Consider the following 110,613-nt stretch of genomic DNA (forward strand, 5'->3'; position numbering starts at 1 on the left):
TTTTTAAATGTATGCTAACATATCGGACGGTCATCGTTGAGAATGTGAATATAAAATTCAAGTGGCCCCATTGTCAGCAGATATTATTAGACTACTGTATCTACTATTGCTTCTTGTGTCTCTTACTGAGGTATGGCTTGAATGACAGTCATATTATATGAACCGAAAAGCTTCACACATTCTCGTTTCCCGGAAGAAATGGTTTCTGGCTATTAAGTATGTCAACGTGCCTATCGTAGGTTCAAAGCCAAAAACGACAGAGGCCTCATGAAAACGTCGATAAATTTTCTTGAAAAATGTTCGGAACGCTTTATACACCGACTGGCGGGATGCAAAACGGAAACAATAGTCGTTTAACATTAATAAAATGTTGTACAACACCTGTTACTACGCAACTCGTAGGCACCGCGAATTCGTCTTACTACGCCGTAACAGGTTCCTTAAATACATTGTAATATATTACGGTTTTTTTCCAACAAGTTTCTTATATACATAATGTAAATTACCGGCCAGACGACATTTCGTTTCTCTTTTTATTTCTTATAAAAATGAATGGGATTCACAAATTACGATTTTCAATGTCAACCGCCGTTTATTTGGGTAGGACGTGCCAATTTCTTGAGAGGATTTGGACATTCAAGGTTGCTAGATAAGTGGGTGAATATAGGTTAGTTGGTTTGATATCATTGTGCACTAGTCAAGCTGTCCGGTTTGCGATTGCCTTTGTGTGGGCTATCGGTATGTAACGACTGAAGAGCACTCGTATCTATTGATAAGTGGATGAAACGTTTCATTTGTGACTAGTATTTTATATCTACTCCCACGAGAATGAAACATTAGAGCTTAGATAAAACCCCTTCACGAAAAATTACATCGAACGATAAATTCAGTTTTTTTCATTTTCAATAGGTAATCATTCCTTCCTGTTTGTTTTAGACGCCAGTAACAAGTCTGTTACCTGAGTTGTTAATGTTTAGCAGACGTTGTTGGTGATCGATCATATGACATAAGTCGTTGGCTACGTCTTGACAATACATAAGTACTTGCCGACCACACACGGCGACTCCTGCGCACTTTGTGACGATGACTACCGGAAATTATTGGTCAATAGGTATTAGAGGCCCTTTTGACGGTTAAAACATCATACTTAAGTATCAAAATCAAAATCAAATAAACTAAGATTAAAATTTATAGGAATTATGTTAGTACAATCCCTGGTGCTTATTATGCCACAAAAATGCTCTAGTGACTCATCCCAGTGCTGAAATGCACCTGTAATTACATAATACCCTGGATCCCAAGTTGCATTCCTGTTCCTGTTCAAATTGTTCTATTTGCAATCCAATAATACTGCGGTACTCCTGGTTTTAACCACTAGATAGACCACGGACCCTAGAATAATGTAAAAATACAAACATCAGTAGATATATTGTGCGTGATGTTAAGAATATATTCTTAAAAAGGTGTGCATGCATTCGCACGTTGTGTTCTTTCATTTTATTTGCATGAGACTCAACATATTGTTTCATGTAAGAATGTCAACGGAAATACTAACGAAATTATTCAAAATGTACTCAGTAATAATTCTTAAAGGCAAAGGAAATATACAATGCCTGAGCAGCTGCTTTTGCCGTAAAAGTTAAAAGAACAGTTACTTGTATATGCTTATGTACATAATGTTTGTGCTTGCAATATTGTTGCATTCAATGTATCAAGTTATGTACATTACACGTGTTGAGTAGATAAGTAGGAAAAGTCGATAGACTAGATTATGTTTATTAAGTGTGCCCGTGTTTAGTTGCCAACCTCGTTTTGAAACTGGGGTATAATTTTTGTCGAATTAGGGCGCACTGCAGAACGAAATTTTTTGATAATCTTCATCGATTCTGTGAATAAGCCGTGATAGTCTGAAAGTATTTTTGGATTTATTGTAAAGAAAACTCTTAGTATTTATAATTCGTGGCTTATGTATAGGTAGTAATGCTGCAACTTGTTAAGGATAATAAGCTGCATATTACATACTTAAGGTCCTACTTACATATTTACTAGACACTAAAATAATACCATCTACGAATACAAATTCTAAGGAAAACCTCATGAACTTTGCACAGTGACGTTTATCCTCTATGTATAGAAAAACTACACATTTTATCGGTTAAGTACGGCTTTTCCTTATCTGTGGAAAATCCTTTGTTTTTAATATAAATGTGCATAATATATCATCGTAATTATCAACTCTGCTACACATGTTTGCTATGACAGTGAAGGAATGCATGATGTTATTATATTTATCTATTTAATGACTAATTGCCTTTATAACATCCATTTAGTTCAAGAAATAACGCAGATTATAGCCAATTTTATGCCTCTGGTAGTGCTAATATAGTGTTAAATTATAATTTGTAATATCCGTTGATAGTTATGTAAGAACAGTACAGTTTTTAACTTGACATTTGACTCTCGGAAGCGTCAGTCGCTTGTCACCCGCAGTGGGTCAAATAAGTCAAACTGATATCATCGATAACGGCTACTTAATACATGAAGAATCATTCACAATACAGAATCTGTATTAATTCTAGAAATCTTTAAACAAAATTCGATAACCGACCAATTTTTCTGTAGTCTTATTTCTTTTTGTTGAAAATCAGTATAAAATATGCAAGGCTAGAAATTTTGTAGGCAAAATGTATACTAATACAAAATGCAGACTTTAAAAAATGTATTATTCTTGTACAGAATAGATTGCATCAGCTGTTGATGCCCACGCAAGCAGTAAAATTGCTAGGAAATGGGTCAATTCTTCGGTGAACCATGAGCTACTGACCCGATGCTGCCCACCTGATGTCCTTAGTTCATATTGTACTGGGTTTATTGGTTATTAAGTGTATTACCAAATTGATACTTAGCTATGTAAAATACATTTAAGTTAACTAAAGCTATAACTTAATTTAAACATACAGACAAAGAATCACTAATCAAAATTTTCTGCAGAATTTTGTCGCTCGTTTACTTGATGACACTGTAAAAAGATTTCCGCATCCTTCCACTCAAAAGACGAAAATAGCTGCAAAAATAATCCTTGTGTCACAGTACAAATAATACACAAAATGAATCTAAAATCCCAATATAGAACTACTAAACCACTACCAGGATCCATTTGACATTTATCCATCCCATCAAACACCAACGTGCAAAGGTACTTATCTCTATAAATACGAAGACAATCATACATTGTATTGCATTCCTCTGTGTGCCAAGACATGCAGCGTCTCGAAATAGACCTTGATTCATTGCACTACGTTGTGCAATCACCTTTCCTTATGCAGGTTGCGCGGATGCATTATCCTTAGGTAGAAAGTACCGTCCTGATGATGTTTTTAATGAGAGTTACCGATCAGTGACTCCAGATATATCGTGATCTGATATATATGATTGCTTGAAAGTCTAAAATATTGTTTTTGTAATTATCCGTTCGTGTGAAATTCTGTTCTCTCTCCAACCGTTAGAATAGTAGTTAAGAAGTCTGTAATATACCTATAGTGTCTTATTTATCGAGTGTAATTAAATTATACAATTTCAAGAAGTAATTTAAGTGTCCAGTTTATCGTATACGAGTGGTCTGACGTATCGGGAAATCCAGACGATAACTGTCTGTAAACATATGACAGAAAGTGATCTAAACAAGCTCAATCATAAGATAATGGAAGCAAATTTTGGGAAAACCGTGCGTGTCTCTTTATGATAACTGGAATATGTGTTGAAGTTCAGTTTGAAAATGGTTGTTAATAATTAATGCTGTTTATTCATACAGTATTGATAATTATTGTCTAAGCTACATTCGCTTTCTTCGATCTAGAACTCCTTCCACATTTGCCTATATTAACTTTCTCGAAAGCAAGCTTTTGATCTTAATATGCTTAGTTAGTTCCGCTTTATTTTCGTAACATCAGTGCCTACGAAAATAAAATTTTAGTAATTTAATTTTTCGTTAAGAATGACTAGCGAAGTCACTGAACTAGTTTCATTTGTAGGCGGTCTAATCCAGATACTGCGCCTGAGTTCCGCTTGGCAACCGAACATTCTACTTATAGAATATTCAAAAACGTTGCTTTTAAAATATCTTCGTTGACTATTAATTCCTTGCATTCTTGGCTCTTGTGTTTCAACGAACGGTCCTTTCTAGTGTACGCTAAAACGACGACCGCAGTTCAAAGAAGACGATTAAGACCTATTCTGAGCCATCTAAATGAGCTACCTTTTATTTAAATAGGAGTACTAAAGATTTTAAATGGTTAGCCTATTTTCGTATAGCAACGAAGGAAGATACTAAAGATTTTTTAGACAGGTTGATGATCTCAGCGTCTCCTATCCGACGTAATAACTTTTCCCACGATCGATCATCGATCTCTCCGATTTAAGTAAACACTGATAAGTATGAAACGTCGTGATATCTTCCTTCCTACTCTCCCACATTACCATACAACTGTTAGACATCGCCCTGCAACAATTCCATTTGCTAATTACTTAGTTAATATTCAACCGGTGATTTTCCTCGTCCATTGTGAATTATGCTCGGACTCATGTAAATAATTAACGATGTAACCAGTAAGCAGTGTCGTGCAATACGGTCACGTGACCCCCGCAGTTGGCACCGACCTAAAACCTATTGCCGCGTTTATAGATAGCTAACCATTGTACTTGAACCTAGTGTCAAGACTGCCTTGATAATGTAATTCTAACTGACGCTACATACGTCACACGTCATAAAATATTCAATTAATAGTCGTTTTGCATCTTATTTTATAGTCACTCACGCCGTCGCCCACCAGACAGTTTTATTAAGTGAAAAATACCATGATCGCCTCAAACACGGAAATTTCATCACGTCATGATCACTTAATTTTTTTCATAATGTATTTGCGTCACAGTGTCAACTTCGAGAATACCCGAAATTTTGCTTGAAAATTATGTTTTACAGCGTTCTCTATGTCGCAGAGATCAAGTCGTTGTCACATTTATGAAGCGGCGAGTGCATTTTGAGAAACAATCAGTGTAACGTGAGTCGGAATGTGTGGCGCGACGGTATGCAAATTGGAGTGTTGCTAACCGGCGTTTATCTGTCGCGCAGACACGGCGATAGATAGAGGCGCGGATAGCATAGTATCTGCCCTACGCGGTTGCGTCACACGCATGTTGGCGCCGGCGGCGGCGCGCGCGCATCTCGGTCACTGTGCCACTGGTACAAGCGCCTAGTCACGCGCCGCGAGATTTACACCAGATTACGCATTTTACATGTGCTTACACACATTGCGATAACGATATTTTCTTTTACACTTTTATTACATTTTTATCGTTACACTGAATTACTTCAAACATTCCGTTTGAATCGTTCCTCATTGTCACGACACAAGGTCACATAACGCGTGATACAACTTAACTATTTGCGATTTAAATCGACGTTATCGCTGAAGCCTGCCTTTTTGTGGCCTCTCCGATCTGTATTGTGTTTCATAATGTCGTATTAATACGTTATTCTAATCTGACACAACTTTCAGGAGATTTCCTTTTATGCTCATTGAAATCGTTTTAACAAATCCTCTCTTCAATTATTTATCCAATCACGAACCTTTCTATCTTTCGCTTCGAACAGTTAGTTCGGTCTATATTTGCATAATTTTTGCAGCTCTCAATTGGCCTCGATTGAATTTCGATGCCGTTATAAAATTATGATTTTCCAGCTAGTGGAAAATTCATCGGACTGAAAATAAACGAAATTTATGTAACTGAAACTTATTTAATTCTTTCGTTTCCTATCGCTAATTTATATTTTGAATGTGACTTTCATTATGTATGAAAAATGTCAGTTGCAAATGCAATTTTAATGTTAAAGTTGTGGCAGGGTGACATTGTGGATCACCATATATTTAGTTTTATTATAGGAAACCTAACATTTTTATTATTCAGGTGACAAAAGTGACTGGAAACAAGCCAGAGTGTTGTTCAGACAACTGCATTACTGTAAGTTGATGTGCTGTAGTGAAAGAAACGACATTGATGGAAAGCCGCTGCAGTGTTACATTATGTTTATCTTCCTAATTCTAAATTAGATGATGAGTTAGCGGTATGTTTGAGAAAGACACATGTTCCATTCAGTACTAGTCATCGTCTATTTAAACCTGCTTAATGCATTTGCGTTTTATTACGTCTACGCCTACTCTACTTTAAAATTGTAACAAAAAAGATTCCTCTGGCCGTTTCCAAATATGTTGGAAGCATTGGATACCAGACAACCTTGTGATACGTAATCTAAATTCGCGTGGTAATATATTGCCGAAGTATATAATGACAATGCGCGTCATTTGCGCCTGTTAGTCATTATACGCCCACTGTTGGATTTCGCGACATTAGTAATTTCCGCATATTATCAGAGATTCGGAGTTTGGATATAAATAGTGAGGGTATATTTCGGCGTCGGTCAATACCGCTATTAGATGGCGCTGTGTTCGCTATTACATGTGGCCAAGGGAATCTCGTTGCGGTGACCATGGGTTTTTCTTAGTGCGTCTAGTCTGTGTTTGTACTAAATATTTGCATTCCTTTCTTTCATTTCGGTGAATACTGAATACATATTGTATTACAACCTTATATCGGTTATAAGTGTTGTGCCTATAGTAACTGAATAATGCTGGTGTATTCAACTCCTGTAGTCTTTAATATTGTTTATCTTCGTGTAGTTAGACATGATTAATTACTGTATAACAAGAAATAACAAACATACAATCACAACATATCTGTTCATCCAAATCTCCTAACACTACAATAACACCAAAATTTAGAAACCACCCTAAGGGAGCCCCTCTTTAATATTCATCTGTTTATGTAATAACGTGAAACAAAAGGACAATAGTGCCGCCATTTGCTTGACTTTCCAATAACCTACGATTATCTGTTGAGAATGCTAATTAACCGTCTGTGTTCACTTCACACAGATCTGTTGCCTTGTTTTGTACCTATTTTGGCTTTTGTTACCGTGTGATACAGTTTAGCATTATTTTTAGCCTTTTTTTGACTGTTTGTAAATTTTTGAGGATTTTGTTCTAGGTTTTATTTACTTACAAGAATATTGTTCTCCTCGAACTCATAACGCACTGTCCTTCCTATGTTTTTTCTCTTTGTCTTCATCATATTCACTTCATCTATAAAGATCCTTAAAGTATTTATTATGTTTAAACATTCATCCTAAATCAAGACTGATGTAGAAAAAAGTAGAAGTATTTTCCCTTCTTCTTTTACCAATGGATTAAAGTTTATTGCTGAAAAATGCTTGAAAATCTTTTCAGTAGTTTTTGCGTATCACGAGCAGTAAGATGCGCTGAAGGACTTCGATTTATAATAATGTAAAGCCTCAACTTGCTCCCATGTTTTTAGATGTTTATTAATAATTAATATGATTGTTTAGTCTCCTTATGTCGAGTGATTGCTAATAAATGTACAAATCTTAAAGGCAAATTATCTTTAATTTTATATTTAAACAACATGCCATTTTAACATAGACATCTGTGAGAAAATATTAATAAGCGTTCGTTATGGCGCAAGTCTTTTTCAAGTTATATTCTAAGAACTATTACATAGTACTACAATATATTTATTATAAGTATGGATAATTTAACTAAGTAATACTATCTACTATCTGTCATGGCGATGGGGAAGAAAAAATAATGCTATTTCTACGATTTCTACTGGCTTCTTTTGATTTATTATATACCTACAAAGGTATTTATTTTTAGACATTAGCAATCTTTGTAAGTACGTAGTTTTCAAGCATTATTTTACAGAAGTAAGTAAGTAAAGTCTGATCAGAGTTCAATGACTCCTAGTTAAATGGACATGACGTGTGTATTTTTTATATTTCGGACTATGACATTTGCTCCATTGTTTTATTTTTAATTTATGTATACCTTTGCCTGTAGATAGGTTTTTTAAATTTAATTTTCCTCAAACTTTTTTCCTGTTACAATGATTTAAGGAAAACCCTACCTGCCTACATACTTTCTTCTCTTTAGTATGCATATTACACAGTCGTTCCGGATTTCACTAGCGTAGAAACGAATCCGACTTTTAAACAGGTATATCAAAATAGTTTAGCTTGAGAACGATAAATATATGGCATCTTATAGAAATACAAAGGATGGAAACACAAGTAAATGTGCAAAAATATGTATCCGTTTTCAGACATGGTCACCCTATCCGTAGGGCGGAAGATAACACAACCAATTTGCAGATCTAATATCCGTGGTCCCAAATTATACTCGTGCGAAGGGCATGAGTGATCCATATGGGCCCTCTTTATGACGTGTGTTCTTTGCTTTATATTAATATACCTAATAGAGAAAAATGCCCGCTCTCCTGCCTTTGACTTATCTATGGTTGGATGAAATTAATTTGTGTTCTGGGGTGCGATGTGTTTTTCCTAATGTTGTGTGATTTGTTATTTTGATTTTGAGGGTGTTTTTGGTTTGGAGAGAAATCGGATTTGGAATGATAGTACATTACGAAGAAATATATTCTGTAGTGGTCTCAGTGACAACCTTGTAGCTACTATTACACAGGACGTTGCAAGTTTCATTGTTTCCGCAGTTTAGTGTCCAATTCCGGTCTGCTTTCAATCTTTGCGATCGAGTTATTATTGATTTTATAGCATCTCTTATGACTCACTACTTAATCAGGTTTCTTGCTTTGACCTTATACGATTTCATTTTCTAAGAGCAACTTACACATCAAAGTCCATTCATTCGTGAACTACAACCCCCAGTCCTAAACTCGATTAAGGTTTTACAAAACATTTTCTATTTTAAACCGATAGCAATTTCCAGTAATCTGTATCGAAGATCGTTGCTGGTCCCCCAGTGCTATTAACAGTCGATACGAAGATACCTCCTACTGATAAATCTACTACAAATTGGTTTATGTCATCGATAATACCCTTTAGTTAATGGCAGTGGACGTCCGCTAAATTGCGGGTAGTCGTACAAAATGTTTGCGCTTCTGTACTTTATTGAATGTTTTGAATGGAACTCCTGGTATATAAACTATTGTAGTCTTTTGTATAGTTAATGGTTAGTTTTGCTTATTTATTGATGCTATCTGATATCATTTCTCATTCCCCGTCACTAACGGACTTACCTATGACCCCTTTATTTGCTCGACATGAAATCTACCAACTATCTAGTGACACTCAAATGAATCTGAAATCATAAGCCACTCTAGGTAAAGAAAATATATGTAATAAAGCAGATATTTTTCAAGGAAATGTAAGTTTTCTCTACTTCTGAAGCTTTTTCTTGCATCAAATGTATGCTTATACAAAGTTTCAGCCGAATCACTTATTTTTATACGCAAAAGTTCGTTATTATCAAAAAAGTTGTTTACGTTAACCCTAAAAATAGAATCGGGATAAGCAATATTAGCTGACAAATATCTGCGATATATTTAATACGTATTAATTACTGTGTGGGAGACATCGAAATTATCTTTTCCTTTTACTTCTCATATTAAAACACCAATGGGTAAATTCCGGGAACTCGCTTTCGAGTGTTTTTTTCTATTTATAAGTACTTTTGCTTATATTTAAGGATTATGGTTGATCATCACACGTTTAGAGTACGCCCGATGAAAAACGATTTTTTTTTTTGTCCTGGTATTTTCAATCAACCATAAACACCTGTTTCACATACTGCCAGTACCGCAGTATCTACAAGACAACTTATTGTTCTTAAACTAAATTTCCATGAGAATTTATTCCCAATGATCTTCTTCTTGTCGTATAGTTAGTGGTCAACCTAGTGTCAAAGTTGTTCAAGCCGCCCGGAGGCCTTTGACGTGGCTTAACGACTGTTATCTTAATCGACAACAACCGGGACCGACTTTTTACGTGCCCTCCGAAGCACGGAGACGCCCAGTTCAAATACCACTATGCGGTCACCCATCTATGGAATGACCGCGCCAACGGTTGCTTAACCCACAGATCGTTTACCGACCGGTGAGCGCAACTGGCTGTGGGCGCCTTCCCAATGATGGTAGCTAAAGGTGTTTAAATGTTAAATCTATATTCGCATGGTTTGTTAACATGAATGTCGATTTAAAAATAGTTTGTAGTCTAAATGCAGTTATTATGTATTCAGGCAGCTCAAACATCTGTGATACTAGGCTAGGTCTAAAAAAACCCGGCTGAAACGCAACTTGCTAGTTTTATTTTTATATTCTAGTATTTTTGTAACCGTTTATCTTTCAGTAATTCGCGCTAATTTTCATAAAATGTGCCATTCAGTTTTACAACCATTGCGACATAGTATGCCAAGTGGGACAGCAGTTCTATAGTTATGTCAATGATTTCTAGTTTAATATGAGTTTTAGTACTATTAGTGGCCCGCATGGTGAAGTAAAAAATGCGGTCGAAGGACAAATATTTTAAGTACAAAGATAATTGTAATTATTCATACATTTATGGATACTGACGTGTAACTGACACATTATTTGGTTAAAACACTAGTCATGTGGCTGTAGTAGGTATACCTTTGTATTTCTTGAGTGAGTTAGTAATGTATATAGGTTTTGAGTCACTAGTGTTTGTGGTTCGAAATAAGTATAGAACAATGATAAGTTCAAAGTTCCATTAGTTTTATCACACGCATTGAGGTAAGGCATGACAATTTGCAGTGCATTTTGCGTCTACTTTATTCATACCTATTCGATAAAAAAGCCTTATCAGAAATAGTACCAAATTTCTAAAAACATTTTAAAGAAATTTCGCTTTAAAGATTCGGGTAAATCCATCCACAAAACCCAATCTTATAAAAGATTTTGCGGCTAATTGTAATAATGAGAATTCCACAAACCTTACCGCTATGGTAGCCGACGTATTTTTTTCGTTTACCCATAATAATAAACGGTTTAACAACATTAAACATCCCCATCCGTTGAATTATAGCGTCCGTTATGTTATGGTGGTACTTAAAATATTATCACTTCTCGGGATTCTATAGTCCAAAGTAAGATTACTACCGTTAGCGAAGGAAATTTCTTGAGAAAATCTTTTAGTATTATACCTTGTGGCAGCATATTTGCTATTAAAGATTGTAAGATACATCAATTTAACGGGAGATTGGATAATTATTATTAGAAGTGTTGAGTAAAGTAGGAACTTTATTTATTGGTGATAGTAAATAAAATTTGCTAATGCTTATATAGCATGAGAACGTTTATTGTAGCAAATATTGCGGATGATTCGTAGAGAACTCTTGATGTTTTGATATTAAAGTAATAACTTATTGTGAATTACAATCCCAGCCCCCTCTAAATTATACAAGAACAGGTTTAACCGGACCCTTCAACAATGAGACCCTCAAAAGTACAACAATACGTTTTTATTACTACAATACAATTCTACAATATTTAATTTTCATCATCTTTAGCCCACTACCATTACATTTTAATCATCGTTGACCGCCGCAACTAATTCTAATAATGTAACCCACCCATCGCTTTAATTGTATACAATAAAAACCCTATAAAATGTACGGCTACCCTCAAATGGCACTTAGTAATGCAGTTATGAGTCTCGAATGTTGCCGAATGTCGGGGGTTCGTACCCCAGACAATTAATTGTCCAACGAGCGTCCGGTCTAGACTTCTCGACCACTTAGGGACACTGTCCCTTTGTAGGGTTAACGAACGAATGGAATTTGCGAATTTATTATGCAAACATTTTGAAATGTACATATGTAATGTGTCTATGAAATAAGGTACCTACGTCTGCTATACTTTAAATTGCATAGTTTAAAGTTTTACACGGCATGCAGCAAATCACGTTTTCGTCTATTAGTAAATTTATTAATGTCGCATTAAATTGTGTCCTGAAAACATCAAAATTGGGCAACGTAATATAGACCCAATAAAAATTACTTTCCTTAGTTTGCTTGACTATTCGACCGATAAAAAAAACAGTTAAGAAACGAACCTTTACGTTACGATATTTTCTTTGGAATCAAATTTTATTAGGATTGATATAGTTCTGTCTTTAAAGCTTTTCTTGCATAGATTTTGACAGCCCTACAGTTGAGTGGACATTATCCAAAACTTTGTTGCTGTGTTCAGCTCTTCAATATTCTTGTAATTAATTTCTCTTCATCTTAACTTTGAGTGTGTGCTTAAAGAATTTTCTTTTTGTTTCAGGGTAAGTAGGAGTGGAGACAATTTCAACTTATTGCGGTAATATTTAGTAAGTAGTATTATTATAGCCTATCTCTTCTTCTTTTAAGCAGTTCATCAAGCTAATCATTAAATGGATAAACTTAAAGGCTGTGCTTCCAATGAACTACCTCTAAGTAAGAGATGAGTGCCAGCATTTTATTTTTCTTACATAATAGACTATGATTTGATTAAAAATCTTAAGAAAAAATTAAAAACTGTTATAAAACACGATACATAAAATATTTAGAGATAGAAGATGTGTATCTTCTAAATATTTCATAATTTTCTTAGTGAAGATTTGAAGTCACAAGATCTTTTCAATTACACAATAGATGCCGTCTGAGTACATTCACATTCCCGGAAAAATAATTACGTTGAACCAATTATATTTTAACTCGGTGTTAATTAATACTAGTATGGGAAAACTCAGTTCGTAGATATGTGCCTGCATTCGTATAGCGTTATTATGATAATTGAATTGGGTCGTGACGTTTTATGTGTATGGTTTTAAAGACCAACTTACATTATCTATATAAATAATTTAATAATTATTCGAAATTTTGAAAAGCTTTTTCGTTTTGAGTAAGGAATGAGAAGATGTTTTAGAGTTGGACTAAATAACTGCTTTTAATTAGAACCGGGACCGAATTTTAACTTACGATTTGAACGGCGACTGCTAAAGTTTCATAAATTATTTAACAGATTTCTCAGCTTTCAAGTTAAAGTTTTGAATTCAACTTTACAGCCTAGAAGATTAAAAGTTAAGAACATTAGTATATTACAAACTAGGTATTTCAATATCGTTTAGCCAGATTTTCTAGCGACTTTATTTAGTAAGAAATATCTATAACTTTTAACATTTATATTGCTAATTAGAATTCAAGACAAAGTTTAAAGAACTTTTTTTTTCACCGTTAAATAAAAACCAATATTGCAATAAAAACCAGTGTCAAAATAAGACGCATAAAGAAAAACAGGCTTCAGTGTATCGGATCGTATGTTTATTTATATTGTACGTAAATACAATCAGCGGGTTTATATCGTTTATATCGTGTACGAGCGGCAGTTCAAAGCGAGTATTGCTCCGCTATCGTCCACATCACTACACGACGGTATCGTATGATTTACGTGGATTTACACTATTTATAGACTACGGTGCAAGTTATAAGCGGGGTTTGAGGAGAGTGGGTTTCTTTTTGGTGGTAGGAAATTGTTGTTTCTGCTTGTAAGAAGGGTAGTTTAATACTTGTGTTATGAAGAATTGAGATATTTTTTATTTTAATTAGTATTCATAATGTATTTATACTGAATACATTTTACTGAATAATTATTAAAGTCATCTTCATCTTGTTTACAGTATCATAACACTTTTAATAGAAGTTCCAATGGCTTGTCTACGCTAGGCGTTTTTATGTTCTATGTTCTCTATGGCAATGGTTAAATCACGAATCTTGTAGTTCTTGAAAAACTGCTACTGCTAAGTACGTAGATTGTGCTTTTCTGGATTAAAGAGTAATTAAAAACTTACCTTGAAATTCCATCATTCGACAAAATATACTATGATTTCTGTTACCAGCTATGACTCATACAAGTAAAATACTAAAATGTAATCACCACTACATACGCTGAAAGTAATTCATCTTCGTTTATACTGAACAATACGAGTTCACGTGGCTTCTAAGGTTTACAACCGGTAGTATTTTGCGAGCTCGTAAAACAAACATACCGTCCGTTTTGACATTATGAATTGTAGTTCTATGTGGCACAGGGTTAGAACGAACGAATGGCGATAAGTACGGGTAATTTAACTGTCTTTGTTAGTATTTATTATGAGGAATAAGCAATCGCAAAATATAGAAGTAAAAGAGTGAATAATAAAGTTCGCTTGTTTCTTTATATACGTATGTTCTGTTTCAAAATTGTTTAATTGTGATTCCCATCTTGAACTTTGTACCGACGAATCTGGATGTTAGGAACACTGGATTTAGCAACACCAAGTGGAGTAATTGAATGTTATTCTCACAGAAATGATTCAGCGAACCGCTTACAAAACACACATTTACTTCGGTTCGTTAAATCCACTTGCACTTTACGCCTCGTTACTGAACAATTCTTAAAAAATTAAACAAAGCATATCTATTTTTCGCTTCGGAACAATATATCAGACCGTCGCTTTTAGCTCTTCACTTGAAATCTACCGTCATTCAGGCCTTGACATGCAACTGTTCATTGAGATACAAAATTACTAGTACGCGTATCTTAGATCTTATAACTAGTAGCATAGAGCCGATATTTGTCTGTTACAACTGCAGTAAAACGTAATAGGATTGTAATAACGCAAGTTTTGTGGAGCAAGTACAAATCATTCATGAAATGTGTTGAGTTGTTTGATTTACAACTGTGTGCTGTTTGTTTACCCGCCATTATTGCGTTCCAAGGTGTATTTGGATTCGATTTTTACGTACAGGAAAAACGTTGGTATTCGAAAAATCTTTCAGTTATTTATTTTGGTAAATATTTCCCCGTATAAATTGATGAATGGGGGCGGCAAGAAGTTTGTACCGACATTATAATTATATTGTTTTTTCTTTTTGGCGGCAAATCCTTTATAACAGTGCGGTAGTAAATTACGGATAACGCTTCAGGCGCGAAGAATTCTTATTGTTCCAAACTCTGGTTCACCTTTCCGTAATCTGCTTTGTGGAGTTCTCAAATGCGGTATGCAATTTTAAAATCTGTTTGTTGTTTTTATTACGTCATTGATATTTTTGTTACAAAGGCATCTGTGTTGGAATGTTTTGGATTGCTTCTGATGTTTTGCTATAGATAGGTACAATTTACCCGACGCTTTTTTTCTGATCAAACTGTCTTTGTCTATCTTTTTCAATAAACTTTTTTGATGAAAAATTATTTTATATTTATGTTTACTTAAAAGTACATTAGCGGACAGTTAGGTAACTGTAGTAGCAGAAAGTGCTAAGGCTCTACAACCAACACATTTTCTTTTAATTGTTACACATCGCATAAACGGTAACAATTTCAAATAGTATCTTTCTTTATCTAGACTATCGCATCTACCCTTTATAATACCATAACTGATACCCTTCCCAAGTACACCCTGTTGATTTTCCGACGGGTTAAATGTGTATAAACACATAGAAAATGGCTTACGCTCGAGAAAATTTGCAAACTGATCCGCCGTAGCCCCCGGGATGTTGACGTCGTTGCGCCTTTGCATATCAAATGTAAGGCAGTATCCCTATTTGGCGGATCATTCGCCGGTCAAAAGGCTATCTGAAATCGTGTGAGTGGCAGACTGTGGTAGGGAAACGGTAAAATGAGTACTTTGAGAAGGGCTACTTTAAATGTCTGGTCGGGGATAAATTTGTGTTTAAAGGTTAAATTATGATGGGTTTCGTTTTTGTATCATACTTGTACATCTAGGCTTTTAGCTACGTGTATATTATGTATTAATAAAATACGAGCATTACGTGTTTGATATATTTATTGACAGAGAATGCCAAATCGTTATATGATTAATATATGGCATCTACCATAGAGTAGAAGGAGTTTAGGTGGAGTTTAGGTTCACCACATTTCTCCCCTCCTAACCTCTTAGCTGTTCTGCTGAATATAAGATGCAGCCAACACCTGGTTGAGGTGTCGGCGCCAGACATCGCCGTTGTCGGTGCGGATCTCATAATGAAGTCGGCCTAGACGTCTTGTGATAGTACCAAACTGCCAACGGTGCGAAGCACTCGTGTAGTCACGGGCCTGTACACGTTCGCCGACTTCCAACTGTCTGACCTTGATCTCTTGATGTTTTGATGTAGTTTCCTTATGGGTGTTTAGAAACATGCAGTGTAATGCTGTTCGAACTTCTCTTCCAAACATTAACTGATAAGGTGTCTGACCATTCAAGTTTGGTGTCCGTCTGAGGCGAGTTTTTACCATAACAAGTTTCTCTTGAAGATTACCCCTTTCTCCCTCTAAGCTTCGTAAGATTCTCTTGACTGTTTGTACGTATCGTTCAGCTTGTCCATTGGTTGCAGGGTGGTATGGAGCAGAGGTTTTGTGCGAAATCATACAGTCTTTTAGAAATTTTTCGAACTCTCCCGATACGAATTGTCGGCCATTGTCTGAGACAAGGAGTAGAGGTGTTCCATAGGTGCAAAATAGTTCTTTCAATTTTTGGATGCACCAAGAGCTTGTCGTTGATTTAGTAGGTATAATCTCTGTCCATTTCGAAAATGCGTCTACAACTATTAAAAGATAGTATCCGTAAACAGGTCCGGCAAAATCAATATGAAGCCTTTGCCAGGGGCCCTTTGGGTGTTCCCAGTGGTGTAGTGGTGCTTTCTCTGGTTCATTTTGTTGTAATCTACATGTTCTACAGGACTTAACTTTTGTTTCGATATCATTGTCAATTCCTTTCCAGTATACAAAACTGCGGGCCAGTAGCTTCATTTTCACAATGCCCGGGTGACCGAGGTGTAGTTCGTCCAGCACTCGTTCGCGTAATGTTTTTGGGATTAAGACTCGCGTTCCTCTTAGTATACATCCATCTTGTAAAGTAAATTCATTATCATTGTAACCGAGCGTTTTAAGTGATCGGCCAGTTTGTAATGCGAGTACTAATGGTGTATAATCGGAATCAATACTTGTCTCTTTCGCTATGATATTTGGGTTGACATCAATGGTATGTATTTGTTGAAGTTGAAAGCTGTAATTCTGGTCCATTTTGTTTGCCTTTGTGTTTTCTACTGGGAACCTGGATAGGTAATCTGCATTTGAGTTGTTAGGCGAAGTTCTGTATTCAATGTTGTAGTCAAATCCAGATAAGAAATGAGCGTAGTGGAATAATCGCATTGTACTCATTGCTGGTAACGTTTGATGTGGGTGGAAAATTATTGTCAGTGGTTTATGGTCTGTCACTAGGATAAATTTTCTACCGTAACAATAATAAAAGAACTTCTTCAATCCCCAGTATATGGCAGTAGCTTCTTTGTCAATTTGGCTGTACTTCTTCTCGCTATCCGATAGTGTTCTGGAAGCGAATGCTATCGGTCTTTCTGATCCATCTGGGAGTCTATGTGATAGTACTGCTCCGATTCCCAGTGGAGATGCGTCTGTTGCAAGAACCAAGGGCCTCTTGGGATCAAAATGTATAAGTACTCTTTCGCTTAGAATTTCTTTTTTAATGTGTATAAAGCTCTGTTCGCATTCTGTAGACCATCGAAAACTAGATTCTTTCTTGAGTAAGTTGTTCAGTGGATTCGTGATCGATGATAGGTTGGGTATAAATTTGTTGTAAAAATTTGCCATTCCAAGAAATGTCCTCAATTCTGCGGTGTTGACTGGGCGTTCTGTTTTAATTATTGCGTTAATCTTTTCTCTGTTTTTGTGTAGACCTTCTTTGTCGATAGTGTGTCCCAAATAGTCGATGCTTGTTTTGAAAAAGTGGCACTTATTTTTGTTTACTCGTAAGTTACTTTCTTTTAGTTTGTCTAACACGAGCTTAAGTCTCTGTAGTAATTGTTCTTTGTTGATGCCTTGAATGATGATGTCATCAAAGAAACATTTTACACCTTCGAGATCTTGAAGGAGTTTATCCATAAATTTCTGCCAAAGGCTCGGCGCGACCTTAACGCCGAACATTAGGCGGTTCACCTTAAAAGTGCCTCGATGCGTACTTAGTGTTTGTAGCATTGCGCTTTCTTCATCCATTGTCATGTTGAGATATGCCTGGGTGATGTCGAGTGTACAGAATAGTTTACCTCCGTTCATCTCTGCAAATATATCTTCTATCATAGGTATTGGATATTGTTCATCTTGTATGACTTTATTTAGTGTAACTTTATAATCAGCGCACAATCGGATACTCCCATTCGGTTTGACAACTGGTACCACTGGAGTACCCCAATCAGAGTGGTCGACTTTCGTGATGACACCCTGTTTGCATAGTCGCTCGATCTCTTCATCCACTTTGGTTTTTAAAGCGTACGGTATTCTACGTGGTTTGATAAAAATTGGTCTTGTGTTTTCTTGTAGATTTAGGTGTCCTCTGTAATTGGGTATTTCGCCTAAGTCGGATCGAAATACTGATGTCTTGTAAAGTTCCAAAAGCTGGTCTAATTCTAGATTTTCTGATTGCTGTAAAGTTTTTATATCTGCTAAATTTAGAGTTTCGAGTTCTTTCATCCAACTCCGGCCAAAAACGGGGTCAACGTTGTTGTTGATGAGGTATAATTTACCGTGGAATTCCTTTCCTTGGCATCTGCATTGAACGTATGCAACACCTGCAGGTTCGATTACTTCGCCGGTATATGTTTTGAGTTTTATATTAGTTTTAAAGATTCTTTTGCCGATTTTCAATTTTCTGTAGTCTCGTAATGACATAGAAGTAAGTGTGGCTCCAGTGTCAAATTCCATTTTTATCTTAGCATGTTCAATGTGTACCGTTATCATGTATTTTTCGGATGTTTCACCAGATATAACATTAATATCATTCCATTCATCATCATCGCTTATCGCTGAGTCGTTTAATTGATTTATATCCGGTGTAGTCTTACTGGGCTTCGCATCTGAGCGCCGTTGTAGACACACACTAGCTAAGTGTCCGACCTTCTTGCATTTATAGCATGTTATGTTTATAGCGCTACATTTCTTGGTTTCGTGATTTAAACCACAGCGGAAACATTTCCCTTTTAAATCTCTTGGTGTGATTCCTCTAAAAGGAGATTTTTTTGAATTATTGTAGGAATCAGTGGAAATTTTATTGATATTGTCACTACTTGGTTGTTCATTCGGAAGCATTGATGTATTTTCTGCTTTACTCATTTCAATAGATGTTGCAATCTGTGTCAGGTGTTTAAATGTACATACTGTTCGGTCTTGTAAAATTTTTGTACGTGCGTCGCTATCTTTCAATCCTCTTATGAGTTGAAGAGATAAAAAGCTTTCTGAAATGTTTTTCTGGCAGTGTTGACATTTAAATTCGCAGTTGGTAGTGAGCTTTTTTAAATCTGCGGCGTATTGCGCTACTGTTTCATCCGATTTTTGAGTTCTCGATATAAATTTATGTTGTAGAACCCATTTGCTAGGTTTTGGGTCTAAGTAGTCGTCAAGTGTTTCAGTAATTTCGTTAAATGTCTTATTCAATGGTTCGTCTGGTGCTATTAAATCACATAATTTTTCATGGAGTTCTGGTGATAATGTAGACAGAAGAATATTTGTCTTCATGTGGGGCTCAGTAATTTCATTAAGTCTAAAGTACACTTCCAGACGTTTTTTAAAGTTATTGAACGTTTCTGATTCATGTAAAGGATTAAATTGTATTTTTGGTATAATCTTATGGTATTGGTATATTCTATGTTGGTCTTCCTGTCGCTGACCTTGAATAATGGTTTTTTTTGTTAAAAGTTTTGATACTAAAATAGTGTGAAGTTCTTCGAATTCGTAGCCGTAATTTTGTTCGTGTAAATACGCTGTTTCATCGTTATCATCTATGGTTTTGTTTTCTATCTTCTCTTGTAACTCTCGCAGTGCTGTTATGGTGTCCTTCAAGGCTGCGGAGCGAGCGGTGATGTCCTCGTCAGACATCGTCGCCCTCTGCTCGATGTAGGTATCGAGTCTGGTGAGCATCCCACGTAGGGTGCTCCGTTTTTTACGTAGCTTTTCCATTTAGGTTCAGTTTTTCCTCGTCGCCAATATTATGTATTAATAAAATACGAGCATTACGTGTTTGATATATTTATTGACAGAGAATGCCAAATCGTTATATGATTAATATATGGCATCTACCATAGAGTAGAAGGAGTTTAGGTGGAGTTTAGGTTCACCACAGTGTATATCTTGTGATATAATTGTAATTGTTAATATTTCTTTCTTTTTTTTCTTTAAACATGTTGACCATGACCACACATTCCAATAAGAAGAAAAAAACTACTTTCTGTATTTATAGTATGTGTAATAAAGTAATAGATCTGCCTAACTAATCATACTAGAACATAACTTTGAAGACTGCTAACTAGTTAGTGAAGCAAATAGTATGCCTAGTACGACTGTGTAGTAAGTGTCTATGAAAATGGCCAGTTCCGAAGGTAGTTCAGCGTTTGGCGCTGATTCCCTCATAAAGGTACAATTTGATGGGCCGCCATGTGTGTGTGTTTGTGTTGTAATGCCAGGTATTTTGCGGTGAAAGTGCGTGTTATTAAGTTACGGTAATACTGGATTCTTGGCAATCGATCCAATGGACGGATATCATTGTTCTTAGGTCACTGCATGTTTCGAATGCTTTGGATGGTGACATGTTTTGCTTTACACATTTAGAGGAAATCGTCAATGTATACGGATTATTCTTTTTAAACATACTATCTACTACTTATTTGGCAAAAGTATAGACAAACAATCACTTTTTAACTTCAACCAAAAATTCTATCATTTAAACTTTAAACATGAGGGATGATTAATCGTTTAACTCTAGACGTATAACGTAAAACATTATTCTTTGATACATTTTCACAAGTAGCAGCAAATCAAGATAATCAACAACCTCTTTAAAACAACACAAGTCCGACCTATATCAAATACATTTAGATCAACGCAATACGGTATTTTCCTCAACATTTTTACCCTAAAGCGATCTCTAACAAACAATACAATCGGTATTTGTTCCACGCAAACATAGAATCAGTTTCATTTATCCAATTTCGACGTTTCACCGACGTAAACACTACTCGTGACCGTCATGAATAAATAAAGTTTGATTTTAAACCACCACGGGTTCTCATGAAAAATGTAGGGGAGGCGAGACACGCTTCTCATATTGTACCGCCAATGTGAGCCTACAACTGATCCATATTTAATTAAAACTAACCGTACTCGTTCCAAAAGACCGTGTAAATTATCAACAAGGAAAGCCCTGTATTGAATATTTATTGTTCGATCTGAGAATACTTCAATTCAAGTATTTCCTAAGTATTATAAACTTTCCTATGATGTTACAAAGCCTGTTTAATACCTCTAGATTAACCTATAAACATGATATAAAAGTGTGTGTTGGAGGTACTTATTACGGGGATTTTTCAGCAAAAGCTTTTTATAGCATTACGTATATTAAATTAGATTTTCATTGTTTTGCAAATAATATGCAAGGAACATGTCCAAACTCGCAGTGCATTCACACCTAAACAAAACAAAGCTGAATTTAAATTTATTTTCCTGCTATTTATTCTCCACGAGCCAATTAAAATATATAGGGCAGCCTTATAAAGGGCTTTGTTCAATAAAATAGCCACAAACTTCATAGGATAAACATAAATAAATAAACTAAAGTAACATTAGTTACGAAGCAGACGAGGAAAATTGTCCACTTCCTTATAAAGTATACGCGGCTTAAGTACTTGAGTTACACATTCCACTCGATACAGTCACACGGACACTATTGTTTTTATATATATGTATTGGACTCAATTGACATTCGGTTGATGCGTGAAGAAATTTACTTACGGATTTGGAGTAGACCTCTGTTTGACTTCTACAGTCTTGGTATTTAAACTATTCCCAGTGACTCAAGGCTTGGTAATCCTGGCGTTCTTATGCGAATCCTGTGATGTTTGATTGTCTTTATGAGTGGCTTGATTATGTAGCCGCACATCCTAATGACGTATATTGCAGACTGACTTTATTTCATTAACTAAGCATAAATTACCATATGTGCGCTCTCTCAAGCATATATGTAGATACTTAGAAGATTGTCTAAGGTTACCTACCTTTGCTCTTACACTTTGCACCTGTGTGCTAGAGGTCAAAGTAAAAATAGACATCCTCTAATCCCTCAGTTACACAATAAAACAAACTTCAAGGTAAGATGCGCTCGTAAATTTCCTTACGAAACAATGAAAATCCGACGCGACGGACAACAAACCGACTTTTATTTAGTTTCCACACCGTGTTTAAATACAAATCTCATATAATTACCCCCGTCCGTTTTAAATGAAGACTTTATAAACATACGCTAATACCTACATCTTAATGATGACACGAAAATGATTATAATAAATTATCATTTTTGTGACCGGTGCGGTGATTATTCATGATTGTCATTAAAAAGTTTACGTTCGTATGACAATGGTCGGGACGGTTCACACAGGGTGTTTTGTGTAGTTTTCACGCGTGGCGGAGTGCTACAAATTGCGGCAGATTGTCGTGTAGTGTGGTGGTGTCACATTAATCATTGTAAACGCCGGGAAAATGGTATAATGGTTGCTAAATCCACTACTTATCGGCGGTCGGTTTGTCGGCTGTTGCTCTAGTTTTGCGTGGCGCCGGTGATAGACGAAAGCGGAATCAATGATTTTTGTATTTAGACTTTTGTGTTCCAAAAGTTCAATGAACTTTAGCATTATAGTTTTGTGGTGTGTTTTTCTTTAATTCCGATCTAAGGGTATTCGATTAACTATCAGCATTTCATATTCTCTCAATTTTCATCGTAAGTTATGATATAAAATGAAAACATAAAATACCTGTCAGATCTGGAGGTTCGAGTTGTACCCATTAGGCTACTTGATTTAAGTTAGCCTAAAAACGCAATGAGCTAACTTTGGACAAAACAACACTCTCGTTTTAGATACTTATCTTTAAATTCGATTCTCAGATCTCTTGTTAAGATCAATATAACATCGGCAAAACATACCCGCTACATCTTTCCATTTACACCACACAACATCATTCAGTATTCTCGCAACGACCCTAAAAAGAGGACAAGTGACAAATGATGCACAATATTGGAAAAAAGCACCCCAAACCATTTGCCATTGAACAATGTTTGTTCTATAGTCTAACGGCTTTTGCAAACCGTTGCGAAAGATGCAACGATACCGCAAACCAATTTACCGCGAGTTTTTTAATAAAGCCGCCGTTCTCAATGGGCTAAGAGTTGACGGAGACGACTTTCAATGGAGTTCGCTGTTGACTGATTACAAAGAATTTAAATGTTCTACGGAATACCTTGAAAGAAATCTTACCTGTTTGTTAATTTTAGGCTTTGTCGTATTGCAATTTTGAGGACATTTTTGTTACTTGTATTGAACAATTTTGTACATTTTTGATGCCATAGTTAAACAAATACCTTTAATCTTTATCCTTCCTCGTCAGGTGATACATGTCCTAAATCAATGCTATCTGTAAACGTATGTTTCTATAAATTCTTTAGTCTTTCAGCATTGAAAACAGTTAGCCACATACAGTTTGCTATATAAGGCCCACCGCGTCGTCAATAAATATTTTCTTAATAGACAAAAGTCAACAGCGTTAATGAGTTAGCCGTAAAATATCTAGCTATTAACTTTTTATCTAGATTTAATTACGTTTTGCGCTAACGTTATTTTCATAATTAGTTTTTTCCAATGCTTTGTCGGAGAAAAACGCGATTCGTTTCGTTTAGCCATTAAAGTTATAAACTGTTATTATGTACCTCGTTTATTTGTGATATATGTTTGGAAGAAACGCAAATTCTTTAATAATTGAATATGTAGAAATTGAATTTTACGAATGTTTGTATTGGTCAAGGTTACTATAGAAACTCAATTGCTTATTTAAGTTGTAATCATTACAATATTAGCTCATTTAATTCAATTCAAAAAGGATACGCCAGTTTGTGATATAACATTTTTATATAATACCTGCTTTAAACGTCTGCTTGGTTGGATTACTTTATTTTTGTACCATGGGAATGTCTTAATGCAATGTAACTGACGCAAAATCACTTATTTAAACATTAAATTATCGCCATAATGGGTAAGATGTCTTTCAAAACTTGTTGATAAACAATGAGATGTAATATTACCTAAAGAAACATAAAGCTAAGTAATTACCTCAAATAGTACCTCTAACCAAACACACGTAAAAACATTACGAAACTACAACACCACTTAAAACCTTTTTGGAACAAAAAACACAACTTTGTTCAAAGATTCAAAACCTGCATTCAACAGAATTCTTTTTGTAGTTTTGTTTAGAAGCCGAAATGAATTTATTATGAGGAGACAATCTTTTGTAAAAGTTACAGAGACCGGTACTATTAGCATATATATTGTCCCTTTAGTTTAAAGATTAATAGTCTTATTTCATACTGTGCACGCTTGAGAACCACTAACACTAGTTTTTAAAAAATTGTGGGTACTTCGTTACTTATTATGCAGTTTTTTGAAGCCATTACTCCTCCCTCATCAGCCAATGGCCGCCGTAAACTGGGCTAATATGTTTTCTGACCTATTTTTCTTAATATTTGTTGGCAGAGCAAAAGAATGCGTGTAAATAATAATGCATACTAATATTTTTGGCGCGAAAAACAGGAACAAATGTTTTGTTGAAAAAATGTTTTGTTTTTGTTTTTAACATATTTTGATGGTGAGTTAATTGTTTTGGTAAATATTGTGAAATTTGTTGAAGCACATGACAGTCATGGCATGAGGAAACTGTCTAGGTACGACGCAATTCTTCACATTAAAAAAGACCATTATTGTCTACACAAATAATAAGAAAAATAAGTGTTTTAAGTACTATCGTAATTTGAGTCCCCTTAATACTTCTACGTATTATCTAATAACCCAAATTAAAAGAATGATTCATCGCAACAGTAGCACAGCAAGTCTCAAAAGCCCCTTCAAAACTCCACTTTTCATAATATTTACCGTCTACACGAGTATAATCGTTTTCGAATACTCATTTGGAGTTTATCTCGCAGATCTAGACCAACCCCCTTATAATAACATGTTTCGCGGTCGCATGCATACGTCTGTTGCCAATTCCGTGATGACCATGGGGGCTGTGACTAACGTGACCATTTGTAATTCTAACAACGGGACTGACTTATGGTCAGCTGTTAGCCGGTATTTTGTAGAGGGTGAAATGTTGTGTTGAGATGTTGATAAAAGAAAATATATGTATTGTAACTCGTTATTATGATGGAAATGAAAACCGTAAGGCAGTTAAATTTTCTGTAACTTCTTTAGATTTTTTATTTCTTAAACGATTGCACATTATAAAATGCTGCTTACTTCTGATGCTTGTATGATTCTGATGGAATGTTGACAGTTGTTTTCATACATTTGCTGCCAAAGCAGCGTCATATAAGAAATCTTATAGTTACTTATTCATAAGCTGCGAAACGAGGCCTTAGTGTCTTCCCTCTAAACCGCTCATTGTTGTGCATGTTCATCTTATAGTAAACAATAAAAAACACCAATTCCTCAGACGTATCTACGCAGCACTGGAAAATTTAGTTCTTCTATAAAGGGACGTGTGGCCACATTGTGTGACTCAGCCCATAATTGTGGCTCAAATGATTTTAATGATGTCAAAATTGACTCAAATGATAACCACTAACAATGAAGATCTTATCGTTTTAGGGCCCGTGCGATATGTTTTTGCGATGGCATATTATAGCGTTTGGTAACTGTTTTTTTGTTTCCTGCGTTTTAGCTAATTATTTTCGGTCCCATCTGCTAAGTAAATATGATATGCTGGTAGAGTTTTCCTTGTAAAGATAGTCGTTAAGGTCTTTATCCAAAAAATGTTCAAAAGAAAAGCACGCTTGCTCTTTGCTGTGCATCTGAAGCTGTTGATCACGCAGATATTGTAACTACACGAAAGATAGAGCAATTTCTTTTTAAACATATTTTTAGAAAGTTGTAAAAGCGTGTGTTGTTTTTCTATATCTTTCACACAATTCTCGTAAACTATATTTCCTTGTACTAAATATTCATATTCTCAAATCCACAAACTACCCTCGTTTTCGTATGCTTACAATACAGCGACGGTCATAACTCACGGTCGACGTCATCGCGTGAACGTCACAACCTAGCAACCGATCTTCCTTAAACGCTAAGATAAACATTCGACACACCGCTCCTTTCATTCCTAAGTTATAGGGGGGAATATAGGCCAAATCGTGTTTACCAGTCCCCTTCCGTTTTATCATTTATCTATAGTATTATGTAAGGTAAACTTTGGTAGATGTATACTTTGTAGGTACCGAACAGATTATACGAATCGTTTTTTTTTTATCTAGCCTATTTATGTATCCCACTGCTGAGCAAAGGCCTCTCCCCTAGACTTCCAAGTATAGACATTATAGACTGAATAGTTTTACTAATTGAAAATAAAAAGCTAAGTTATTCGCAATAACTTAATAAATGTCAGTTTTTGACAAGAAGATAGAGGGATTTTCACTGCAAATCTGTTGAAAAATTGAAGTATATCTGCTAGTTTATACTAGTATTTATACAAATCTGAGAGGACTGCATCAATATGCTTTCAATCTGAGTAAACTATAGTTTTAACCTAAAATAGTGTAATTTTAGTGATATTTAGTCTCACAAATAATCTAGTTCCGATATACATAATAATATACCTTTACATATAATCTTTTTCCTTGAGAAAACACTGCGTGTCCTTACAAGAGTATTTAATTTGTTATGTAGGCCGCGTTATTTGGGTAAACTAATCTTATCTATGTTCAAAGATACCCAACAATTTATTGGTATAATATTTGTTGTATTTGTAAATAGTAAGTGTTATTATTGATAGCGATACTAAATGATATCATGGTTTATTTTTAACTTTAAGTTAAATTTTACCAAGCGTAAATGTACTTTTGACCAGGGAGCTTTGAATCAGTGTGTTAAATATTGTTCTTTCTCGATTTAAATGTGGTATATATCTCTTTATAAAGATTTGTTAAGTTATAATGTATTTCATACATTGAAATTAATCGTCTGTCTGTTGTCTGGTTACCATAGTTTTAGTCCAAGCTTTGCTCAGTTAAGAATCAAAAACTGTGTTGTAAGTTTTGCAAAGATATTCATTAAATCTATTGACCGGCCCTTTCAATGTGTAAACCAATTTCTGACGTTGCTTTAGAGTTGATAAAGTTATTAATTTAACTTTTCAAACAGTTAAAGTACTTAACATTTTATTCATAGTTCAATGTACGCTATTTCACTTGGCTTATTACGTTTAAATAAATTTTAATTTAGTCGACATGCACCTAAATAAGCTAGAACATAGCTAGCAATTTGCTTTAAAATTAACTTAGCAATAAAATCTGTATAAAATACAGCTTTTATCGAGGATTAAAACTAAGATTAGTATCGTTAAATGTCAAGTTTATTCCATACGTGTATTTAATTTTCGTAGTTGTACCTATGCGGGCTCAATACAAAAATTTTAATCTCTTACTTTGTAAACAAAAAAAGTCGCTTTCAATTGAAATTTTTCGAATCCCATTCTGTATACGGGATCATTTCATATTTCCCAACTAAGTGACTGGACAATTATTATTAAGTCATTAATATACAGAGTAACGTATGTCTGTAAATGGTACCCGCATCATGCGCACGCGCCTCTAATGAATTTTGGAATCGGACCCCGTATTGTATTTTTTTTCTGCCATTTATAGTTGTGACTGCGTGTGGCCACGTTTTGGCTACCAATAGTTCCTATTTGTTATTGTATTTATGACTTTATGAGTATACGCATAAGACTTGTTTTCCTAAAGATAGAGTTAAAATACTTACTAATTTATTTTCAATTGTAAATATTGCCTCTACGTGTGTAAGTGTGAAACTTATTTCGATTAGTTCCGAATATAAATCTGAATTTATTCATAGGTTTTGTTCCCGCCACAAATAAAATAATGTTTTAGGTCAATAAACACCGTTATAAATCTCTTAAATACACACTTTATTTTGATCTAAACTGACTTTATTATACTTTATTATATTAAATAATAAAATATTGACCATTTACTATACACTAAAAGGTTTATTTCAGTAAGTAGAAATTAATGGATTCCGACATGAAATCCATTCGGAATTATTTTTATCGCGTCTTAAAACCGACGAAGAGTATTTCTAAAACGATGCATATCTTATATCAGACGTTTATATCTTTTTTATTTGAACCATGGGGAATTTATGCCCCTCATGGGAATCACTCAACGCGATCGTGCCAAAACGTTCCCGACGTATGTAAACAAACCCCAGATTATAAAAAGTTTTAAAACCGGAAACTATAGTGCCAATGTCAACACGATCCTTCTGCGAAACTGCAATTAGCCGTCCTAAAATTTAAAAAGAAATAACTTTTGACTTAAGTAAATAATCATTATAAAAACAGCCGTAAAGGTTTATCGCCAGTGGCGGGGTTCTTTTTATTTAATTTTCATCTTTGCGGCTCTGTAATTAGGTTCCTTTTGGCTCAAAGACGGGATTTATTAGGAGCGGTGCTTAGTTTAATATGATGTCAACTTAATTTGAGAGTTCGGACTGGTTTAAATAAGTTTCACTTTGTAATTGTTTTACTTGAACTATGAACGGTGCTTCAGGCGGAGCGTTAATCTTTTTTATGCTACGAATTAATTAATTTAAGGTTTATACAAGCATCTGTAAAATCTAAAAGGAAGGTAAAGCTTTTTATGCGCCCAGGGCTCTCTTATTACTTAAAGATAAGCAAGACCGTTTTGTAAAGAACGGTGCAATTTGGCATTTTGATTACGCTGTTTTGGACGCCAAACTTGAAGATTTTTCAGCTCCGTTGCATTTCCGTTTGTTTTTACCAGATTGAATTCTCAACCTCAAAGTAAAATTAATTCATAAAGACCTGTTAAACCACACTAAGCTATTTCTTTACCGTTACATAATACAAATAGTTACTAATGTGACATTTCTCTCACATTCTTGACTGATAAATGATAAGACAGTACAAGCATGAGTAAAGTTTCCACTGGGTCCATGACGAAATGTTGGAATGTCGTGACCTCCCATAGCCGTTATCATGAACGATAGCGTGTGACAACGACCGATAAGACTTGAGTCTTCATCACGATTTATGATTCTATTAATATATGGACTAGGCGCCTCTTGTCACATCAAAGACGCTCATAGTCAGTCACAGTTATAAACAATTAATGATTGTAGGCAACTATTGCAGTTGCCAGTTCGTAGAAGTATTCCTTTTGGTATAAAACAAGGCATATTCGTTCTCTGAAAAGGACATAAGTCTCTTTTTAAAACTTTTGACTGCGCTACTGCTGGGCAAGGTTTCCAAACGACAGAGGGTTAGGCCTTGAATCCACTACATAAGGATCGAATCGTGATATAATAAATGGCTTTATGCTATTTTAACAGCCTTTAACCAAGACTTAAAGAAGTTTGACACGTTGCCCTCTAGCCAGCGATAAAACTGTTATGCAAATATTGTCACGCGTGTTAGCCGTTTACCGCCAACTGGTTTTAAACTGTGATGCAACCGGTTTTCTACTCTGTATGTCTACTTATTTCAAACTAGTTACGTTGTCAACTTGTTTGTGTGACATTCCTGTTTAACTCTTCCGGTGTTATAGGAAACATTAAAATTCGTAGTTCCTATTTGTACAAAATATGGTTGAGAACCATACTTAAAACGAGTTATCGAACAAACTTAAGTATAAGAATTGTTCATTGTGAAATGGAGTTTTAATTAGCGCTAATGTTATTAACGTATTTTGTTGGGTGCTTTAAACTTCTATATAATAACCCTTTCAACTTGTTTTTAAAAGAATCCTTATAATGACATTCCGATCAAACTTTCTACGCATTTATACGGATTCCGACGTTATTTTTATTCGCAAAATATAAGCATCAGTTATTACCAGATTATTCCCAGATAGCCGTATATGCAAAATGAAATTGCTTTTCTTTGTAAGGACATGTATACTGGTCACAGGATATGGAGAATGTAAGAGGCTTTACAACCGAAAATGGTATGAAGAAAAAAAACCTTATTCTGTTGATTGTCGGGCGCATCCCGTACTTGTACAGATTTTATGATAACTGACTTTCTTTTAGAGGAAACCAGAAAGAGTAGCGTTAGCGTAAAATTAAACTTCTTTTTGAATAGCTTGTGATTTTGAAAATCCAATCAGGCCTATTTTTATTACTTTTTATTACCAAGTAAGTATTGTTTGGAAGATCTGAACTAGAGTGACACGAAACTAGGATGGCTCGTATAATCGCGGTATAATGCGATGCATCGTGACATTTATTATCTCTTTTAAGATAGGTAGTTCATATCTTTTACGGACCCTTTCGTTTAGTATTCAATACAATATAAAATTATTATATTGCTTATTTGATCTTTATTATTCTGGTACAACTACTCACTACTGGATCGATTGAGATAAAATTTGGCACCAAGCTACTTATCCGGGGGAGGACTTTTTATGGTCATATTATCGTCATATCACGAATAAAACCGCGGGTGTAAGCTAGTAACGGCAATAAACGCTATGCATGACTTATTCAATGTTACATACCTCATATAATATGACGTATGAGGGGTGCTTTGTACAGGGTGTAAAAGAAGCTTAACGAAAAGAAGCTGGTAGATTGGGTTCACTCAAAGGTTCCAAATTATTTCAAAATGTAATGTTATATAGTTATTGGATTTAGCACGCGATGTATTGTAAGTAACGGGAATATAATTCAAATTTGTTGCTGTTTTTAGTGAAAATTAATGTAATGATGAAGTCGTAATTAGAAATCCATGCTTAACAAAAATGAAGAAGAAACCATTAAAGTACTAGTAATCATATTTCTGTATAATCCAGGGCTTTCGTTTTCTATATTTAACACCCTGTATAGTAGGTACCTACCATTTGCGTGATTGACTTGAAGATAAAACGGAAAATTATGAGCCTCAGTGGCGTTGTGTAACAACCAATAAATGTATACTGTTTCTAATTTAGAAATGGATACACTTTTAGTAGGTTTCTATATCTGTTTGTAAACGTCTGCTTTTACAAGATTACTATTTTAGTACTACAGGTTCAGGATTCTAAAGGTTCGTTTGTCGCCAAATGGGACTGGTGCTACGTGTATAAGAGTATATTCAGTCTAAGGGTTCATCACACCAGACACGTTAATAAAATAGTGTTTGTTTTGAAGACTATATTCTTCAAACAAAATTGCAGTAATAAAACGTGTTTCAGTTAATAACTGTTTTATTGTCCATCCAGAATTCAGACGCTGGTTCTCTACACCCGATAATATGATAGTGCTAAGTTTTACTACACTTAGTACCATCTTGTCACGATTCTGGTATTATCTTATTACTCCAGACTCTCTCCAGAATATGAATAGAATTACTCTCAAGGAGTACTGTACTACATAAATCATTTTCTCCGCGTTTCAACAGCTCTCGTAATTGTTTAAGAACAGAACAAACTGACACAATTTATCAAATTTCCCAAATTCGAGATCAAAATAAGCTCCCAGGAAACCTATAAAAGTATTTCATCAAGAAAACGTCCCAAGTTATTATTCAATTCTACGAATTCGTTAAACAGAATTACATAGATTTTCGCAAGGGAACCGTTTCGTTGAATCTATTTCATTTGGCGGGTGCGGGTGTTTTGAAGTATTAAAACTGTTACAATTCCTCTGACGGTCCAACTGTACAACGGACGTGACACGTAAAGACTTCAAAAGATGACCGGTCAAATGCCTTTTCGACGTAATTGCGAGCGATTTCCTACTTCACGGAAAGTAAAAAAAAGTCTTCGATAAAACGAGCCGAATTCGCGATCGGAACGTTGACGCAATCGTTAACGACATGCGTGTTCCGTCCAAGTGTAATGAACTTGATAAGCAGTTAGAAAAGACGGGCTTACAGCGTCAGCAGAGTACACAAGTGAATGGGGTGCTTATGTTTAATTGTGAGACGCGACTCACATACCGCCGCACTAACGAGCGAGTGTTTGACGTGCGATGAATAGTACCACACTCGCGTACGAGACGTCATTTATTAACAGAATTGATCATTCCAAAGCGAGGGACCGAATTTATGTGGAACATCCTTCGGCGGAACAGTAATCACGATAAAGCAAAGAGATTTACATTGAATCTCTTTAGGATAAACCGACCGTGTTGTATGAGCCCTCTGATCTCTCAAATCTGCTAAATGAACAGGTTTGTCTGAAGTTGTCGGGTCGATGCCAAGGGCAACAGACAATGTCACTTCTATTTGCCTTTGGACGGAGGGAGGTAAATAAACTAAACACTCGTATTACTAAATGGAGTGCGGTTTCGCTACGTGAAAGAGGTATTAATTAAAATGTCTGCTGTCTTCTGAACGTAAAAACACTGGTATACGCTAACGACGTAGTTTTAGTGTGATTAGTCTAATTATAAATTAGCATTTAAAACGATTGTGAAAAAGAATAAAATATGAGTTATTTAGAGCATTACACGATAATATACACACGCAAATATGGATAAAGAAAACACAAAGTCAGAAATACCATATTAGGCGTGTATCGTGGGTGGATACAGATTTGCGGCCGGTGTTTGACGTCACCTCCATATATCTAATACAAGGAAACAAAACACGAAAAACAATATGAAATTGTGTATATTAGAAACAATGAAGATTGGAATTAGAATTGCGAATGTAACACGAACTTGACATTGACATGGTTGTACGTGTGACACGTTCTAGACGTAAAACGTATGCGTTACAAAGTCTGTTCTCACAATCCCGGCACATTGCATACGATTGACCTTTTAGACACGTCCCCACTTGGCAGATGATTCTTAATGAACTGCGTACCATATGTGCGCAGTAGGAGGTTGTATTAAACGTTATATATTGGGACCACACTGAATAAGAGACGAGAAGGTGTGTTGCTGCCAGGAATTCGTTGTACTCAATGTTGGCCACCTGTAATCAGAAATGGAACTTCATTAGCAACCTTTCCTTTGTGATATTAATGGTTAGCCCAGTGTCTTTATTTTTCACGACTCCTGAAGATCTGTGAAATATATGTCTTATTTATACCTGACTTACTCTGACAACAGAATATTTTTACTCCTCATTAACAACAACCAGAATGGCCTTTTCAACTTTCTTGAATCCTAGCAAAGGTTCCGCTTGTGTAGCGTATAAGATATATTTGGTATACAATTGCTACTCAACAAAATCAGGACGAACAAAGAACTCTATATCTGTAAGCAGACCAATACAGTCAAATAAAACTGAAGTGTTATAGTCTCATATTTTTATCCTCCCGACCTTTATCGGTACACCACATAACAAGATACACACATAAAACTGTCAATATAAATGTAATCATTTAGTCTTCGAGGACAATATCAATGATCATCTAATTGTCTGCATCTGGCGATACTACGGTGTCACTATGAGATAGATCTATACTAATGTTATTATGTGCGCGAGTTAGCGTCTTATTATGGCGTGAATTGAGCGAATTGAATTTTGATTTGTTTATAGCTGATGTGTATCTTGGACTAAAATATTTGAATTTTGAAGTTATATGAATGTTGATTTGATATTTGTCCATATTAAATAGGTATGCTTTATTTGTTGAGACATTAAAGTAATGATTTCTCCGAATGCGAATAGATATTGTGCTTTTAAACGCATTTTCGTATGCGAGCCTGGTAAAACATCCGATAAATTTTCATATGGTCCTTCACGGATTCCTAGCAAATGTAGTAATCTGTCTCTAGGCCTCTTCGTTCTGAGAGACTGAATAGTGAAATAAATAGGTACCTACCTCATACCTAAAACAGGGGGCAATATACCTTTAACAATGATATGTGAAGCCCATCCCAGCTAGTTTTACCTAAGCAAGTTTTGCAAAGTCACGAGTATTAACTGTTGTGCAAATATTAGTGTTAGTGATTGATAAAATACAACACTTTTTATATAGTATGCGGTCGGTATTTCATAGGAAATATGTCCAGTTATATAGTTTTTGTATCAAATGATGACTTTGATATTAATGCAGGTATTTATTCTACGCGTGATGTGGATTTCTGAATGAGTATATTAAGGCGAGTTTGAAAAAAGTAAAGGAAGTACTAAATCAAATTTAGGCAATGTAGGAATGATCTGATGCTGAAAGGTGAAATAGGTTAAGGCTGGGTATGAACACCGGATTTATCACGAGGGGTAGGCAATATAACAACAAAATGGATACCACAATATGGAAAAGGCATTGACGATGGTGAGATAGAGAGAACTGGGTGTGTTTCTGGGCCTAGAGCTTGAGCAAGCATTTGGCCAGCACACGCAAACAGCCTTCTAAATGAAGTAAAAAAAAATCTAAAGACCTAAAGGAATGTTAATACGATTATTTTCGGTAAAAGCGATTAATATACCTAAGGATTCAATTTCAGGAATGTCGGGAGATATTGTACTTATATTTGTATTTGTATCTAAGTATGTACGTGTATGTATGTTTTCTCCGTGCGTCACCACATGAATATTTCGACGCCGAAACGATTCCATTTTAAAATGCTAATAACGTTAAAGCTCGGCTTCGTTAAGATGGTGAAGATAAAATTGTGATTAATAAGAACATCGACCGGAGTTAGAAATGCATGGTTTGTTTTGAATGCACTAGATTGTCTCAAATTGATCATCTTTTTAGTCCAGATCATCTTCTTAAATGTTCTTTGAAGAAATTAGGAAAACTCGGTCCATCGGTTACGAAACTGATATTTTTTATGAATTGTTTTCTAATTCCATCGAACCCAACATTTTCAAAAGAGATTTTTTTTTATTTATTTAAAGTAATTAATGTCATCTAATTTGTCGTATAAAATATACATGAATTTTGATAGGATGAAAAGATTGTAAAAACCTTCTATATTTCTGCTCTAAATGAGTCGACCGGCATCAAAGGTTACATTAACATTCATAAGGTAAAACAAAAATCTCAGCGACAAGCACCATACAATAGATAATCCTCTAAGATTTGCAACATTGTCCATTTAGTAATTCCGCAACCGTTTCCAAGGATAACTGCACTCGACCGTCATAAAGTTGACCTTCATTAATGGTCTCTTATCGCCATAATTTATTGTCATGGTTGCACCTAAACATCGTACTATATTCACCAAGTTAATATTCATTTAGACTGGTTTATTATGTTTTGTTTTACTACCAAAGTACTATGTGTCGGTAGTAAATTGTTTTATTTGACGAACAATAATGATGTCTGTGAATTTATTGTTTGGGTACTATTGTAGTAAGTGAAGGATTGGTAAAAGCTAATACGCATTTAAAACTAGATCACGACCGCGTACATTCCTGTTGTGTATAAAGTGTTAATGGCTTCTATTTTCATTTGGTATATTTACGCGTAAAATTAGAATGTGATTCGTAAAATAATATTTTCATTATAAAACGTTGAAATATTTTCAGCTTATAAATATTTTCAAAGCCCACTGAAGTGTACTTCGCTTGTAGACAGTTCGTAGAATTCTCATTTCCTTTTGTGTTATGAATGAAAATAGACCAGAGAAAAATCTAATTTGTATTTCAAGTAATTGTGTAACAATACAAAAGCTGGAAAAACTCAAAAGGCGTATCGTGGAATGTTTTCGCGACGAGTCAACTCGCCAACTCTTTATCCAAATCCACTTTAGGCGCAATTTTCTCACGCTAATTTCAGCCACGCGAGCTTTGCCAAACAGTTTTTGTCTAGTTTTTCTTAGAAAATAAAGTTCACTGTACCCGTGTTCAAATCGTCCTCTGCGTTAGAAAATTAGATTTTCAACTTTTTAAATAACTGTCGTACCTTTCGTGTTATGTTTTCGGGCGTTTTTCGATTGTCTCTTATCACACTTTGCATGCAACTTAGTTTAACCCGTCGTTGTCGTTTTTTGAATTTTTAGTTTTATACGTCTACAGTTTCTAATTATGAAACTTGGTCTTTTTAGCCGCAGCGTGGAATAGATAAGGTTTTATAGTAGTTTTTTTTCTGTACAAAATGTTTGATGTCGTTGTTTGTACAGCGTTTATTATTTTGTTAATTACTGAAAAATTAGAGGTCGTTTGTAATGTCATGAAGTTAACGTTTCGTGGAAAAGAACAGCGGTCAAATTTTATTACACGTTTCATGAAGTATTATTATATTAATTGGTAACAAAACGTGTTTACCTAAATTTATGTCTACATTTATTTACTACGAACGGCACTATATAAACCTAACTATCAATAAAACACTACCTAAAGTACTAGAAATCCATTTCCAACTTGATAGCATCGACAAATTGCGACCGAAAAAATTTCACATTCAAAAACCGACATAGCCAAAGAACCGCATTCGGCTAAAAATCTCTGCGCATTCTGCAATGCAGCTGTGTGGGGGGTTTGGCCGCTGCAAAACTGTTGTTTATGTGGCCGCGCCACCACGGCCATTACTGAAATTATATCGTGCATTACCGATGTTGTTTACTAACTCCACGGTAGTTGCGCTCTGTTCGATGTACGTTAGCATAATGGCCGCTAGTGGCGACAGTTTGTGCATTCCAAATTGGAATTTACCTATTTTGAATTTGAATGTTCGAATTTTTGGATTACCCTCTGATTTTAGATTTGAAGTTTGATCTTTCGTATTTTGAATGTGGAATGCTTTAACTGTTCGTTCGTTAACGTGTTTTCGTCGTTTGGATTTTTCGTCACCATTATAAGGCATCTATGTTTAGTCATTACGAGGAAGTTTTAAAGAAGTAAATATTTACATCACGGTCCATTTTCCCTTTATTTTTATGTTTGTAAATAAACTATGTATGTAAATGTTATCTGTTGGCTTATGTGACGTCATCGCAGACATATTCAGACGTGTACTTTAGCAGGCGTATATTATCTTTATATACGTGAAACGTGTAATTAGTTAGCAAACAGGATACGTCTGTGTGTCGTAAATAATCGCACTCAGGTATAAAAATATTTGTGTATCACGACAAGTCTATGACGTAGGTGGACACACCTAGTCTGTACATAAGTACCTACACTACTAACGTATGCATGTGTGGACACGAGTCCTGCACGCACACTAACGCAAATACAGAGGTCGTTGCACTCCCGTTGATACTAGATAAAAAGTTTTTATCATACCTCTAATTTTTTCAAACATTATTCATGCCATATTTTTTGTTTGTATTGTTATGCTAATGAGTTCAAAATTATAATTTTCCTCAGTATATAATTATTTATTTTTAATTAGTCTTAAATCCTCACATCCACTTATGTCCAATTAAGTCTTTAAAACCATGTCACACATGACGGAAACCTGCGTTACCAACGTACACACGAGAAAACAAAGTGTACAACTTTGTATAAAACCTTAATTACATTTTGAACTTTAATTAATTAATTTAAAGTCGATTGTTGCATGTAATGCTTAGTCACAAACTGTAATAGTAGGTGTTGCCGTACACTTAATGTTTGCCCATCACTTGAGCTTTGATTTCGTCATTAACGCACCAGTTTAATGTGATCCTGGACTTGATGCCCGAAAGCTTCAATTTTGTATGAGACGGGTGGGTCTTAAAATTCTGGTGCTCAAATACGTGGAAACTTTTCATCCATCCATCATGTCGGCATGAAACTGTGTGAACGTCTTTTGTCGAGATAACGTATCGGTCGGTTACCGAACGGATTTAAAAATGAACGATTATTTCTCAAATTTCGTACGTGATATAATTCGCATAGATATTTTTTTTGGTTGTTAAGTACTTAGGCACAGGAAACAATAATTTGTTTGGATTTAGAAATACGCACAATAACACAGGTGTACAAGTAGTCTTGCTTCCTGTGCTTAAAATGTAAAAAAAGTTATAAAGTATTCAAATATGATAAAATTATGATTATTCTCATTTATAATACTTATAGTTTTTGTTCGTTTTATGTACTAATGACCTATTAATTTATGTGGGCATTAATTTAATGTTATGCAATAAGTCAATGTCAACTCATTTAGGATTTATGAATGGTTTTCGAGATATTTCTAGAGTTAAACAACGTTCCCGTGAAACGGAATTCGGCTCGTTCCAGAATTCCAAGTTTTAATTATGAATTTTGAATACTAATTAAGGGAATAATTTACCTTATTTAATTTCAACTTGCGTATGATTATACGAGAAACAGGGTTCATTCAAGTGAATCGATTAAAGTTGGCAGTAAATTATATTCTGAACTATTTTAACTATTAAAATAGAGTTTTTTGTGTCATACTTTTAACTCTAGATTATAGAAAACATGGAAAGACTAAGTATATAGAAATACTATATACTACTGTTAACAATTCTCAGTGAAGTAGTTTAAATATTAATATGTTTTTCGATTCACTAATCGTTTCGTAAAAACTTATCTAATCTAAAAGGACCATAAGGTGCGTTGGTGATTCCAGTTAACCAATTGACAATATTTGCACATTGAGTCGACCGAAACTGAAATTAACTAGAATTTTTTGATAAAATATTTTGTATGATATTGTATCTTATTTATATGTTATCGATATATTGAAACTGTCTGATATTTAACCTTATTAAATAATCTTTTATACTTTGTACCTGTGTACAACTTTTGTTCACGACTTCGCCGCTATTTTAAGGATTTTCTTTCTTTTCCTGTTCCTGTAACCTCAGTAGTTCCTGTAACAACAACTATCCTCTGTTAATTGAGGATATTGGAGCTTGTATACTAGTGAAATAAATTAAAGAATCGGTTCGGCAGTTTCGGAGATTATTAACCACAAACAAAGAAACAACTTTCTAATCCATAAACAATCGTATTATTAAAGATTTAATAACATTGTCATATGTTATTATCAAATATTAGTCGTCGAGCGATAGTAGAAAGTCGTAAATAAAAATCTGATAGTGTTATCAATGTGTTTGGTATTTTTATTAGTTGTTTATTTGTCTGGCTGTGAATCTTTCACGTTCATCGAAACGTGACTTATGTAGTTCATTCATAATAGTCTGATACCCTGATTTATGTAATCTTTTAAACCTGACTGCACACCTGGTTTATATCTATAAATAGCTTAATTACAAATACGACTGTATTGTACTCCAATTTTATTATGTTTAAATCGATGATTGGATCTACGTAAACTGTTAAACCTTCGTGGTATGCTTGAAGATGTTTCAAATACGCCATTTTGATACAGTTTTAATCCATCAAACCTTGAGTACAAACATTCAAGTATTAGCTAGAGCAAGAAATTATGTACGACAGATATTGGATACCTTTGATTTGTGAGTTTTGCACTATAGATATTTTTATTTATTTTCAAGTAAAAACAGGAAGAAGTAGCGTATGTAATTGTTAACAGATTAAATTGATCCAGCCAATACATCAAATTAAAACCAAGACTTGATCGAGTAAAACTGGATTTCAGTACCGGGCATAAAAGCATGTGTCTTCTCTGTAATTCCTTCAATACATTGTATTTAATACTACCGTACACTGTTGCCAAGTAGATAAACAACTATCCGCAATCGATCAGTAATATTCCATTTGGTTGTTTCAGATTCATTGAGTTCAGTAGCCGATAAACTCGCTCGTGATAACATGTAAGTAACGTATCAAAGAATATGTCCATATAAAAAATGTCGTAAAGTTTTTTTTTTGCGGACGTTTCTGTGTTGCTACCCGCTTTGTTGTGTAGTTATGAGCTCATTCGGCAAACTGTTTGCTGCTAACTATTTGCCAAATCATTTTCTGCCTATTATTGGTTGTGAATGGTGTCAGTTCTATTGCAAAGACAAACTTTCGGCTTTATTTAATTTTGTACTTGCAAGCTAGTTTGCACCGAAACGTCAAGCAATCCAAGGTATAATACATGTTTAAGTTGATTCCTGTATTATATAAATAATATAGTAAACAAGTAATACAGAAGTTAAAAGTAAAAAGATAACGATCATTTAAGTAATAACTCAATCAATGAGATCCAAAATTCGTTAATTTAAAGTCGATCAATAAAGCCAAGGACCAAAACTTTGCCACACAAAGAAGCAATTTACAACCAACAATTTATAGCAAACTGTCTGCTAACTGTGAACTTTTAAAAGTGTAACTGTCGCAGATTACAATCGAGTTTGCAGAAAGAGCACAATATTCTCTTTGTATCTGCACCTATGCCTATTATTATCTGATCTGGACATGACCCCTCAAGTCGGTCTCCTTGAAAATATCAAAAGTTCAACGCTCCCTCAGTCTTTTTGATTTTCTAATTGCTTGTACATTATTTTTAGTACAAGCTGTGGGAAGTCTAATGGTATTCGCGTTTTTATTCCGCTACGAAATTAGATTTTGTATATTTTAACTTTTTTTCCATTAACATTAATTTCAAAACTGTTTTATACTAGGTCTATACATCTTTTAATAACATTATCGTTATAAATCACTTTTTGCGGTTTTTTATTCTATCAAGACCATTTAACAAAGGAAATGGCACAGGATAAGACGGTTGGAGTGAGAGAGGGGAGGCATTCTGCTAAGCAGTTCTTTATGTCGCTTTTAATGAAAACTACTTCGATAAAGCCTATTTTTGGGGGGTTCTAGAACCTACTATTATTAAAGCGATATGAGCGGCTATGATAGAACAAGTAATAAAAGCTACTGTGTCTTATTATTTAACGATACTAAAAGAATATATGATCTGCAGTTTTGCATTCATAATGCAGGTCTTTAACTGAAGTAGGAAATTGTAAAGTAAACGGTTCATTCATAATCTGTTCGAGTTCACGTTATCACACGACCTTAATACCATGTGTGCGACCTGTAACTATTATCGCAACTTATAAACACTTTGTATACCTTTACATTAAATGCTATAAACATGCACTACAGCTCCATGTATGTTAACTATAGGTCGATCTCGATAGCTTATAAATACAGCAGAAATGTGTTCAAATTAAACATAGGAGTTATTTTACGAAATTTAAAGTCTTAAACTGCTAATGACACCAGTCACATAGTAGCTTAATTACGAAGCCAAAACGTTACAAAGACTAATCCTGAGCTTAAACTCATTATTGATCTGCAGTCCGTCGGTTTATCAGATTTTTTTTTACTCTCAAATATAGACTAGACAGAAGAACATATAAATTCATATTTTTTGCTGAGCAAGAGTCAAAATTATGTTTATTTCTTAATAAATTAACGTACCATTCAACAAGCAGAAAATACCAACCATTCAAATATATAATCACCGTTTATTTTTCTCAATAACAACAATACGGATGGTATCTTACCGTTATCTGGGCACCGTAAATCAATGGGTGCAAATTTCAGTCTGCCGTAGTAAGTGGCTATTGTATTGTTTGATAGATAACCGAGGGGCGAACCATGGAGTACACCCTTGATGTGATTTACGTAATCATCTTGTTTGCCGTACTTTATTAGATACGAACACTGTGGTTAGGTATAGGGAAATTGGTGGGTCATGATTTATTGTGACAAGGTTGTAACCGGTGGCTCTGAGCAACAATGTCTTAGGTAAACGTAGCGTCTTGATAGAAGGAAATATGGATTTATTTGAGTGGTCCAATTGTAGCCTTTTGTTGCTTCAATGATGTAGATTTCCTCATATATATCATGAATCCTACTCGCATTAAGAAAGTTATCTAAGTATATGTCTAGTTCCATTTTAGTATTTAATACGTAATTAAACGAAAGTAATGCATGATTGTGTTAATCCGAGTTTCTTTACATTAGGCAAAAGTTTTAAAACTAAGAAGATGTTTATCAACAATTCTTTGCAAAGAACACTATCAAAAAGTAATAACCAAATTTAAAAAAGAAAAGCCATCATATTTAGCGGCTGCAAACAGGCTCGTTAATAGTCGTTAACCCATTTGTTTAAAAAAGACAACGTTACACCCTCAACAGCCCTTTACTCTTAGGGTTTGGCACCGCCACAAAGGCGAACGTGTGTCGCTCACGCTTCGAGCTATTAGCCTGTTATCCCCACTCGTGAAACGATGGCACGATGCTATCACTTGCATTGTTTAGCTTTCGAGATGCACATTTTTGGAGACACGAACTACTTGAGTTTTTGAGGGTGCAACGATGGAGTTCATAGCACTCTGTAGAGGTTTGAAGTTATGGATAAAGCTGTGTTCATAACTTTTTAGATGAGTTCTAATTTTGTATTATACGACTGGCTATGTTCTCCAATGTGTTGAGTGTTTTGCCAGTTGCAAGTTTTTAGATACCTGTATTGTACTGTTTTCAGAAGTGGATATAATATGGGAATGTGATTATTATTGTGACTAAGTTCAGATTATACTATAAAAGTAGATATCCCTATTTTAGTAAAGTTCTAAATATCTCGGGCACGCAGATACGATTCAAAAGTTCCCTAACATTCAGAAATACAAAAGTTCCAATTAAATGGCTATAGGACCTTGAATTTAAAGTAATAATATATGGTGGACTATTCTCAAAACTCTCACACGTCAAAATAACGTCATTAAATAACAATTTGTTCTAGAACATTGTCAGCGAGTACCTTATTTTCCTTTGTAATGAATTATTTATTGGTTCATCATATAAAAGCTTATTGCTTCAAGCTCGCTTCCAAGAATGTAACGCGTCATCGCTTGTGTACTATTCTAATGTTTCCATTGATTTGTGGGAAACTTACTTTATTAAGATATATTTCTTTATAAAATATATCATCTATATATTTATTTAAAGTCGTAAAAATATCTGTAAACAAAACTACAGAAAAACTGACCTTAGTTTTGTGTTATACTTGTAGTTCAACTAACTGAGACAATATATAAATATGTAACTGATTTCAATATTAAGTAGACCATAATGCTGTAACTAGAGCTTAATCTGAACTATAAAATGTATAGAAAGGTCTTTGAAGTCAAATTAATTTATCAATCGCATTGACATTACTGAGAAAATGAACAATTCTTGAAGGTGTTGTTAGTCTCAATCAATTTAATCAATGTTCCTTTAGTAAATGTTAAACGCAAACTTGCGCAAGCACGATTAAGGGTTCTTGATATATAGTACGTGCTAAATAACTATGTGTGTCTGAATATAGCAGCGAGCTGTTCGAGGAAAATTAATAACAGAAGACTTCATCACCTGCACTCTTCTACGTATTTTGATTTATATTTTACCTACTGCTAAGTATATTTTGACACACAAACTTAATTGGCGCGTAATAAAACAACAAAGTAATGTATGAGAATTCTGCATATATTTGCAAATTCACCATATGGTTAGTGGACATATGGTGAACGGGACTTGGCGGTAATATCTGACTGATCTGATTGATTTATACTCTTGGGTATTTTTTGACTTAATGTCTTTTATAAAGTGTATAAAGTTGATGCGGAAATAAACTAGCTGGACATCCTGTGGACAGGTGGCTTAATGGTAGAAGGTTACGATATGGGCTTGACAAAAAAAAAACTTGGATTATTTCACAGTACTTTGATTCTTGCATACCAAAAAAATTTGCTCAGAGCAACTACCTTTTAGAATGAAGTAGAGTCAAAAGTTATAGTTGTTTTAAAAATAGTTAAACTTGAAAAACTACTTTTAGTAACTATACCAGTGGTCAGGAAACGAATCTATAGAACTATAATAGCGACATTTCAACCCGGTAGGTACTAACTTTATAAAATTATTTATTGAACCGATAGCTTCCTGTATTCAAGGACTAATTTGTCAATAACTTGTACAAATTGACAGCTAACATTATTATTCGTATCACACCAATAGCTCTGATTGTGTTCGTACAAACACGACATTTATGTGATGATATATTTCAACACCAAATCATGTGTTATTGCCTACAGCCCTATTTCAATTTCTTTCGAGTGCTTATGTAATTTTCCCCTTGTTCGTTTTGCCGTGTGTGAATGGAAATGCGATCCTCGGTCCATGGGGTGAATAAATTCCATAGATCTCTTGGCCAACGTACTTTTAACGGTTTCCTAAGTATTATTGCTTGTTTTTGTTATGAAAATGATGTATGTGAGTTATTTTCTGGGTGATGTCGGATTGTTCTGAGGTATTGATTTGTAGCTGCCCATAAGGAAGGTTCTGTTCTATTGGTTTCTTATTAGTTTGCTTAATTTTACCATTTGTATATTGATTTATTCAACTTGCTGTGTAAGAAATCCTCGGATGAATGCAATCAATCCGGTATAACATAAGCTGACTAATCAAACGAATAAATAAGCAATATAGTAAGGCCATGTCAGTCACTCATCAATAACGGTTAGAAGGGATCTCTATCAGTACACAATACACATGATGTCCTTTTACGGAGGGCTGTAAAGTACCAAAGGTATGCAAGCGTTAGGTACTCAACTCGTCCTTAATGTAACTTAAGCTTATAAACTTACACATAGTTTTCCCTGGTTACCTCTCACGGACCATCTATGTGTGCAGTGCATATTTCTCTGCTTTGATCTCAAGCACATAGCGTGAGGAGGGTTGCTTGACGGCTCGATGTCGCAATATACATACGAACATCACAGCATACCGATATACGAACACGTTAACATAACATCCCCGGGTACAATATTTATATATTTACAAATGCCTTAGTCTGTAGTAAAAACATCATAAACATTCTTGCGTGTCTATTGTTAAAGAAATAGCACTGTCTGTGTTTTTACGTCCGTACGGAAACGTACACTCGGCTGCATTAATATGTAAGATTTTACTAAGCAATAAATCTGGTAAGCCGATACCGATTTATAAGCGCTCGCCACTGAAGCGCAAACGTTTTGACAACTGAACTCGCTTGATCTCATTCGACTCTCTTTTTATCAGTGTTCTTGCAATTTCCATTGTATAATTAAGATTACCAACTATGCGGTAATCTTTTTGTAGTATTAACAAAGGTACTGTGCGTGTGTTATTGAAATCTAAATTGCGATCGGTGTATTTCTTAGAATATACTTATCTGTTTTTAGAGTTTCTTCGATTGCTATTCCTGCTAGACGTGTTTCAACAATTTTCTGTACTAATGAGTCCAGGAAGCGGGGCCGGTAGGCGTGAAATACCACCCGGTTGATTGATACTGAGATTTTTAGAACAACATTTTTGACTCTATTTATTGACTTGCATTTCTTGTTTGTATTTTTAATTAATAATAAATTCTCCGCGTATTTTCACACATGAAAAATATTACCTCATTTTTCTTACATTCCTTTCACGCGATGATCGAGTCGTAATTTTAAATCAAATGTTTAGTCGGATTTCTTTTGCACTATTTCTTCGACTAAAATATGTTGGCGACTGTACTCTATATAAACCGTCGGTCGAAGCTGACCGTTTCGTTAAAACTTTATAGGTCGTATACCGGCCCGATGAGCGTACAGCCGGTGGATGATATGCAATCATACCGTGATTTACACACGTGTATTTTAACTATACTGTTATTGCACGTGCACTTTACATGTGTAAGTTTTACTACACCCATAGTACCTAGTTGTTAGGCTGAAGTTGCCGGTTAGTGGGCTGTCTTTGTGCAAGCCGCCTTGCTTAACAAAGTATAACTACTCATTAGGGTAAAGTCTGATTATGATTTGGTTTTCAATCTGTTCTAAACTTTGCAGCCGCTTAAATTTTGTTACTGTTCATGTTATAATTGTATTAGGCAAATAAAATGGGTTAATATTATTTTAATTGTATTTTTTTTTTGCAAAATTTTGATGCTGCTGAAGTTTTTCGTATACTGCAAATTTTTCCTTATAACAGCGCAAGTACGAACATACTTTTTAATCTAAACGTAATTACAATAAGTAATCAGATACTTTACAATATTAATTTATTCATAAGTTAGTACGCCTACGACCACTACTAGTACTTTAGGGAATTAACTTTCTGTCATCTCGCGGGACTTTCTCCGTTTTTGTTTGTCTCAAGGAGAGAAAAACAAAATGAACGCATTAAAATATGTTAATGTTGGTACACTATGAATAAATGAATGTTTAATTCGCGATGTTTAAGGTCGCGGGTTCGATGCCGTGCAAACAATAGGGTGGGGGCTCTTGATTTATATCGTAACGAGCAACAGTGCTTGGTGGCAATTTATTTTTTTTACAACCCGACTTGTAAAGGTCATCTGAATGTCTTTTATTTTTACTTGCGTGTGCTATTTTTATGATAATATATAAAAAAATATCTCCTCTTTTCTTTCAACAAAAGAAAATTTCTTTAGAAACGGTTTATCATAAATAATTGAATTATAATAATTCAGTCTTGGCAATAAATTGCTTGATAAAGTGTAAAATATATTTTTATTAAGTCTTAGTTTGAAAGCTGCGTTAGTATGAAAAGGTGTTATTTATTAATTAATTTATTCCTTTATATTTCATATTATTATGATAACATATAAAAAATGGCGACGTTAGTAGAAGGCATCGAAAGATAATGCACTCGTCACTTAAATGGCACACTGACATTATGAAAATAAGTATAATGTACCAATTTCTTTGTTCCATGTATTTTTACGCTCTAGAATAAACCTTATTTTTTTGAATTCTCGGATATTTTTTTATTTTGAGACACATAGCGCATGAGACGCATATTTCTTTTTTTTTTTTTTTTTTTTTCTTTTTTTAAAGACAACTCCCGCACTAAGAATTGCTCTTGTGTCGCGGGGACTTTTACAAACATACAAACAACGGACACAAAGCACAACCAGACCCGAAACAATTATTTGTGGATCGCACAAATAATTGCTCCGTGTGGGAATCGAACCCACGACCTCCCGATGCAGTGGTATCGGCGTGGTGACCTAAACCACTGCGCCACGGAGGCAGCTATAGAAAAGAAAAAATTGTTATGACTTAAATGTGTCCCGGTTTGAAAGTTTTTCAGTAATTATTTTGAGGAGGTTTGATATTAAAGGACATAAAAATTGATCAAAATTGATAAACATATCTATAAAGCCTACTTGACATTTAATACTGCAATATAATCAACAACATATTTCCATTCACACAAACAAATGCAAGAAATAACCGAGAATGAATTGCAAGAACGACAATATCGCGAAACTACTTCACCACTTCTCAATAACACTCGATAGTTTGGAGCACGGCTCTTGAACTTGATTTTATCTATCCATTGTTTGAGAATAACGCGAACAAACGGAATAAAAGCGGTTTGTTTTGTTGCATTCTATTGGTTTGACCGTGTCATATCTGTTTGTGAATTTCGATCGGACGTCGGCCGGCTGATTGAACGATGGAGTTGATAAAATACAGCTAGATTGACGATCCGTGTACAGATTTATTGTGCTAGTGCTTTATTTTCAACAGATAGAACTGTAGTTTTGAATGCTTTGCAGAATTGTGAAGTTGCCGGTGGCTTGCTGCAGTGGTAGTTGAGTTTCTTACGGGATCATTCTGAGATTGAAGTGATCTGATTTTGAAATTTATTTCAAAGATTTTATTATTTTGGATCGTTTACAATTAACGTTGCGTTAACAAGGTAGTTAATGACTCTTTTCAGAGGAATTAGTTGGGAAATTATCTATAATTATTCTTGGTCAGGCATTTAATGAATAGGTACTACGTTAAATCTTATTTGAAAAAAAAAAAGCTTTGCATGGTTTAACATTACAGGGGAATAAGCGCAGACATTTAGTTTTGTTTGCTTGACGTTTTGGCACAAGTTACACTGATCGTGGTCGCAAGCTGACTTAGCTAATAAGATTTTAATACATGCTTTATAATAAATATTATGGTTCCAAAGAGTCTACGAATGACTAGAACGAGTATAATATACGACAAAGTATACAAACAGTTTGAGAGATACGGAAACTGTATGAATTATTACACGGTTACGTTATATGACATAACACGTTTTACGTGCTTTATCTCACGTGGCTAACGTGGAAACCTTACAAGGACATTCTTACATATTCTTGTATGTTTATGTGCCTTTGAATGTAATAAAACAGATATAATGTAGTCTTTGAAGCAATTCTTAAGGATAGCTTCTTTTCGTTCAAAGAACAAGGGTTGTTCATTTAGATAATTAGAAATGAATGTTAAAAATCGGTATCCTATAGTAAACAACATTATAACAATTGATTTCTAAGTAGGTAATCAATATCAAGGGGTTATAACGTCTTACAATAAACATCACTAGGTACTTACTAATAGTACGTTGTAATATACATAGCTTTTAAAACTTAAAGGTTTTATAAAACTTACTGTTTTAGTGAAAAAGTTTACGAGTTACCATTAAATCAAATAAAGAAATAAAAAGCGAATGCTGTATTACCCAAATGATAATGACCACATTACATCAGTTCCATATAACAATAAACCAACTACTTATCATTTACCAAAATATACAAATTTACATACTTACTACTTCATCTTGGTTTCCTCGTATAAATAACCCACATTTCCGGCCTTATTAAGTTCTAAAAGTAGTAGAAATTAACCAAAAAAGTTTTGATAACATGTTATTACAGGAGTTCAAGTTAAGTATTAAGTTAATACCAGGTTGTGATACAAATGTATGGTTTAATTGTTGAAATAATTGAACTAAGTATTAACTGTTATTATGAAATTAAGCTGGGAGTCGGTTCCGTATTGTGGTTTCAATCACTGTGTGAGCGATTTACCCAATGCCTAACTAGATTTATAATAAGTTTGAAAGGTTGTCATTGGCGAATTTGTCATCTCTTAAAGTGTTAAAATAATCATAATGCGCCTATTAGTTTCATATTATGTTCAACTTTTTATTCTGTAGTTTGTAAGTTAACGGATTGTTCTGAACTAAGACAGTAACCTGACATCAGGACAACAACCCGTAATGAGTGATTACCGACGTAAAGAGTTTGTTTGTCTGTAATTTCTTCGAACCAATTAATCTTCAAGACTTGTTTGTTTAATAACCAGTCATCTGATTCCCGATTGTCTCATGAAACGATCGTATTACAAAAGGCATCGAAGTTCAATTGCGGACCCCCAAAAATCTTCGGCCTCCGTACAAAGGGCGCACAAATTGTCCTAATTGAAAGTTAACGTGCGTTAACTGACGTAATTACAACAATTGTTTATAATTAAAGGCGTTACTTTTTTTCACTAAAACAAGCACCGAATTATACAAAATTACTAGTTGTAATGTCTTCCGAACTTATCATTATGTCCGTTCTATGTCCCGGGAAATTATTCCTGGAAAAAGTTATTATACTATTGTTTCGTGTTATACGACATTCTACCTTAAACGCACGCAATACGGGTGTAGAAAGCAATCTTAGATATAAAGTGCAGCAATTTGACCAGAAATTAATTTACAAACAGAATTATATAATACGTCTCAAACAAAATGTAGTTGGAATATGAATTTTGATACTTTGACTTAAGGTTGGTGGTATAATTTTTTGACGGTATTTATTTTTTTGATCGACAGGTCAATTACCTAAGGGCACGCGCGCATTATAAACAAACTCAAACATGTTTAAATTAGTATACACATACAATTGATGTATGAGTGATCGAGAGCCACGGAATTGATCATTATCGAGCCGGTGGGTGGCCGTGTTATTATTTTTTTAATACAGTTTTTTATAAACTTTTTGGAAAACAGAAACATAATAATTGCGTGTGTACCTAATTGTTGATCGTGAATGGAAGCGTGTTCGATGTACACTTGTAATGATCTTGATACTTTCAGCTGTACGATGTTTTATAGAAAAATGTGTTTTTAAATGTTTTATTTTTCAAGTAAGTGACTTTTGAGCAAGTTTTTTGTAAAATGCTAAAACTTGCAGTGTACTAACACGATGAAAATTATTTAAGTGCTTTTATCACGCCACCGACCACTAAAATTGACGAGGCTCATAAAAATAAAAACGTGTTACATGGTTAAAGTACCTACTGATGTATAGAAAACTGCCTACATTTTTCTGAAAATGTAATATTGATTACGCAAAGCTCCTGAAAATATGAATTATGAGATCGTGTACATGTATAATGATAGGTTCCTATATCAAGGAAAGCTGATAGTAAAATAACAGTTAAATTCAAACAAACTTTCTCTTCATGAAAAACTGGCGTAACACGATTAAAATAAAAATAATTAAGCGAAACATTCTCTCGAATCTTAACAGTAATAAACATGTCAAACTATCAGTCCACAAAAACGTATACAACGAATCTTTTAATTCACTAACAACATAGCAACAGTCGAAGACACCTGCAGTTGATTTACAACCTCACAAAAAACAATCTCTACAAAAAAACCTAGGACCAAACATTAAAAAGCCATCGGTAGGGATATTAACAAATGTTTAGGAGTTTTAAGGGCTCATTACGGTAGAAGGGAAGTAGGGTAGGTTCAGATAACCATCAACCTCTGGACACCTGTCCGGTTGACGAAGTAAAAAATTAACCACTTTCAAAATTGTTGGTCAATGTGGAATGTACTAGGTCAGTTATACGACATTCATAATTAACTTGAAGAATTTCAAGCATTGATGTTAGTGTAATTTTTAATTAAGCTGCTTGATACACCGAATTATTTCGCCCATTCTGCGTCAGTCACCAGCTGAATATTTACAGCAAAAAGTTCAATGAATTAAATTGTAGGTACGTAATTCAATTAGTGTGCAAAGTCCGATGCGATAAAAAGTAGATACGCACTATCCTAAGTTCAAAATACCCATTTCAAGCGTACAATCTGACCTATGATATAAAACTTTAATGGATAAAGGTGAACATTTTAACACCTCAGTTTGTTAAATCCCGAGGATTAACCTCAACAAAGATACAACCTCAACAAAATAATTAAATGTAGACGAAGATTGTCTGAAAACAAATTTTCTAGACGTCTGCAAAGTTTCGTCTAATTATCATCTCAAATAAGCTGCGTTATGCCGTCCCATTGTGTTTGTTTCAATAACGAGTTCGCTGTTCACCCTTCTCGAAGAAAGCTAGGTAATCTCCCCATTGCGTAATAATTAATTCCGTGAATTCATAAGAATCGCAACTTTAATTTAATATCACTCAAGCTTTTTATTTCACGAAGAACTCATACATCAATGGTTTGCCGATAAATCATTAAATCCACCACTAATAGGAGGCACTTGGTTAAATCGAAGTAGCTACTAAATTACACAGGAAAGGCGGCCAAAATTAATCGATCCCGGATGCGAATCGAATAAACACTAATTTGGGCAACAAAAAATACTCGTAATATAGTAGAAACACAAAGCGATACACGAATCGAGGAAACTCGAGCAGGTGATGGCAATTACCGAATAGATACAGATGTTGGGATGAAACAAAGCTCCACATTAAAACCGGACCACCTTACCATACACCTTTAGGCCTTTACACTTCACCAAACAGCTGCCATCATTAAAAAGGGAAGTGTCATAAATGACGCCTCGGATAATGTTTGTTTTACAATGGCCAGTGCCAAGACAATAGTTGGGTTTCTCCTACAAAATGTTATTACAGACAAAAATCATCTCTGCTAACATACCACCCATAGATTCCGATTCATGAGCGTCAGTACCATAAAAGACTCCATCACAATGGATTCCGTTCATCTTTTGTTCTCGAGGGTGGCTGGTGAAATGGCCGCGTCTTCCCGGTAAGAGGATTCGTTTTTGTTGTTACTGATGAATAAATTTTTATTTACCTCCAGCGCCGACAAAAGTCTACTGAGGGATGCTCTCGGTGTGCTCCACCAATTGTTTCTCAAGTACCAACATTTCTTTGAATTGTCTTTTTTACGATAATTATCAAAGAAACCATGGTTTTCCTGTTGAAATCAAATTGGTCGGCAGTTGTCATTGAACAGATTCTCTGAATGAAGTGTCATACTTTTTATGAAGTTATTGTGTTATACACAAGTTACGTACAAAAGAACGTATAAATCAAAAATATGTTCTCACCGCTTGGACCAGTTACAATTAGTCGACGTGTTCAATATATCACGAGCAACAAATGCGAACGTTACCTCAATCTGATATCGGTCCGCGCCAAATGTTTTTTTACACCAAAAGAAGTGAGGGCTTTAGGTAGGCGCCAAAAAGCCGCCGTTCTGAGAACGGGAATGAATGAAAAAAGCCATAAACCAAAGTTGTGCCTCACCGACAAACGGTTTCACGTGCCGATGCACCAAAACCCTCCGATGCTTAACAATTTAACGATAAACGAAAAATTGGCCCTTTTTTGTGAGCGCCTTATCTGTGCCTTTGAGTGGATCACTATGGCGATTAGAAACTCTTTAATTACGCCAATGTCATGTTGCTTTGATGTTTGATTACTTGAGTGAATACAGAAATACGAACAAAGGTAAGTAGGCGGTCAGGTTGCTTTGTAAACTTAAGATTGTACAGCTTTTGTTCAACTTTGTTTGGTATAAATCTCGCAAGGCTAATTTGGAGTCGTTTGACGAAATCCGATCGAGGTGAAATTGTACCTATACTAACAAGTAATTGTTTTGTACAAAATAAGAAGCTAAATTCTTGCCCGGAAACTAGTTTATAAACGAGTTAAAACCATTTCTGATTGTATGTTTTAATGTCTTGTATGTTAAATATAATTTCGCGACTAGTGTTGTATAAAATCAGATACAGAACAGATAGGTCTATGTTCCGAACATGTCTCACCAACTCGACCAAAGCCTCAAAACAATTTGCTCTACCTCTATATAATTGACTTGAGAGATAAACTATTAGAAAATCCGTTCTCATCTCCTACCATCCGGTACTCCTTTGGGAAGGCTAAGATCATTTCGCCGTTTCCTTTGTGGTCTACCGCGGTCCACGGTGTCTTGGGAACCCTTGTGGTTACTTATAAACTAGAAAGGGTGTATTATAACTATTGTTCTTATTGCCGTGTGCCCGAGGTTACGCACAACGCGGTCGGATTTAATCCTTTTCGGTTTATTGTAAAGCCTGGGAGACTTCTTTAAACCGTTGTTATACAAAGTTGTATATTAATAATTCTATTTTATAATCGGATGTATTTATTTTGTAGAATATTAACGTATACCATGTATGGAAGCGTGAACCGGAAGAAAAGGCCCAGGGCGGCCAGGTCACGTCTCTTGAATGTTGTTTAAATTTCATTAATTTAAAGGAAATAAGTGAGGTGTATGCTGCTCTTATGTGAGTGAAACGAAGAATAACAATTCGCTATTCCCGCTTGCACTGAAACCTCCGCCAACAATATAATCTAATATCCTGCAGATTTAATCTAATATGTCCAAGCCCTTGTACTGCAAATTGCCTTTGTTCACTAATTTCGTGCACTCGTATTCATTTAAATCCATTCATTACATTGATTAATAACTCGTGAGAGTCGGAATTTCGACAGTTCCTTTGATCGAGAACTGATGGCAAAATAATGGCAGGGTGTAAGATTGAAGTACGAAATTTTTGCATTTTTGCCACCTATGCACCTTGCATCATTTGTACAAGTCACCGGCGGGAGAGTCGAGGTACCGATAATTACATTATGTCATGACGGAGTTTTCGAAAGCGTTGCGATTGATCGCTTTCCCCTGATATGTTCATTAAGTTTTATATTTTAATAATATTATATTATTTTGATGATCGGTAAATATTTTTACTTTCCAACAATTTATTCTCAGCACCGCACAATTTGGCCGGTTCACGCCCTCCGTATTTATTTACCGTAATTTCTCTCTGCGATTGTTATCCGTTCATCCCCTAAAATATTTTTGTGAAAGAAAAAATAACGTTTTTAAAAACGATTATTCGGCCGGTATAAAAATCGCGTGCCTTTTCACCCAACGTTGGAACAATAAGATGATTAGCAACCCTTAGGCCAACTCGCTCCCTTTTTAAACGATAGAATTACTTCTCGGAACTTTGTTACGATGTTTTGATAGCCGGGGTCGTTACACGCTCAGAAATCTTTCATTTGAGTGCTCGCGATTTTTCGCTTAAGTTTTTTTATTAAGCCTATTAGCGGTAATTTTAAGTTACTCGCAATTTTGCAATTTCATAGTCAAAGTTTGTAGATAACTTTTTGTCTTCCGTAGGTAATTTGCATTGTGATTATATCGCTTTAGCGGCGAAGGAAAACATTGTGAACCCGCTTGTTTGAGAGTTCACCGCAAAAGTTTTAAAGGTGTATGAATTATACAAGTTTACGTGCGTCGGCTCTTCACCCCACTTACAACGAGCGAGACATGCACAATCTGAATTTCGAAAGTTTATGACTAAGATACTAAAGCAGGTGAACTGGATTTTTCGTAATTAAATTCCTGTAAATGCATGCATCCATAATATAAGCAAATTCACAATACGTCATCTCCAAGTCACCTAAAATGCAATCAAAGTTTTGTAAACAAACGTAAAGTTATTTCAAAATACTTGGCGGTGTGTCACTACAGTCGGCTATGAGGTAATAACGCACTAAATTGACAGCAACACATTTCATTGCCAATGCAAAGGTCGGTCATTCACAGTCTACGTTCGTTTTGATCGTGTCAAGGTGAAGTTGGGTTGCATTCATTAAACCGTCTCTCAAATAGTGGCGGCAAGTCTGCCATGAGCTGCCGTAGTTTACAAATAGTGTTTGAATGGAACTCCCTTACATTGATACTAGGAAACTAGCTTTTATGTAGCTGTACAGTTGTAACTAGAAGGTCTACTAGGCTTGTTGTGATTCTATTTTGCTAATATTCCGTCTTTCATATTTATCTGTTGCTCCTTTTGCAATGTATGAATTCTACTAATGCAGAAAGTGGTTAACTTGATGCTACTTCATAGCATTTCCTGAAAAAATCTAACTAGTATTAGATGTCCGTGACGTAGTAAATATTAAAACAGTGTTTTTTTTTAATACTTAATTCACCAATCTGATAAATACTTCAAATTTTGTCCTGTGAATATCTGTATCAAAAGCCTTTTACATCACATCACATCTCATCTATTGTACTTAATACAAGTCTATAATATGGAATGTATAGTAACATTAGCTGTTTATAATTCTCTTAAGCCGCCACAGATTAAGTCGTCCTCCATAAGGTTAATATGACAGTTTAACAAGACAATTAAGTATCAAATTGGTTCGGGATCAATTAACAGATTTCTGGGAAGCCGAGGGTTCATTGTTTAGGTGCTTTGAAGGTTAATTGTAGTGGAGACTCAAGGACATGGCCTATTATGTTTTGGTGATATAGAACCTTGTATTATGGTCAGGTTATTAGTTTACTAGCTGACCCGCGCAACTTCGCTTGCGTCACATAAGAGAGAATGCGTCAAAATTTTCCCCGTTTTTGTAACATTTTTTACTCGTACTCTGCTCCTATTGATTGTAGCGTGATGATATATGGCCTATAGCCTTCCTCGATAAATGGGCTATCTAACACTGAAAGAATTTTTCAAATCGGTCCAGTAGTTCCTGAGATTAGCGCGTTCAAACAAACAAACAAACAAACAAACAAACTCTTCAGCTTTATAATATTAGTATAGATTATGTTAGACAGTTAGAAGAATACTGTAACTTAGTTGTGTAACCTTATTCTTGTCGTTAAACGCAAATAGTTTTGTGTCTTTGACAGCTTTTTAAAATATTTTTTGTTGTTGAATATGAATTTTATATAATAGAAAAACAGGCACAAATATACGCTAATATTCTGATTCTTAGGTTAGAAAACTGTTTGTTTTAAGCATGATTTTAAGGACTTACGTCTCCGATTGGTAAATAGTATACTAAAGAATGTTTGTCCGGGCGAAGTTGGGATCAGGTAGTTAACGTTGATAAAATCAGGCAAAGGCATAGATAAACATAAAATAACTCAATTAGTACATCTACCAGTAAGTGTTAAGATACAGTTACATTTATCTCGACATCTAACATTCCATTTGTATCTGATTGGTACAAAGCAATGATATAACGAACTTGTTATGATAATATAAGGTATTAAGGTCGAATTGATATCACTGGAGAAAGCCGGTTGGCGGTACTAATTGTGAAATGTAATGAGATGTCGCGAACATTGTGTTACTTCCTGTTCAAAGTATGAAAACTTTGAGAGAAATTCTTAATGAATAGTATGCTAAGTTTTGTAATCTTTTGATTGTTTTAATTTTTCCTTAAAAACGAAGAAGAAAGTCTGTTACTGCTTATTTCTTCTTATTTCGTTGAGCAAATACTGGTTCATGGTGTTCTAATCGTTTACCAAATGCTATCATAAGTTTACATAGAAATTTAAATAGTTTCTAATGATTCTTTCGTACGTATATAACTTTGCCCAACCCTACGAAAAATAGGCGCGAAATCCACGGCGGTACTTGATTTAATCATCTTAGTAGTAAAAAAGACTGATCGGAACTAATGCTTTTTTATAAATAGCTTAAATATATTTAAAGTAAAGCTTGACAAATAACCACACATTAAATTATATAAAAAGTATTAAGTTTACTTTGGCAGACACAGGCGTAAGATGACAAATTAACAAGTGTGAATTTCTGATGCTTAATTAAGACGTCTAGAAGCCACGAAAGTGTCAAATTTCTTTAAAATTTACAGCTATTAATAAAACAAAGTGTTAAAACTATAAATAATCTACTTTATTATAAAAAACAACGGCTAAACTCAAAGATGGATGACAAACAAGCTCACATCAACACTTCACTGTATATTCCTTCACGAAATTGATTTGAGCGCGTTTCGTCGGCGACAATGATTTACAATAGTTCCGCATGCTCAGGTTACTATCGGATGACATAAGTTTCTACACCATTTATGTCACGTGGGGACATTGTAACGGTGTCTGTTGCCGGGGGGTGTCGCCGGCCAGAAATATCTGGCTATTTAGTGACGACTGCGTTTACACCGATATGTAGTTTTAAACTAGCATTCTGTCGCTCGAATCTTGATCAATAATACAAAATTGTTTATTTCGTTAACAATATTTATTCAATAAGATTGTGATTGGAGCCTTCTTTTAAGCAAAAATAGCCTTTAGTAGAAGACTGAAAACTATTCAAGTATCTGTAACCATGTAATATCTAAAATTTGGCTGCTTTTTGTTTTCAAAATCAGAATAACACATTAAATGTTTAACATAGGGCAATTTCACGGTCGCCTTCGCTGGTAAAAGCTAATGTTGTGACTGATTTCCATTTTGATACAAATAACTTAAATCCAAGTACCGCAAAGCGTGGTAAAACCACTAATAAAACTAGGTTTCAAGCATTGAGAATTGAGTTTAAAAATGAAAGAAACTACCGACGTTAATTACTACTGCAATAAAAACATCTATTGAGAAACAACACGGCACAAGCGCAGGTTTGTTTACGCATTTTATGTAGCGTAAATCAAAACAAAGCTACTCAACATTGTAGCATTTCTTCGTAGTTAGTTGTAAACCATCGTAGTAAAACTAGTCATTACGAGTATACAGTTATCAACGTTTTCTTTATATTTTCTGTTAAATATTATTACGTTTTATGTCTAAACGGTATGTTAAATATTATTTACACATTGTTTAACTTTTGACCGATGTTAAAATGGTTCGGTGTAAGTGTGGTCCACGTTAGTCGTTTAGGCGCGCCGGTTCCTATGTACTTTTTGTCCCGGGGACAATTCTAAATCGGGCCGGGTCGTTGCCGGTCTAATTCCGTACTATCCACGCCGACTATACTATATACTATTGTGGACTTCCTATTGCGTAACACGACCATACAATTGATAGTGTTTAGCGAACGTTTGACACAGTGCACGATTCTACACTACGACACAATGCACTGTGTCAATGTTCATTGTGAAATTAATGTCTTGTTGGAAAGAGGTGCATTAGTCATCTTGATAGACAGAAGTGGCCGCTGATATAAGAGGATGTGGGTGTGTTTATCTGACATGTGATAGCTCTTTTTGTGGCACAGATTTTGAGATTAGATTCGGCGTGTAATTGTGACGATAAGGCGGCGGTAGTGTCGCTTCCCGTGGATCCGGCCGCGTGAATACAAATTAAATATAATGTAGGATGTAAAGGGGAATGTCCACCATTTGAATGTTCGTTTTGATTGGAGTGTGAATGGCCGAAGCGCGACGTTGTTTGTGTTGAACTTAATGCTTAAAACGCAATTACGAGAGAGTGGTGCACTTTATTGCATCCAAAATAATCTTGAGAGAAAGAAAAAGTTTCCAATAATTAAGATTGTAAAGCTACGTTATTTATTTGATAGTTAAGATTCCATTAAGTTGACTCCTTCGCTACAATAGAAATGTAGCCGCGTCTCAACCGTATCGAGACTAGAATAGTTCACAAGGAATGCCGGCGCGGCCATGTTGGTCGGCGCACGCGCCGCTGAGCGCCAACTAATTAATACATGCCCTTCCAACTCTTCATTAGCCGGTAGACGCGTTTTTGTTACCATTGCGCGAGCGCAATCTAGTTTTTCGCGCGCGATACACGCGCGGGAAATGGCCACTGCACTTAGGAATCATAAGATACATTACAGTTTCCGTATACAAAAACTTACTTTGGTATAATGTTGTAACATATACCATAAAGCTACATGTTTTTGTGGCCCGGAGCATCTATGTTTTTGTTATTTTTCAACGCACATTTTAAAGACATTGACTCCCTACTAGGATACCATAAATCCTCGAACACATTAAAATAATAAGTTAATATTCTATAAATCATCAAAATAAGCTATTAATTCGCGAAGTTGAGACTTCACTGTAATTAAGATTGTATAATCAATTTTAATTGCTCCGTGTGTTTTTACTACGTTTAAGATATAATCATTGAGCTTTTTCTCATACATTCAACTACTGCTTCAGATGGCTCCTAAGACTTCCATCAATATTAGGAGTTTGAGTTGGTGTTTTATGATTCCCTCCAGTGACGTTCGTATATTTAAACGTCAGTTTTTATACGGTTATCATATTATTTTTTTATTGTTTCCGGTTTTCGAGCAGTCGGTTTATCTTTACGTTCTATTTTATTATTGTCTTGTTCAAACTCTCAAAGTTTTTTGTACAAGTTGGCAGCTTTTGGGAAAACCTTTTGATATAACATTATCAGCTACATCATCGAGGAGTCAGAATTTGTGAGGCGAGGTTTATAGACCCGTGGCCTTTTAAACGAAGATTTTGTAAATTAATTGAAGTTTTTATTCATCTTTATTTGAACATCGACTTGTGGGCATTCATCGTGACTGGTTTATGTCTTTTAATACGCTGTGTAAATTTATTACAAGTCGAAGCAAAACGAAATAAAGTTCGCGAACTGTTTTTCATGGAAACAGAGTGCAAGAAGTAGATAGACGAATTCCAAACAGTAAATGTACAAAAAGCTTTACTGGCACTGCAACGAGACAAAAAGCATCGCAATGGATGTTTTGAATGTCAACGGTTGTTTCGGAAGCGAGTGCGCGGCGCGGCGGCGTCTACACTAGCAGTCCTCGGCGAACGCCGGCCGATATTACAATAAAACGATTCTGATTGATATGGGTTTTGTTGCAAAAACGCTGAACACGTGCAAAGTTTTGGCTATCACAGTGGCATTGACCTTTTCGATTGATTCGATAGATATCGGACGGACAATAAGAAAGAAATAAGAGCTCAAGTTGCCAGGGCTGCCGCAACACCACAGATTAAATAAGTTACGCGGCCAAGTATGTAATAAAAAGTTTTTGTGAAACTTTGAAGGGCGACGATATGGGTGTTTTGATCCGTTCGCCGTTTACTTATATGTTTATTATATCTGTTAGCAGAGCTTAAATATAAAAGTATTGTCCGAGTTCGTTTGTGAGATCGTTAATGAATAGGTTTATAGTGTCATAAGTTGCGTGCTTAACTATTTATTGACCGTTTGTGTTCGAGTGCTATTAGCTAAGTCTGAATGACGGTGATAGAAAGTATTTCGAGCACATAAAATCTTTTGGAATGTCACTAACTTTACTAACGTGTCTATTACTGTCTATATATAGTTCAACTATGTTTGTAAAGGGCGTATGTCAGTCTATAGAACAAATTAAATTCAGTCATTAATCATTTTTATTATTGCAAACACACGGTCGATCTCATTAACCGATTACTCGGAAATGACATCACACGTACAAGTACCACAAGCCATTAAATTAACAATTAATATCCCTTTGTTTCGCGACATATCTTTCGCATCGATCTGTAGGTGTTTAATAAATCATTGATCGACAGCCCTAGAGTATGAATGCGAAGTCGCGACGGGAGGTCGGTAAGGATGTCGCTCTGTTTGGCTCCTACATCCGGCTGCGTCTGTCCGACTGTCCGGACCCCCATTAACAAAGAGAACGTACTGTAAGATAATAATGACAGACCTCTTAGCAAATATTGTTTGAGGGCACCGCGCGCACACTGCCTCTGTGGCGGTCGGGAGTGTAAGGGCCAGGCCACACGGTGCGGCACCGCACCGCAACGCATTACTCCGCACCGCACTGGCGGCCACACGAGCAGTGCGGCGTCGCAATGTTCTTACGGCGCCGTTGCGGCACCGCAACAGGCTTAGCTTGGCTTGCCCAGTTAACGACAGTCTACAATAAACATTGGATCGAAAAAGACGTGTGTTGCTGCTATTATTACTCTTGCCTATACGCCGTATAAACCACTGAGCGGCGCGGCGGCTCCGCTGCGGCATCACACTGCTTGCACCCCTCCCCGCCTCGTCTGCCTCGCGCCGTTGTCCGGTGCGCCTGCGGTGCGGCGCCGGAGCGGTGCCGGACGTACCGTATGGCATACTATACATTTTTATATGTAGGAAACCGTTGCGGCACCGCACAGGCGCCGCGCCGGAGCCGTACCGCACCGTGTGGCCTGGCCCTAACCGAATACTAATCATAGGTCTCGGGTTCGATTCGCTGTTGGTCTTTTCTTATTTATTTATATTAAAACATTTTTAAGTGTTTATACCAAGCATTACATTTAGTATTGTCCAACAATTTTGCAGAGATTTATAGAGCCTGTTTGATACAGCATCTCTATTTGTTTGGAAATACACATAAAATAAATCGAGCAAGCCAGCACTCTCTACTAAGTTGTCGGACTATGCACTTCCTGCGGCTGTTTTGGTAAGACTATTTGAATTTTTGCAATGAGTGAATAGGGTTTATGCAATTGTTTTTGGAAGCTGTTTATGATGCCCTTATTTGTGGAGGGGGGAAATTCACGTGCGATGGTGCTAAGTATTTTTTTAGTGTTGGTACATTATGGTTATTAATTTTAAACATAGTCATATTTAGCTAAAATCTCGCCTATTTCCCACGGCGGTAGGCAGAGTCCAAAGTACTCCACTTGCTACTAAGGTAGAGTTATAAAAGTAAAGTAGATTTTTCTACTAAAGCATAACGTTTGGTGTTTACTTTTCTATTTTCTTAATAAATCCGGGCTCATAATGTGCAGCATTCTTAAGTTTCTTAACTAGGAATGTTTCTACGTGGGTGGTATAACACTTAAGTTAGTAAATTATTATAATTATGCATAATTTAAAAATAAAACACGGAGTTCCAGTTTGTCCTCAATTTCTTACACAATATACGTAAGAGATTATGATTATTTAATGATCAATTATATCTATTAACTCGTCTACAACATTATATTATACCTATATACTGTTAAACTATTCATGTCAAGGTCAAAATTGAACCGAAGATTATTGAAATTTGACAGAATATTGCTAAAATATGGATAGTTGTGAAACATTTCCAATTTATGATATCAATCGTATATTTCGATGTCATCACCAAAACTATCATTGGTTTGTTTACACTGCATAGTTCAACATAAAAAAAAACTCATAATATGTTATTTGAATTACCCTAAACGGCCCTATTTCCTTAACCCTAAGAAAACAGTAACTGTATTTTCTTGGAACAGTTTTGCTCATTTGAAGCCAAGTAATTGCTCTTTATGGGCTACCGGGAACCAGCCGCAGTTTAATGTACGACTGATAAAAAATGGCGCATACCAGCGAAAATGACGTCACAAACGCTGGACTCTAAACGCAATCATTTGCAAACCGTTCGTGATTCGCAGTAGTTCGCCTGTTAAACACGATTATCAGAGTAATGCACGTTTCCCGTTCATGTCGCCGACATAAAAGAGGTCGAAACATCCAGCCAGACTAACCATACATAGTTCTACTGGAGTTAGTCACAACTTCCGACATATCAAACACTTCACTATTACGTTAGGGAAGTTCGTTTCCGTCCTCACATATACTACATATAGGTTTTATCGTCCTCTGTATAAAGGTCAAAATTGAATACAAAAGCGCAATGTACTGCCGCCACAAAGTTGACAGTGTCGCTCGCAAAACAGGAATATACACAGTCCTTCAGCGCTAGAACGAACATTAGCATATCGGGCGTCGGCAAACGTAATTTTGTTGCCAGTACATTTGGCTTACCATAATGAGTGGTTTATGGCGTGAGCGACGTACGTGGGTAGACTGACACTGGCGGTCAAGGCCACATCGTCCGTCGTCCTGCCAAGGTCACATGTCTGACCGAAAGTCCGATACCCTGTTTGTCAAATTTTCTGGGAACAATTCTGCTCTGTTTAGATGGTTATCCTTGGAAGATGTGATTTGTGTGAAATATATATGAAATATATATGATATATGAAATATGGCGCAGCGACAGATTTATGGGTTTGTTATCTAGATCTTGAATGTGGTAGCTCCGGGAATCGAGGTGTTGTGAAACACAATACTGGGGCGAGGTAGAATGTGTAAGTGTACGTGAACAACATAGTAATGACTCTCATTATAATGTTTAATTTCTAATGATCGATGATGTCAGCCACCCAGGATGTTGAATCCCCTTTACACTTTATTCAAATGTAACCAAAGAATAATTAAATGATTTAATTAGTTTTAATGGGCCTATCCATAGTGCCGCAATGAATTACGTGTCATAGGCATCAATCAAGGCAGGAGTGTCTTTAACCGGCCGCTTATGCCTCAAAATTACATTATGTTTTAGGAAAACGGAGCTATCAGTGAATTCTAAAGTGGCTGTCAGTACACAATCATTTGTTTGGCAAAATAGGTCTGTTTGGCGAAAATCTAATTATGATTTTTAAAGACTGAGCCATTACCAAATGTCACTCTACAATTGGTCTGACATGACACAGTCATTTGTATGTCAACATAGCGATCAAATCAAAACCTACTAAAGTTCAAGATTCCATTTCACTATAAGCAAACAATAACACCCCCACGTCCAGTTTACACAGCTAACGACATTTCATTCAGCCCACGATTCGCAACAATGTAATACACATATTATTTCATAATCACACGTTGCACCGTACATTTACGTTCGAACTTATCATTGCTCCACCGTGTTATTAAGTGTATACTGTATTTTAGTATGGAGTGAATTTGTCGCTACAATGTCACTGATGTATATCAGAACATGATGGGACCATTATGTCTTTATTGCGCAACCTACACGCAGAAATGTGTGATAATATCTTTTTGTATGGGTTTTGCGATGTATTTGTTGGTTCAGTAGACTAGTAGACCACTACTTGGTTACGAAATCCAGATCGTAGGGTTAAGAAAGACTATTAAACCTCTCTATATTAGTCTCTTCTTTATATGCTTGTATGTCTATTAAGTTGAGCTATTAAGTTGTTTGTTATGACAAATGTTTGCCAACTGAAAGCGTCTTCTTTTGATGAGGTTTGTCAAGTTTAAACTCTCTACTACCGGATCTGTTTGTTGAAGCACCAAAATCCGGATGATACACGTAACAACAATCATATTAGCAAATACGTAAAAATCATGAGAAAGAAACGCGATAACCTCAAATTCTATTTAACAGTTCAATTCAGACCGGGTGAAAAGGGTTTATACAACGCGCCATGAATGCAAAGCCACTCAATTTAATAGATTCATTCAATTTCTCCCCGGAAAAGTAGCAGCTGATCACTTCATAGCCATTTTATCCGCAAATCGGCAGACGCCCTGAAACAAAATATCCTCTCAACTGTTATTACAGCATCAATTATTCTCTCAAGTAAACCTGAGTAGCTATTTATCTTAAAAATCGTTTGTTCATTACCCTAGAGCATTGTTGCGTATGAAATTGATGATCGCAATAACGTAACACAAAACACACCACTTTAATTCCGTCTAAAGGTATCCATCCATCAGTCTATTTTCACCGCGGCCTTGGTCATGAAAAATGTTAGCGGCTCCAGTGACGCGGATCAATACACAAGTATTATAAATACAGTTATTATGGCGGCGTATCGATCCCCAGGGGTTCAAGGTAGGACGTGCCCACAGTGCCCACCTCTCTTTGTACTTATTCTTCTTTCTGAATAATGATTGCTTTCATCGTATGAAATACACGCGGGATTGTGTCGCGCGGAAAATCCTCCAATTCCTCATTCCTCTCTCCGCTGATGAATTTGTCATAAACCTTTTTGTCCATTTTTATCCGAGTGCCCGTTTAAGATTGCTGTTTAGATATTGTTGAGTAATCTTGATGGACATTTGTTAAATGTTCTCTTCGGTAATATCCGGATGGACTTTGATTTTCAAGCCCGCGTTGAAATGCTTCGTTTTATTCTTGTGGTTTAGATTCCATTTGCCGGCGATTCGAGCTCTTAAAAGGGTTTGTTGTCTAGACCAGAGAGTTGCTGACAGACTGGAATTCTTACAAAGAACGTTAGAAAATAAAACTAAAAGAATTTTCCTTTTAAGTTGTTAAAGATTGGCTTCGTGAAGCTCTCGGTCTATGTTTTACACGCGTCTTTGATTAGAACAAAAATGTAGGACGTCCGTTAGCGTAAAAAATGTGATGTCAATACGATTTAAGTAACCACAATTCATGAGAACTTTGTTATTGGTATGATAATCAAAGCACACGATGGTGTGAAAGACCCAAGTTTCGACTACCCGGATGTGAACTTCATGATATGTAGAACTTAATGTAATAACATTTGAGTGATTCTGAGTTCGTTGTATCTTTACGATTTGTACACGTTCCTAGAAGGATGCACAAGGCAGCAAGCAATTGAGGAATCAGGAAATATTAGGGAGTCGAGGCCTTTGTCCAGCCGTGAGACTGTGATGAGTGATGAAAATGAGCTTATGTACTTGTTACATTAGTATTACGAAAAAACGTGAGCTTAATATCGTATTCCAAGTTAAGAGCCTAAACAGAAATCAGCTTATTGCGTATTTATACGCGACCAGATACAATAATTCTTTAAGTACACTCGACCTAGACGTGGGTTCATTGCCAGAAATAACACTGAGTACATGAGGTACCTACGAGGTCACATCGAACAAGTTCACCGACACTAAGATGATGTGTGACGAAGGATGACTTCCATCCGCAACACGATGTTACTTCATCGAAAATTATAACCAGAATTTGTGTTATTTTGAACTTGGGTCTTATTATTCTTGCTTTTCCCGCAACTTCGTCCACGTGGTAAAGTGTCTCATGGCAGAATTTCCAAACAAATATGCATTCCCTTTTCTAACACATTTCTACCCATATTGTCGCGATAAATGTAGCCTCTAACTATTCTTTATAAGATCTCTCTCTTTCTATCTCTGTAACAAAGTTCATTAAAATCGGTTCAGTCATTTAAGATCTGAAATCGTAACTGACAGACAGAGTTATATTCATAAGTAGGGATTATGTTTTACAGTATCTTAAATAATAATAAGTATGTACTTAATTAAAGTCGATTTGTAAATGTTTATATGATCTGCTTAATTTGATGTCAGATGGCCGCGTTAAAGTTGTCCTGAGAGATCTGTTTATGAATTATTTTCTGATAGTCGCAATTCCCTCTTAGTTTTCCATGTATCTAGGCTGAACTTTGTTATTAAAAACGCATCATACATAATGTAGCTGAAAAAATATTTTTTATATTAACATTAATTATACTTCGAAATCGCTCTTATTGAAAGTGTTTCACCAATTTCATATTGGAAAAACAACTGAAGTTATTCATACAAAAATTCGAAAGCCATAAAATGTCCCGAGTCTGTAGGAACAAGATTACGTAATGTCAAACGTCATTACTTGGTTCCGGTCGCAAATCCATCGTATTTTTACGAGTGAACTCATGAAAAACGATCGTTTCTTTGGAAAAGCGCTATTTTATCGGCTCGGATGCGTTGCCAAGTCTTCATCACGAGGGTTCAAGGTCGGCCATGTCACAGCACATTCAGCTGATGTAAATACTACTGTATACAATATAAATCGTGATGGATCACACGCTTACTGCGTACAAAACTTGTAACCGAAGTTTCTTGTGGTTGAAGGGTTTATCTTAGGAAATGTGTCCCGGATGTATGTATGTATAAATTTGTTAATAAGAATAGATTTGATGATCTAGTTTGATTTGGACTTTAAGGCAGGCTGACAGACTTTAACTGTATAAACGTTGTAGTTTCAAAACAGTCCGTTAAAGTTACCACTCTTGTTACAAGGTAACATAATTTATAACTAGTTAAGTAAGACATTGTTCTGAGTTATTAGTCTGATAGTTTGTAGAGAACTTTTCTTGTGATACCATCTTAGGATATGAGCTAGTAGGCGATGTCGACTCGTTTAATAGAGGCACTAAACGCCTACAATTTTACAAACCGCGTACATTGCATTTTTCGCTCCAAAGTCCAAGGCCTTCTAAAACAGTTTGACGACTCAACGGCAAGGCATAAACGCCAGTTTTAATACTTTAATCGCCTGGAAACTGGCCGTCATTTCATCTAATAATAATGCATTCCGTAGCGAACAGTGTACGGGGCGTTTCCTCTCGATTCTAGAAGTAGTTTACATGTTGAATGTTAATATTGTCGTCATGTCTGTTACTGGCACGTGGATAGGTTCAAGGGCACACTACCGGTCGTTAATCCCGCGTTCTTTTTGCGCGTAATAACTAGCTCCCCAGACACATAGATTGATGACTAAAGCATGTAAACATGACATATTGTATACATGTGACAAGTAGAACGCTTCTTGGCAGGGGATCGGTCCATCCCAGACTCTTGATGTGGACGAAATTTGTTTATTTTTTGTTGCTATGGGGAGTGTTAGTCACGTTTTACTAATTATTTTTATGATTTGCTTCGTATTAGCAGTAATCGGTTACTCATGAGGCTCGAGAAATAGGTAAGACCTAAGTTTGGACACCCCATCGAGGTAGTAAGATGTTTTAAAGAACTATATCAGTGAGTTGTAATAATCCAAGCAGAAATTATTCTTTTCGGTGTCTAAATACTGCTATGTTTTAAAACACAAGCCAGTATAATCAAACTCTAGCATCTAAAACATTTTTCAAACAGCCAAACACTTTATAAAGCACAATAAATCTTTATCCACTTCAAACTATTAAATTTAGTAGCTCGGCGACTATAACTGACATAAAAGAAATAAGCAATTTGTCCGTGTGTTTGTTCTATCGGATCCTTTCCACTACAATGTTTATTTACTAGCCATCCAGCGTGTATTCGGTCTACGGCTTCCGGAACAAATTGACCCTTGTAACCCGTTCTCGAGAACCCAAAAAGATAAATGTAAAGACGTGCTCTAATTTAAAAAGTACAGTAGCGCCTTATTATTTCTCTCTCACACTTTTTTTTATGAAATTCTCATGTTTTGTTTTAGCCCTCGGATTAGGGTCTAAAAGCCTTTGAGTGTATTTTTTGGGCATGTTCGAAACATTTCTAGTGTAGTTAGACTGTTTTAATAAATAGCTCGTGTCAGTTCATTTGTACCAGTAGATACTTCACTTTTTGTTGTTAGAGTGATGTGAGTAATCGTTTCCAAAATCAAGTCATTAATTCACTCAGGTCTTATGTAAACACTTGAATTTTTGAAGTTGCAATTGAATTATTGACATTTTGACAAAGGTGGATCTGTTTTATGACGATTGTATCGGTTATACTTATTTAATTTTTATTTTATTATTATTAAAGATCTCAGTAATCAATTTGTCAAGAATTTCAAAACGTATCGCTGATCTTAAGCGTCATTGCTTTCCGTTTAGACGATTAAAGCGTGATGTTACGATGCAAGTTACATATGTATCCGGAAGTTCGTTTACAACGATCGTTAGCATGACTAACTCTGCTTATACTCAAAACTAAACTGTATTACGTGGAAGTATAAAACATCTTAATTTATATTCAATGACGCGTCGTTTCTGCAGAATACATAAAATTCTAACACGTAGTAGGTAACATACGTTCGTGCATATTTGGTGACGATCGTATAAATGTGCTACTGGTTGGTATGAATCATCTTGCAGACTTAGTTTAGGGCTTAATACAACTGATTTGGGTTTATATGGAATTTTGGAGCTGGGAAATTCCCTGGGTCAATGATTAAGCATCACTGTGCGATCTTTTTATCAGATCGTTGTTTGTATAAAATAGCGTCAGTTTTATTAGTTTTCTTAATAATACTATGCTTTCTACATCTAAAGCGATAATAAGGACAGGTGTATGAATACACTTAGACGTTTAAAATGTTGTTTTTTTGTAATAAAGGGCGTCTCAAGTAAGAGAGCATATTGCAATACACGTTCATGTCGCCAAACTCAGGGCTAAGAGTATTTTAACAGATTTTCGAGGTCGAAACAGTACAAGGAGGCCCAAAGGCTAATTATAATTATATCCATGAATCCAACTCGTACTCCAACATCTTGAGTCAAAGTTTACCAGTTATAGATGTGAATATCTCGTAGTTCTTTAAGTTAGTTCACATGACACCGTGACCTTCAATTTTGGCGTTTCCATACCCTTACTCACTATTCACATTCCTATAAAACTGGTAGTCGTGACTTCCCACACAGCGAATCCAAATAACCAAACACACTAGTAGTATGTCTCTTTTGTCACAGTACCCTGCTGCGATGTCCATTGCGTCTCAAGGCCGTCTCAAGACCTACACAGTAATCAAAGCTTTATGGTGCCCCATACATGTATATCTAAATATAGCTAATGACTCGCGAGGCCTTTGGAGGGTTTTCTTTGAATATTCAATACTATTATGTAATGCTTGTATTTGGTTTATATTTAAATGATTTTAACATTATTTAGTGATATCATTTAATGAATCACTATCACCTTTGATGTATCTGGCCCCTTGGCATTGTAGTCGCTATACAACTAATGTTTGAGTTGTCAGGCTTTCGATTCCTGCTTGGAGCAATTATTTTTGGGTTCTAGAAATAAAATCATAGTCTTTTAATGTCTGTGTTTTGACTTTTAAGTTTTACTGCATGCGGGAAATTGTTGTGTCTCTTTTTAAATAAAAATATATCATATAGCTAATAAACTACAAACATATGTAGTAACTGATTAAGGTGGGGTAAAATAAGGTTAAACATGTGACAAAGATACATTTTCTGTCTTTAACGTATCTGAGAACGAAATCATATGATACAAAACATACCCAAAATAATCTGCTCCTAGACTACTGAAATGCTTTATGAATTAATATGTAATATGCAAATACGTTAGTTTTCTCAGAATAGTTAGTCATTGTATCTAGCCGGTTACATTAGGTTTTACGTAATGAGTCGATTGCGGTCTATTGGTAGCTCGAGTTCTTCTGAGAATCATTAGTAGATAAACTCAGTAAGTCAGTGCGCTTGACCTAGGTTTAAAGTCTAGAATTTATATGCTCATGAGTTAGATGCAAATAATTAAATAATTATATATTTAACCCATTTATGTCCCACTGCTGGGCAAGGGTCTCCTCCAGTAATGAGAGAGGCGTTAGGCCTTGAGTCCACCACGCTGGCCAATTGCGGGTTGAGAAATAAAGTACATTAATTTGTAATAGGGTTTGGTACATTTTTCATTTAGGTAACTAATTGCAAATGTACGCATTGAAAGGTGTCTTGTTTGAGCCTAAATCTTTAAGAATTGATTGTGATTGTGCCATTGGGATTTTCATGAATGAATTAATGTATTTTGTCAATGAAAGAGAAGAGGCGGGTTTTAGTCACTTTTAAGTCGCTAATTTATTTTATTATCTCTGAAAATTTTTGCTCATCTTACATGATTTTGGTGGGCACGGTACATTTGATGCGTAATTTTATTTAGAAGCACTGCGTACAAAAGTTAGTCGGTAATAAATTAATGGTTTCCTCTGCGTGTGGGCCGGACATTCTCGTGTCATGGCGGTTTTTGGCGAACATGACTACGTGATATTATGATGTAGAGGAACTCTTTGATCTTCGGTGTCGTATCAATGGTGACTGGTTTCCTTGATGAACGGAATGGTTACTGTGTGATCGTCATCGCGATTGTGTGATTAATTGGCCAGTGAGACATGGTGTATGATGTTTAAAGATATTGGAAGGATTTGAGTCAAAAATGTCGGTTGCTAACTGCTTACTGTGATTAGTCATAATTTTTCTATTTCTGTAAAGTTTTCAGCTCCAAAAAGTTCTTAAATATCATCAACCATCGCAAGTTAACTCAAACTGTAGTTGTATGTTAGTTTAATTTTCACTTAGGAATGTATAAAGAAGACTTCAAAAATAGTACCGTACCGTATAATCATTTATGATTAAATACCAATTGGTAAACACGATACTTCATACATCAAGCAATTAAGAACATAATAATTCGTGACAGAGAGCCGCCTTCTAATTCAATTTGGGGTCGTCGGCACAGTTTTCGGTAAAGCGATTTGAACCCGTGACCCGTACTTCCGCGGCCGTCGTTGTATGTTAGTACTTCTTGGTTTCCGACCTATGAACCCTTCGCCAGCCGATACAAATACAACGGATGTCAGATTCTAAGAGTTCTTCGAAAGGATGTAGGTACAATATATTTATGATTCACGTGCGAACAAACGGTCTGCATTCATGAATGATGATGTGATCTCATGATATTTGTACATACTTTTTGTCAGTAGTCGTAAAATTCAAATTTGCGAGCCGTTTAGCCGAACATATATATTATGTGGAAATATGTCATAAATAAGGCATGTGTATTATCTCCAACGTGAATTCAAAGTCAAATGTTTAGATGCATCAGACTTGCAAATAAATATTTTTGTACACGAACACAAAATCAGATAATCTAATCATAGTAAAAAGTCTTTCAACACATGCAAATGACCAAAACATCAGTTTCAAAAATTGTCTGTCTAGTAATTTATTTCAAAAGCTGAAAACAGATTTTAAATCGTGAAGAAAATTCTATTATAAGTCTATTGTTGAACAGAACATTCCCAAATAGTCCTAAAAACTCCGAACAATGATTGACGCTTTTTGGGGTTTTCATCTTATACACGTCTGACCAGGAAAATACCGTTTAACATTATACCATGCCTTTTCCTTATTAAAGCTAAAAAAATGGCTGTTAGTGCCGTCACTTTATTCCGTGGATCGTGTAGGCGTCAGGTATCTTCGCACGGTGCCTTAGGTACCTCTGCGTCATGCTCCGACCATGAAGGTCATGGTTTCTTGTCATGGGTGCCATTCATTGTCCCCTGTCCGCGATGTTTATTTTTTGTTGGTACTTTTATACGAATTTATACAAGTGATGAACTGCGAATGTTTTGCTTTAAAACGAATATTTAAAAACGGCACGCCGGTCTTATTCGTAATCGACTAAAATGAGAAATGCTAAGAGCGTCAAGTTTATTCTAGGCTACAAAGAATTCCGTCGAAGCAATCGAGAAATCTAATAGAAAGTCTTTAACACTTAAATCGATTCCTCGATATTCATCTACATACATTTGCACCTCGACACCTAGTACATTTCCTATAGGTCAAAAGAGCAATCAATTTCTTTCAAACAAATTAACTTTGCATACTGTTAACAAGCATGACCTCACTTCCGTTTCAGATATAACCTGCTACAAAGATCAATCTCACTGTAATTGCGAACTCGATATACATTATACAGAACAGTTACGATATTATTTTTTCTAATCACGACTAGGATCAAGTAGTTCGGTAATTATGCCGTTTACCTAGTTATGCTGTCGACCTAAGTAAGTGGTTTAGACGGGCTGTTGCTATGTAACGGTTGCCTAGTTTCGTTAGTGCAATCACGTGGTAAATGGCATGTGGAATTTAGGAACTCTGGCAAGTCCTGGCTATGAAATTGAAGTAGTTTAAGCGTTTAATGTAGTTTGGATGTGTTTAAACGCCAATACACTGTGTTGTTTATAATATTACAAACATCGGTTAGATTTTTGGCTTCAAATGTTTATACGACGTAATCGTTTACAAGAATATCGCAGTTGATGTAATAAAGTTTGCAGTGCAATGCACTCTGCGAAAAATAGATTTACACTACGAAAATAATCTTGTCGTCAGCTCAGTCTAGTATTACGCAGTTACCAAAAAAACTGTAGTTGAATAGTGTATTACGCGCATTGCGCAAGTGAAACTAAAATATAACCGGACTGCAATGCAGTGTAAACAAATACAGTTACATCGTACAAAAACAATCAGGATTTTTTCCGTTACATTGAAATTTGGTTTAGTTTTTTGTTATCTAATGTTTATTTTATAAACAAATCAAAATTTGAATCTAGAAACTTATATTAAATACATTTGGATGAATTTGGTTACATTTGGCGTATCACAAGGTCGTAGTTTATCGTTTGGCTGTATTTCACAATGATTTTTTCGATTCTGTCATCTAAAAAACCTTAGGTATAAGTTTTTAAGCCCTATGTATTATCAATAATTTGCTTATGTTATCCTGTATGATTAGTTTTCCGTGAAACGATATTAATATATGCAGTCGTTTGGCACCATGTGTTGACTCATGGGCCATTCATTCAACCTGCGCCGGCGCATGTGACTCAATGAAACACTTGTTTGGCTTATAATTGATACTAATAATTGTGTTATTTTTAAACGTGATAAGATCTTGTGACACAGTTTGTTATACATTCATTTGACTTAAGACTTGGCGCTATGATTTCTTTGAATTGAAATTAATTGAACATTTGAATTTAATGTTTTTTATGTAAGAATTCTTATGGTAAGTAGATAACGATATGAGTCAGTGGTAGTTATCAGAAGTGTAGTGATAATCTTTAACAGTTTATTAGTCATGTGGAATTTGCACTTATGGGTAATGCGATTAACGTTTTAGCGTCTTTGGTGCAGTCGGTGTCAGCTTGTGTATGCGTGATTGCTTACTCATAAGTAGAAAAAAGTATGGTAAACACATTGCCTCGGTTGTTTAGTCCGTCATAATTTGCTATATGTTAGAGAAGTAACGAGAATTCTTATTATACACAATCAATGAAAATTGTCACAAATCCCAGTCAAATACTTCTACGACTATTTGATCATAAGTCCGCTTTCAATAACCGATTCAGACTGGATACGATTTTGTTCAACAAATTAGCATTTATCGACGCAGTATATTTGTATGTGAAATAATATATTTCATTAGAAACTATGTTTTTGTGCTATGTATTCGGTTACCGTGTATAGACACGATAATAAATATACTACATGAATGCTGTGCGGAGCGTTGATCTTTGATTTTTTGTAATTTTTTTGGCACTAGCCCAGTTTATCGACATCGCTCGACTATAAAAGGATCGTGTGATGTCTGGCAATCATTTTTATATTATATACCTGTTAATTGCTCGTACATAATATCGGTTTTATATCTACAAAGCGTGAGAACGTTCGATGATGGCATTTCATTATTTTACGAGTATATTTTATGGGCGTTGCAACGATTTAGCTTCGAGTTTCATTAGTAGTAACGTTTCTATGATTATAGTGATCGGTAGTGAGCTCGCTTATAATTGTACCTTGTCCGAGAACTTTACCATCGTGTCGTGGTTTTTTATTTTATTTTACAAGTTATATATTAATTAAATTCGACCGTGTTTGTTTTACTTGTCGTATAATAATTTAGAGTCATTAACATTTATAATTTTTATTTTATTATCATTGTGTTGCTATATTTTGATAAATAAATTGACAAACAAAAACAACAATATTAGGAAGAAATCTTCTTTGTTTTACCTATATAAAAATAAGTTATAATAACTATCGTTTTTCATTCATTCTTTCACCTTATACCTACAACAATATCAAAACATACACTCACAAAAATATTAGGAAGCTAACAATGGTAGTTAATTTAGAGGCGTCCGTACGTGCGGCGGCGTCAGCACAATCGCAGCTAGTTATATCGTTACGCTACGATAACATGCCGGTGAACTGTGCACGACTCACAAAAACCTCATACGAGTAACCTGGCAGACATTAATCAGAATACACGTGCAAATTAGCACCAAAAATGTACTAGTTTTTGGTAAATGCTACGAAGAAGGACTCCCTTGTCGTCACCTCCGTCACCCTTACTCCTTGCCTGCGTCTCTTGTAACTATATTCAGTTTGTTATGCAACGACTTGTTGCTATATTCTGACACACAAAGTTAATTGGCACGTATAATCTTAAGTTAACTGTGTTTTTTATATATATCCGATTTTTTTAACTTAACCCATTTATTTACCATCGGTCTCCTCCCAGAATACGTATCAAATTCATATAATTTACTCTTAATAGTAATTTAATGTATTAATTAATATTAATAAACTTCTCAACATGTGTACAGTATAGTTTAACGAACATTTTAACATAAATTCTCCGTTCAGTAGATTGGCTTGCCAGTTCTTAAAGTTCATTCAACACTTGGGTTCGGCCATTATCGCTGTTATATGTATATTTATAGTATTATAAAATATATTGAAATTAAAAATAATGACACCAATAAAATGTTATGGGTGCTCTAAAAAGCGCGCGCTCTATTATCGCTTAATGCTGATGTCGTTTTAAAATCGTGTTTATTTTGCTTACAGATGATGTCCACAACAGCCCGATGATATCTCGTAAGTTATTCTCCATTATACGTTTTATTTCATCGTAAAATGTTACAAAGTACCCTCCCGTATTGGCGTAGACTTTAGCTTCAATGATAAACTTAGTTTTCGATCATAATACACTCTACAAGTCGTCAAAGTAAATATAATAACAATATAAGTGAAACTCTTTGTTGTTTAGTTTTTATATGTTTGAACAAGTATTTTTTGTTCAGCAACAAACAGAATATTATTTGAGATATAACAATGTTTGTCTGTACATCCATTCATTGTATAGTATCAATCGTAAAAAACTAAATTGTATAACAAAATGAAATACTCAAAAGGTAAGTCATTCTCGTTTACCAAATTTCTTTTGTCCATCGCGTTAAAACTTATACAGTGTGAAGCGTCTAAAACGCTCTCTCATCGTCTATACCAAACGCTATTGATTACTTTTTTATCCAAATATCCGAACGTAAAATACTATAACTGGTGCATTGACGTATTTTTCCTGTTTGCAACAATATTTCTTTTTCCTAGAATCTCGCTTTTTGTTTGGTTATGTTGGTTTATTTTCGCGTTGAACGTTTTACCGTCAACGCGTTGTTAATGTTGGCAATTAAATAACGGTTGTTGATACACTGGTGGGTGTGCTTGACGCGTCTGCGGTTTTGTACATCGACGGCTTTTGCACTGCGTGGGGATATATCTGTCTGACTAGGGAGGCGACCGGCTGTGCATTGCGATGTAATGAAATATTTGAACGCACGGCTCGCCAGAAATCAATGTTTGGTAATATGATGTCATGTTATACGTCTAGTATTTTGAACTTTGTGATTGTGCTTTGCATATTACCCGTCGAACATTTAGAACTGTAGTGTTTTGGAAACGTAGTAGAAATACGTCATTAATTTCCTCTGACCACATCAAATAGAAGTTTACACTTAATTAGAGTCACTATCCTTTTCTTACGCTTAGATAGAAAACGATAGATCCATTCATCTACAATCAAACTTCTTCATACATTCACATCCAAAACATATAACATCCGTGACTTAACTTTTTTTAAAGACTTTTATTAGACAAGATTTTAAGAATGTACAAATTGTACAATCTATTTAGAAAGGATGTCAAGTTGCCGTAAAGAGCTTTTGAAACCTAATTTTCTAGAACATATTGTTGATTTGTAATAACATGTTCTAAAATATACTGCTTCCGGATACATGATGCTGTCCGAACTTGTTCTGCATTCTCTGAAATTGAAATGAAAGTGATTGGACTAGTTTTTTAGACCTATTTAATATAATTAGTGCTCTTTGTGTTATTAAGTCTGGTTTTCTTCAAGTTCTTTGTATGTTAGTACCGTTTTAACACGTTTATTTCGTGTAAAGAATAGATTTCAAATTACATATCAGTCATGGTTTAAAATCCTAACTGAAAATGTAGCAAGAATATGTTAACACTGTTTTCTTTCATTAGAATGAATCCACATTAATTGCAAATTAGCGGACTGGCCCGATTTCGTCCGGGTATACTTAGTGCAAGTTTATCCCGGTGATTCCATTCCTTTGGAATTTTTCACTCCATCGATCCCATACGAACGTGGTCCCGATAGTTGCAAACTAGTAAAGAAGAATTATCTAATTTTATTTAGTTGATCATAAGTTTTAGATAGTATGTAGATATTTTGTACAAATATGTCTCACTGTTTGCAGCTTGTGACTGTACGTGTTCCCACATCTTTCTATACACTCTCCGATACATACATTTAATGCTCCGATACATAGGGAGTGCGTAAGTAATCAAATTTGTAATAATATAATAAAATCGAAATAACCAAAATACGGCGAGGGTTCGTTCAGGGGGTTTGTTATTTAGTTATATACATAATATATTTCTGCTTGTATAGACCTTAGTGTTTTAGAACATTTTTGGTTCTATAAAGATTGCCATATAAGGCTGTTGGATCCGCAATATAACAATTTAGGTCTTTATACAGACCACACGAGGTCTAACTCCTACGAACTTTAGGAAACAAGTTTTGTACTACCTTAAGGTGCTTGTAGATTCAATACATCAGGTATTGTAAAGCTTTTGTCTGTACATAGGACAAGTGCACAACATCTTCCTTTACGTAAGTCCTGATCGGAAGTGTACGAAAAGTGATACTTAATTAGAAATTCCATTGTATGGATGTGGATGAGGTGAGGGTTCTTTGGTCTTTTCCTCCCTCTGTGGGAAAATATTATGTATGTATGTAGTAATTTTATAGACTGGACCGATATGTAGTCGTCAAAAACAATAGCAGGTCGAGCCTAATAGATCAGAGCTTAGAGACTTCAAACCGAGAGCCAATTCTTGCCTAGCAGTAGTATTAAAGCTTGCAGCATCTTATTTTTGCACAACCAGTTTATTCAATACATGAATGGATATGCAATAAATTGTCAGCTAATCTGCAACCACCTTTAAATAAAATAGGCTAAATCAAATACTGTAATTTATTGACGTATCCATTGTTGAACAATTTATTTTTATAAATGGCGTCTTTTTGAACCACCTCATGCCATTGTTATTTGTACCTGTGGGTGTAAAGGGTTACATTTAACACTTTTATTGCTTGTTTTTATCTCAATTGAAGTGAATAAACGCTAATATGTGTGGGTTTGTATTGATCCGTTCAGGGCGCAATCGTAGGTTTATTGCTGTTCCAATTATATGAGAATAGTCTTTGTGACCGATTAACAGTAAATGTGTAAACGAAAATAACACATATTTTATGTGTGGAAACCGGGCTACTGGTTTTAATTTAAAAAAAGGTCCGGCAGAATTGTATCAGAAAAGAGGATGGCTAAGTTACTGTAGTGACTAAAATTGGTCATTATTTTTGCTCACAAAGTGGGAAGTCACTTTCGCAATAAAATGTAGTAAGTAACAGGCAAAAATAACTCACTTAACTTAATGTCTTTGTTTTATTGAGTTAATATTTTTTGTTTACTTACGTCATTCCAACAAAATTTTGTGTCTATTTTCCTCAAAGGTGGACACTTAAAATAATTGAGATTACATATGAGAGTGATAACCCTGTATTTCTATTACTTCCTCTAGAAACTCCACTTCTAAAAACGTTTACACTAAGGGAAAGCCAAACTGATTGGTCCAATTATATTCAAAGTGTATCCAGTCACGCACATGGGCGACACACGGGTTAAGTTACGGCCGAATTCTATCTTCAAAAATCCCTTCTCATGATTGGTTTATCGGTATGGAGTTGGTCTCGATAACCCTGCCGCTGCCGCGCTACTTCCGAGAAGGGCGACCCCCGATAACAGACGATAACAATGTAAATAGATAGCAGCATTTGGTGAATGAAACACAGCAAAGAGGATGTCACTTCATAAATATGTATTTTTGTATCGGTTTCCAACTTTTTTCGGCGATCGTTTTTGTACGAATTCGATAGATTGCTGTGTTTTGCTTGTAAATAAATTGTTTCGTGGTTTATAAGATCTATTGTTTTTATAAATAAGTTGCCCATTGTGCCGACTGTGAGTAATAAGCCTCTTTCACGCCCCTAGTGTTATTGTCTTTGACAGAAAGCTGTCGGACTAGGAGACATCATATTAAAAAGCTGAACTAGTTTGTCTATCGCTGTCGTTTCTTCTGTATCTTACCTCATACATAATAAACTGTTTCATAAGTCAGTATTAAACGTATCTCGTAATCTCCACACTAACGAAAGCATCCAAATGTCTCATCACACGCAACCCATCTGTTGTTTTAATTTCCTTATAAAGAACACTTTGGCCCAATATTAACCAGCAAATGGGTTTATCATTGCTCACAACCACCGCCCATTTAAACCTAATCAACCGTAATTATAACCACGCAACACAATAATTTGTTAGAACAAAACAAGTAACACTTTCTTAAAAAAATCTTGAAAAAAATCTATCACCACCGGTTATCATTATGGAATAAAAAACTGGAGTGGTGTGATGAGTGTGATGACTTTTTAATTTATTTGGGATACGTTGATGTAATGATGGTAGTATTGAAAAAAGCGGATGACGATGTTTTCTACCCGGTGCATCCGTAACGAAAGAGGACCGGCGAAACAGGGTTAAAAAATACGAGGAATTGTCTCTGAGTAGACTCGCTACTCTATGGTTTGAATAATGATTCTGGTTTTACTATTTGATGTTGTTATAATTTGAATTTATGTATGTTTGTTGTTTTAAAAGAAAGTTTTGTGAGGCCCTAGGCGGCATTTAATTCTGATGCAGGTGACATTTCAAAATATTGATGGCAAAATAAATGAAGACATTTATTCAGTAATGCATGCGTTCTATTAAATAATGCAGAGGCTATTAGGGTTAATTAAGGTTTCTTATTAATATTCTATGTACGTGGTATAAAATTTATTGGTAAAATATGTATTACTTAAATTGCAAAGCGGCTTCTTTAGCCCGACACCTTAGTATAGACTATAGAGCCTTAGCGTGTACGATCCAACTAAATTATTAATACTAATTCTGTGGATTTCATAAAAAAGTAGCTGTATCAATCAGGCCAAAGCCAGGTGCATAAGCCTATGTGCCATTGATGTTCAAAAATTCTGTATTTTCTATGTTCTGCCAGTCAAGAACCTTGCTTGAAAGGCTCTCTACTCAATGGTTGCACTATAAAACCGCTGATGATCAATAAGATAAGATAGAAAATAATTCAAGACTCATTTCTCCTTGTATATCATATTTATATTATGTCAACTAGAATAAATAACTTTTACTTGATCTGCAAGGCAGGTGACTGTGATCACGCGTTTGTTACGTGATCCAGACAGATTTAGAACTTTTGTAATCAATCAACTTACGTTTTATAACTTAACTAACCCACTATAAAACATGTATATGTTGTATGACTCTATGACATGACATTTTTTTAAACACTAGTATTCAGCTGCATCCGGTGAGATTGGAAGCCAACTCCAACATAGTTTGGAAGAAAGGCTAGGCTGATGTAGTATTTGGGCGTCCATTCTAATTTACGTACTTTTCTTTCAAACATGGTCGAAGAAAATAATACTCACGCGTTTCTAGCTACGCCATAGACGAAAATAGTAAAGTAACAATTATGTTGTACATTTACGAAATTGATCCGAAAAACGAGCTTAGAGGCCAATTTCACAGTTTGGGGATTAGTGACAGATAACCTATCCGATAGGTAAAGAAACAGCGAATATGTGACGATAAAATACGGTCAAAATATCTCCTCATAAGCTGTTCTATATTTCTTCAGAAGTGTTGAAACTGGGGCTAAGTCTACAATTTCTAAACATAACCCTACCTTCAAATAGAACCTAACTAGTTTAAGGGTGAGTCATCTACATAAAGCGTTAGTGAAACCACTCTTAGGTAACACAGGTAACCTAGACTAGTATTGCAACCTTTACAATGTTGCAGACATACGGACCGCAATATCGGGAACGAGTGGACGAACAACTGAGCGACTGAACGGACCGGTTCACTATTCAACTGTTAATGGATAAAAAGACTATTGCAATTGGGAGTTGTTGCTAAGGGCTCGTACTTTAAATAGACGGTTGACTTGGTCAAGGTTTCATAGAATTCTTAACTCGTTTTATGAAGGAAAGCTTGATGCAGTTGGTTTTGTCTTTTTTGTTGTGGATGGAAGGAGTTACGTTTTGTATGAGATGTAGACTAATTTCGTGTGTTACACGGTTACGTCGTAAGTTATAGGACCGAATAATAGTAATCGTTTGATTTATTATGTTGGGTTAGTTAGTTACTACTGCATATCAAAAAGTAGAGCTTACGTGAAAACGAACAACTCAAAAATTCTATTCTCAATCGCAAAGTAGTTTTGGTCTAAATAATAATTTCACTCCCTACGAGCCTAAACGATACCGTTTCGATCTTAGAGATTATTATTTAACCAAAACTTTATTTCATATAAAAATATTTCAGATAAGAGGTTTTGAATAGAAAATATTCCACAAAATAGCAAAACTCTTGTCGTGTATCAAACGGGATCGAAAGAGCGACATCGTCGAATTGTAGGTGTAAATCTCTGACTATCCCAGGGGAGGATTACAGCCGTGAAGAATACAAATGTTTTGACTGAGAGCCCGTAGCGGAAAATACACCGTAAAATGTGTTTAAAATTTCTTATATTTATTTTATATAGGGGAGTTTAGTTGCTATAGATATTTGTAGGCTTCCTGCACTGTTCTCTGTTTTTAGAAAATATTATTTATGGTAAATTCTTCTCTTTTCGTTTACTCTTTTCTACAGAACCAAAATCGTTCTCTCAGACTACTCATAATGTGGTTAGTTCAATTTAAAAAAATAAAAAAGGAAACAGGCATTTATGTTATTATTTTTAATCTGGCCTATAAGTACTTGAAAAGCTGTCACAATTATATTATTTTACCAACTAAACACCCGAAATTTCGTGGAATAAGGCTAGCGAGGCATTAGTCGACAGTATGACTCACCGAGCCAGTCTAAATTCAACATTATTCAGACAGTGACGTCACAATGGGAAATGCCTAACTGAAGCCTCCTACGCAATGTTTGCTGAAACACTTATGACTGTCATCGTGATACTCTTATATGTACGTAGATTTGTAGGAAGTATTCGGTTACTTGTATCTGTTACCAGGCTGAAGGAATAGAGCCGGAATTGTACTACTTTGATACACTCAACAGACTAAGAGATAATTTTGGGATAGTTAATAATTCGAGAAAAGTATTGCAGGTTTGTTTTTCATTCACGTCAAAACGCCAGTCCCTTTTTGGATTTAACAATGGTGGTGATTGATATTCCTGCGAAAATACGTAGAGTTAGTATTGTATGTGTTTTAATATAACAACGGATGTTTCTAGACTAGTGATGTTATAAAATTAATGATACCCAACTCGTAAAGGCTGCCGCAAACCTAATCGATGCACGTATGCACAAATAATCTATAGTGCAAGCATACAACCATCTTGTATCGTATATTTTTATTAATCACCATAAAACCGCAAGCTATTTTCAGCGAAGATTACGCTTGTTTGCGGCCTGACATTTACTTTTAGAATTCATTTTTTCCAATTATAGTTAATACTTTAAGGGATATGGTGACCTTAACCCGTCCACTGCTCAGACAAACGCCGCAACGTTATTACCATGGAGGTTTATTATGACATTTACATCGAAGAACTCTATAAAAACCTGTTTGATTTTTTGTCCAGATTATTGATTAAAGGATGTAATCTCATTGGGATTTCTTCAATATTATTATAGGTTGATCATCAAATATTTGTGTAGTCATGTCATTTGGTTTTCAATCACACCGTATAAAGTAGTAATTTTGTTTCACGTATGTCTTGATTAAACCCAGCTGCCGTTACGGTGTCATTATGGTGATTATTTACTTTCCTACCGTCACATTACCGTGTTCATCATTACATATATTTGAAAGCACCATACTTGGCTTGTTTACTATCACATTAAAAGTCAAATGAAGTATGAAAGGTCTATAGAAAAGCAAATAAACTTTTAGTGCTTCTAAGTTCACAAAATTTACTATAAACCTAGTGAACGGAACTTTTCATGTGACCTGAATCCATGACAAAGCGTTATTATTGTACTATTTTCTGGATTTTGTTTCATAGCTTTGATAAAAACTTTACCCGATTGTTAGAGTAATTATACTCTAAACTGTAATATTGTTTATGCTTGAACTACATTAACAAATGTGTTGCTAGGCAACAACAAAGAACAGCTAATTTGTTGCTTTTGAATTATGGCCGCCCATACCGTTGAGCAGCCTGTATACATAAGCAACAGTTACTTACTAATTTCATAAATTGCAACTAGCTTTCGGCCATTATATCGTCATTAAAGGAAGCCTAAGTACTAAAGGGTAGCCTATATTTTAATTAGTAATTCTACAGTACAAATCGGCCTTAGGGAGTACCAAACATCCTCTTCAAGTTATCGAAAATAACTTGGAGTCTAAAGTCCACCAGTATAGTAAGTGCAGTGTGTGATATATGGCGTGCAGGGCGTGCGGCTGAAGGTCGCCGGCGCAGCATCTGCGGTACCGGCCCGACCGGACGCCTGCGCCGGCTGCGTATGCGCCGCAAACACGCGTTCACATGACGCTGGCTACTTCATGTTTGTTTTCATTTAATCAATAATATATGCAGAATCATAATTATAAAGTTTGGCTGAGGATCGAAACCGGTGGAGAAGTTTGGGAGAGACTTTTGCCCGACAATGGGACAGTATAGGGTAAAATAAACGAAAATAAAAGTTAACACTATCTTGGACTACGTTTTTTTTGCTTTCTTGTAAGTGCTGTAGTTAAAAGTAAAGAGTATATTAATCGAAAGAAAAATACATATCCAATAACCGGTCTAGCATTTGACACAATTAACTTTAGTTACATTTCCTTCTTATTTATTGACCATCAAGTTTCGGTAACACAAAAGTCCAATACTCAAAAAAGGCATAATAAAAGCTAAAGACTCAAAACAGGTCTTTGTAGATCACACGATAGGTTGTCTGGACCGGATACAAATCCGGTGCATTGGGAGATGGCGAGACGACCTGCCCCAATACGTTACATCTGCAGACTTCAGTTACGTTCATTGAACTTTACTTCACTATAGTCGACTTTGCAACTAGTTGTATCTCAAAAGACCACTATATTCAACACGACAGCACTGCCCTTTGCCATACTTTATTTCATTGTACTTATACGCATTGTAATTTCTTCCTCATCTTGTGAGAAAGTAACCAACAAAAGAATAAATTATACCCATATTGTTCGAATATCAGTCAGAAGTGCGAATTGAAAGCTCGTTTATACGTCTTAACACCCCTCTGCTTCAAAAGAGATATAGTATGCTATTTTACCATTACTCTCCCGAGTCATAAAACCTGCCCCATAAAGAGGGTTGCTCTGGTCCATGGATGATAAACTAGGGGGTCGTGACTTTTCCATCATGATTCTGGTTAAGTAAAAAATGTCGTAAATCCTGTGACAATTCTGTTCATACAATATTATTAGTTATGCTTGCATCTTGTTCTAATAATACACATTAGAGTGGGATGAAATTGACATGCTAACCTACTTACATATCGTTGCTAGGAATATTTTTAAATCAGTCTAGTTTAACTATCGATATACGTCTAACCATGACATATCTTATCTACCTAATATATCACAGGGAAATCCGACGTCTGTGAATAGGCAAGTAGGTATATGTCCTACAATAGCTGAATACTTAGTTGCCAAGGCAACATTCGTCTAATTGCGGTAGTACTAGCCATCAATCAAAGTTATCACCATACGAGACTGTACAAATATCCCAAGCAACTTGCGAGAGTAATGAGCCGTCATATCAATAGATAATACACGAACGATGCCTGAATATTGTGCCAAATCATAGCCGAGTTTTAGGCCAGTGCTTTTTGATTTATTAGCTGAGATATGAGGCTCTAGTTTTTAAGAAGCCTCTGTGAAGTCGGTGCCAAGAATAACACGGCTTTTAGCCGGCAGTGAATGATCTATATAGGCACATACTTGAGAATTGCTAACTTTATTGAAACTTGTTCAATTTTGCTTAAAGCCGTTATTCTCGCTGCTCTTATATTCAGTCTGCGTCGTTCCTAAAATGTATAAATTAATTAGAGTTGTGTTCTGTTCAATAATAAAACTAAAATCCTAAAACCCCGGGCAATATACATATATGACCTTTTTGTTGTGAAAGTGAAACTAATACGTTAATTATAGCATTTATCAAGGATAGTAAGCTATTAAAATATAATAGTAAGGCGTTATAGTTATAAATTCCGCGTCATATAACGCGGGGCTAAGTGGTCGCGCGGCGTCGGTCCGTGCGAACCGGGTCACCGAGGGTTCTGACTCACGTACGCGTCGTACGCGTCCCCAGTACCTTGTACTTGCAGGGGTGATTGCTCTCTGCATGCATCCGACACTTTTGTACCACAACTATGCAAAAAATACAAGTACAACGCAGGTGCGCTAAATCAACATTCATTGTGCAAATTGCAGGAACCGTGCAAACTCACAGACCAATTCTAGAAATACGTCCCATTCAAACAATAATTCATATTCGTCTGGGTGTCTATTCAATGCAGCTGCATTATTCGACAGATATGAAAACAACATCGCGTCCTCACAGTCGGATGGACGCATTGATATGAACGAGTCGGAACATGCTTTTGTGTCTGTAGAAAGGCGCGATTTTCTCCGGTGCATATCGCTAAAGCGCAGCGTTTGCATCCGAGCCCATAAATCAGAAGTTTACCTTTTCACGTAGCCACCGCAGGTGTCCGCGCAGTATCAACTCGTCGAGACACCATTGTGATTCTTCATTGTTCCGTTTCATTCACCTGCGTATGTCCATCCCTTATTAGCCCGTCTATCGCGACGACGTCCCGATCGCGTCCTGTGCGCGCCGCATCATCTCAAACGGCTAGCGATTCCGATACACCAATGTGACACCTGTCACTAATAGATAAGATCCAATGTCGCGTGTCACGGACGCCGCGTTAGACCGGATGGGAAGCCGAGATGCTGTAATTTGGCCGCACAATACCGCGCAATAATAATCGCAGCCGTTCGTAATTGCGACGACATCCGTTGTACAAGACATACGTACATGTGCACTCCGTGTGAAAGTTCGAAAGGGCCACTCGTTACCGGACCGAGTTGTGTTATCAGAACCAGTTTTACGCATTTTAGATATATCGGCTTTCTTTACCGCTCGACACTCGAGATAACTCCGCGCCGACGATTTTATTGCTTTTAAATTGACAAGAACTTTTTGTGTTCATGTTCGTTTACTTAGTAAGGGATTAGTTGTCGTTTCACACCTAATACGGGCCGTTAGATAAAAAAACAATGGTTTTATGTGACAATGGAGGGCCTACCACAACATACGGTTGATTTCGGACGAGGCGATTAACGCTTTTGTCGGTTTTTAGAAGCGGAAGTTGCATTGTCAGAGCTGTCGTGTGGTCACTGTCGAATTTGATTTGTGTCCGTGTTTTGACAATCGCCGTTAGATAAATGCTCTTCCCATAAATGATTTACTCTTGTGTCCGGTTTGAGTGCAACGAGCTTTTCACTCGTATGAAAGGAGCTATTTCTAAATCTGTTTGCGCAATCCCAGGTAGATTTGAACCTTTGTACAAATTTTGGGTGTAAAAAATCAATTGTATAGGAGACTCTTCGATAAGATCTATTTCCGACTGTCTCCGCTCTTCAACAGATAAATGTATCGTGGGGTTTAATTTTGTAATGTTATCCATAAAAAATACTTTCGTTGTGGGCGTGGGAGCAAAAGGATCGATTAAAAAAACCGGATATCCGCTAGTGTTTAGTATTAATGTACAAGTATAATGTTATGGAAATAATACCTTTTATCCTTTTAATTCAATGGGATTACAAGATACTGTATAATTTGTATAATCTAATACATTTTTTCGATCGATCGACTCGAACCCATTTTGGGAGACTCCGTTTTCATATTGTTAGATCGTAAAGGGTAAAAAATAATCTTTTAAGGATGTATGTTCTCATATAAAAGGAGTGATATTGTGTCTTTTTCACATCCTTTATGTGACCGTTATACTTGTTAATCCTTAAGGGAAACATGGTGTAGTAGGTATTTCGTGGAATAGATCCTTGAGAATTTAGACATCTAAAATTCATTTGCGTGATTCAGAAGGACAGTGACGTATATCAAATGCGTCACTCGTCTCAAATTGCCATAGAGATTGAAATGAGTGATTAAGATCTTCCATGATAAGCACTTTGTACCACTAATTCCAATTACCAACTGACATAAGCCTACAAAGCAACATATCAGCCTGCTAACACGATACAAGCAAAAAACATGTAGTTTTTGTATAATCAAAACAATTCTATCAAGTTTCAATAACCTCATCATATTATATTGACACTAAGTACCTACGCGTGTGGAAAATTCTCCTACTTAAAATTGTACATCGACGTATTGTCATAATCCGTTATTTTACAGCACAAACATAATCCCTACTAAGTTAAGGAGACAAATAAATAACTAATAAGGCTTTGTGATCGACAGTCGGTTAGTGAGTGAAATATGCGTACAAAAAACATACTTATATGTATTTAAAGATGAAACAATCTTCTCGAAAGAAGAATGAAACAGATTCGTAGATAAATTTTGCGAGCCATACAAGAGCGGGTGTTGTTTCAAAACTTTGTTTAAACGTTGGAACAAAGTTAGTAGACCATTTTGTATAAAACTCTGTTTTATTGGAATCTTTTTACGAAATACCACTTGAAAATACAAAGCAAAAGGCTCCTTAAAACTGTCTGTCTGTTCGTTAGTTCGTAGCTACGATATTCATTCACTGTTCTATATTTATTCCATGATATCATCATAAAAAGTATTAAGTAAGTATACATCTATCACTATTTGACGGTGTAAGATGAAAGATTCAATCACGATCGCTCGCTTCCGAGAAGAGCCGGTGGTTTTTTTCGCTAAAGTTCAATAGTTTTGGGGCCCCGTCGTGAGTGCAATGAATCGCGATAATTGGGACTTGGTTTTTATACATTTTATATTTTGTATTCGTATTAATATACACATATCTACATACATTATATCACGCCTGTTATACCCGAAGGTGTAGGCAGAAATGTATGAAATACACTCATGTTTCGCCATTAAAAATATTAGTCTCATAGAGAACGGGGCGAGCCTATTGCATTTACCAGGCACTCTACTAAACTCCAGTCTACTATTGAGACATATTAATCATCATGATCAGCATTCGGGATATACATACATGTATATGTGTGTATTAATAACTAAATAATTACAAATTTGAAAACATCTGCCTGATTCATGCTTGTTCAAAATAAAAAATGTTTTAACTTGTTCAAAAGCGTTAAATCGATTAAATTTTAGAATCTGAAACATTAATTAAGAGATCAGCAGAATATTTTATTTAATGAGTGTAACAAGCATGACGCTGATTTAAAATTTCTAACCATATTTTTAACACGAAATCATAACTAATTTGTTAATAACGTATTTTTACTAGAGAAATAAAAATCAAACAAACTACTCACAATTAGTTTACAGCTTTAGATTTTCATTGCATCCAAACTTTGCACAGATATGTCAACTATGTACTTATTGTTAAAATTTTGACATAACGTATACATAGCGACTTGCTTCTTCTCATTGAATATACTTATTACGGAACCCAAAACACATTCAAATTCTGCGTTACCACATTTTTTCTCCAGTCACCAATCACTCGGGAGTCGTGAGTCGGGTTTTTTCAACTAGACCCGTTATTGACCTGCCACCCTAACATCCTAAAACCAAACACCACGATCCGAATAGTTCACGATACATCTTCATTTCAATACGAGATAAAATTCAACATCCTTAAAACAAGCGTACTAACTGCGCAATGTATACTGCATGATGAAAAAGTGTCGTTTGATTTTACAAATTTGTTTCTCTTACATTTTCGTGTAAGTGCTAAGTGGTTGTTTTTAGGTATGAAGAGATTTATTAGTGTTTTTTGTGAGACCACCTCGCAGACGACAGTTTGATGATTAAGGGTTGCGACGAGCATGTGTTGTGAATGAAACGCTTTTCGGTAAATTGGGGTGAATGTGTCGTGGGAATCACTCTGTTTTGTAAAAACTAGAGTATTTTTGGAAGTTTTACGTTATTTTTCAATTTTGGCGCGAAAGTTTGTTTGTTTGGTGAAACTATACTTCGTTTTCTATTAATGTTTCGAGATAAGTTGCAATACGTAAAAACTTAGTTAACGGTTACGAGAACTGATTCCAAATAAAGACAAATTAAATTATATTTTACAATATGTATTTCAAAGTCATTGTACTGCTTGATTTTTTAAAGCAAAGCATGAATGGTTATTTTCGGGCAAAATATGACAAAAGTCGCAAAGTTTTCTCCAAAATCTGCAACCAAAACCGTCTTGATACTTTCAAAACTACAATACAATTAAAGATCTTCGCGATAAAGTATTTAGATGAATGAAATATAGTCTCGTTTATCTATAAGTCTGAATGACAGTTATATTACTTGTGATATGAATCTTTTAATTGATCAAGTGGCCCGCGGCCTTTCTAATTAGTGGATAGATGAATGATATCTTCATGATGCGAGTAATGGTATTTGATACGATATATTTTAATTTTAAGTACTGTGATATGTGTTATTTATGACACTGTTACTGTTATTACGAGTATTTGAATTTATTCGTTAGACGTAATAGGTTGTCGATACGTTTTTATTTTAAACAGATGTCGTATGTTTCTTGCTAGTAAGTCAGTAAAGTCGTAGTTAGTTAAAAAAAAAGTAGTATTTGTACGTTATTGTGATGCGATGAAGCTGAGCCCTTAACGAACACGAATTTTCGTTGAAATTTGGTTCCTTTTTTATCATGATTCTATCCGTTATAAACTGTCGGTCGGACTATGGCAAAATAATATAAGGCTTGCTTATCCGATACTACTACGTGTCAAAATAGAACAGAATAAGTAAAAAACAAACACCTTCACTATTTGACGAAATTTCGATTTCACGACTCTGTGTTCCTAAAAGTAACATTAGTATTTGAATTTCCGCATCGAAAGTCCAATTTTAAAACAAAAGTAATAAAAGCTTGATTCATTGCACATTTAACGAGGACTGATGCCCAATCAAATTAAAAAAATATAGACCACTCAAGACATCACTGTCGTAGTAAAACTCCGTAATGAATTGTAAAATATTTATTTTATTTCACTTCTCAATGTAAAAACTTTCAATTCAATATATTTTTACGCATTTTCGCCTTCTTCTCGGTAGCGCGAGATATTAACCCGTCGTTATATTTGCGGTTTCAATAAACTTTTTACGTGTTTTACGAGCTTTTTGTTACGATTTAAAATAACTCAAAAATGTTTATGATCTCTGTCGAAACAAACACTTGATTCCTATCGTAAATAATACATTATTGACTTGTCTTATTATGGAAAGTTAAAGACATGTTCATACATTTTTGTATTAAATTCCTGTCACACTTTCTTGACATCGTTTTAATTTTTCACACTTCATAATGGCATGGATTGTCAATAATTTGGTATCGTTTTGACTGTTATATTTTTAAATAGCGTATTTTCAAGATTGTATGAGCATTAAAGAACACTTGAAATACATTTATATTCAGAGTGCATTAACTTTGATTGCGTTACAACAGAAATCCGTGTCGGAATTTCGATATTATTGTCATTTCAATTTCATATAATTGAGTTTTTGAGTTGCATACAACTAAAAGGTCTAACAGAACTCTGCATGCTCTTACTTGTATATCCTTTTTTTATAGCAATTTTATCTTAAATACGTGTAATGTTTGCACTAATTATGATAATTATACAATGTTATTTGGAATGGGCACTTAATAACACCTTGTTTTTTCGTCGAACACAGTTTATTTTTACCCATAAGGTTCAATATTCGAAAATCTTTTACGTTTTACCGCTACCTCGTAAATAATGCACCGTATGCACATAAACAGGAACACAATACACTAATCTATTAGGTTTCGATCGTTATCACACCTATTGATAGTAACCGTTGTTCCACGAACCCTCTATTTAATACAATAGATGTCATACTAATATTAAAAATGTTTTCATCAATAACAAGGGAAACATTTGTATTACAAATTACCACGAAATTACTTCAATTTTAATATTTGACACTACGTTCTGACGACCCATCATTAATGTTATTTGTCAAATGGGCTAACTACATGGTCGTTCAATAAAAATACAAAGTAATGTACGGCCAGTGTAACCCTTGACGCCCTTAGAATAAATAACGAAATTGACTTATTATTGTATCAAAAAAATTACCGGTTAAGTACGTGTTTGGATGTGTGTAATGATGGTCCTGTATTGCCTAATTTTGTCAGTTTTTATTTTGTACTTGTAAAGTTTTGACGAAATGCTTTCTTCAATACTTTTTTTTAGGATGATTAATATTCATTTAGTATTTCATTTTCTATAAGTATAGCACAGGTTTTTCGTGATTGTGTATTTTTAAGGTACTAAACTAAAATTTTAGTTTTTTAAAGTGATATCAGGGATAAAATCTGTGCTGCATTACATGGAAATGCAGCATTGTTGAAATAATGTCTATTACTGATCTCCTTGCAATTTTCGAGGCTTTCAGAGATATTGAATTGATAAATAAAATCAAACTTCATTGCAGGTTTCCCTATATCATAAAGTAACAAGTACTCACGACGAAACACAGTCAACAGTCAAATAAAAAAAAGCCTCAAAACAAGAGAACCCTACAAATATGAAATAATAGTAGCTATTACTGTATGTATCGTACCGTAACGTGCGCTGTAAGTACAGTGTACTATACTAAATGGGTGTGTACGAGGCGCCATGCGCTTGTTAGCAGTGTGACATAGCCCGAGGGACACTCGGTGATACTCTGTGCTACTCGGTGATACACGGTGATACACCACTTAATAAAGTCATCGTAGTGTGTCGTATTCTGAATATTTGCGGACCGTGTACTCCGTAATCAAGATGTAGACAATGCTATGTCAACATTCTAGCTGTATTTACGATTTGTGTTCACAGAAACGTTTTGTTGTGGTTTTTCTGAGAATTTAGCTTTTTGACGAAATATTTTATTTATTATTTTGTCATGAAACAACTCTTGTAATAAGAAAGATTTTTAGTCTAATTAAATGTACAATCAACGGTTACAAATTACGTTTAAATCTGAAATAGCTGAATTTTGTAGATCGCACCGGGGATAAAACTTCGTAGACATCGAACTACGACACCCAGCGCATTAATATAGTAGGTACTTGTATACCACATTTAACCGATAATAAACACTTATAATCAACGGTATGTGTGCATGCTCACATTGCTCATAGTTCATAATAATCGATCATAATTCTTTACAACAGTCATTGCAACTTGGCGCTAACAGTTGTACAAGGAAAACGATTAAACTCAGCTTTAAGTATGCGGAAGGCCATTACAGATATATTATTAGTTATTATTATTAATAGTACAGTTACTGAGAATCAGCTGATATAAATACATAGATATGATGTCAACTTATTGCTAAAGGCTACGGTTTGCAGCTAGTTGCATTGATCTCTTGAGAAATAGAAACGGAACCGATTGGGAAAAATCATTGCATTGTAGAAAAAGTAGTTTCATGATTTTTATGATCTGAACCTTTCTTGGAGGAAACGAAAATGTTAGTTTAGGGAAACATACTTACTATTTTACTTAGTCAATAAGTAAGGATATCGTTTTTCTAAGAGCGTAGTGAACTCTGACAGTCGGACAAGAAACGTACAAACGCGCAGAAACAAAAATCAAAGCATGTCACTACGTAACAGAAACTACATTATCACGTATGCTAAACCCATCCATTGTGCATTGACACCATTGTCTGCCTATCCCTCGAGACGGAATCACACCAGATACATTTTAATCTACGCCAAACGTATCGAATGCAGGAACGCGGCGAATAGGGTAGCTGACGCCGTTATCAGAACACAATGCGGGGAATCAGCCGCACTGCGCATTCACTGGCGACTATAATATTTAAGGCTCCCTGGCGAACTCGACGCGATACATTTTTTATTACCCACGGATTTTACGTACACCAATACTTTCAAGTTATGGAGCACACGTAAGTTGGGTGTTGCGTAAGTTTGAGAGCTCATTTTGAAGATCGTTATGTCTCTTTTTGATTTCTGGTCAAATTGTGACTTAATAAACTTTTATGAACAACGGTAGATATTGTGTCTGATATGGTTTGAAAGGTATGATCTTTAATCTGCATGGTTGCCAGGGTGGAGGGGGAGGGAACGCTTAGGACTCTGATGCTGCAAGAAAACTCGTGAGGTCTTTGTTATTTGCATTTCAAAAAGCAATTATTATCTCCAGAAAGTACTTCTCTTTCGTTACTATAGTACCGTGGAATCATGTATGTTGAAGGTTCGTATCTCGGAGTATTCCAGTCTTTAACGACAAACAAAACATGTGTGATCTTCGCGTATTTTACCGTTCGATGCGGATGATACCAAGAAATGGGGTGTTAATTTTGCGTAAGGAGCCATTCAATGAATATTTATGTTCGGGACATCGGCGTTTTTTGTCTGCAGGGAAACCATGACCTTTCTACGTGTTCTTCTGAATAATGTAGCAGAAAATCATGTAACGAAGATACTTTATTGATACTCTAAAAGAAAAAAACACTTCAATGGATTACCCTGTCTTCGAAAACTATTCGAACATGATAGAGAATATGGTCCAGGCTAAATGATGAGACAGGGTTCCGGATCTCCGGACCTTGTATTCCTATAGACCACTTAGAGAGTCTAGCAGATAAAATAGTAATGCTCAAGTATTTTGCCGTGTCACGGCTAAGTGTAATAGGATCCGAATTAAATTACCATTAATATACTGAAAAAATTATCCTTCCAGAATTATAAGGAATAAAATTACAATTACTACAACAAGCATACCTTGCTTAAGCAGTTTTCCGCCTAAATCTAGGGGGAAACACACCTATATCACACGAGTGTTTTACATTAGAAAACATATAGGTACAATCGATTAGTATGTTAATACATACTTGTTGATAAGAGGATGCTATTGCTTACGTCACATGAATACCTCAGGGGGTTTACCTTCCTCGAAGATTACGATTATCATAGTTTATTTGTTGACATTACATAAGGAAGTTATCAGGAAAAAATATCGTACCTTTAAGGAAAATACACAAGACTTGTTTGTATGCAGAGTATTGCAGAGTTCCGATGAATTCACGTTATGTAAAGTGATTTGCTAGTGCATTATGACATCAGTGTATATTTGTAAATAGTGTGAGTCAAGTAACTGTACACCTGGTTTATCGATAATGTATGCTGATACCGTATGTGCTGCAGATTAAGCGGCTTTTCTAGTTTTTAGAAGATAATAGTATGATATTATGTATCTAGTAATAAACTTATAGGATAATAAGGTTATCTTGGAAAATCTTCATGGCTAAGTTACACTAAAGTTTTCGATAAAATGTTAGATCTCTGCTAATATTACTGAGTTCATGGATTTTCATTTATTTAATTGAGATACTGATATTTTTGGGTATAGAATGCGATATTGTGTATGTATTTACTAAAATAATTATTGGAATACCGTTTAGCGTGCCTATTAGCTTCCTAGGTACATCTTTATAGCTAAGATACTACATCCAAGAAATGTCTTAACTTCAAGTAGTATATCATTATTGAAAACAGTAAGTTTACATTTTATAGTGCAAACAGTCACAGGACAATGCATCAGTTGACTAGTCAATTAGCCCGCCGCACTTGACAAACAAAATATCGTAAAACCAGTCATGCGTTATGTTCACACCATGACGAATAACTTGACGTAACTTCTTTCACAAGAATTTTAATCTCCCTTATCTAGATTGCCTTTGTACGCTTGCATATGTACGTCAAATGCATTATGTGACGTGCGTTGATATGGCACGTTGATGTGACCAAATTTACCGAATTTTGACAGTAATGCACTTTAAAAAGACATCTCTCAAAGCTAAATGCTATTATTTCTTTAATATTCATTACGTTTTTTTCGGTGAGCTCGTGAGGTACCCAAATATCGAGCTTTTTTGTGTAGAGAAAAGATTTTATTACAAGTTCATACATACTGTAATGCGAAAAGACTTTTTCCCCGACCTAATTGATCTTGTACTACTTCACAACCTGCAAAATTCTTAAGCAGCTGAAAATCTGATGTAGGTGCTACACGGAAGTATACACAATTCGGAGCAAATTAAAACCCACAATCTTTCGTTTTATAAAACTGTTCTTTTAGAAAACACTGATCTAATTAGTCAACCAATTACACGAAGAAAATGTTTTTTCACCAGAAATGGAGAGCTGAATATTTTAAAATCTCATTATATCGCCTTAGCAACAAGCGAGATGCTCTTGATTTTTTTCTCTCGGCTAAGTTCAATCACACGCTGTTTTATCTACAGCAATACAGTTTTCGCGCCCTTTTGTTAAGTTCTTGGTATCTCGGTAGGGGACCACAGGCCCCTTCCGCACTCTCAACGTAAAAAGAAAATTTCGCTGAAACCGCCAATTCTATGATCATGCCGTTTTTGTAGCCTCTTACGGCAGATAGAATTCATTATTTTCTTGTAGATACAAACGTTTTGCATGTAAGGTGTATTGGGGGAAATGTAACCTGGCTAAGGTATAACGAAATGTTGGAATTATAAGGTATGCTTTTGTCACCTTGGAACTTTCCTTAATGTAGAAATTTTCCGGATGTGAATCGTTTTTGAGAGAAAAATAAAGAAAGCAATATTTCCAATCGGCTGCAAATACAAGCACTTCTGAGTGACGTTCACAATCGTGCTTGTATGTCGAAATGATAGCTCCTGTACGCATGCGCGTGTGTTTACTTGCGTGCGTGTGTGCACGTTGTAGGCAAAACATTCGCCTCGCCAATGTTTCTTCATTGTTATGGCTCTCTTAATTGAATGTCGAGATTCATCACGTTTTACTGCGTATGTTGTCTCGACGTATTTGCTTTAACATTAGTCATTTCGTACTTGGCATTTCCTGTAATTAGTTCACAGTTTATTTAGCTTTTAACAGAGAGCTTAAATCTTTTAGTACGAACAATTCACTGGAAAGAATTTTCACATTCCACCGTTGTAAAGAAAAAAAAGCGATGCTTCGCTTATGTGTTTTTGGAAATGCTTCCGAAATCTGATTACGGCATTCTTAATACTGTAATTATCGACGTGGGTGGGCTTGTTATTATAGTAAAAATACTGCGCTTGCAAACACCGAGCCTCTTTACCCGTTGTGATTGTTTCTTTTTTCTGTCAAGAATTTCTTGATAGCTTTTCCGAATTAAAAACTGTTGAGTTGATGGACATAAAGTAACATTACATAGGCTTGTAGTGCTCATACTAATTACGTAAGACATTCCAGTTCAAATAGCAGTGGGGCCACCCCTGACTGCGCAAAAGGTCAGTTGCCTTCCTGAACGTGGCTATATTATGAGGCTAAGAAATGTAGGCAATCAGCGGGATCCCTTTAGAAAGATTGTTCTGTCTTTTTCCAATGAGCACGATACGTCATACATGAACCAACTTTCGAAATATCAATATTATATTCTATCTAACCATAATGGCAAACTCCCACACTCATATAATTGAGGCTACATTATTTCCCTCAATATACAATTACAGAAACATATTAAAACTGTCCTTTACGATCAAAACGGCTCGCCCTACTTCGCGATATAATGATATCCGTTAGCATTGTACTACAAATTTATTTACAGCGGTAATGGTCACGTATCATTGTTGAGTTTTAACTGACACGAGACGAGGTTATCTAGGGATAAATGCCCTTTTAGTGACGGCGCTACTAGTGTGTACTATCTTAATCCTTGGTCTTCTTGAAAAAGGGATCATGAAGGCACATCTAATGCTTGTTGCCAACTTACCAGGTTATGATGATGAGATGCCTATGAACTGGTTAAACTTTCCTCAAGAATTGGTGAAATATGGTCGTTTTTTTGGTATCTTGTAAGATGACAGTGACTGTGATTAACATACACAGATTCAAGCCTTTTTACGCCGAAAGGTAGACAGAATAAAGTGTAAAAATCTGTATTGAATTACAAAAGTTTGTAGTGTGACTTTTTGTAATAATAAATTTCTATATATAGTGCTATTTAATAGCGATCATTAACATGTCTTAGTAAATCATTGTTATTTAAATCAGTTACGGTTTACTAATCGTCGCTATAAGAAATCCATGCAAAGCCTCCATTCTGCTCTAACGTCAATCGCTCGTGAGAAAATTCCACAGTTGTGAACAAAAACGCGACAAAACATTATCTATTTTCCAGTCAATTTGTTAAAAGATAATTGTGGATTTTAGTTATTTATAAAGCATTCAATGCTTTTATTGCTATGAGACACTGTTATAGTACGAATCCTGATATTGAAAAAGATATAATACTTGACATTATTTCCCATGGTTTAAATAGTGCTCGATTTAGACGAGTTATAAATATTAAAGGCTGTAAAAGGATCATGTAAGTTTTTGAGTGAGAACTGTTTTCAATCTATTATACATTTGTGCACCAATTTGGTAATTGAGAATGTAAAGGATAACTTTTTAGAACAAAATAATGGCAATCAAACGAACCTTAGGATATCTTTTGGAAGTAAGGCCCTTCATACACAAGGCTCAGTATCGGAGGAGTAATTAAGTATTGGAGATTTGCGTAGCTTTGTCTACGGAGAACCTAACTATACGAACTAACATCTGATACGCCTCTCTAATGCAATCGTGGCTTTAAACATCTAGAAATCAAATTTCATTTCACATTTCCATTCCCAAAGTAATAACGGGCCAAGGAAACTGAAGTGACAAGGTTACCAAACAAAACACGGGATTTTGTATACTTTACTTTGTTTTCTTTGGCGGTATCACATAGTTGAATGATAATCGTGATATCTACTGTCAAGTTGCGCCACACTGTTTCAGGCCATGTGATGTAGGTCGCGTTATTTTTAGACTGGTGTTTTCTTTTCTCAATTGTTTGTTGTGGTTGCTTAATGATAACAGGATGAGATTGTGTTCGAAATTTTGATGGGGAACCGGAAGACTGATTGTTTGTTGGGAGTGGGTTCATGTGTGTGTGAAAAGTAAAGAAAATGAACACAAGTTTGTGTTAATCTTACAGTGACAAATGTTTATTACATATTTTGAGGATCTTTTTCTTGAGATTTTTCCAGGATTGTAATCAGAAAGATGCCATTCCCTAGTGCATTTCCTAGAAACGTTTTTCTCGCAATATGAAAAGTGTCAAACAAAAAGCGCAAACTCTCACACAACTCCATCTCGCAGTGTAACCACTACATAAACAATCGATTAAACTGAAACCAACAGTCGATGGTACAAGTTCCCAACTGTCGAGCCTCCCGCCTGCAACGCCATTAACTGCACCGAGCGCTAAAGTTAATCGCAATCTCTATAAATAGACATGTCTGAGTCGGCAGACGTCTCACTACCGCCCTCCCCCGTACCGAACGTCCTATATAAACTTTCAAACAAACAACATCCGACCTTATCTCTCCGACGTAAAGTTCAATACTACTCGCCCGCTCTTGATTGTAAAATATAAAATACAGTTTTCATAGTTGACACTCCGCCGTACAACTTTCAATCGTATGCAGTTTGGATTAAAGTTTAGTTTGCGGTGTTGCGATAGTACGCCGGCGCTCGGATACGTAGGCTGCAAGTTAGGTCGGAAAATGAAGCGCCGTTTATAGTACTCATTATAGTACTATCGTAGTATTGTGTGAGTGTGTGCGTGGCGGGTGGTGTGCGACGCGCGTGCTCGGTGCAATCGACTGCATCGTGCGCGTGTGTGCGTCTACTATGCTTATACTCTGTGAATGGCGATTGTATTTATGTTTCCCCGTCTGAGGTCGGCGTGTGGCTTTATTGATTTTTTTTTTCATTACTCTATGTCGGATGCACGGGAATGGGAAAATAGTAATGGAGTAGTTGCTTGTCAGTTTGACGTTGACTTTTTTATTGCTTTGAAGCGTGAATGTTAGAATGAGTTGTATGTGTGTGTTCATAGATTTGATTCGCAGTTAGGTTGACGGTAATTGACTTATATAAGCGGTACCGGACACTCCCGGTGGCAGGAGTACGGTCAGATGTCTGAATAGACTAGCAGGCGGCTAGCTTCCTCTCACTAATGAATATTGATCTAGGATTCATTCATTCATATTTTATCTGCTTGCAACTGGAAAGCTCGTTTCGTATTTCTCTTATTACGTTACTCGGGCTGGATATTTATGAAATTAGGTTGTAGTATCTGTTTCCATATTTTAATGGAATTTTAATATGTTTGTTTGTTTTCAGGTACCTACTGATTCAGTGGAACGGCTAGACACCACTTGCAGCAATGGTAAATATTAACATTGTAATACAAATATTATGCACTTATAATAATTCATTCTTACTCTCACATTTGCTTAATAACTTCAATATATTCGTGTATATCACGTTGTTCAATCGTGATATTTAGTATAAACTATTATTTTTATATATCTTATCAATGTGGCCTTAGCAACACTTCGTTATATATACTGTTTGATTATTATAATCACGTGTGTATATTATTATTTATCAAAAATAATAACAAATTTATAAACAAAGACACATAAAAACGGTAAATTTTACTTATTATAAGATTAATTATACCTAATTAATGTTACTAAGTTAGAACTAGGTTGAGCTAGTTTAGTTTAATCTCAGTAGTTGTAAACTAGATAAATCCAGATTTTCTAATACTTTTTATTTCACTGACGTCATTGGCCATTGTTCTTTACTTACGTCTAATGAAAGTATAATTATACCTAATTGATTAAATAAAAAAGGTTAAATAAATTATTATTAAAAAACGTAATTTTACTGGTAACAGAAGACTTTATTTTAGTAGCTTATCTTTAGTTCGTTAAAAGATAATGCCATCAAAAACATCCTGTAAAAAACCTCAAGTCTCGCAGCGTAAAAAGTGGTGAGATCTATGTAATACCAAGTCGATTAATCTGTTTAGTCTCTACTGAAAGGACCTTCTGTCTTAAGTTATTACATAAGTTATTATCATGCCAATATTAAAAATATTTCACGTTTAAAACAAATAAATCGACCTGGCCATCGCATGATTTGATTATTAGTATGTACCACACTGCACAGCACGACGGGCCAGCAACCGAATTCCTCACTAGGGTCCTTCCGAATATAATGATTGAGATGAGTATCTTAAAGAAATTAATGCTCCTGAAATTTTAATGGCGAATTTGTGTTTTCATGCGATGACCAAGTCGGATTTATTTGTTTTAAACGTGAAATATTTTTAATATTGGCATGATAATAACTTATGTAATAACTTAAGACAGAAGGTCCTTTCAGTAGAGACTAAACAGATTAATCGACTTGGTATTACATAGATCTCACCACTTTTTACGCTGCGAGACTTGAGGTTTTTTACAGGATGTTTTTGATGGCATCTCACTTCTTTTTGTAAAGCGAACATAAGTCCAATTTGTATGGAAAGACGGTTATTTTTTTCATAATTCAACATATTTTCCTATTGAAATGTTGTTCAGTTTCATGGGCTAAACACCCTTAAGTTATGCCTCATACAGTAGGTACCTATGTACACCTATTATTTTCTATTATACTACAGTAATAGTTAATTCATTAACTGCAAATGTAACCTTGTAATCCTATATAAATATATAAGATTACAAAGTTATTCTTGCAGTTAATGTATTTAGAAAACTGGACTGAAATTAGAAAATATTGAAATTTTCCCATGATTAAGATACTAAATTCTATTTGTATTCTAAATTTGAAGCTTCTAAGTCTGCTAGAAATGCCTTAGACTTTTGATGATCGGTGAGTCAGTGAGTCAGTGAATCAGTGAGTGACAAAATTCAAAACTTTAACAAGTTGTCATTCTTAAAGTACTGGTTCAAATTGACTGAAATTTTCAATATACCGTGTTCATACAATGACTGATAAGTCGCTAAAAATTCAGGCTTCTTGTTTTATCCACAACGAAATTATAGGGGGTCGAAAATGGCCTGAATTGCTTCGAGAAAAGATGGTACGGCCGTGCCGCTTTTTTTTGCTCGACTTGCGGGGGCACTGCCGTGCCCCCAGAAATATAGAGTTATTATTAAACATTTAAGAAAGTAAATTTTGAACGGTTTGAGTTTGTCTGAAACTAGTAATTTTTACCCATTATAGGTATATCCATATTATCTTGCATTGCAAGATTCTTCGGGCTAAACAAACTTAGTATCCATCGAATGTTATCATAATCCATAGAGTATTTTTTAAGGAAAAGTGCATATCCGAACGTACCTTGACGATGAAACGTATATATTAGTTTATAATACTAAGTACAAAACGTTAATTTTCTTTTCACACTGGTATATCTGCATCCGTTATTTAGCCTGCAGTTACGGTGTTATTATCGGAAGCGCACAGTATTTACTGTGCAAGGTTGGACAACGTAACTACATCATTTACTGCTACGTGCCTATTTATCTTTAACGATGCTATAAAATATTATTTATTTCTACATTACCTTTATCACGATTTGTATGGGGTAGTAACAGTAGTGTATTTATTGATACATCATTAATATTTTGTATAATATACATAATCACGCCTGTTATACCCGAAGGTATAGGCAGGGATGTGTGAAATACACCCGCGTACCGTCTCTAAAGCAACCCTATTGCCCTTTACTGGACTAGTTACCAAAGTATGGAATACTATTAAGAAATACGCTAATATAAATTTGAAAAGTCCAGTAGTTAGTACTTCAAGTCATATGATTTGACTTGAAGTACACTCAAATGAATAATTGACATTTAAGATTGTTGTTAAAGTTTGAAGTTAATTTTTTCAGACATTCTTATTACGTTGTTAAAACGGATTCCATATTTCAATTTTTTTTATGGCCGTCTATCTTTTTTCCTCAATTAGAAAAATTGCCAAGTACTTGCGATTTATTTTTAAATGATTTACAAATATTGTGTAATATAACACTAATCGATGTACGAGTTACGATTATCGATATCCCTGTCCTTCGATGATGTCGATGTCGTTTATCGATTGATAACGTCGATAAAAGAGGCCTAGTAGCGACTGTTAAACCATTTTACGTGTTTTACCAGTTTATAGTTGTTTCACTACTTGTCTATATACCTATGTAGATATTTACTAAGGATATTCAAAGTAAAGGATAATTTTATGATGATTAGTATTACATGGAGTTACTGATATATTCCAGGTTGTTAGGTGTTAAAGACGCACTTTTTATTGTTTTAATGAAATAACTGAATTCTGTATGCAATTTTGAGTTGAATGAACACGAACGGTTAGTGTCTTTTGATCGCTCCTATACGTACTTTTTGACAGGGCTGTATAAGAGTATTAATTATAACACACTCACGATTAAAAATTTATGTGAATGTATGTATTTAGGGAAACCAAATCTGTGACACCTAATCTAAGGACTTTCTTCAAATGTTTGTGCTGCACGTATAGTATTGTAGTATATATTACTGAACAGTAACGTTCGTATCAAAAGTACAATAGAATAGCAAACAATAAGTAAAGTAAAACTAATACTAGAAGCGTTTCACAGCGTTTTCCTTATCGCTCCGTCGGAACACTCGAAAGTAGTGGGTACACCGACACGACCACTGTCTAGCCGTCTACCGTACAACACGAGTGACTCACAACTTACAAGTAACTACACTTAACCTTATTTAATAATACATAGAACCAAGCTATATTCTCATGGTGGTAAATAGAGACCAAAAAACTCGGTACTTACGATTTGGTTACGATTTTACGCTCATATTTTCAACTTTACAGAATATTTCAAATTATAGTAGCATTGAGCTGATTTTGCATTCATGCTTTCATCTTTTCGTGGTTCAAATTGTAGCATCTGGTCCTACTTATATTGAACATTTGTATCGACGTCATATTCATAGAAAACAAAAGACGTAGCGATACATTGTCAAATTTACCGAACATGCATACTGATACTGGAAGTCGTACACTGCCAAGTTTACTGTGCAAGTCTTCGTGTCATACAAACTAATAGCCGTAAGCCATCGAATTTACTGAATACCGCTGTTAGCTCCAACTTGACGGTAAACTTAATCCGGTCCCACCATCATAGGTTGCATGCATACTTAATATCACACCTATTATACGCAAAGGTGTAGTCAAAAGTGTATGACATGCACCCGCGCGTCGCTATTTACAGTTTTAGTCCCATGTAGTGAAAATCGAAATGGCATATAATGGCCACGTTACCAATCTTATCATCATCATCTACAATATAAATTAGAAAATGCCAATATCGTTTGGAAATCGAACCAGAGGCCGGTAGATCAGTAGTCGTATACGCTACCGATCACACCACAGAGGCAGTCAAGCACAATATAGGTTCCTTAACCTTAATCCAATTCATTTTACATCCAACCTCGTTCAGCTTAACTAATAAAAATAATTTCACAATATCTTTTCTTTTGTACACTGCTTTTCATTAAATTTGATTTCACGCTCGTATTGTGAGGGTCGATAAACACAGTGGAATTTACTGGCATTCTAGTAAGAGTACTTGTTGTAAACAAACAAGGAAACTGAAATTGTCTAACAGTGACTGGGCACGTTTAAAAATAGATACTTAATTGATTTGTACGCGTACTTTGAGTTAAGTGATTTCCAGTTAATTGTGTGGCTAAGTTTTATTTGATTGGGATTTCTTGGAAACGTTACCTTGCATTGCTATATACTAAGTAACAATAGCTATGTCAAAAGATCGTTGGACGACTTCATTATTGGTCTATTTCTTATGTTTTATTTGAGCTTGATGTAATCGTAGCAGGTCGTTGGTATTACCATGGAAACAGCCATGATAGTAAAATTTGCTTCTAAATACGGGTTATAATTACCGTTAATATATACATACTACTATTTACAATAAGTACAATACAATGACCGTAAAATATAATATTACTACAACACAAATTGCAATAACTTTGACTATCGTAAATGGCAATAAAGAAAATAGTCTTTGTCAAAATCATAATCTCTACAGCTACACTCTTTTTATCTAAATTATGAACGACTAATCTATAGCAAAAGACCAGCACTCTTTTCTATACATTCGTAGCTTCATTCAAACAAAATAGTGCGCAGTATTCAATATATTAGTAAATAACACAGATAATCTAGCACGTGTATTACATAACAAGACGTCACGTGAACAAAGACCTTTGAGATAACACCAGCTTAATAACTTTGTTTTAACTGTAGAACCTTGTTTTATATCTTAGGTTAGATACTATGATACAAGGAGACAAGGCTACGAGTTAATACTAGAGTAGGAACGAATGGCGTGTGGAAAATTAGTGTTCTGTTTGTAATAAGATGGTGTGAAAAGTTGAATGGTTTTAATTGTAATAGTGTAGAATGTAGTAACTTTGAATGGACAGGTCAAAGATATTACATACTTAGATCTGTTTGTTAATTTATTCCCAATTGTTTGATTTGGTATCTTTCCTTATTCAATATTAATGTAGTAATTTGTCTCCCGTCTCACCTGATGGTAAGTGACTATGAAGACAAGAGTTTTACATGTCTATTCAAGATATACCCATTTATTTCATCTCTTTTTAGACTGAAGTAAACCCGAATTCTGAACGCCATTGACATGAGTTTGTTTGAGTTGTTACGTACTCCTAGTTAGTCGATGATAAACCTAACCTTTTATATGATAGTTTTAAGTCTATACGTTTAGCTATCAGTCTAGGACTAATTACTTAATATTAAAGAATTTAGTTCACTAAATTCATTAAAAATCTTAAGAGTCGTAACTCCCTGCAGAAATACTTTATCAGTTTTACGATTGAATTAGAACAAAGTAGCAGCGTATCAATATTTCATCAGATATAATAAAACCTATAAACTCAAACAAAAATCATATGACTTGGCGAACAATTATCAAACCATTATCTGCAGACAGAAGGTCAACTGAAACCAGACTTTGAGAATACGCGTAACATTTGCGTCACAAATATGTATTATATACTGTAAAGGTTTTATGTAAAGCATTGTGAACGATTTGTTCAGGTGTATTACACTGTTGCCACGTTGCTCGCCATTGTTTCAACGTGAAACTATGGATATGTGTCAACGGGTCAGTTTCTATAGATTAATTAAAACTATGATTGCGTAATGACGTCAATGGTTCGTTAGTATACAGGTTAAAGCTGAGTACTCATTTTAGATGTGTCAATTTACACTGGGAACTATTCTAACGCAGTATGGTCGGTCAATTGATATTGCTATGCGGTATTGTTTTCTGCTTCCTATGATTTGTCGTAGAGAAGAAAATGTATTATTCTTGTAGTATCAAACAATTAATTCATCAAAAATGTTTTACTTCTAAACTCATAATAAAGTCTAGGTATAGCTCTGCTTTGAATATGTTTGCAAAAAAATCATGTTTAAAGAGTTTGACAGTCTTCTGTCCAATTAAACTCTAGTTCACAGCATCGAAACCGGTCGTAAGTGAGTGCTAGCTTTACTTAAAGATTTACATTTTGGGTGTGTTATCAATAATGCATTGAATACATACGTAAATTACGCAATGAGTATACCTACCTACTGTATGAACGACAATAGGATATTGGGACGAACATAGCGGTTAACCTGAGAATCTATTGGGTATTAAACGATCTTTAAAATCCAAAACACTAACGAAGATCGATCTCGAAACCAAAGTAATTTAACATTTAAATAGTTGAGATCGTAAAATGTGCCTTAAAGCTGATTTCCTTGCAATCTGCTGTAGTTGACAATATAATTACCATTTCGAAACGCAATTACATAATTGCGTAACACAACCTAAATAAACAAAATTGTATAAATCGCATTCGTTAGCGAAAATCGAAAAAATCCGCACCGTTCGCGAGATTTTGTCGATTGTCGCAATTTAATTGCGAACGGTGAGAGATATGCGGAGAAAATGTTTTAATTATAGAATTACACAAGTTCAGCAATGTGTGAATACGTTTAGTTTACAGTCATGCGTGTAATAAGGAGCTTAGCGTTGGATTGTAATTGGATTTGTAGTTTTTAGGAGAAACGTGAGCATTATCTGCTTTGATAATTACTAATTATGAAAATTGCTGCTGGTAAAAATACTATAAAATTTAAAACGCTACACATTTTGACCCGATGTTTCGGCCATTTTACACTGGCTTAGCACTTAATCGTTTTGCTATGAACAAATATTTTTTTAAAATCAAAAATGGTTTCCACGTTTTCAGATAATTAAATTGTGTCTTCGAAACAATATTTATTTTTAAACTCATTTTGTAAATTAATTTCGTAGTTTTGAAAATTAGTGTTCACCCCAGGTGGTTGAATAATCGTTCCTTAAATTGTTGCTAAATTTAAATTTTTTCATATTATCATCACATCTCGTCGTTCGCAAAAAAGTTTATATTAATTATGACAAAGCTAGGTACTTTACAATTATTAAAATAAGAAATAGAAATAAAACACTCAATTTAAATAATAATACAATTACAAATGTTGCTGGTCATTGTTGCCGAATATATTATTTTCATTTATATAAAATATTTAACAAAAACGTACACTTGGCTTATATCAAAATTACAATTGCGAAGCGACTGATGATTTTGCCAAACTTTAAAAATAAAACTCTAGTCTAGCCATGGCAATAAAAATTCACATAACTAGAGAAATTAAATGTATAGGTACATGTATTCATAAACATATTGAACAGTGTATATTATGTACTCTATTTTTATTATTTAGTATGTATATTACATTGGACTATAATATCGGAAATGACCCACATATACCAATAGATAAAAATAATCATCCAATTTGTTTTCAAACAAACTACGGAATATTTCGCGTATATTATCGCCTTTTTTCTATTTTTATTTCGTTGAATTATTCTTTATAAACAGAGATATGTAACGTTGAACACATTAACATAAATACGGCATTTGTATGTAGACGCTTAATATAAGTTTTAATTATGAATAAAAACAACTATTAGGGATGCAAAGGATCTAACCGTGCGGAAGTCGGTTCCATTGCCTATGAACCCAATGAATTTTTATAGTCAATAGACCTCCATTACCGGTCCCTTCCACGATGCTAATTCTCACTAATTATTGTTGACCATCCGTTAAAGTTCACCATTGATTTTAAAACACGATAAAAATATTCCCAGGTTTATAAGACTAAAGAAATCCCTCCGTATTAACATACAGATACAATCGGTAGCGTTTATGCTAACAGCTACACAATTTATAAATATTATCGACTATTGAGGGCACATGCGATAATCAAGGTCTAACTCAATGGAAGTCGTAATCAGGAAAGGGGATATTCTTGGCAAGACTTTCTGTATCAGCACCAATATCGAAGACACGCGGCCCACTTCATATCGTTCAACAAGGAAGTTCAGGACTAACTGGACGCATCGACAAATTAACTAGAACCCTGGTCTTGTTGTATATCCGCGTCGTGGCGGGGTCACGCTAGTCTGGAGGTAATGTAGGATTAAGAAACGGGGTAAATAGTCAAGATTACGACGGGGCGTGGGCGAAATCGAGGCCATGACGAAACTCTGATTGATAACGTTCCACTATAAGTATTCTGATAAACGTTCGTTGTTGCTATGCGAGAATACGCGTTCAGTTTTTGTTCATTGTATTATTGTTACGTGTTAAAATAGGACGCGCATGACTCTCGCCGTGATTATCTGTCGGCTGTGGGTGGACTTGTGGGAAATGCTAAAATCGTTGTTTCTAACCAATAAATTGCTATGGTAGACATCACTATTTTAACTACAATGGATACTAAAAATTCTTGCCCGAAATACTTAAAAAGTCAGCTTTAAAACTTTTTTAGATGAGGTACCACCTAGTGTGAATTGAACAAGGCCAAATTCTCCGTCGCCATATAAAAATAATAGGTTTTTTATAGCCACCTCGGCTGAAGTTGAATGAATGGAGCGTTCTAAAGATCATTCAGTAGGAAGCTCTCCATGCGTGTCAGCGGCGTCTCTCCGTCTATTTCTGGGCGCGAAGTCACAAGGAACCTAAATAATGGCGCAGCCGTCATCGACCACTGACCGAAACGTTTCTCTAGATTATATTTATTTAAAGCTGTTAAGTCTTTCCATCAATGTTGTAACGAATTCACTAAATAGTTGATCACAATTTTTTAATATTCATTACGCCATGTTCCTATAGGATCGATTGTCGTGTAGTCATTTAATACTTGAACACACAGACTAAACAATATTTATCTTCATTTTCGACGCAAAACTGTCAGATCTTGCATCATTTCGGCGCGACAGTATCAGTTGACGATAGACGGTAGGAAATAATAATGCGAATCTCCGTCGTCGAGTATAAAATGAGCCATTCAGAACATCACCATTCACTGATTTCGTGCAGTTATTGATCCACAAACTTGTCTAAACGCTGACTCACTCTCGCTGTATCAATCTTGTTTCACCCCCTTCCTGGATTTATTACCGTATTCGTCACACTGTAATGCAACCATGTTTAAAATGGCACTGCAATCCTCTAGTTTTTGTTACCAACACCGACAATGGTGTATGGATTATTAAATTTAATAGCTTATGATAAGTCATCATTTTCATTTCAAGTAGGAGGGTGTAGAGTGAAGATGTCGTTCCGATGACTTCACAATTTCGGATCTACATTTTAATTGAGTCCTTGACGTGGGGTTTTCCCTTCGTCGAGCGGTGCAGATGTTTGACTAATAGAAAGGTCTCTGCGGGCCTTATTATTGTCAGATTTCAATCGTTGTCAACTATTGTACATTTCTTATTAAGTAACATCTGTGAAACGTCACTATTATCACAATCCTCTTGAGGTTTACTCGCTATTTGATTTTCTTTTAAGTCTGTTATACTTATTGTGTTGTTTCATTGTTAACATTTTGGTTATTCCATATTTATTTTTTCAAGCTTTAAGTTTGCCTTCTAGTATTAATAATGTTATTGTTGTTTCAGATCCAACGCGACACGTCCGACATCGAGGCCTATTGTTACATCTAGCGTTAGCTCGTCTCAGTTCACCGTTCTAATCCAGACTGTCTGTGTTACAATCATATTGTTTATACAATCATAATCTCTCTCTATAATCCTATTACTGTTCGGGACGTTACGAAACGTGCAGTCAACACTCATCACCGTACTTAACTCAATGATACTGTCAAACACATCACCTAATAATACGTGATAGTGCTTCACTGGACTTTCGTATGTTCTTAGGATCACTTGTAACATCCTACAGTCTCTTATTATGTTCAAACTATTTACCGACAGCGGTAAGCTCCCGGAGGAAAACGCAAAAGTGCTCCTCTAGCTTATAAGTTTTATGACTTGAAACAATTTGTGTGATCTTTATAACGTTTTTCCGTTTTCCTTCGCGATCCTCACAAGTTCGCGCGTTTTCATTGTTTTATTGGTCAATTCTGTGTATTTGTGTTGTCTCTTACGTGTTTTGAATTATATTGACTAACAAATACTAAACATTCTAACGCATGACTTTTTATTTTTACGATATCAACTCGCGAGTATGCATGACGTCAAATAATCTTGTTTTAATTGTTTCATTATTTTAGTTGTATCGTTTTGTTAAATATTTAGACAAGTTGCTACACTGACATGTTTATTATATTGTATTGTTTATATTTATCGATTATGGAAATGTTTACTTCAACAATTTGTTCATTTCGTTGTGTTCAATCAACGTGAGATCAATCGTTATTATCGTCGCCTTGCTCCATAAAACTTGATTTTAGGTTTAAATTGTGATCACTAAATTCGAGTTTTAGTTCATGCATGGCAATACCCGGGGGTTGCATTCTAGTTTTTTAAAGTGAAAAATTTGATTATGCAATCTGTTAATTTATCAATCAAAGTTTAATTATTATGAAAGTTATTGTTTTTATTTGTAATGATTTATAATCGGAGTAGTAATAAACGTTTCGGCATGAATGTCTGTTTCATTGAAGCCCTGTGTCGGTGTGTTCCACACATCAGTGTTCCCACAGTTATTTCGCATGTCTTGTGAACGTTGAATGGCACGTTTAGAGGTCGGACATAAAGTCATTTTTCAATTAATCCAATGTCATCAGGACGACGCGACCTCTGCACCGAACCGGCTAAGTACCGATCGACATACAGTTCCTAAACGACAATAAACCTTATAGGTATAATATTAATGATTAATTTTCCTTCTACAAACAGAGGAAGATCAATATAGACTTTGAGTAAATTTGTACAGTTGTTTCCTCTTGAACTTAGGTATGTGTGTTGCACAATGTAGTGATGAGATATGAGATCAGAGAGAGGTGGGTATACACCGCGGGACGGGTACCGTGTAGTACTCTGGATAGCTCGTGGCTGCTTGTGGCTGGATGTATTTCTGTATTATCTAGGTCACATTTGGTGTGTCAGTGGCTCGCCACCTGATTTACTCAGTGTTTACGCTTTCCCAAACAAAATTGTTTGAAATATATGTTCGTAATGTTGTTCTATCCGAGTGCTTAAATGCAGGTGTTAAATGAAAATTTATAAGTGTTAGTGCCTCCGAAGTTTTATTTCTTGATACGTGTCGAATAAATCTCGTATGTTTTGATGTGCACTATGATTTATAATATTTGACTTGTGTATTTATAGTTTTATGACCAAAGACTTGACGAAAATATTAACTAGTCGTGAAATGTTTGGAATATTTCATTTCGACCGTCAAAATAGACTAAAAAGATTTAAAGGTATCATTTTGGGAGGTTGTAAAGT

The 110,613-nt window shown here is 35.2% G+C and overlaps 1 long non-coding RNA gene across 1 annotated transcript; it reads left to right on the plus strand.

Moving 5' to 3' along the window:
• Positions 1-39,641: 39,641 nt before the first annotated feature.
• LOC142978497 (uncharacterized) lies at positions 39,642-109,809 on the plus strand. The gene is made up of 4 exons (XR_012959761.1): positions 39,642-39,686; positions 74,952-74,981; positions 99,048-99,093; positions 108,820-109,809. It is a non-coding gene; the product is annotated as an uncharacterized LOC142978497 (long non-coding RNA).
• Positions 109,810-110,613: the final 804 nt, after the last annotated feature.

This window comes from Anticarsia gemmatalis, chromosome 14 (genome assembly GCF_050436995.1).
Source record: "Anticarsia gemmatalis isolate Benzon Research Colony breed Stoneville strain chromosome 14, ilAntGemm2 primary, whole genome shotgun sequence".
NCBI classification, from domain to species: Eukaryota; Metazoa; Arthropoda; class Insecta; order Lepidoptera; family Erebidae; genus Anticarsia; species Anticarsia gemmatalis.